Here is a 143,907-nt window from a genome sequence, read left to right on the forward strand (position 1 = left end):
TTTGTGATCGCACCAGTTCTTTACTGCTGGGAGGTGGTACTTGAGGCATAAGTTCCAATGAATCATTTGGGCCACATAGTTGTGCCTCTGTTTGTAGTCTCAGGCCTTCTGTCTCCTTCTTCAGGGTCCCATTCGTGAGCCAGAGCCAGGTCTTCTCCTTATCAGCTTTTCCTTCAATTTTGTCAAGGAACTTCCCATGCAATGTTTTGTTGTGCCAGCTGTCAGCTCTAGTTTGTAGTGCGGTTTTCTTGTACTGGTTTTTTGTCTGCTGTGCTTTGAGGAGTTTCTGATTTTTTACTTCAATCAAAGCAGGTTCTTCACTTTGCTTTACATATTCTGCCAGGGCATGTTCTTCTTCTTTGACTGCTTGTTTTACTTGTAAGAGTCCTCTACGTGAATGATGAATGGTCATGAGTTTTCTTGTTTTTCTGTCCAAATTGTCCAGTTCCATCTGTGTCCAGTTTATGATGCCAGCAGTATATCTTATGACAGGTATGGCCCAGGTGTTTATGGCCTTGATGGTGTTGCCTCCATTGAGCTTGCTTTTGAGAATTTTTCTGACCCTTTGTGTATAATATTCTTTGCTGACCAGTTTTCACCTGTTCATGCTTGATGTTGTCCAGCTGTAATATTCCCAGGTATTTATAGGCCTCTGGCTGGTGACACTTTATTGTTTGGCCATTAGGCATATTTATGCCCTCACTTTCCATGATTTTTCCCTTCTTCAATGACACTGTCAAACATTTGTCCAAACCAAACTCCATGCTGATATCAGTGCTAAAAATTCGGACAGTGTTAGTCAGAGACTGGATTTCAGTTTCCCTTTTTCCATAGAGCTTCAGGTCATCCATGTACATGAGATGCGAAATTTTGTGAGAATTCTTAGATGTTTGATAGCCGAGATTTGTTTTTTGTAAGATTGTTGACAGAGGGATCATGGCAATAATGAAAAGCAGAGGGGACAATGAGTCTCCCTGGAAAATTCCTCTCCTGATGTTGACAAGTCCATAGCTTTCATTTCCAACAAACAGTTCAGTTTTCCAGTGCGCCATCATGTTTTCAATGAAGGTGCCAACGTTTTTACTAATCCCGATGGCATCCAGGCACTTGATGATCCAGCTGTGTGGGAGTGAGTCAAAGGCCTTTTTGTAGTCAATCCACGTCATGTGAAGATTAGATTATTATTATTATTACTACTACTACTACTACTACTACTACTATTAAAGGTTGCCTGTGCCTGCCCTATAGGGTCCTGTCCCAACCTCCTAAAGGTCTGTCTTCTTCTTAGAGGGCTGAACTGGATGAGCTTGGGGTGTCTTTGTGAATCTATTTTTATTGATCCTATCTATCTCCGGATTTCTAGTGCAATTCTGGTCTTCCTGCCTTGCATTGCGCTCGATGCAGTTCCTGGGCTCGACCAGGAGGCAGCGCTGTTGCATTGGGGACCAGTTTGAGCAGCCTCCTCCATTCATTCAAGAGCAAAAAATAGGGCTCTTATGAATGGGAGATGTGGGATTGTAAGGGAGGGAGGGAAGAATGGCCTGAATGGAAGAGGACACAGCTTCCCCTGGCCGCTTCCAAAGCCCTCCATTATCTCCCCCCCCCCCTTCCCCATCTACATACTTTCCCTGCCATTGAAAAAGGGGGTGTTTTTAATTTATTATTATTATTATTAATCTGGGTTTAATTTAATTTCTCCTTCCTACCAAAGAAATCATCCATCCAAGTCAAAAAAATAATTCCCAAAGAGCGGTTCCCCCAATGTGTGATGTCACTTTGTGTGGGGGAAAAAAGGCAAAAGAGGGGCATGGAGCCCAGTTTCCCATTCTCTGCCAAGGCTTGCATCCCCTCTCCCTCCTCTTTGCAAAATAGGAAGCCTTGCCAAGTTTCTGGAGCGAAAGAAATGGGCAGAGAGGGACCTGGGACTTTCCTGACTGCCCTTCCTCCGACCTTGCTGCAGGCCTGGAGGGAGAGACGGCTTTGCAAAAGCTGTGGGTTTCGGAAGATTTGGAAAGGGCAGCAGCTTTGAAACATAAAGATAAAGCGTTCAATACATCCGGGCATCCTAGATCCATTTCTAAACAAGGCTCTGAAAACTAGAAGGCAATGAAAGTTAGGTGGAAATAATCTCCTTTGAAAAGGAATCAATAGAGAGTTCTGTTTTGCAGAAAAAGGGCAAAGGAGGGGACCACAAAGGTCATCTAGACCAACCCCTTGAGAGTCAGGAAACTACAGCTCAATATAAACCCAGTCATACCCAACAAAGGTTTCCCCCAGGCATGAAGAAGCCAGGCCTTGAAGCTGGCAAGGCCATGAAGGCTAATCAAGGTGATTAATTGCAACATTCACACTGGCCTCCAACAGACAAGAGTTCTTTCTCCCACCCTGGATATAAAAACCCCACATGCCCCGTTTCCAACAGACCTCACAACCTCTGAGGATGCCTGCCATAGATGTGGGCGAAACGTCAGGAGAGAATGCTTCTGGAATATGGCCAGACAGCCAAGACACCTCACAACCTCTGAGGATGCCTGCCATAGATGTGGGTCAGGAGATAATGCTTCTGGAATATGGCCAGACAGCCAATAGAACTCACAACTTCTGAGGATGCCTACCATAGGTGTGAGTGAAACGTCAGGAGAGAATGCTTCTGGAATATGGCCAGACAGCCAACAGAACTCACAACTTCTGAGGATGCCTACCATAGGTGTGAGTGAAACGTCAGGAGAGAATGCTTCTGGAATATGGCCAGACAGCCAACAGAACTCACAACCTCTGAGGATGCCTGCAATAGATGTGGGCGAAACATCAGGAGAGAATGCTTCTGGAATATGGCCAGACAGCCAACACACCTCACAACCTCTGAGGATGCCTGCCAAAGATGTGGGCGTTTCGTCAGGAAAGAATGCTTCTGTAACATGGCCAGACAGCCAACACACTTCACAGTCTTTGAGGATGCCTGCCATAGATGTGGGTGAAACGTCAGGAGAGAATGCTTCTGGAATATGGCCAGACAGCCAACAGAACTCACAACCTCTGAGGATGCCTGCAATAGATGTGGGCGAAACATCAGGAGAGAATGCTTCTGGAATATGGCCAGACAGCCAACACACCTCACAACCTCTGAGGATGCCTGCCAAAGATGTGGGCGTTTCGTCAGGAAAGAATGCTTCTGTAACATGGCCAGACAGCCAACACACTTCACAGTCTTTGAGGATGCCTGCCATAGATGTGGGTGAAACGTCAGGAGAGAATGCTTCTGGAATATGGCCAGACAGCCAACAGAACTCACAACCTCTGAGGATGCCTGCAATAGATGTGGGCGAAACATCAGGAGAGAATGCTTCTGGAATATGGCCAGACAGCCAACACACCTCACAACCTCTGAGGATGCCTGCCAAAGATGTGGGCGTTTCGTCAGGAAAGAATGCTTCTGTAACATGGCCAGACAGCCAACACACTTCACAGTCTTTGAGGATGCCTGCCATAGATGTGGGTGAAACGTCAGGAGAGAATGCTTCTGGAATATGGCCAGACAGCCAACAGAACTCACAACCTCTGAGGATGCCTGCCATAGATGTGGGTGAAACGTCAGGAGATAATGCTTCTGGAATATGGCCAGATAGCCAACACACCTCACAACCTCTGAGGATGCCTGCCATAGATGTGGGTGAAATGTCAGGAGAGAATGCTTCTGGAATATGGCCAGACAGCCCAGAAAACTCACGACAACCCAGTCATCATCATCATCATCATCATCATCATCATTATATTTGTTGTTGTTATGTTTAGTCGTTTTGCAGGGCCCTTTAAACTAAAACTCCCAGGATTCCATAGCATTGAGCTATGGCAGTGAAAGTGGTGCCAAACTGCGTTCATTCCACCATGTAGAGGCACCTTTTTCCCTCTTCTTGACAACTCTCCAAAGCTTTCCACGGTTTCTTTTGTATTCGAAGCATTCGTGGGTGGTCTCCCATTAAACCATAGCCCTCAATGGTTTTGTATTGAACGACAACTTCGAGAATCACATAGGGTTAGACTACATGACCTCAAGTGGTCCCGTCCAGCTTTGTATCATAGCACTGAGCCATCACAGTTTAAAGTGGTGTCAAATTGCATTCATTCTGCAGTGTAGTTGCACCCTGTATTATGGATTTGGCTTTCCTTACTTGATTCATATCCCAATTCCGCCCTTGCATGCCTGCATTCATATCCCTTATGTTTTAAAAACAGCAAATGCCTGGAGAGTGGAGGAGAAACTACCCGGAGGTGCCAAGAGGCAATGGGGTATTTATAGGCGCCGGTTTGCGCAGTCGCCAGGCCCATGGAAATGGCTGGAGATGGAGGAGAAAGACGGTCCCCCCTCCCTCCAGGAAGGCCAGATAATCCCACCCCACCCCAAGGAAAATCCCATAAGCTGCTATTGCGGCCACTGCTGCTGCTGCTGCTGCTGGGTGCTGTTCTTTCGGTGTCCTTGCAGAAGGATTAGTTGGCCACATCGAGGGTTAACCCCTTCTCAAATAGGGCAAGCTGGAGGGAGGGGGGGGGGGTTGATTGACAGGTCAGTGGGGGCATGGTTTTGGAGTATTTGGAAAAGGGTACCATGGGCCTGGCATGTCTCTGTGCCTGCATTGGAACTGGCACAATAGAACTGTATTTAGCGCAGTGGTTATTATTGTTGTTGTTGTTATTATTATTATTGGGGTTGCCACATTAGAGCTGCATTCAGTGCAGGGATTTTATTATTGTTGTTATTGTCATAGTTGTCGTTAGCACAATAGAACTGCATTCAGTGCAGGGTTATATTATTATTGTTGTTGTTGTTTTATTGTTGTCATTGGAGCTAGCTTTCAGTGCAGAAGTTTTATTATCCTTATTGTCGTTGTTGGAGTTAGCAAAATAAAGGTACATTAAGTGCAGGGTTTTATTATTATTATTATTATTATTATTATTATTATTATTATTATTATTGCCGTTGTTTTTGTCAGAGCAGTGCAGGGTTATATTATTATTGTTGTTATTGTTGTTGCTGTTTGGAGCTGGCACAATAGAGCTGCATTCAGTACAGGGTTGTATTATTGTTGTTGTTGTCTGAGCTGGCCCAATAAAGCTGCATTCAGTGTAGGGTTGTATTATTGTTATTATTGTCTGAGCTGGCCCAATAGAGCTGCATTCAGTGCAGTGGTGATGCTGTTGTTGTTGTTGATGATGATGATGATGATGATGATGATATTGGAGCTGGCACGATAGAGTTGCTTTCAGTGCAGTAGATTATTATTATTATTATTATTATTATTGTTATTATTATTATTATGTGGACAATTTCAATAGAAAGGAGGAAACCATGAAAATGAACAAAATCTGGCTACCAGTATCAAAAAAACTCTAAAATCAAGACAGTAAATAAAGAACAACACTCAGAAAACAGGGAATTCCAGACAGGAAACAATCAGGGCCAGCCAACACTTCCCAACAAAGGATTCTCCCAGGAAGAGAACAGCCAGTCTTTGAAGCTGCAAGGCTATTCAATACTAATCAAGGTGGCCAATTGCAACATTCACACTTGCCTCAAAAGGAGCCATGGTGGCGCAATGGGTTAAACTCTTGTGAACTGCTGACCTGAAAGTTGAGTTGCTGACCTGAAGGTTGGCGGTTCGAATCCACGTTTTGCCCACATCTGTGACAAGCATCCTCAGAGGTTGTGAGGTCTGTTGGAAATGGGGCTAGTGAGGTTTATATATCTGTGGAAGGTCCAGGGTGAGAGAAAGGACTCTGGTCTGCTGGAGGAAGTGTGAATGTTGCAGTTAATCATGTCAAGAGAGAATGCTTCTGGAACCTGGCCATACAGCCCGGAAAATGCATAGCAACCCAGTGATTCCGGCCATGAAAGCCTTCGACAATAAAATAGGGACAAATCCATAATGTATTCCTATCCAATTTTATTCCCTTTCAACATGGCTGTCACCCTTTTCCAAAGCAGAACAGGCAGCAATCGCACTAGTGCAGCATTTCACTTTGGCCTGAGCATCGGTTTGGGGCGTTTGCATTGCACCCTTCCAGGCCAAAGACATCCCTGCAGATGGGTCCATGGTGGGAATGGCAGTCCCTCAACCTTTAGCTGGCATGGGAACCCAAAAAGGTATTTCAGGGATGCTGCCTATGGCTATGGGACCATGGTTATGGGACCATGGCTTGGAGCCTCCATTGGGCCTTTGCCAGGGAGGGATGCATTTTGGCCGAAGGGTTTTGCGCCGGGAACATTCTGTGCTCCTGGCCTCCGTTCCTCCTCCCAGCAGTCCTGCTCCCTCCATTCACAAAAGCCAGAGAGTTCCCAGGCTGGGAGCCAAAGGTGGGGAGACAAACAGAGGAAGGGAGAGCAGGGTTTTATTTTATCTTATTTTTTCAAATGGCTACTTATATGTATTGTTGGTGAATCTGCACCTAGACGAGGCATGGACAAACTTTGGCCTTCCAGGTATTTTGGACTTCAACTCTGGCTGTTAGGAATTATTGGAGTTGAAGTCCAAAACACCTGAGGGCCAAAGTTTGCCCACACCGGCATGTCGAATCCTGACTTCCTCTTTTTTACACTTCCACTATATATTAGAAAACGTTTTACCCGGGCTAGATTCGAACAACTCAACATTAAGTCTAAGCTAGGTAGATGTCAGAATATCCCCTGTACAAAGAGAACTTGTGGGTGCCGTGAGGCAGATGCAGAAGTGGAGGACTCAGAACACTTTTTCTTAAAATGTCCCTATTACAACAGGATTTGATCTTTCTATTTAGAGCCTCTGCTGGAGAACCATACTCATTTAGAGAATAAGGAGAAACTGCACCCTTTTTACTCAAAAAGCGCTGGCCATCCGCGAGAAGATGGAAGCAGACAACTGTGATATTAATGCCAATAACAAAACCCAAATTTAAAATTTACTATGGACGAGCCACTAGTTTTACTTACCCTTGCCCCCGCTTAAACCTTACCTTAAGGGAATAATTAATTTTAATTTTAATCTTTGCACAACTACCTAGGAGTGGGTTGGTAGGCCGGGATACTTTGTATCTATACATGGTTTTACATGGTTTTACTGTATGTATGGGTAAGTGTGTACGTTTTGTATGTTTCACAAGTTTTGATATGGTCAAAATTGACTAATCAATAAAGAGTTGTTGCTGTTGAATCCTGACTTTGGTATCCAAAGCTTCCCCTTTGCTTTTTCTTTTCCAAATTTCTATACTTGCATCCTTCCATGACTCATTCTTGCACCCAGCCTTTGCTCTTCTAACCCATGCCAACCCCAGATTAAGAGCGCCAGAGGTTGCCATTCATCCAGAGATGTCAGGGGAGCGGAAGGAGCCATGCTGGGGCAGTTGTGGGGGCCAGCACAGAGCCGTGGGTCTGACGCAAAGGTATTTGGGGTGCTGTTTGGCCTGCGGAGCGTGCTGCCAAGTTGGGTCTGCGTTGCATGACTCTGCAGAGCGGAGGGCAGCCGAGGCCGCGGCGCAGAGCCCTCCCCAGCCTGGCATCAAGCTGCACCGCAGCTGAGAAATGGCGATTGGCAAGGATCCGGCTGGGCAGCCAGACAGAAATGCAGGCTGGAAAGCTTCAGAGGGAGGGAGGCAGGCAGGGAGGCCCAAAGCACAAGCCGCATTAAAGCGCACACACCGAAAGAGACACACTCATTCTATCTCAGGGTCTGATGGATGGGGAGAGAGTTTCATAACCCGATACAGAAGGAATTATATGAAGCCACGGAGACACAATAGCAGAGGGTTCATGCCCATGCTGAATATATATATCACTTTGCAACACAGAAGGGGCTCCTGGTGGCACAGTGTGTTAAAGTGCTGAGCTGCTGAACTTGTGGACCAAAAGGTCCCAGGTTCAAATCCCGGGAGCGGAATGAGCGCCCGCTGTTAGCCCCAGCTCCTGCCAACCTAGCAGTTTGAAAACATGCAAATGTGAGTAGATCAATAGGTACCGCTTAGGTAGAAAGGTAACAGCACTCCATGCAGTCATGCCCATGCCAACCTTGGAGGTGTCTGTGATCTGGTAAGGATCTGGGGCTTCCCCATGGAGGATGCTCTTCTGCTGCTTTTAGGGGTCAACCCTGAAAAATTGATGTGTTCTATTGCAGGCATCGGCAAGCTTTGGCCCTGCAGGTGTTTTGGACTTCAAACACTTAAGCGGCGGAGGGGGAAAAGGAAAGGGCCTGAGGCCAGGAATGGTGGGAGTTGAAGTCCAAAACACCCCGAGGGCCAAAGTTTGCCGATGCCTGCAATAGAACACATCAATTTTTCAGGTTTGACCCCTAAAAGCAGCAGAAGAGCATCCTCCAAGGCTGCTTTTGTAAGCCTGATACCTTACAAATTGCCTTGCCTAGTGAGACATGTGAGTAGATCAATAGGTACCGGTCTGGCAGAAAGGTAACGGCGCTCCATGCAGTCATGCCGCCCACATGACCTTGGAGGTGTCTATGGACAACGCCGGCTCTTCAGCTTAGAAATGGAGATGAGCACCAACCCCCAGAGTCGGTCACGACTAGACTTAACGTCAGGGGAAAACCTTTACCCATGTAGCATGGATTTTTTGTTCCTGGGTTATAAATGTCACTTGCTAATTGGTTCTATTATAAAAACATGGGGAAAGTTGATTCAACTGCAAAACCTTTGCTTTTGCAGGACATCCTGCTATAGCACATTTTGTTCCAGTTTTTCAATGAGTATCTCAGAGTTGCAACTAATTCAACATAGTGTGTGGCAGCCACAAAAACAAAGTAAGGATCATACAATTAAACAGGAAATAACACTTTCAAACCATGAACAGAACATTTTTTTCAAAGTTTGTTACATAGTGTAGTAGAGCCATGATGGAGGATCTAGTGTATTTTTGGGGTGCCCAGCTCCATTCTTGTTCCACATAACCATTACCTAAAGATTGCCAATCAGGGATGACTATACTGGGTTCAATAATTTAATTTCTTATTTCAACACAGTTCATAAATCAGCTGTTCTTTGGTAGCTGACATGCCTTTGATGTTAATTGAGATTATTGTCATGGTTGGTCCTGAAAAGGTCCGTTTGTTTATTTATTTGGTTGGTTATGTACTGCAAGTTGCTTCTGGTGTGAGAAAATCAGTCGTCTACAAAGACATTGCCCAGGAATCGCCTGGATGTGTTATTATCCTGCAGGGAGGCTTCTTTCATGTCCCCCACATTAAAACACCATGTTAAAACAGTGAATGTGACCCTTAATGAGACATGCTGCATGGAGCGCCTGTACGCCCTACACTGCTGAAGAAATTATAGTGTTTAGCTGGTATTGTACCACCTGACAACTGTAGGGAAGTAATAAAAAGGTAAAGGTTTCCCCCTGACGTTAAGTCCAGTCGTGACAAACTCTGGGGGTTGGTGCTCATCTCCATTTCTAAGCTGAAGAGCCGGCGTTGTCTGTAGACACCTCCAAGGTCATGTGGCCGGCATGACTGCATGGAGCGCCTGTAATAGCCTGTAATAAAAAGACCAAGGCATTGACATCTCAGGCCCATCCTCTGTTCAGATATCAGTCAGCATGCCAATGCCTTAAATCAAGAAACAGTTTCCTAAGATCTACAGAGATACTCACAGGAACACCCCAGCAAGCAAGAGTCCAAAAGTGGCAGGTTAAAACCAGGAACCTCAATCAGTGGCTGAGACCAGACGAGAAACTCCCTCCTGGACACAAAGAAGACTGGGCGACTTGGAAGGCACTGAACAGACTGTGCTCTGGCACCACGAGATGCAGAGCCAGCTTAAGAAATGGGGCCACAAAGTGGAATCTGCGACATACGAGTGTGGAGAAGAGCAAACCACAGACCACTGACTACAATGCGGTCTGAGCCCTGACACATGCACAATGGAGGACCTTCTCACAGCAACACCAGAGGCACTCCAAGTGGCCAACTTCTGGTCAAAGGAAATATAGTACAATGCCAAGTTTTCAACTTCATTTGTGTTTTTAAATACATTATAACTGTATCCTCAATTCGCTTCTGACATGATAAATACATAAATTAATTGTCTGATTCAGTGTAAGGCAGGTTCTGATATTTAATCTTGAGGGAGAAGATTGTCTATAGTGTGATGCAGCAGCCGAAAAACCCAATGCAATTCCAAGCTACATCAATAGGAGCCTAGTGTCTATCTAATCAAAGAAAGTCATCGTCCCACTCTCTTTTGCTTTGGTCAGCCTCACCTGGAATTGTCTTGTATCCAATTCTGGATAACAAATATCCAGATGGAAAAGCTGGATGTGTCCTAAGAAGGGTCACCAAAATGGTCAAACGTCTGGAAGCTATTAATCTCTTTGAGAAGCGGGCAAAGGGAGCTGGGGATGTTTAGCTTGGGAATGAAAAGGTGGAGGAAAGGGACACAAGACTATTGTAAATAATGTCACAGTGAGGAGGGGACAAGTTTTAGAGAGCAGGACACAGTGGTCCTGTGAAAAGCAGCAGCTGGCAGAGCGTCAAGGGGGGAGAGGGAGTGGGGAGGGATTGGCAGGCAAAGTTGCTGCAGTGCTGGGAGAGGATGGAGAGGTGCGGATTTGGAATTGCAGCTCTCCTGACTGATTTGCATCTTGCTTCCTGATGCACTGGAAACTGCAACTCATCCATCTGCCACAGAACAACACCCAGCTTTCTTTGAATTAAGACATCGAGAGGAAATCCTAGAGGTCATCCAGTCCAGCCCCACGATTTAGAATCATACAATCATACATTTGGGAGAGAGACCATAAGAGCCATCCAATCCAACCCACTTCTGCCAGGTAACAAATCACCTGACAGGTATTTGAAGCAACAGCAAAGATGCTTTTGAGCATGAGCAGAGTGCCCTTCCAATCACCTGAAAATCTGTCACTCACAGTCACCTGTTAAAGATTAAACAGATAAAGGCCAGACTCTGTTTGGTTAGTCCTACCTCAAGTAAAGCAGGTGACCGAGGAATTAATGCAGTTTGGCACACTTTTAACTGCTTTGCTCAATGCTGTGGAATATCGGGATTTATAGTTTGGTGAGGCACCCGCATTCTTTGGCAAATGAGGCAAAAGACCTTGAAAAGCTACAACTCCCAGGATTCCTTAACACTGATACATGGTGGGTAAAGTGGTGACAAACTGCATTAATTCAACATTGTAGGTGTACTCGCCATGGTTACACAGCGAATTAATATGTTGCTATATGGTGGGTAAATCCCACTGATTCAATGGAGCTATTCTAGTCAGTAGTAATAATAGGATTTAGTCCATATGCCCAGTGCAACCCCCTCTCTCTTCCCTCCCTATCTGCTTATCTCTATCTACTATTCCTCCCTATCGCTGGATTGACAGATCCTCCCCTATCTCTGTCTCTGTCTCTGTCTCTGTCTCTGTCTCTGCCTCTGCCTCTGTCTCTGTCTTTCTATCTATCTATCTATCTATCTATCTATCTATCTATCTATCTATCCATCCATCCATCCATCCATCCATCCATCCATCCATCCATCCATCCATCCTTCTTCTCTTAAAACCAGAGAATTAAAACATCTAAAAATAATTACATAATCCAAAGTCATAATCCAAGGCCATTCCAATTGTCATTGCACAGAGTCTACATTCATTTATTGCACTGCAGTTATTCTCCAAAAGCTTGGATCCAAGACCATGTTTTAACTTTCTTTCTAAAGGCTAGAAGGGGAGGAGCTGATTGAATATCACTGGGGAGGGAGTTCCACAGCCTAGAGGTCACCAACGAGAAGGCCCCGTCTCTCATTCCCATCAGTCGCGCCTGCAAAAGAAGTGAGACCGAGAGCAGGGCCTCCCCAGAAGATCTCCGCGATGGTTCATAGAGGGAAATACATTCAGACAGGTAAGCTGGGCTGTAACTGTTAAGGGCTTCATAGGCTAAGGTCAGCACTTTGAATTGTGCATGGTAGCAAACTGGCAGCCAATGAAGCTGACATAACAGGGAAGTTGTATGCTCCCTGTACTCCACTCCAGTAAGAAGCCTGGATGACGCTTGTTGGACTACCGTGGCCAAGTCTGACTTCCTAAGGTGCGGGCGCAACTAGTACGGGCACATCCATCCATGCTACCCTATGTCTATGTGTGTCTCTGTCTGTCTGTCTGTCTGTCTGTCTGTCTGTCTCTCTCTCTCTCTCTCTCTCTCAATCTCTCTCTCTCTCTCTCTCTCTCTCTCTCTCTCTCTCTCTATATATATATATATATATATATATATATATATATTATCTATATCCATCCTTCCCTATCACTGTCTCTGTTTATATCTATCTATCCATCCATCATTCCATCCATGTTACCCTATGTCTATGTCTGTGTCTCTATCTATCTATCTATCTATCTATCTATCTATCTATTTATTTATTTACAGTATTTATATTCCGCCCTTCTCACCCCGAAGGGGACTCAGGGCAGATTACAATGAACACATATATGGCAAACATTCAATGCCAAAAGACAAACAACATTCAGTTTTGGACAGACACAGAGGCATTTTTTAACATCTTTCCAGCTTCATGATTCCGGCCACAGGGGGAGCTGTTGCTTCACCATCCATTGGTGGCTGTTCTTCCTCTTCTTTTCCTCGTGAGCAGTTTTATGGTGTTGTAGATTAGTTAAATTAGCCTCCCGCATAAAGCGTCCCTAAATTTTCCCTACTTGACAGATGCAACTGTCTTTCGGGGCTGCTAGGTCAACAGCAAGCCGGGGCTATTTTTTTTTTTTAATGGTCGGAGGCTTAACCCGACCCGGGCTTCGAACTCATGACTCGGTCAGTAGTGATTTATAGCAGCTGGTTACTAGCCAGCTGTGCCACAGCCCGGCCCCTATCTATCTATCTATCTATCTATCTATCTATCTATCTATCTATCTATCCATCCATCCATCCATCCATCCATCCATCCTTCCCTATCACTATCTCTGTTTATATCTATCTATCCATCCATCATTCCATCCATGCTACCCTATGTCTATGTCTATGTGTGTCTCTGTCTGTCTGTGTCTCTATCTATCTATCTATCTATCTATCTATCTATCTATCTATCTATCTATCTATCCATTCTTCCCTATCACTGTCTTTGTTTATCTCTCCATTCATCCATACATCCACCCAACCATCCCTGTTTCTTTTTGGCCTCTCTGATTGCTTGTCTGTCTGTCTGTCTATCTGTCTGTCTACTTATCTACCTACCTATTTATCCACCTATCTATCCCTCCCTCCCCTCCCCTTTTTAGCTGTTAAATATTTATCCAGTCTGTTACATCGGCTGGATTCTAATTCTCCAGCTGCAGAACCAGAGCATTATGTCGCATAGAATTATATGGTATTTATATGGTATTGGGGGGGGGGGGGGTGCGGGGTGGAGGTTTGACCCCATAAGACAATCCACCAGGGCCTAGTGTACGCCATCCGCCCCGAACCTGATCTTGCCAAGACCCTGGACAGAGCGAGATTGTGTTACGCCTGCAGAAGATTAGAGACATCCAATCTGTCTCATGGCTGCAGCAGCTGATGGAAGAGGAGGAGGAAGGGGATTAAGGGGGATCCAGAAAGAGCCAGTTGGAGATGTATATGTGTGGGGTGGTGGAGGGGGGGGGAGATATATATATTATTATAGCAGAATGGGGTGGGGGAATTTAGGTTACTAGGGGAAGAGTGCCAACAGGCTAGAGAGAGAGAGAGAGAGAGAGAGAGAGAGAGAGAGAGAGAGAGAGAGAGAGAGAGAGATGCCGCACGCACACGCCCTAAGGTCCACTGCGGGAAGGAAGCAACTCTTCCAGGTAGAAAAGTCCACCCAGAAAACCCAGCATCCACTATGGAGATGGGATTTGATTTAATGCAAGGGTGAAGGCAAGAGGTGTCCTTAGAAAACCCCCAAAGGGATTAGATGTGTAAAGAAAGGGCTCTGTTGTGAATGTTGGGATTTGCAGTTCGGTAAGGCCCTAGCAGAGAATAATAACAATGAAAATATTATTATTTCTTACCCACCTCTCCTCGTGGATGAAGAGAAGGCTAAAGACCTTGCAAAGCTACAAATCCCATGGTTATAAAGCAAGTGAACTATGGCAGTTCAAGTGTCAAACTGCATTAATGCTACAGTGTAGATCAGGCATGGGCAAACTTTGGCCCTCCAGGTGTTTTGGACTCCAACTCCCACCATTCCTAACAGCCTCGGGCCCCTTCCTTTCCCCCCTTGCGATCCTGGTCTGCATCAATAAGAGATTGAGAGAAGTCATGGCTCCACTCTAGACTACATTGACCAGACTGTCAGAAATATGAAAAATTAGCTAGGTATTTTTAATTACAAAAATGTGAGTCAAGCTCTGAAAGGGTTAAATAAGCTAGCATCACCCTGAGGAGAGTGAATAGGCTGAAGCCTTTTAGATTGTGGACCAAAGCTAGTGTCGTCCTGAAGAGTATGAGAAGGCTCCAGTGTGAGAAGGCTCCAGTGTGAGAAGCTTTGGTGAGAGAAGCCCCAGATTGAAGGCCTTATATGTGAAGCCCTAGTGTGAAGGCTGCTGTGTGTGAAGCTTCTGTGTAAGTTTGTTATGAGAAGAAGCTCTGTGAGAGCGAAGCTGTTTATCTGCATGAGAAAGAAGCCCAGCGTGGAAGCAAAAAAGGAAGTAAAAAGAACTTTATTTGTGTTATGGGAACCTTGTTTTTTGTAAATAGTGCAACCATATTGTTTTGCTACAAAGCCTCCTAAAGAAGAGATAACATTGGTCTGTGTGTTTTTGCTCTTTTTATCACTTTTGGCTACTGGTGCTGGGTCACGCTGCTGCTAGTAAGTTACTCTGCTATACGTTTATGGGCAGGGTCCTTTGTTAATAATCCCAGTTGTCCAACCTCACTGTCCAGTTATGGGAGGAACAATTCAAGAAGGGGATGTACAAGACAAAACTTGGCCATCTGTCGGGAGGACTTGGATTGTGTCTTCCTGCCTTGGAAGACAAAATAGGGTTGGACTGGATGGCCCTTGGTGTCTTTGCAAAGTCTCAGTTTCTATGGTGACCCCGATGAGGTTCCCTGTTCCCATCCCTTAATTTTTTTAAATGAATGGGTTAAAGAGCAAAAGAATAGAAGAGCATTGGGGAGGCAGGGCCCATTCTTGCACACCCGCTGCTTGGTGTGCAAGGCCATTAGCGATGCAAGGCCTCCGGGAGAAGAAGCTGGCAGGACCAGAGACAGCTCCCAAAGTGGGACGGTCGCCATGGCGACGGGAGCGCGCTTCTCCGAGGCAGGATGGTTGCTGTGGAGATGCACGCAAGGCTCCTTTCTCTGCAGAGGGAAAAGTGTGTGCGCCTGTGTGTGTGTGTGTCTTTGTGTGTGTCCATTTTCAGGGCTTCAGCTGCTCCAATGCCCTCCTCCAGATAATTCCCTGTTCATTAGCGGGCAAGCATGGGAAGCCGATGTCTCCGCTTTGGGTTTTGGTCTACATTTCCCCAAGCGCTCTGCAAGTTGCAAAGCTGCTTTTGAAGTTCAGACTAAATCCTAGAATAGGGCCAATAGTCTCTTTGGGGGCGAAGTATCATGACTATGGACCAGATCTTTAAAATTTGGATGAAAATGGGATGAATTTCCTAAAAAATTCAGTTTCCAAGGGTGCAAAACCTTCCTTCCTGGCCTTACAGCTGTCTTTGGATGTGTCTACAGCATGTATGAGCAAACTTGAGGCCTCCAGTTGTTTTGGACTTCAACTCCCATCATTCCTAACAGCCTCAGGCCCCCTTAGCGGCTGAGTGGGAAAAGGAAATGGCCTGAGGTCAGGAATTGTGGGAGCTGAAGCCTAAAACACTTGGAGAGCTGAAGTTTGCCCATGCCATGACTTCTACAACTTAGAAGTTGTAGCCCCCCTAAAAAGGCCCTGTTTTGGCTAACTGTGTTTGCTGGGGCATGATGGACAAACTTCCCAGCTTGGTATGTGTTTGTTCAATTGTACGATGGGTTCAATTATCCACTGGGATGGCATTCCTAGACAATCCCCATGAAAACCCAAATAAAGAAATGTTCAAGTTGCTTCGATATCCAATGGCCCTGGAACATTTTTTGGGTTCCTATCGCTGCTGCCAATTGCCTACGCCTCCCCTTAAAAACCTTTTCTAGCTTGCATGAAAGGCAGGCGGATGTCTCAAAAACAGAAGCCGTGCTCGGAGATATTCATATGGATTTCCAGGTCAGAAATTCAGGGGGAAATCAAACAGAATTGTAATAAAAGGAAGAGGAGGAAAAAGAGGAGGCTATGGCCGAGAGCGAGAGATCTCCAGCAATGATGCCGGCTAAGAATAGCTGTGACAGGCTGACACAGACGGAGCAGATGGGCTTTACAAAAGGAGACGCAGCATTGAGCGCTTTCAGATCTCCCAGTGTCTTAATGGGAGCAAATGATTGGAGGATGCCCTTAGAAAGAAGGCTGGGTTGCCTGTGACCTTTTGCAAAAGCAGGCCGTCTTCACTGCACATGTTGGAAGAGCAGGGAATTGTGCATAGTCTCTGTATGCCCTTCACCTCTACGTTGGGCTTGTTGGAGGGGACAATGTTTATGTCTAAAATGTAGTAGCCAAGCATCCCTAAACAGATGCCTAGGATGGTGCATCATAATTTATTTAAACCTTCACCTTCATCCATCTTCCATCATCTCCCTTTGGCAGCCATCGTTGCAGCAACCACTCTCTCACTTTGCACCCAGGATGAGAAAGGATCTGCTTTGCAAGCTGCCCGAGCTTCATCCGCCTTCCTCTGAAAAGGAAAGAAATACAGTTACCTTTAATGAAAGCCATTCATTTGCACCAAAGCGACTGCTTTTTTCAAGGCCTCCCCATCCCCCAGGCTGTGAGTGAACCAGGTATATTTTGTGTTGTCGAAGGCTTTCATGGCCAGGATCACAGGGTTGTTGTGTGTCTTCCGGGCTGTATAGCCATGTTCCAGAAGCATTCTCTCCTGACGTTTCACTCACATCTATTGTAGGCATCCTCAGAGGTTGTGAGATATGGAGAAACTAAGCAAGGAAGGTTTATATATCTGTGGAGGTTCCTGGGTGGGGGGAAAAACTCTTGTCTGTTGGAGGCCAGTGTTAATGTTGTAATTAATCACCTTTGTTAGCATTAAATGGCCTTCCCAGCCTCACATCCTGGCCCGAGGGAATCATTTGTTCAGAGTCGTTAGCTGCCCCTGATTGATTCCTGTCTGGAATTCTTCTGCTGCTCCTTATTTACTGTTCTGATTTTGGAGTTCTTCCCCCCACCCAGGAACCTCCACAGATATATAAACCTTCCTTGCTTAGTTTCTCCATACCTCACATAGATGTGGGTGAAATGTCAGGAGAGAATGCTTCTGGAACATGGCCATACAGTCCGGAAAACATACAACAACCCAGGTTTATTTTAATGTCATTTATTTCCATGCACACTCTTCACCTTGCAGTTCTAGGTCAATATCCATAAGGTGGCATTAAAACTGCCTTTGGAGCTCTATTCTAGAGGGAGGGAGGGATGATATAGATCAGGGGTCCCCAAACTAAGGCCCGGGGGCCACATGCGGCCCTCCAAGGTCATTTATCCGGCCCCTGCCCTCGGTTTTAGACTTAGGCTCACCCTAAGTCTGAAATGACTTGAAGGCACACAACAACAACAACAGCAACAACCATCCTAATTATCTTGACTATCTCATCAGCAAGAAGCAGGCCCATGCTTCCCATTGAAATCCTGGTAGGTTTATGTGGGTTAAAATTGTTCTTATTTTTAAATACTGTATTGTTCTTTTGTGTTGTGCATTGTAGATGGTAAACGGAAGCTCTTACGTGTGCCCATGAGCCCAGAGTCACCCTTCAGAACAATGATGCACCACTCAAATTTGCAGAACAAATAATACAAGAACTTTACTAATTCCAAGAGATCCAAAGAACAATGGTATTCACAATGGCCTCTCTGATTGCTTACAGAAACCAGGCAGTCATAAACAGTTATTTTTCAGTCCATAAATCTGCTTCAGTGAAGAATACAGTCCTGGTTCTTCATCCTCTTTTCCCAGTAGCAAACAAGGCCTCAGAAATAGCAAGGACTCTCTGAGTACAGAGCCATCTTCCCCAGGCAGTACTCAGTCACCACACAGACTCACACTGAACAAAAACTTGTTCAAACCGGTTCTCCAGCAGCAGAACAGAAACAGTTTCAAATCAAATTACAGGTCTTTGCAGGTTCAGCCAATCGGCTTCATGCACTTCATTTTCCAGTTAACACACAAATATAGCAGAGTGCCTTTGCAAACCATAACATTTCTTTGGCCTTTTTTTTTGCACTACAAATAAGACATATGCAGTGTGCATAGGAATTTGTTCATATTTGTTTTTAAACTATAGTCTGGCCCCCCAACACTGCGAGGGACCGTGGACTGGCCCTCTGCTTAAAAAGTTTGAGGACCCCTGATATAGATAGATAGATAGATAGATAGATGGATGGATGGATGGATGGATGGATGGATGGCTGGCTGGCTGGCTGGCTGGCTGGATCGATGGATAGACAGACAGACAGACAGACAGACAGACAGACAGACAGACAGACAGACAGACAATAGATGGAAGGTGTTTAGGGTTGTAGAAATAAATAAATAGATAAATAGAAGCTTTACCACAGTTTCTGAATCAAGATAAACCCTGCAGTATAATAAAATGTCACTCAGGCTTGTGTAACAAGTAACAGTATTTTTACTTCAGTTCAAAAGTTCAAACAGGGTAATAATATGTATAAGTCTTTCTGAATTCACACAGAGAGCATAGAGAATGAACAGTCCCCTAAACTCTATTTAAATATGCCTCATTGCCTTATAAATGATCAGGCTTCGGAGAGTATGGCAATAAATGTTTCTTCCAGCAGTTTTAACTCCAGCCTTGGATTCATCAAGCCCCGCACTAAAAAAAAAAGCAATACAATACAGTTTAGATGCCATTATCTTCTATATTCATAAGAAAAGTAAAATTATGGATGTGTGTGTGGCTCCCACTTCCACAAACAGCTCTAGCTCCCACGACTCAGGAGACACCAATGGCCCTCCCGCCAATGACATTGCAGGTTATAGTGAGCACCATGAACATGTCCAAGAGCCTTAACAATGTCCTCCACAAAAACCACACTGCTCACCACCCAAGTGAAGGCTTTCATACAGGAAAAATTTCCTCCTAGATTTTCCATTTTCCTCCACCACAGACATCCCAGTGTTTCTGACGCTCTCCATTGATGTGGAATTTGCATGATCCCGCCCACTTCCTCTCCCACAACCCTTTCCTGTTCTTTTCTATGGCACACAGCAAACAGAGGAATTGATCAGCAACTGAACATACTAAGGTTTGAGGAAAATTCACCATGATTTATAGGAGTTGTAGGTACTGGGATGTATAGTTCACCTGCAATCTAAGATACTCTGATCTCCACCAGCAATGGATCTGGAACTAACCTGACACACAGAAACACTATGACCAACAAAACATACTGGAGGTCTTTGGAGGGATTTATAGGAGTTGTAGTTCACCTACATCCAATATGAACCCAAACAATGATAGATCTGGACCAAACTTGGCATGTATATCTGATGTGCCCACATTTGAATACTGGTAGGTTTTGAGGAATTGGCCTGGACATTTTGGAGTTGTAAGTACTGGGACAGGGGTCCCCAAACTTTTTAAGCAGAGGGCCAGTCCACAATCCTTCAAACTGTTGAGGAGCCAAATTATCATTAGAAAAGAAATACAAACAAATTCCGATGTACACTACACATGTCTTATTTGTAGTGCAAAAACAACAACAACAACAACAACAAGAACAATGAAAGACCAATACAATATTTAAAAATAAAAACAATTTTAACCAACATACATTTATCAGGATTTCAATGGGAAGTGTGCTTCTGCTTCTGGCCAATGAGATAGTCAAGTTAATTAGGGTTGTTGTTGTTGTGTGCCTTCAAGTCATTTCAGACTTTGGGCGAGCCTAAGTTTAAAATTTATTTATTTATTATTTATTTATTTACTATATTTATTTACTACATTTGTGGTGTAGTTAAGGTAAAGGGTAAAGGTTTTCCCCTGACATTAAGTCCATTATAAATGGGTTCTATAGCTGTGTGGAAGGGCCTTGAGTCTACACTGCCATATAATCCAGTTAAAATCAGATAATCTGTATTTTATAGGCAGTGTGGAAGAGGCCTAAGTGAGGCCTAACTATGCCTGTCCCCTGGGCTGAGTGGGTTGCTAGGAGACCAAGTGGGCGGAGCTTAGCCTTCTAACTGGGAGCAATTGGATAAAAACAATTATTCCTCTCCCTCTAATTAGGACTTTTTCTTTTCATTTTGTTGTATGAACGTAGAGGCATGGATGAGGGGTTGTGCTGCCAAGTTTAGTATTTTTGGGATGTGTAGTTTTGTTGCTTTGTCCTAGGCCGAAATGTCATTACTTTTTTATATATAGAGATATTGAACTATACCACTATACTGTAATATTATTAGTAATATATAATATATAATTAATACTATAATATGGCATTATTATTAGTGTTATATTGTATTACATTATAATATTATCAATATTATATGTATATACAATATATTATATTATAAAACTGAGGGCGGGGGCCAGGTAAATGACCTTGGAGGGCCGCATGTGGCCCCCGGGCCTTAGTTTGGGGACCCCTGTACTGGGATGTATAGTTCACTTGGAATCTAAGAGCACTCTGAACTCCGCCAAAGATGGAATTGGATTAAACTTGGCACACAGAGCCTTCATGACCAGCAGATAATACTGGAAGTCTTTGGGGAAAATTCACCTTGATTTAGGGGAGTTGTAGTTCACCTACATCCAGAGCGTACTGTGAAGCCAAATACCGATGGATCTGGACCAAACTTGGCACACGTACCTGATATGCCGAAATTTGATTACTGGAGGGGTTTGGGGGAACGGGCCTTCTGTTCTGGGAGTTGTAGTTCATCCACAACCAAGGAAACTATGACCTCCACCGATGATGGACCTGGACCAAACTTGGCACACAGAAGCCGCATGACGAACTCAACCTACTGGAGGGGTTTGAGGAGAATTACTCACCATAGTGGGAGTTGTAGTTCACCCTACAGCCAGAGAGCACAATGAACCCCTCAAATGATGCATTCAGAACAAACTTGCCCAACATAACAAACTTTAAGTACTGATGAATTTTCTCGGGGTTAACTTGGCATGATGGGAGTTGTAGTTCACCCACAACCTTATGCATTTGGTACAATTAAAACATTGGCTTTTTCAAATAACCCAAGCTAATAAAATATAAAACCAATACTCCTTGGCCCAACATCACAAACCTTAAGTACTGATGGAGTTTCTCGGGGTTAACCTGGCATGATGGGAGTTGTAGTTCACCCACAACCTTATGCATTTGTACAATTAAAACATTGGCTTTTTCAAATAACCCAAGCTAATAAAATATAAAACCAATACTCCTTGGCCCAACATCAGAAACCTTAAGTACTGATGGAGATTCTCGGGGTTGACCTGGCATGATGGGAGTTGTAGTTCACCCACAACCTTATGCATTTGGTACAATTAAAACATTGGCTTTTTCAAATTAACCCAAGCTAATAAAATATAAAACCAATACTCCTTGGCCCAACATCAGAAACCTTAAGTACTGATGGAGTTTCTCGGGGTTGACCTGGCATGATGGGAGTTGTAGTTCACCCACAACCTTATGCATTTGTACAATTAAAACACTGACTTTTCAAATTAACCCAAGCTAATAAAATATAAAACCAATACTCCTTGGCCCAACATCAGAAACCTTAAGTACTGATGAAGTTTCTCGGGGTTAACCTGGCATGATGGGAGTTGTAGTTCACCCACAACCTTATGCATTTGTACAATTAAAACACCGACTTTTCAAATAACCCAAGCTAATAAAATATAAAACCAATATTCCTTTGCCCAACATCACAAACCTTAAGTACTGATGGAGTTTCTCGGGGTTAACCTGGCATGATGGGAGTTGTAGTTCACCCACAACCTTATGCATTTGGTACAATTAAAACATTGGCTTTTTCAAATAACCCAAGCTAATAAAATATAAAACCAATACTCCTTTGCCCAACATCAGAAACCTTAAGTACTGATGGAGTTTCTCGGGGTTGACCTGGCATGATGGGAGTTGTAGTTCACCCACAACCTTATGCATTTGTACAATTAAAACACTGACTTTTCAAATTAACCCAAGCTAATAAAATATAAAACCAATACTCCTTGGCCCAACATCAGAAACCTTAAGTACTGATGGAGTTTCTTGGGGTTGACCTGGCATGATGGGAGTTGTAGTTCACCCACAACCTTATGCATTTTGTACAATTAAAACACCGACTTTTTCAAACAACCCAAGCTGGTACGATTTAAAACCAAGGAGCCCTGACTGAAAAACCACCAAGAAATCAAGCTTTTTAAAGTTTTATTTCTCATCTTTTACAGTAAATCTGATACAGGCAATTAAATAATTCTGCAAATAAAAACCAAGAACAAACCCCCCCCCCCATCCCAACAAAAAAAAAAAAATAGAAGAAGTTAAAAAGCAAAGGAATCGAAAGTTAAGTTCGTCTTTCATTCATACAGTGTAAGGAATTCTCAAAAACGGCGAAAAGAGGCATTATGGGGTCCGGTAGACATTTCCCACCGCAACTATGGCGGGAAAATAATTTTAGTATCTTCTTAAGGAGTGTCTACACCAGGTATGGGGAAACTTGGGCCGCCTAGGTGTTTTGGACTACAACTCCCATCATTCCTAACAGCCTCAGGCCCTTTCCTTTTCCCCCTCAGCCGCTTAAGCGGCTGAGGGGGAAAAGGAAAGGGCCTGAGGCTGTTAGGAATGATGGGAGTTGTAGTCCAAAACATCTAGACGGCCCATATTGGCCCATGCCTGGTCTACATTGTAGAATTAATGGGTGTGTGGATAACTTCTTTTAATTATTCAATTCTGGCGGCCATTTTAAGCCCTCAGGAACAATGCCACCATTTTGTGGTTTGGGAAGAGCACAAAAGGTTGATAATATGCCACAGTGTCAACTGACAGGATTGGTGGCCACAAAATGGCCGCCATTCCTCAAAGACATCAAAACACTGAAGAGAGCGGCCATTTTGTTTCTTTCCCAATTGATAAGAAGCAGACATTTTGTTTCCTGGAGAATAATATTTCACGGCCTACATAGGTTCTCCTCAGAAGTCAGACACACCACAGCGCCATTTTGTGGTTTGGGAAGAGCACAAAAGTTTGATAATGTGCCACAAAAGGCCACAAAATGGCCACCATTCCTCAAAGATATCAACATACTGAAGAGAGCAGCCATTTTGTTTCTTGGAGAATAATATTTCACAGCCTACATAGGTTCTCCTTAAAAGTCGGACACTATGGTGCCATTTTGTGGTTCGGAAAGAGCACAAATGGTTGATAATGTGCCACAACAGACCACAAAATGGCCACCATTCCTCAAAGATATCAAAACACTGAAGAGAGCGGCCATTTTGTTTCTTTCCCAATTGATAAGAAGCAGACATTTTGTTTCCTGGAGAATAATATTTCACGGCCTACATAGGTTCTCCTCAGAAGTCAGAAACTATGGCGCCATTTTGTGGTTTGGGAAGAGCACAAAAGTTTGATAATGTGCCACAAAAGGGCCACCATTCCTCAAAGATATCAACATACTGAAGAGAGCAGCAGTTCGGGAAGAGCACAAAATGTTGATAATATGCCAGTGTTAACTGGCAGTATTGGTGGCCACAAAATGGCTGACATTCCTCAAAGACGTCAACACACGGAAGAGAGCAGCCATTTTGTTTCCTGGAGAATAATATTTCACAGCCTACATAGGTTCTCCTTAGAAGTCAGACATTATGGCATCATTTTGTAGTTCGGGAAGAGCACAAAAGGTTGATAATGTGCCACAAGAGGCCACAAAATGGTCACCATTCCTCAAAGACATCAACAGAGAAGAGAGCGGCCATTTTGTTTCTTTCCCAATTGATAAGAAGCAGACATTTTGTTTCCTGAAGAATAATATTTCATGGCCTATACATGTTCTCCTCAGATATCAGACATTTTGTGGTTTGGGAAGAGCACAAAAGGTTGATAATATATGTCCACCATCCCTCAAAAACATCAACACACAGAAGAGAGCGGCCATTTTGTTTTTTTCCAAATTAAGGAGGAGCAGCCATTTTGTTTCCTGGAAAATAATATTTCAAGGCCTACACATGTTCTCCTCAGAAGTCAGACACTATGGCATCATTTTGTAGTTCGGGAAGAGCACAAAAGGCTGAAAATATGCTGCAGTATTTACTGACAGGATTAGTAGCCACAAAATGGCCGCTATTAACACTGAAGAGAGCAGCCGTTTTACTTCTTTCCCAATTGATGAGCAGCCATTTTGTTTTCTGGAGAATAATATTTTACAGGTTCTCCTCAGAAGTCAGTGGCTTATATATCCTAAACCTCATGCAGAGATATATATATATATATATATATTCACATTAATAGAATCTTTGTTTTCCCACAAGATGGCGGCTCCAAGCCTTTATGAGGCCAGAGACAAAATGGCGCCCAATAGTCAACTCCCATGATTTCATACCATTGCGCCATGGCAGTTTAAAGTGGCGCTGAACCGCATTAATTCTACTATGTAGATGCACCCCGATTCTAGCATTCTGCAATATTTAATATACCATCAAGTTTGCGACAAGGAATCTCAAAGAGATGGACGAGATACAAGAGCCATGGCAGTTAAAAAATAATGATATCGAACTGCATTAACTCTGCAGCGTAGATGCACCATTAATCCTGCTGAGAACACTTAAAATCTCCATTATCTAGTTCATAATAATAACAAGTTTCCAGGCAAGAATATAAAAGATTTTGGGGAGGAGGGGGGAAACAAAAGAAGAAAAGGAGCATGTGTTTGTGCGAAGGGCAGGAGAAACACAAGAGGGCTCGGCGGTACCTTAATTTTTAATATATATATAAAAAATATCTATATACATTTTATTATTATATTAGGAAATATCTCAGGAAGGGGGAAACAAGGGGGGATTCAGGGTCACAGATTGTGAGGTTAGAAACATGCATGGGCCAACTTGGGCCCTCCAGGTGTTTTGGACTCCAACTCCCACAATTCCTAACAGCCTACCGGCTGTTAGGAATTGTGGGAGTTGGAGTCCAAAACACCTGGAGGGAGGGCCCAAGTTTGCCCACACCTGGGTTAGAGAATGAGCCAAAGTAGCATTCCAGAAGGGGAGGAAAAGATGGCGGGTCGGGTTTTGGAAGCAGCAAAGCCTTCATATTTTAGGATGGAAAAGGAATATGGGATTGTCTAGTAGCCAAGGTTAGTGACCCTAGGACGGGGAGGAAGAGGAGCAGTGGCCAAGATGGACACCATTGACCTCCGGGACCTCGTCCGTCATCAATTCGTCCATGCGTGGACCGGGAAATGGCCAGCGGGATCCTCGGAAGGAGAAAAGAAGGGTGCAAAAGGGACGGGGGGACGCCGAAGGACGGCGAGCAACCCCCCGGCTCTCAGTCTTTGTTGACGCGGATCTTGAAGGCCACGCGGCCGGCAAACTTGTCCCGCTCGTCGGTGGTGGCGATGTTGGCGGCATTGATCTTGCACTCAATGTTGTGGTCCTCGTTGAAGGTGAGGTTGAGGAATTTGACCGCCACCACCGGCTGCGTGTAGTTGACCTGGAGAGAAAACAAGGCACGGGTCAAGCAAGGCGAAGGAGAGGAAGATGTTACCGTCATTGGACCTCCCACATTTACAGGTACATTTGCAGGTATGTACCATCATCGGACTTTCCACATTTGCAGGTACAGTAGAGTCTCACTTATCCAAGCTTCACTTATCCAAGCTTCTGTATTATCCAAGGCAGTCTGCCTTTTAGTAGCCATTGTTTTTGTAGTAAATGTTGCAATGTTTTGGTGCTAAATTCATAAATACTGTAGAGTCTCACTTATCCAACATAAACGGGCCGGCAGAACGTTGGATAAGCGAATATGTTGGATAATAAGGAGAGATTAAGGAGAAGCCTATTAAACATCAAATTAGGTTATGATTTTACAAATTAAGCACCAAAACATCATGTTATACAACAAATTTCACAGAAAAAGTAGTTCAATACGCAGTAATGTTACGTTGCAATTACTGTATTTACGAATTTAGCACCAAAATAGCACGATGTATTGAAAACATTGACCACAAAAATGTGTTGGATAATCCAGAACGTTGGATAAGTGAGACTCTACTGTATGTACCATTGAGGTTGAGGAATTTGTACATTTACAGGTACAGTAGAGTCTCACTTATCCAAGCTTCACTTATCCAAGCTTCTGTATTATCCAAGGCAGTCTGCCTTTTAGTAGTCATTGTTTTTGTAGTAAATGTTGCAATGTTTTGGTGCTAAATTCGTAAATACAGTAATTACTACATAACATTACTGTGTATTGAACTGCTTTTTCTGTCAGTTTCTTGTGAAACATGATGTTTTGGTGCTTAATTTGTAAAATCATAATTTTATGTTTAATAGGCTTTTTTCTTAATCCCTCCTTATTATCCAACATATTTGCTTATCCAAGGTTCTGCCGGCCCGTTTATCTTGGATAAGTGAGACTCTACTGTATGTACTGTTGTTGTACCACATTTACAGGTATGTTCTGTCATCGCACCTCCCACATTTGCAGGTACATTTGCAAGTATGTTCACATGTACAAGCTTATGGTCAACTACATGCAGTTGAAGCTAACCCACAGAGCCATGCTAAAGGAACTAGAGGAATATGCAAACTTTGGTCCTCCAGGTATTTTGGACTTTAGCTTTTTTTTTTTCGTGTCAGGAGCAACCGGAGTTGCTTCTGGAGTGAGAGAATTGGCCGTCTGCAAGGATGTTGCTCATGGGACGCCTGGATGTTTTGATGTTTTACCATTCTTGTGGGAGGCTTCTCTCATGTCCCCGCATGGAGCTGCAGCTGATAGAGGGAGCTCATCCGCGCTCTCCCCGGGTGGGATTTGAACCTGGCAGCCTTCAGGTCAGCAACCCAACCTTCAAGTCACAAGGCTTTTATCCCCTAGGCCACCGGAGGCTGGACTTTAGCTCCCATAATCCCTAACAATCGGTAGTAATAATAATAGCAGTAGTAGTAATAATAATAATAATGATATTATGACATTTAGATTGTATTGTATTGTTTTTAGTGTTAGCCACTTTGGGCCTCTTTTTTAGAGAGCTAAAGCGGGGTAATAATAATAATAATAATAATAATAATAATAATAATAATAATATGCCATTTAAATTGTATTTAGTAGTAGTAGTAATAATAATAATAATAATAATAATAATAATAATAATAATAATAATGACATTTTGATAGTCCGTATTGTATTACTTTGAGTGTTAGCCACTTTGGGTCCCTTTTTAGAGATTAAGTGGGGTTAAAATAATAATATAAAATGAAATCAGAAGGCCAGCATATCACCACTGAGATACATTGCTTTTTAATGGCCATTGCTATTCTTTTATTTAAATCAGCTTCCAAAAAGATGTGGAAGATCTACACATGTTCCCCAAAACTATATTATATACCAATGATAAACCAAGAAGAGTAAAATTAAAAGTACAGTAGAGTCTCGCTTATCCAATGTAAACGGGCCGGCAGAACGTTGGATAAGCGAATATGTTGGATAATAAGGAGAGATTAAGGAAAAGCCTATTAAACATCAAATTAGGTTATGATTTTACAAATCAAACACCAAAACATCATGTTACACAACAAATTTGACAGAAAAGGTAGTTCAATACACAGTAATGCTATGTAGTAATTAGAGTATTTACGAATTTAGCACCAAAATATCACTATGTATTGAAAACATTGACTACAAAAATGCGTTGGATAATCCAGAACATTGGATAAGTGAGACTCTACTGTAACAGTTATAATCAGATAGCACCATTATTTTACATAATATGGAAGACAAGGACTAAGGGCCCTTCCAGACAGGCTGTATATCCCAGGATCTGATCCCAGGTTTTCTGTTTATCCCAGATTATCTGGCAGTGCGGATTCATATAATCCAGTTTAAAGCAGAAAACCTGGAATCAGATCCTGGGATATACAGCCTGTCTGGAAGGGCCCTTAGAATGGCAGCTATGAAAAAAGTGGGCAAAATCCTAAAAGTGTGACAATATATAATTGAATACTAATTTTAGGATTGTCTATATACTATGGTGTTCCCCATTTCTATGTATAGTTGTGAAAAGCTGGACATTAAAGCAGATAGGGAGTTTGCTCATTTTTTTATCGTGTCAGAAGCGAACCGAGGGTACAAGTTGTAATGTATTTGAAAACACAAAGTTTTAAAAAATGGTCATTATACTAAATGTCCTTTGACCAGTAGTAGCTGGCCACTTGGAGTGCCTCTGGTGTTGCTATAAGAAGGTCCTCCATTGTGCATGTAGCAGGGCTCAGACTGCATTGTAGTAGGTGGTCTGTGGTTTGCTCTTCTCCAGTTTGTCCATGCCTGATATACAATTACTATCTTCCTAGTTGATTTCTAAGATAGACCAAGCCATATTACTTACCTGTACTTTTTTGCCATAATAAGGGAAGTACATGAGATCAATGTTCCCATTGGCAGGAAACATGGCCATCTCTCCCAGTTTCTGGGCATCTTCTTCTTTCTGTGAGAAGGAAAAAAACAAAAGTGTAAAACTAGTGCTTTAATACCATATTACTCGAATTTAATACTCAACTTTTTGGAGCTAAATGACCTGGACAAAATGAGGGTGCGCATTAGATCTGTGTCATATGATCATCTTAGTGCTAAGTCAAAGCCAAATGGGAAGCTGAATCTGGAGCTCCTATTTGTGGGACGTCATCTCCAATTTAATGGCCATGGCTCAATGCTATGGGATCATGGGATTTGTAGTTTGGTGAGGCAGAGAAGGCTCAAGACCTTGTAAAACTACAGCTCCTATTTTTCCATTGCATTGAACCAAGACAATTAAAATGGATTGATTCTATAGCAAGGTTTTCCTTTCCGTTGCTGGAAGTTTTGTTGTTCTAACACTTTGGTTTTTAAAGAAGGAATTCTAAGCAGGCAGCAACTGTAATACACTGTATACACCTTTTTTGGCCAAATTACAAAGAGTGCACTTTTTGCCGCCGGACATTATATTTAGCAGCAAATACTTTTTTGGTTTCAAGGTTTTGGAAATCAAGGTGCGCATTAGATTCAATGGCACATTAGACTCAAGTCAATATGGTATCGCCCCATTCCCAATCTATAGGCAGCCTTCACTCAATCCCACTTGACCCACAAACACTATTAGCACACTATTAATGCTCTATCAGCCATTATTACCCCTTTCTGCTCTTATCGGTAGTGTCCATTCCTCATCCCCACCCTGAACCTATCCCTACTAAGCCCTTATTTGGGCTACAACTCCTGCAATCTACTGAAGGACGCTGGGAGATGTAGTCCAAACAATTGTGCCCCAATTCTGGTCCTTCCCAGCTCCATGCTCCAAAATGGGGGTCCCCCGCCCGGCCCCGTTGGCCCACGGTTCTTACTATCAAGTCATCCAGTGGGGTTTTTTTCTTCTGAAGACGGAAACGGAGAAGAGAAAGACAGACGAAACAAATCAGTCAGAGAAGAGAGGATGATGGCACAGAAGAAACAACAGTAACATAAATATTTTTTAAAAGTGAGAAAGATAGATGAAGGAACAACAGTGATGTCTTGTACAAGTGTGCCACCCCAAAATCGGAATTTGATACTCGGTAGGAAATTAAGGGAAAACCCCCCAATTTTCATAAAATATATGAAGGTGCGGATTGAAGGCAATACGGTGAAGCCCTCCACATTTGCAGATTTGATTAACATGCTTTACATGGCCATCGACACTGCCATATGATCCAGTTTTAGAATGCTGTATGGCCATATAATTTAGTTCAATACACTGAATCTGTATTCTGAAATTGCATTTATATGGCAGTGCAGATCCAGATTAAGAGTCTCTAGGTCATGTAATGTAAAATATCACATTAGAGGACCTTATGAGAGGCATTTGGAGATCCTTTAGAACAGTGGTTCTCAACCTGTGAGTCCACAGATGTTTTGGCCTTCAACTCCCAGAAATCCTAACAGCTGATAAACTGGCTGGAATTTCTGGGAGTTGTAAGCCAAAACTCCCGGGGACCCACAGGTTGAGAACCTCTGCTTTAGAATAATCTTATTGGAAGTTGACCATAAAGTCACAATGGAGGACATAAAGAGATCCTTAAGCTCCATATACACTGCCATACAATGCAGTTAAACTCTCTATTCCTTGACAACAGCCAAAGTAAGAGAATGCTTTCCTGCATTTAGAAGTTGCCAAAGGTTTCAGCATGCACTTGTTTTCTTATTTTTCTGCATGAAATACCCTCGTTTATTCAATGGGAGAGACTGAAGGAGGTACTGACATTTGGAGGAGTTAATAAGCGGCATTCAAGTTTCTCTGGAATTCCAAAATGGAGTTTTTCCCCAAAAAATTGTAGAATTTTCTAACTTTTGCAAAAGGGGGAAAGGAGCATTCCCCTGCTCCAGACAAACTGATGCTAGAGGAAGCTCAGGGCTAGAAGTGAAATAGGTCTTGAACTCTCACAAAAAAGCATAATTTCAGTGTTAATTTCAAGGGGTAATTTGACAACCTGATTCATCCCCAGTAGCAGGTTATTCACATTCTCAGCAGACAAAGAAAAGCAGCAGCAACCAACCACAGCCAAGACATTAGTATTTTAGAATATCTAACGATGGAAGTGAAAAGCTCTGCCTTGGAAAGCAGCTAAGGAAGTCTGCCATACGGGTATTTGCAGGAAAGCAAAGTTAGATAAGACTTGTTTGTAGAAGCCTCTAAGTAGAAGAAAAGGTAGGCACTACTATGGGGATTGGGACCACTAGATCTCCCAGCAGCAAGGAGAGTAGAGCATACTGGATTTAGGCATCTAAATAGACCACAAGCTGAACATGAATCAACACTGTGGTGTTGCAACTAAAAAGGCCAATGCCATTTAAGGCTGCATCAATAAGAGTATAGAGATCAAGGGAAGTCATAGTCCCGCTCTATTCTGTTTTGGTCAGACCTCACCTTGAATATTATTATGTCCAGTTCTGGACAAAGCAATTAAAGAAGGAGATGAACAAGATGGCAGGGGCCCAGAGAAGGGCCATCGATATGATTAAAGGCTTGGAAATGATGAATCCCTCTAAGGAGCAGCTTAAGAAGCTAGGGATGTTTATCCTGGAGAAGGGAAGGCTAAGAGAGAACCTGAGAGCCATGTTTAACTATTTGGAAGAATATCACACTGAGGATGGCCAAACTTGTTTTCTGCTGCTCCAGAGACTAGGACTCAATGGAGCCATGGAATCAAATTGCAGAAAAAGAGATTCCACCTAAACAATCAGAAGAATGTTTGCCTTGAAAATACACTGCTGCCTTGGAATCCAGTGGAATTACCTTCTTCTCTGGAGGTTTCTTAAGCAGAGCTGGACGGCCATCTGTTGGGAGAGCTTAGATTGTGTTTTCCAGCAGAAGGGGGTTGGACTGGATGGTCCTTGGGGTCTCTCCCAACTCTATGATTTTATGAATACACTGCATTAGGAAAAGCAATGGGGTCTCTTTCTCTGGATGCTTTTAAGCAGAGGTGGATAGTCATCTGTCAGGAGGGTTTGAATGGTGTGGCCAATGGGGTTGGTCTGGATGGCCCTTGTGGTCTCTTCCAACTATGATTCTATGAAGGCAAAGGGGAACTGAAAAGCCGACATCTCTATCACTATTTCCAGAAGCAAGAAGGCAAAAATAAGCAAGGGGCGAGTCCCGCCGTTGCTTCGGTCATCCGCAAAGCACTATCATTCTGGACAGTTTCTACTTCTGTCCTCTAATGGTTTTTGGTGAGATGAGCCCTTACCTCGTGCTTGGACCTGGGTCTCTGGAGGCATGCAGTGGGGTGTTTTGTTTTTTCCCCCCAAGAGACAAGGAGGTAAACACAGTGGAACGTTAATAACAGAATGAAGTGAGTGACAAGCGAGAAGAGAAAGACAAAACAAAAGAAGGATAGAGGAGAAGGAGGAGGAAGGAAATCTGCGGGAGGAAGGAAATCTGCGGGAGGCAGGTGCCAAAGCTATACCTTTGGGAAGCAAGAGATATTCATCGTCTTGTTGGCTCCAGCGTAAAAATTGATGACCTGAAAAAACAAAATGAGGGTGGAGAAGAAAAGAAATTAATAGATTAATAAACTGCAAGGACTTTTCTTTCTAGTGCAAGAAGATTGAACTAGATATCCCTTGGAATCCCTTCTATGCATTAACACCTGGCGTGGGCAAACTTCGCCTCTCCAGGTGCTTTGGACTTCAACTCCCACAATTCCTAAAAGCCTACCAGCTGTGAAGTCCAAAACACCTGGAGGGCCCAAGTTTTCCCATGCCTAATTTACACTAAGAATTGATGCAGTTTGGCCCTGTTTAATTGCCCTGACTGAATCCTATGGGTTTCTGGGAACTCTAGTTTGGCAGAGAAAACTCTTTGGCAGAGAAAACTAAAGAACTTGTAAAATTACAACACCCAGGATTCCATGACATAATCCTATTAAGTGGAAAACCTTCTAATTCTAGGATTCTGTAATATTTATAAGAATCCCAGCCTGGATAAATCTCAAATATTGCAGAACGTCTGCAGGTCAGGATAAGAATCTCAAATTGACCTTCCCGAGCTCTCACTTCTGGATCAAAAATAAAGTCTAATTGGGCCAAAGACTAGCCGGCTTTTTTAAGACCACACTTCTCCCCCATTCAGCACTGGAAGAAGATAGAGCTGTTTGCACAAATAGATACAGCTGTTTCCCGAAAAGGACCAATCTGTTTGTTCTGTCTGCCTAAGGAAGATAGTGCTGTTTGCTTTCCTTTGGGAAGAAAGAATCATTCTGTCTTAATGAACTAGAAATCCCTAATGCCTAACCCGCTTCCCCCTACAGCCCTGTGGCCAAAAAACGGCAGCCTCCTAGAATCCTAGAGCTGGAGAGATCCCCAAAAGCCATCTAGCTCAACTCCCTTCCACCTACCCGGTTCATTTTGACCAGGACACAAGGACGCCCGTCCCGGTAGCCATAGCTGGTGTCATTGAGGCCCGAGCAGTCGCCCAGCATTGTGCGGTTGAACTGGCAAGCCCGCTTGGGGATATTCAGCACCCCGTTGTCGGGCTGTTCATTGTATTGCCCCGGGCGGCAGAACTCATTGGCGGCCACTTGCTTTGAATTATTATAGGCTGCAAGAGGAGAGGGGGAAAAAACCAAAGATATTGCTTATCAAGTGCAATGCACAAAGTTGCCACCATTGCAGCACCAAACAAAAATATGACTGTTTACTCACACCTTTGGGGTGCATCTACACTACAGAATTAGTGCAGTTTGACAATTTTAACTTCCATGGCTCAATGTTATTGAGTTCTGGGAGTGAGGCATCAAAACTCTTTGTAAAACTAGCATCTATGAATCCACTGCATCGAGCCATGGCAGTTAAAGCTAAATGTCAAACTAAATTAATTCTACAGTGTAGATGCAGCCCTAGTTTTATACAAACCTGCCCAGGATACAGGCCAAGTACCCCTCTTTCAAAATGCTTGGAACAAGATATTGGGTTTTTGGAATACAGTAGAGTCTCACTTATCCAAGACTCGCTATCCAAGCTTCTGGATTATCCAAGCCATTTTTGTAGTCAATGTTTTCAATATATCGTGATATTTTGGTGCTAAATTTGTACATACAGTAATTACAACATAACATTACTGCGTATCGAACTACTTTTTCTGTTAAATATGTTGTCTAACATGATGTTTTGGTGCTTAATTTGTAAAATCATGACCTAATTTGATGTTTAATAGGCTTTTCCTTAATCCCTCCTTATTATCCAAGATATTCGCTTATCCAAGCTTTTGCTGGCCTGTTTAGCTTGGATAAGTGAGACTCTACTGTACCTGTCTATATGTACATAATGAAATCTCTTGGAGATGGGACCCAAGGCAAAACATGCATTTCACTGATGTTTCATACGCACCTTATTTGTACATCATGAAGGTTATTTTATACTCATATTTGAAACAATTATGTACATGAAACAAAATGCATATAGAAAGAACCACCAGAAAGCAAAGATGTCACTATTGCAGCCATCCCATTTTTAGATTTTGGAAGGCTTTGGGATTCCAGATAAAGAGATGCCCAATCTGTGCAAGGCTTTAATATGTTTTATGAAATTCTAACTTGTTGTTGCAATGGGTCTTTTTAATGTGTTAAAAGGTTTAGCCCAGTTATGGGCAAACTTTGGCCCTCCAGGTATTTTGGATTTCAACTCCCACAATTCCTAACAGCTGGTAGGAAATGGAGGGGTTTGCCTGGTTTACATTAATTAGGCTCAAGAGCAGGCAATGAAGAGTAACCATCCTCCCTGTGTGTCCTTAAAGTATAGGGATATGCTGCCCCTGAGCTTGGAGGCTCCTTCGATCTGGACCGCTGACCATTTCATATTCCCTGCCGACTCGCCTGATCCCTCTAAGAGGCCTCTAAGCCTCGGACGCGGTCACCGCGTCTTCCTTCAAGCTATCAGCTCTCTAAGTTAATTAACCAGCCCTATGATGAAGGGATAACAAAGGCCGGCAAAAATAATTTAAAAGGATTTGCCGCTCCGCCATTGCAGGGCGAGTAAAAATAGAACAAAGCATCATCGTGCTGCTTGCTGGAGATCAAACAGGTTAATTTATCTCAAGGAAAGGAAGCCTGGAAGCCTCAGGAGCCACCCTTTGAAGCCACAAACGGCACTGGGGGCAAATGAGCCCTTTCCCCAAGCTGTTGAATAGCATGAGTCCAAAGATATATTAAGCACTACTCAAAAGAGACTTTAAAACCCGTATTATGTCATCTTGACAACAACTTTGCAAAGAAGGTCAATGTTAAACATACAAGAGGTTGCTGAACAAGACCTTAACAGAGAAGTTGTGCTTCTATTTCTAGTTGCGGATAAAGCTTTCAATAACTTTCATTAGGAATTTATTTTAAAAGTATTGGCTCGCTATGGGGTGGGTCTGCAAAGCGTTATCCTTTATATGACAGACTGGGAAAGGAGGAAATAGGTCTATGGGTGCTTCTACATTGTGCTTCTACATTGTGTGCTAAATTGGTGCTTCTACACTGAAGAGAGACTACATAGGCATGGGCAAACTTCGCCCCTCCAGGTGTTTTGGACTTCAACTCCCATAATTCCTAAAAGCCTACCCGCTGTTAGGAATTGTGGGAGTTGGAAGTGAAATTTGCCCATGCCTGGACTACATAAACTTCAAAACTGCTCAACAGAAAAGCAATAGTTCTGTAGGTGCATGGTAGGAAAGAGCATTGGATGAAACCAGCTACAAGCAGGCGATCTTCCTTCCCATCACAGCCTTTTCTCCATATTGTCCTGCAATGCACCACAGATTGCCACATATTGGCAAGAGGATTGCAGGGTCAACCTGCCTTCTTTGGTATTCACTTACCTCCCAAGAAGTTATTGAGCATCTTTACGTAACTCTCCCAGACCTCAGTGTTGGAAACGTTGTAGGTGATCTCCAGAGCATCCGTCTTCGGGCGGATCATCATACCTGGGGGAAATTGGAAGCGGCATACAAATGAATTTTGAAAAGCTTGAAAAGAGCCCATGGGAAAGAGATCTAGAAGTTTTAGTTGACTACAAGCTGAACACGAGTCAACAGTGTGATGCAGCAATTTAAAAAGCCAATGCCTCTGATTCTACTTAAACATTAGAAAGAACTTCCTGACTGTAAGTCAATAAGTGGTCTGTGCTTCCTTGGAATCCGGGACAGTTTCCTTCTCTGGAGATTTTAAATAGAGGCTGGATGCCCATCTGTTGAAGGGCTTTGATTGTGTTTTCCTGCCTGGCCAAAAAAGGGTTGGACTGGATGGCCCTTGGGGTCTCTATCAATTCTATCATTTCATGATTCATCTACTTGGCTTTCCTTGTTGGCCTACGTTTTCTCTGCTGCTCTTTTCAGCCTCTTTCTGCAGATATAATTCCCAGCAAGGATGACAGTGACTGTTCTTGGCTGCCCAAATGTGATGATGACCAAGTCAAATGCGCACAGCTCTTAACAGAATGAGCAGACAGAAGATGGGAAGAAAGTGGTAGAAGGCTGCTTTCCAAATATACCGACATCATTAAAACATGAAAGACAATCCACTAGGCCTTAGGTATTCACCTGGCTTAGTTCCAGGACACACACACACCCCATGGATACAAAAATCTCAATATATACAATGGCATAGTGAAATTGCATCCTTATATAAAATGGCAAAATTATATATATAGAATATTTTAAGCAATGGATAGTTGTAATATGTGGATACAGATTCTGTGGATATGGAGGCCCAAATGTATTAGTAACAGCAGTCACTGGAACCAGAATGGTATCGTAGGTAGTGTGTTGATTACAAACCTAGAGACCTGGGTTCAAATATCTTCTTGGTCATAGAAATCCATTGGATTTCACATTCTCGGCCCCAGGAGAAGGCAAAAGCAAACCTCATTTGACAAATCTTGCCAAGACAACTCCATGTTAGGTTAAACCTTAGAGTTGCCGTAAGTCAGAAAAGACCTTAAGGCAAACAACAGCAAATAATAATAGGAAAAACAATAACAGCAACCCAATCCTGGGAGAAAGGGCAACTTGCTACACTAAAACAAGTACACATAAACTTCTGCACCCTTAAAATGTGCAAAAATAAAAATCTACACCACAAATAGAATTAAAAACAATTTTAAAACATGCCAATTAGCAGACATAAAATATTCATAGTGAAGCTTCTAATTCAAAGGCAGGCAAGCTCCAGAGTGCAATTCTGAGCCTGTGCCAGTCCACAAAAAAAATGCAACACATTAATAAATCACATTAAAAATGGAAGAGGCTCACATTCCTCTTCTTTCTGAGTGAGGCATCTGTTTGTATTCAAAATCACATTATAGGTGCACCGTAAATATCCAAAGGCCACTTTTTGCTGATCCCAAAGAATTCTGGGAGTTGTAGTTTGAGGGATATGGGAATGATGTACTAGAAAGACTCCAACCATCCCCTCCGGGACAACAATTCCAAAAATTCTCAGAAAGAGGACACCATTATTTCCACTTTCTCCCTCTCCATCAGGATAAATAAAGTCCAAATGCTGCTGTGACGGCACAGAAATATGACAGTTTTACCAAGAGTTTTGCTCTTTTTGCTCCAGCTGTCCTGGATTGGAATGGGTTTTATTATAGGACTACAAGCCCCAAAACCTTTACAGCTATGCTTGCCTTCTGTTCAGGGCTGGGAAAGACTCATTTCTGCAACTCCCAGAATCCCCAGCGAAATGTGTGACTATAACCTCCAGAACCCTCCTCCTTTAATGCTACCCTGCTCCTTTTGCTCAGTTAGGCAAGTTTTATTTTTAACTACAAGACAAAGAATCCCCAGCTAGGAATTTTTCCTGTTTTGGGATCGTAACCTCCAGAATCCTCCTTCTGGCAAATGGTATCCTGGGCCTTTTGCCCAGATATGGGAAAGTCTCCTTTTTTATGGAGTACAAGGCCCAGAATCCTCAACATAAATGTTCAGCTCTTTCCTTGGAATTGCAACCCTGAAAATCCTCTTTTTGTAATGCTATCCTGCTCCTTTTGCATGTGACACGCTGGAGGATTCTGGGCCTGTAGTCCCCCGTCCCAGTTGCTACATTTTTGAAATGTAGCAATGCTACATTTTTGAAACAACCCATAATCTCAGCCCGTTTTGCAGATTAGATGCTCAGGGCCCTTGCACCAAGGCAGCAGAAGAAAGCCAGACCCAGCTCATGTCTTCTGACAAACCTTTGCTCCAAATGGGACTGAAAAGACATCAACTGAGTAAAACTTACCTGGGACAGAGAGGCGGTCTTGATACTTGGGGATGTTGGGGTCCACTGTTTGCAACATAACCCACATGGTGAGGGTGAAGAGCGCCGTGAGGAAGCCATAGAAGATGAGATAGAAGAGCAGGATCAGGGCTGCAAGAAGGAGAAGAGGCCATGTTTTATCGGGATCAAAGCTATCAGTGTATGTGTGTGTGTGCTACATAACCCCAACATTACAGTTGTGCCATCTGACTCCATTTGCTGCTGGAAAACATAGAATCATAGAATTGGAAGAGACCCCAAAGTCCATCCAGTTTTATTGCCTTCTGCCAGGCAGGAAGAGACACCATACAAGCTCTCCCAACAGATGGCCATCCGGCCATAAATATGATTTATATATATGAATCTTAAGAGTTGGAAGCGACCTCAAGGGCCTCCCAGTCCAACTCCATTTATGCCAGGCAGGATGACACCGTCAAGCACTCCAACAGCTATAGATATGATAGATACGACTGAAAGAGATATTATATGATATATATGAATGATAAGTACATCATAGAATCTTAAGAGCTAGAAGAGACCCCAAGGGCCATCCAGTCCAACCCTCTTCTGCCATAAAGGAAAGGAAAACACAATTCAAGCCCTCCTGACAGATGGCCATCCATCCTCTGCTTTAAAGCCTCCAGAGTCAGTGACAGGAATGACAGTATCCCTAATAGTATGCAAAGGACTGCTGGAAAGTTAATCTACCAGGGGCATGAAGTTTTATGACAAAAATAATTAGATTTTTCTTACGAAGAGGTAGGAAGCATTAGTTAGGGCTTTCTATTTTCAATTTCCCAACTTTTCTTTCTCCTTTATTTCAAAATACCGTACAGCACGGCCGTTTTTCTATCCTTCAGTTTTAAATTAGAGTTCAGCACCTTGGAGAAATCCCTTTAAAAGTTCATACTAAAATTGATAGGCGATTCAACCGCCCTCTTGACACCAGCAGCGTGCTACATGCAGAATCTATTTTCCTTCTATATGTGATTGGTTCTGCACACAAACACACACACTAACATACAGATCTTGGCCCCACAGCACCCATCTCACTTGGTATGAGGGCTCCATGCCAATTTAATTAGAAGATGGGTGATTGTGAAATCCGAGATCCATCTATCCTCCCTGAATATACCTATCTTGAGGGGTTCAATGGGAGGACATCTGGGCTATCTATCTGGCAGCGGGATCTTGGAGGAAGGGAAAGGGGCAGAGAGACATACCCAAAACCCTATTCTATCCCATAAAATATTTTAAGGATTTTAAAAGTATAGATATGGCTGCATACAGGTAAAGGGGATAGTCAGGATTTGCTGGAAGAAACCACAATGCCATCCATGCCTGGAGTGAGCTACCTAACCGGCCACTATAACATGCTACAAAACTAAACTAAAAGCAAACACACTAACCTAACATATCATGCACATACTAACCTAAATCCAATTCCCAAAGCCACCCTCCAAAAGCCTCCAGACGTTTCCTGACCTGTAAACCAACAAAAGCACACAAAAAACCCCATCTACGCTGAACTCCACAAATTAAAATTTCACCCCAAATCCTGTTCCTAGTGTTGCCAGAAAGTGGTGGTGTCCCTTGCCAACAATCATCCACCTCTGATCCTTTACACAAAAGTAAACCATCAAGATGTTTCTGACTACAATTCCAATCTGACTACAACTCCTATCATCCGGAGCCATGCTAAGAAAGCCAATTTTTAGAGGCTTGTTCTACAGAGACTGCCTTTACAATCAAAACAGGCAGTCCAGTCTGCCAAGCGAGAAATGCAAGACATTGCTAAGTGACATCTTCCATAAAGGAGATAATAGTATGCTTTATTTAAAGTGCTGCTTCATCACAAAATACCATTTACCTGCCTACCAAAGGTGAAATCCCCACAAGAGCAGCAACCCAACACTCAAACTGGCTCCAGTCCAAGTAGCATTGCAGTAAATACTAAAAATACAATTTGCAGCAAATTCCAAAAATGCATGTAGACCAGGTATGGGAAAACGTCAGCCCTCTAAGTGTATTGGGTGTTAGGAATGGTAAGACATGAAGTCCAAAACACCTGGAGAGCCCAAGTTTACCTTCTTTCTGTCTGTTCTGTCCTATCCTGTCCTGTCTGTCCAAATGGCATTGAATGTGTATGTGTACTGTGATCCGCCCTGAGTCTCTTGGGGAAATAGGGCAGAATATAAATAAAGTGTTATTGTTATTATTATTAGTTTGTCCATGCCTAGTTTAGGATAAACATATCGGCTTCCCAATTTCAAGAGTGCTTCTACATTGTATATAAATAATGCAAATCTGGCACCACTTGAAATAGCTATGACTCAATGCTATGGAATCCTGGGAGCTGTAGTTTTACAAGGCCTTTAGCATTCTCTGCCAAGGAATTCCAGTGCTTCACCAGGCAAACAAATCCCAGAAGTCCATATCTTCATGGTTGCGTCGAAGAGTCACGAAAACCAGGTGTCACACAAGCAGTAACAAACCAAACCTGGACTTCCCTCTTTTGCACAACTGTGAAAAGGTACAAACGCCCCTTTCCAGCCTTCATTCTGACAATTCATCCTTGTCTTAAGGAGTTAGGAGTCCAGCAGGTGTCATCCGGCTTTTGCAATTGCTTTTTTAAAATGTCCGAAGGTGCATCTACATTGTAAAATGAATGCAGTCTGACCCCACTTGAACCATCGTGCCTCTGTGCTATGGAATCCCAGGAGCTGTAGTTTGGTGTGGCACCCACTCTCTTTGGCAAGGAAGGTCAAAGGCCTTGGCAAACTACAACTCCTACCATTCCATTTAAAATGGATGTCAACCGGCATAAATTCTGCAGTGTAGATTCACCTCCACTTTCTTTTTCCTTCTCCTTCTTCGTCCTTAGCTTGCTTAAACTGCTACAAACTTGAGTTTCTATTAGAAAAAGCCATGACTCAAGTTGGGAGAATATATGCTCATCCATCCCAAAGCATCACAAAATGTAGCCTTTGTTCTAGTTTTGCCCACAGTTAACACAAACCTGTTCCCAATACCAGCTACTCATAACAGCCTTGCAATATATATATATATATATTGCAAGGCTGTTATGAGTAGCTGGTATTGGGAACAGGTTTGTGTTAACTGTATATATATCTCAACTGTATATATATCTCACACACATCACACACACACACACACACACACACACACAGAGTTTCTACTCTGCCATGTAACAAACAGAAAGTAATGTTCTCTCTAAGGCACCATCTATATTGCCATATTAAATCCAAATTATCTGATTTGAACTGGATTATATGGCTGTGTATACTCATATTATCCAGTTCATAGCAGATAATCTGGATTTTATATGGCAGTGTAGGTGGGACCCAAGAAAGAGTTACCCGAGGACCCATTTTATTTTCTCACTCAAAACACCAAAGTACTTAAGCGATAAATGCCTCAGTCCTGAATTTTCTGGGTTTATCCCAACTAAAATGAAGTCCCTAAATCAGTTGCTGAATTGTAAGCAATATACAAAAATCCCACTGGTTCATTGGGTTTGCTGTAGTTGGGACTAGAAATAAAACTTAGGTTAAACTAGGTCTAAACAGTAATACCCTTAAAAGACACCAGTGGTCCTGCCTGATCTTGGAAGCTAAGCCAGGCCAGCCCTGGTTAGCACTTGGATGGGAGACCACAAATGAGCCTCAGGGGCTTTATGGAATATTTCCAAGGAAGGAACTGGCAAAACCCCACTGAACATGCTTTGATTAAGAATATCCTATAAAATTAACGGGATTTCCCTAAGTCAACAGGCCCTCCAAGTGTTTTGGGCGTCAACTGAAGCAGCTGAGGAGGGAAAGGAAAGGCCCGAGGCTGTTAGGAATTATGGGAGTTGAAGTCCAAAACAACTGGCGGGCCCAAGTTTGCCCATGCCTGGTATAGGTGCACCCCTAGTACGACACCCAAAGCCTGTTTTATTACATGCAAAATAGTTTAATATGGTTTTCAAACTATTTGTAGGGAAGATAAAGGCAATCCACACACATTTGCTAATGGCATTACTATTCTTTTCTGCCTTTTACAAATCTTGGAGGAAAGTTTCCTGAAGAAATAAGACAGTAAAAATAACAATTGTGAGGACCAAAGTGACAGTGGGATGATCTTTTTTGCGTGTGTCATCCTGTCTTTCCATAAGACTACTATGTGTGGAAATGCAACAGTTCTGCCTCTTTTTTTTCACTTAACACCTTTTTTAAAATAACCTGGTTATAATATCCTCAGAAACAGCTCGTTCTTCTCGGCTCTCCTTTTACACCAAAAATAGGCATTTTTTTTGGAATCTGATCGGAAAATGCCATCAATTTCCACGATCTTGGAGCTCTCCAGTTTTGCTACAACTCCCATTACACTATGTAACGTGATTTTTGTTCCTGGGTTATAAATGTCATTTCCTAATTGGTTCTGGTTCCTCCAGCATTGGTGATACCACTGCAACACATTGGAAAGTTCAAAGATTTTAGAGATGGAAGGGTTCCTAAAAGTCATCTAGTCCAACCGCTTACAGTATGTAATATGATTTTTGTTCCTGGGTTATAAATGTCATTTCTTAATTGGCTCTATCATAAAGTTTATTAAATTGTCAAAACTTTGTTTCTATGGGAAGGACATCCTGCTGGAGCACCCTTTGCTCTAGTTTTCCAATGAATATCTCATAGAGTCTCAACCACAGTTGAGACTCTAACTATGCTGACGAACATGCCATCACCGCTCAGGCAGGGAGTTTTGAAATTATTGAACAGAAGCTCTCCAAAGCTTTAGGTGCTCTTGCTGCCTACTACAGGGAAAACCAACTGATTCCTAATAATCTAAAATGCAGATGTGTGCTTTTCACCTTAAGAACAGACAAGCACCTTGAGCTCTGAGGATGATCTGAGAAGGAATATCACTGAAACACTGCAGCACACCAAAATACCTGGGAGTCACTCTGTACTGTGCTCTGACTTACAAGAAGCACTGCTTTACTATCAAGCAAATAGTAAATAATATTATATAAAAACTGAGTGGCACAAACACAGTGAAGACATCTGCCCTTGCGCTTTGCTACTCTGCTGCTGAATATGCATGCCCAGTGTGGAACACATCTCACAATGTTAAAACAGTGGATGTGGCTCTTAATGAGACATGCCACATTATCACAGGATGCCTACGCCCCACACCACTGGAGAAATTATATTGTTTAGCCGGTATTGCACCACCTGACATCCACCAGGAATTAGCAGCTAGCAATGAAAGGACCAAGGCATTGACATCTTTGGTCCAATCCTCAGTTTGGATATCAGCCAGCATGCCAATGCCTTAAATCAAGAAACAGCTTCCTAAGATCCTCAGAGATACTTGCAGGAACACCTCAGCAAGCAAGAGTCCAAAAGTGGCAGGCTAAAACCCAGAACCTCAATCAGTGGCTGATACCGGATGAGAAAATCCCTCCTGGGCACACAGAAGACTGGGTGACTTGGAACATGCTGAACAGACTGCGCTCTGGCACCATGAGATGCAGAGCCAACCTTAAGAAATGGGGCTACAAAGTGGAGCCCACGACATGCGAGAAGAGCAAACCACAGACCGCTTGCTACAATGCGGCCTGAGCCCTGCCACATGCACAATTCATGGAGTTTCCCATATCAGTGACACCAGAGACACTCCAAGTGGCCAGCTTCTGGTCAAAGAAAATTAGTATAATGCCAAGATTTTAACTTCATTTGTGGTTTGTCCATATATAATAACTGTATTCTCAATTTGCTTCTGACATGATAAATAAATAACCAATTTGTTATAGTTTGTGCCACAAAAATGAAGTTTCTGGAGTATAACAACTACTTTGAAAGTAAGAACGTCACCATTGAAGAGGAAATAACAGTTTCAAACTAGGAACATATTGTTGTCTCTAGAATTACACGAAGGTTGTGCAAACTCTCCTGCAAAGCCTGGGTCACCTAACACGGAAGGTGATATCAACACATTGGCATCAGGCCTCCTTTCGGGGAGGCAATTACAGAAGTAGGTCACTTGTGCCCATTTCGCAGGACGGGAAACTGAGGCTGCGGAGGAAGCTGCCAGGCACCTCCTTCCGCCTCCGGTACAAAATTGCGGCTCAAGGGCTCCGTGACACAGGCCCTGCGTTGATCCCCATTGCAACACTTTAATTGGAGCCCAGTTCAGATATAGGCCATGTTACAAAGAAATAAATCTCCTAAATTGAACTCAGGGCCATCCAGTGCCAGCCCTGTAATGCACCCTGACACAGCCGAGGACTAGCCTCTGTCAGCCAGGAGCCGGCCAAAACAAAGGGAAACAAGGGGGCGGAAACAATCCCCAGGGAAAGAAGGAAAGAAATCTGGAATAATTTGGAAAAATAACACTATGTAACAAAATGTGAAACATTTTTCTCTTCCTGGTTTGAAAGTATTGTTCCTGTTTAATTGTGCAGTACTTACTTTGAAAGTAGTTATTATGCCGCAGATACTTTGATTTTGTGGCTGCCACAAACTATGTTGAATTGGTTGAGACTCTATGAGATATTCATTGAAAAACTATAGCCAAATGTGCTATACAGGATGTTCCACAAAACCAAAATTTTTGCAATTTAATCAACTTTCCCCATGTTTTTATGATAGAACAAATTAGGAAATGACAATTATATTCCAGGAACAAAAAAAAACCATATTACATAGTATAAGTGGTTAGACTAGGTGACCTTTAGGACCCCTTCTGTCTCCAAAATCTTTGAACTTTCCAATGTGTTGCAGTGGTATTACCAATTATGGGGGAGGGGGGGGGCAAAAAAAATCTGTAGTAATCTTATTACACATCTAAAAATACTCCCCATGAACAATGCATTCCACAATTTCTTTACATGGTAAACCCAGGACGTATCTACACTGTCGAATGAATATAGATTGACCCCCTTTCAACCGCCTTGGCTCAATGCTATGGAACAATGGTAGTTTGGTGACACAACAGCCCTCTTTGGCAGAGAAGATGAAAGACTGGGAAATTACAACTCTTGGGTTTCCATAGTACAGAGTGATAACTGGACAGTTTAGATCAGGCATGGGCAAATTTTGGCCCTTCAGCTGTTTGGGACTTCAACTCTCACCATTACTAACAGCCTACCGGCTGTGGGAGTTGAAATCCAAAACACCTGGAGGGCCAAAGTTTGCTCATACCTGGTTAAGATGCACCCTAAGTGAGCTTTGCAAAAGTTATAATGATGAAAAGGCCTCCCAAAGTTATTCTGACAAACCAACTGCAAGATTGACTCTACATAAATCCTTGTCATTACATTTTTGCTGGAAGGCACTTAAATATGAACTGACCAGAAATCCTACTTCAAATATAGTTTAGTATGCATATGTTTAAAGGTTAGTGTGTGTGTGTGTGTATTACTAGTCTGAGAGACCAAGGTGCAAATTCATGCTTAGCCACCAGAAACTCACAAATTTACTCTCTCCAGGCATCAGAGGAAGGCCATGGCAAACCTTCTCTGAACAAATCTTGCCAAGCAAACCCCCTTAGGGTCACTACAAGATAATGACTCAAAAAAGGCTCACAGCAATAGCAAAATACCCTTGAATCACCCTTGTTCTGGGGTGTGTATGTGTTGTGTGTGTAAAACAGAGAGAAATGCCTTTCATGAACCAGAAGCTGGTTTTCTGTAGGATCTGGGATTTGTCATTTTGGCCAAACTTTGCAGCTTCTGGAAGGGCTGACAAACTCCAGACCCATCAATGGTTGTCCGCCTTATTCAAGATATATTTTCTGAACAAAGTCATGTCCAAAAAGAGGGGCCATTCCCAAGCAGATTTGGCCCCAATTTTATTCCAGATCTCACCTGGAAACTGCAGCTTGGGTGAGGTCAACCCCGGAACCTTGGGCCGTGTCCAAAGGAGAGGCAGAGCTGACATGCAACGCTAATCTTGTTTGTGTCCCTTTTGCATGTGTTGAGCTCTCACACGTGAGCACACAGAGGCCGGCAGAGCAATAACATGCTCAGGGAGACCCCAAAACTGCCCTTCTTGGGTGAATCTACTGTATTAAGGTCCTGTTTCCAACCCATAATATATCCACACCACTGAAATCCTATCTAAGCTCCCTGTTTCTCACTTTCCAGCTCTCCAGAGTTTGGAAAACCAAGCACACATTGGGTATGGGCAAACTCCAGCCCTCCAGGTGGTTTTGGACTTCAACTCCCATGGCTGTTAGGAATTGTGGGAGTTGAAGTCCAAAAACTCCTGGAGGGAAGGCTGAAGTTGGCCTTGTAAGCAGAGGTTGAATGGCCATCTGCCAGGAGGGTTTTGATTGTGTTTTCCTGGCTGGCAGAATGAGGTTGGATTGGAATAGCCTTAGGGGGACCCCTTCAACTCTATCATTCTTGGATTCTAATCTGATACTCATGTCTTTCCACCAATTTCCAAATACAAATGCAAACATGGAGAGAAATGAGGCATCTTGCAGACCATTTGCTCCTAATGCCCAACTCCCTGCAAAAAAATCTTCTACCCAGAACCATATCTTCTGCCCTCTGCATAAGGCAGAATAAATCCTGTGCCAACTCCTCCTCCCAATATTACATATGACACCTCTTCTTCCTGCGGCGGCAAAGGCAGAAAATAAGGAAAAAATTGCTGCTCTCTTTCAAATCGTCTCAGGCACTGCAGTCGCATCATCTTGCTTTCTGCAGTGAAATCCAAGCCAGGCTCCGAAGGCACTGCCTGCCAACCTTCCTGCCCCACATCAGCACATACAAACCCAATCTCCGAAGCCAAGGAGTCATAAATTGCAATGAATGCCAAACTGAGGAGTGGGAGGGAGGGATACACCTCCTTGTGGCGTGATCCACTGATCCAAGGCAGCTCTGTTTCAAGATTTATGCTATTGGGTTCCCCTTTTCACCCCAAAAATATAAGCCAGAAAGGGGGGGGAAATTGAGGAAGCCATTTTCCCACCAGCTTTCAAATATATTGGCAAAGAAAAACTGCAAGATATTTGGGAAGGGACTGCAAAGAATGATTGGAAGTATAAATTGGTGGAAAGGGATGGGGATTTAGTTGGGAGTCCAATAGTCAAAAAAGGTTTCTGGAATGACTGTTTTCCTCTATGTTTTCAAGACAGCAATCAAGTCTGGGTTTTCTCTCTCTCTCCCCCCCCCCCCCAAGTTTGCACTGCGGCATATCCAAAGGTTGAGTTTAATCCTTCTAGAGAAGAAGAACTCCCCACCCCTTGCACCCAACCCACACAGACTGCACATTTCCTTCAATCTCATCCTCCAGATAGTCCTCATTTCCCCCCAAATTGAAGCAATGCCCTATAGCCAACCGCCTCCCCCACATCTCCATCCTCTGCCATTCTCAGTGGGTCAGATTTGGGGTGAGGAGGAGGCCCCCATCTCGGAGGATCCAACTCTCTAGGGTTCCAGAGACAGAAAAGATCTGGCTCTATATATGGGGGGGGGGATCCCTGGACACTACAGTGTCAACTGGTATCGAAGAAAGATGTATAAAATGACATTTTTGAAAATTAAGGGGGTGTCTTAAGAGCAGAAAGGTGCAGGGATCAGATCAGATTTGGAAATGCCTGGCTGTGAATAAAGATGAGGAGAATGCAGGTGGGTGGGCATGCAAGGAATGGTGCAGAAGATGTATACATCAGGATACAGAAAAAGTGTATATGAATCAGGAACTGTACATACGGGTTAAACGATACAGGAGAGCAGAAAAGGTGTATATGTGAGAATATAGGATATGTATATATGGAGGCATATGTATATGAATGTGTCTATACACACACACACATATATATACTGGTGCAGGACTTGGAAGGCAGAAAAAGGTAGTAATTAGGGTGCAGAAAATGTGTATATGAAGCAGGGAATGTATAAACAGGGGTACATGAAAACAGAAGTGCAGGTGTTTGTATATGTGAGGGTACAGGAAACACAGATATGAGAATATCAGGAACAGGGTGCAAGAAATGTGGATAGATAGGTAGACAGATATAGATAAGATAGATAGATGGCAATGCAAAAAGTTGGTAGTGTAGGGCCTAGAATGCAGAAAATATGGATACAGAGCAAGAAATGCAGAAAATGTGTATATGAAGCAAGGAATGTATATACAGGTGTAAATGAAACAGGAGTTTGCACTCCTGTTTGTATATGTGTGGGTACAGGAAACATAGATATGAGAATATCAGAAACAGGGTGCAGGAAATATAGATAGGTAGATGACGGATAGATGGATAGATAGATGGCAATGCAAAAAAAGATGGTAGTGTAGGGCCTGGAATGCGGAAAATATGTATATGAAGCAGGAAATATGTGTATAGGGTGAAGAAATCCATATGTATGTACAGGGAAAAAACAAGACAGACAGACAGACATAGAGCAATGTAGAAATTGAGAAGTAGAAAATATGTATACAAGACAAGAAATCGAAGTGCAGAAAATGTGTATATGAAGCATGAAATGCATATGTAGGGTGCAGAAATGCATATATACTCAGGTACAGGAAGCCAGAGAGATAAATAGACAGTGTGGAAATCGGCAGGCAGAAAATGCATACAGGACAGGAAATGGAAGTGTAGAAAATGGGGGGATACAGAAAATGTATATCTGGGGTGCAGAAAATGGGAGTGCCAATATGCACATCGTGGAAATGTCTATTTGGGGGAGCTGTTGGCTTAGCCGGCCCACCCGAGGGGCTGATGGAGACAGAGAGGGGCTTTTAAGGGAGGACAAAACAGGAGGGAGAACAGATGCTGCACCAGCCATGCCCCCCCCCCCATTTTCCCTCCAGAGCCAGGAGGTTTGGTCTAGGGGGGGCTTGTTGACAGACTGGGCGGATGGTGGGGGAGGGGGCTTTGAGGCCAACTCGGCGGAAGGAAAACCATGACCTACTTTCCCATTCAGCTGGGGTGGTGCCAACAGCACCTTGCGGTGAAACAGGGTTTTTAAATAACGGGGTGCAGAAACAACCCACCACCCCCCAAAAGCCATACTCTAGTAATCCTATTACCATGGGGAAATGCAGCCTCAAAAAAATATCTCAGGCCTGTTGGGTTCATATCTGGGATGCTCATACTTGGTGGGTAAACCCATCTTGACCCTGATTTTCTCTCTGTATTCAAAACCATCCCCATCTGACTCCATTCATTCTGTAGAACCCAGTTGAAGCAATCCTCCATGTTCCATCTCCTGTCCCTTTTTGCACTGATTTTCCAGGCTTTTTTGCAGTGCTTTCAATGGATTATCACCCCACCCAACACTGAAACATTTTATCCACATTTTAAAAGTATTATTATTACTATTATTATTAATAATAATAATAATACTCTCTTAAAATGGGGATTCAAAGCAGCTCAAAGAAGACATCTGGGTTCCTCCTGATTCCCTCTCCTTCATCAATGTTTCAGAATGTATTGAATGGATACAGGCATCTGTTCCTAAAGTGGAGGGGTCTTTCGGCATATTCCTCCTTGCACGATTCATCGCCATTAATCTAAGAACATTGCACAGGTCAGATCTGTCCCCATGAAGACGCTTGCAAATCCTAACCGGCAATTCTACATTTTTTGTTTTTGCTTGGTATAGAAAAAAGGGGCAAATTGTGGTTTCCAGATTCACATAAGACTCCTTGGTTGTTCCTTTATTTGGGTGGATAGATACAGTCTTAATGAAGACATTTCCCCCAAACAGACCTTTTTATTTAAGCCTTGGGGCTGTATCCATATTGCCAAATCATGCCGTCATATGGGACCAAATCAACCTTAGACAGAGCAAAAAAAGGACAATTTGATGATGCTTCCAAGGTTCGGTTAACCCATTTCTGTGCTTTAACATAGATTTATCATTATTGTGTTGTCGAAGGCTTTCATGGCTGGAATCACTGGGTTGCTGTGAGTTTTCTGGGCTGTACGGCCATGGTCCAGAAGCATTCTTTCCTGACATTTTGCCTGCATCTTGTTCTTCATCTTCTTCTTATATTATTATTGTTGTTGTCTTGTTATTGCTATTGGATCAGAGGTTGGATCCACACCGTCCTATCATGCAGTTTTAAAGGGTGCATATCTAACAGGATTATAGGGCAACGTAGATCCCACTTCAGATCCAATAATAATAATGAATTAAATGCCTTGGCATTGAAGTGTTGTCTCCCTTCCCGACCCATCTTAAGATCCGAAACCCAGACAAGCCTCCCCATTACATAATACTCCATCATTCTGAGATTTTCCTACATATATATATATAGAGAGAGATAGGAGAGGTTTCGCATCTGAAGAAAGGGGTTCGGCTTGGCTCTTGCGACTTGCTCAACCCCAAATAATCCTTCCACCAAAATAATCCTTCTGCTTGGAATAATCCGCTGCAAAGGAGTCCTTGAACTCCTCTCTCTTGTCATGAAATCCGCAGTCGAGGAAGGAAGGAAGGAAGGAAGGAAGGAAGGAAGGAAGGAAGGAAGGAAGGAAGGAAGGAAGGAAGGAAGGAAGGAAGGAAGGAAGGAAGGAAGGAAGGAAGGAAGGAAGGAAGGAAGGAAGGAAGGAAGGAAACTGCTGCATCTTTCCCTCCTGCCTCCTTCCTTCCTTCCTCGCCTGTGGACTCCTGGACCCGCTCCTGGCTTCCTCTGCCCAGATCCCCTGGGGAAACTCACCCCAGCTGCTGCCGGTGCGCCCCAAAAACTGGTGCGTCCTGGGGTTCCACACGAACTCCTTCCACTCGGTCATGACTTGCCCGCAGGTCTTCTTCTCCTTCTCCACGGCCATGGGGGGATGTCTCACTCCTGGAAGGGTGGGGGGAGGAAAGAGATCCCTCAAGAGCCCGGGTCGAAGGATGCAGCAGGCTCCAGGAGAGGAGGAGGAGGAGGAGATGCGGGATTCCCAGGGAGGGAGGCGGCGAAAGAGGGCAGCCGCAGGCAGAGCGCGCCTTTTTATGGACCAGCCGGGCTCCCCTGGACACGCCCCCTACGGGCTAAGCCACGCCCCTCGCTCATGAATATGGATCACAGGGCTCTGCTGAGAGAGGACTTTCTTCTTCTCTGCGGTGGGTTTTCTGACCTCGACTTATACTAGCACACTGTGTATATGTATATATCTATCAGCATACATATCTATATTTATACCAATGTCTATAATAATGTGTGTATGCATATATACTAGCACACTTTATATGTATGTGTGTGTGTGTATATATATCTGAATTAATGTGTGTATTAATATATATCTATATCTATATTAATGTGTGTATACATATTTACTAGCACACTGTATATATATGCGTATGTATATATATAAGCATATTATGTGTATATCTATATATTAATGTGCATATTCATATATACAGTAGAGTCTCACTTATCCAAGCTAAACGGGCCGGCAGAAGCTTGTATAAACGAATAGCTTGGATAATAAGGAGGGATTAAGGAAAAGCCTATTAAACATCAAATTAGGTTATGATTTTACAAATCAAGCACCAAAACATCATGTTATACAACAAATTGGACAGAAAAAGTAGTTCAATATGCAGTAATGTTATGTTGTAATTACAGTAGAGTCTCAATTATCCAACACTCGCTTATCCAACGTTCTGGATTATCCAACGCATTTTTGTAGTCCATGTTTTCAATACATCGTGATATTTTGGTGCTAAATTCATAAATACAGTAATTACTACATAGCATTGCTGCGTATTGAACTACTTTTTCTGTCAAATTTGTTGTATAACATGATGTTTGGTGCTTAATTTGTAAAATCATAACTTAATTTGATGTTTAATAGGCTTTTCCTTAATCCCTCCTTATTATCCAACATATTCGCTTATCCAACATTCTGCCAGTCCGTTTATGTTGGATAAGTGAGACTCTACTATATATATATATATATATATATACAGTAGAGTCTCACTTATCCAACACTCGCTTATCCAACGTTCTGGATTATCCAACACATTTTTGTAGTCAATGTTTTCAATGCATTGTGATATTTTGGTGCTAAATTCGCAGATACAGTAATTACTACATAGCATTAATGTGTAATGAACTACTTTTTCTGTCAAATTTGTTATATAACATGATGTTTTGGTGCTTAATTTGTAAAATCATAACCTATTTTGATGTTTAATAAGCTTTTTCTTAATCTCTCCTTATTATCCAACATATTCGCTTATCCAATGTTCTGCCGGCCCATTTATGTTGGATAATAATAATAATAATTTTATTCTTGTATCCCGCCCCATCTCCCCGTAGGGACTCGGGGCAGCTCACATGGGGCCTTGCCCAACATCACAATATAAAAACAAATCAAAACACATAAATTTACAACAATAAATCAACAATATCAGTAAAACCATCATAAAAACAATATTGCAGGGAAAAGCGTTAAAAACAGATATAAACCACAAGTCTAGGCCAAAGGGCGAATGTGTCAAATCGGGGGAGGTAGTTATGTAATTGACATAGTCATTAAAGTACTAGAAATGACAATAATGACAATAAGATAAGTGAGACTCTACTGTATATATTAATGTGTGTGTATATATATACAAGGGAACCCCGGTGGCGAAGTGTGTTAAAGCACTGAGCTGCAAATTTGCAGACCAAAAGGTCCCAGGTTCAAATCCTGGGAGCGGAGTGAGCGCCCGCTGTTAGCTCCAGCTTCTGCCAACCTAAGCAGTTCGAAAACATGCAAATGTGAGTAGATTAATAGGTACCGCTCCGGCAGGAAGGTAACGGCGCTCCTTGCAGTCATGCTGACCACATGACCTTGGAGATGTCTATGGACAATGCCGGCTCTTCAGCTTAGAAATGGAGATGAGCACCAACCCGCAGAGTCAGACATGACTGGAAACCTTTACCTTTACCTATGCATATATACTAGCACACTATATGTGTGTGTGTGTGTGTGTGTGTGTGTATATATATATATATCAGCATATTATGTGTTTGTGCATATCTATATCAATGTGTATGCATATATACTAGCACACCATATATATGTGTGTGTATATCTAAGTATATTATCTGTGTGTATCTATATTAATGTGTGTATGCATATAATCAGCACACTGTATATGTTTGTATATAAACGTATATGAATATTATGTGTTCATATAATATATATAGTATATGTATATATACTGGCACACTATATGTGTGTATATATTAATATGTGTATGCGTATATACTAGCACAAGATAGATATATCAGCATATTATGCGTGTGTCTATATCTGTATCTATGTCTATACATTAATGTATGTATGCATGTATACTAGCACACTATTTATGTATATATACAGTAGCATATTGTGTGTGCGTGTATATATATATATATATATATATATAGTGTGCATGCATATATACTAGCACACTGTATATGTATGTGTGTATATTATGTCTTCACATATATATTGAGCATGCATATATTATAGCACACTGTATATTTATTGTGTGTGTGTATATAAAAGTGTGTGTGTGTGTGTGTGTGTGTGTGTTTGCCTATGCCTGTTCTATAGGATTGAGCCACAGCAGTTCAAGTGAGGTCACACTGCAGTGTAGAGACAGTCTTAAGTTCACAAAATGACATATTCAGTGCCAGGGAGTAATATAAAGCCCTCCATCTGCTCTGGTGCCATCTTCTCACTGGTTGTGCCTGTCAAGGAGGAAGTAAGTTGGCAATTCTGAGCAGCTGGTAAGTAGGCAAGAGGGGTCAAAGGTGCTGCCCAGCAACCATTTCCTCATTTTTGGCTTTCTGGAATGGACAGGTACTATCCAGGTACAAGTACTTTGCTTCTCCAAGCGAAGATGATGGGACAGGACAGGCAGTTCCTCCCGCAGGGGATTAGGAAAGCAAAAGCAAACCAAAGCCCATCTATGCTGCCATAAAATGCAGTTTCATGACCCCATTACCAGCATTCACCTGCTGTATAATCCAGTTCAATGCAGTTAAGCAGCATTTTGAAGTGACAATATGTGACAGTGTAGATGGGGCCTTAGAGTGCATCTGCACTGTAGAATGGATGCCACCAGATTCAATGCAATGGAATCCTGGAAGTTGTAGCCTTTAATTTTCACCGCCAACGCCTAGTCAACTATAACTCCCAGGATGCAATAATGTTGAGCTATTGGAGTTAATGTGGCATCAAACTGCATTCATTTTATAATTATTGTAGACCAGGCATGGGAAAACTTGGGCCCTCCAGATGTTTTGGACTTCAACATCCACAATTCCCAACAGCCTACCAGCTGTTAGTATTGTGAGAGTTAAAGTCCAAAGCACCTGGAGGGCCTAAGTTTTCCCATACCTGTTGTAGACAGTCTTTGCTTCCCGAAGACCGGTTAAGGCGATGGCAATGCAAATAGGAGGGCCACTGTTCTGTCAGTCAGGGGTGACTTTGTGGCCAGTTCTGTGGTTGTGACCGAAACAAAATAGCCAAGGTTGCATTTGTTAAAATGTTTATTAATCAATTTGTTTCCTGCTCGAGCTGTTGGGGAAATGAATTTCTCGGCAGCATAAAGCAAAGTAGGGAAGACAAAGGCAATATTGTCTTGCGGTTAAGGACTCCCATAGGGTGATGGGGCCTCTCTGATTTTTAGTCCAAATTTATATGCATTTGATAGAAATACATTTTAATATGTATCTTTTATAGAAATACATATTAATGTGTATATTTATAGAATTTTTACAATGTTTGTGTATTTTAATAATGCTGTAACCCACCTCAAGTCACAAGAGAGACAGGTAAGAAATTATCATCATCATCATCATCATTATTAGCTTGGGTACTTTGCATTGCCCGGGTTATTTGAAAAAGTTATTTTTTAAAACTGTACAAAATGCATAAGGTTGTGGATGAACTACAACTCCCATCATGCCAGGTTAACCCTGAGAAACTCCATCAGTACTGGAAGTTTGTTATGTTGGGCAAGTTTGCTCTGGATGCATCATTGGTGGGATTCAGTATGCTCTCTGGCTGTCAGACAAACTACAACTCCCACTATGGAGAGTCGGTCCCCTCAAACTGCTCCAGTAAGTTGAGTTAGTCATGGAGGTTCTGTGTGTAAGAAACACTGGGATGTCTGTGGTGGAGGAAAAACAGAAAATCTAGAAAATCTAGGATTCGGGGATGAAATTGTCCCCGAATGAAAGCCTTCATTTGGGTGGTGGTCAGTATGGTGTTTGTGGAAGACATTGGCAGGGCTCTTGAACATGTTCCTCTACTCATGGTGTCTCATGAGTAGTGGGAGCGATAGTTATTTGTGGAACTGGGAGCTTGTCTGTATAAATCACTCACACACATAGATATTTTCACTTTTATTATGTGTACAGATGTAACATGAGTTTTGTTTCTGAGTTATAAATTGTCTTTTTGGTTCCCTCATAAAAACATGGGAAAAGTTTATTAAACTGGTTAAAAGGCTAAAAATGGCATATTTTCATTAAGGAAAATGACAAAAGAAGTGCCTAGACTGAAGGAAATAAAAGTACTACCCTCAGCCACAAAAAAAAATGATATTTCTGGAGTTGAACAAGTCCTTTCAAAGTAAGGACTGCACAATGAAACAGGAAATAACACTTTCAAACCAGGAACAGAAAATGTTCCAAATCATGTTAAATAGTGTTATTATTATGATTGTTGTTATTGTTATTGTTATAGGAGCTATTTAGTTGAAAGGTTGGACAGGGGAATACATTAGGATAGGATAGGATAGGATAGGATAGGATATAATCCTTGGGATCCACTGGCATTTGGTTCCAGAAGAACTCAATGGTACCCAAATCCATGGATGTTCAAGCACCATTATATTCAATGACCAAATACAATGATGTCCCTGATATAAAGTGGCAAAATCAAAGTTTGCTTTAAAATAAATATTTTCAAGTAGCGAATGGTTGACTACTAATACCCAGTGTGGTATTGTAATTTGTACTTTGTGTGTTGGATTACAGCTCTGGAGACCAGCATTTGAATTCCTTTTCATCCATAGAAATCCACTGGGTGAACTTAGACGAGTTGCACACTCTCAGCCTCAAGGCAAACATCCTCTGAAGAAATTTCGCAAAGAAAACCATGGACAGTGGAACCCGTGGATGCAAAATGTGTGGATACAGAGGACGGACTGCAATGCGATCCAGTCCAATCCAGGTATGCTTCCATTACCAAAGTTGGCATCTTCAGCATTAATAATACAGTAGAATCTCGCTTATCCAAGATAAACGGGCCGGCAGAACATTGGATAAGCAAAAATCTTGAATAATAAGGAGGGATTAAGAAAAAAGCCTATTAAACATCAAATTACATTATGATTTTACAAATTAAGCACCAAAACATCATGTTCTACAAGAAATTGGGAGAAAAAGCACTTCAATACACAGTAATGTTATGTCATAATTACTGTATTTACGAATTTAGCACCAAAACATTGCAACATTTACTACAAAAACAATGACTACTGATTCTGAAAGGCAGACTGCCTTGGATACTACAGAACCTTGGATAAGTGAAGCTTGGATAAGTGAGACTCTGTTGTAATAATGTGCTCCCTGTAGCTTGTCTGTTCTCAGTAGGGTTATGGCTGCTCTTTTGTCCTTGAACATCGGGAAAAGATAACAGAAAAGAGAACAAAAAGAACAGGTACCAGAGAGACGTACTTTTAATGGACAGGTGTGGAAATTCAGGCTTGATGATAGCCCCGAGCAAGCGGAGAAGCATGTTCCCATCAGCACAGAGAAGGGTATTTTGCCCTGAAGGACTCGTTGGACAGGCTCCTTCTTGCGCTGCCGCGCTGCCCTTTCCAGCTCCAATCTTTCTCCCCCCTTTTGAAAAATTGAAGTTGCTCCTTGTCTTGAGGCCAAAGGTCTCAGAGATAGAGAGAACCAAGGAGGGGGAGATTTTTCTGCTTGTTGCAGCCCCAAGCTGTAACTCAACACATCAAGGAGAGGAAGAGTGAGGAAAAATGTGGGTTTGGGAGTACAATGCCCAACATTCCCAAGGAAACCAAGACAAATAGGGATTGTGGAAGGTGTAGTCCTGTTTGTATCTCTGCGGCTAGGACTATAACTCCTTGTACGTCTCAAACAGGGGTGCATCCACACTGTGGAATTACGTAATAATAATCTTCTATATATATAAAAGAGTGATGGCATCAGGGCAGCGGACAAAACAACAAAACTACAGGCCCCCCAACCTCGAAATTTGACAACACAACCCATCATTCATGACTCTAGGTTGATACAACAAAAAGAAAAGAAAAATAAAGTCCTAATTACAGGGAGAGGAATAATAGTTTTTATCCAATTGCTGCCAGTTTGAAGGCTAAGCTCCGCCCACTTGGTCTCCTAGTAACCTACTCAGCCCAGGGGACAGGCACAGTTAGGCCTCACTTAGGCCTCTTCCACAGATTATCAGATTTGAACTGGATTATATGGCAGTGTAGACTCAAGGCCCTTCCACACAGTTATATAACCCATTTAGAATCTTATATTATCTGCTTTGAACTGGATTATCTTGACTCCACACTGCCATAGAATCCACTTCAGTGTGAATACTAAACATAAAGACAACCATACAACAGACATTCAATACCCCCACTACCTCAACAATTTCTCACCAACACCACCAGACAACGCCACAGCAACGCGTGGCCGGGCACAGCTAGTAATAATAATAATAATAATCCAGAATAATTCAGAATCCAGACTGACAAAGTTCTGGAACACAATACACCAGACCTCACAGTTGTGGAAAAGAAAAAGGTTTGGATCATTGATGTCGCCATCCCAGGTGACAGTCGCATTGACGAAAAACAATAGGAAAAACTCAGCCGCTATCAGGACCTCAAGACTGAATTTCAAAGACTCTGGCAGAAACCAGTGCAGGTGGTCCCAGTGGTGATGGGCACATTGGGTGCCATGCCAAAAGATCTCAGCCAGCATTTGGAAACACTAGACATTGACAAAATCACGATCTGCCAACTGCAAAAGGCCACCCTACTGGGATCTGCACGCATCATCCAAAAATACATCACACAGTCCTAGACACTTGGGAAGTGTTCGACTTGTGATTTTGTGATACGAAATCCAGCATATCTATCTTGTTTGCTGTGTCATACAACGTCATTGTGTCAATAAATAATAATAATAATAATAATAACAACAACAACAGCAGCAGCAGCAGCAACTTTATTTTTGTATGCTGCCTCCATCTCCCCAACGGGGACTCGGAGCAGCTCACACGGGGGCAAGGCCAATCAAATCACATTAACATCATAAAATCAACAGATAAAACAACAGGCATCACATTTAAAAACAATTTAAACAAAACCATAATTTAAAATAAACATAGTTAAGAACACAAAATATTAAACAATCATCCACAAGCCAAGGCCCTGCATAGGACATAAATGGGCAACAATCGAACTGATAAAAGTGTCTGTATCAAAATAGAACATAAATCAAATAGGCAAACAGATAGGGAAGAGAAGTCTGAGGTGGAAATCAAACTCTAAAGTGACAGGATAAAATTCAATGTGGGTAAGGGCCAGGTTATAACTGACTTGTCTAATCGAATGCACGACAGAACATCCATGTTTTTAACTGCTTCCGAAAGACAGCGAGGGTTTGTGCTAACCTAATCTCCCTGGGGAGGGAATTCTAGAGCCAGGGAGCCACTGCAGAGAAGGCCCTGTCTCTCCCGTGTCCTCACCAACCGAGTTTGTGAAGGGGGAGGAAGCGAGAGAAGAGCCTCCTCAGAAGATCCTAGAGGTCGCACAGGTTCATAGGGGAAGATAGGCTGGTCCCAAACCGTTTAATTAATGCAGTTTGGCACCACTTGGGCTGCCATGGTTCAGTGCTATGGAACACTGAGAGTTGTAGTATGGAGAGGCCCTGGCACTCTTGGGCAGGAGAGCTCAAGACTTTATAAAACCACAATCCCCATGATTCCACAACATTGACCACCACATTGACCCAGCTCAAGTTCTGTCAATCTAATTCTTCTACAGTGTAGATCAGTCATGGGCAAACTTTGGCCCTCCAAGTGTTTTGGACTTCAAATCCCACAATACCTAACAGCCTTTCCTTTTAAGCGGCTAAGGGGGGAAAGGAAGGGGCTTGAGGTTGTAAGGAATTGTGGGAGTTGAAGTCCAAAACACCTGGAGGGCCCAAGTTGGCCCATGCCTGGTGTAGATACAGTCTGAATCTATGTTTCTATAGAATGCAGTTTGAATTGCATTCTGTGGTCAGTGTGTAGGCCCATATAATGCAGATCAATGCAGTTCAAATAGCATTCTATGGCAGTGTAGATCCAACCATGCAAAACATGGGGGGATTTAGGCCCCTTCTACACTGCCATTTAATCCAGAATATCAAAGCAGATAATCCACATTATCTGCTTTGAACTGGATTATATGAGTAGACACAGCCATATAATCCAGTTCAAAGCAGATTATAAGGATTTTATATAGCAGTGTAGAAGGGGCATAATTCCCAGTATGCCTAGCACAATCCTTGAGAACGGTGTATCCCCCACCAAGCCTTTCCCAACCAAACCAAACCGGCCCCACATGGCTATTAAATCCAGCCCCCGGGATAGAACAGCATTCCAAAGAAATCACATTCATTTGCTTTTGAAAAGGGTCCTATATGGATAAAGGTGGGCCCATCAGTCATATAAATATCTTGCTGCCATCCTTCTGGGATTTCAGGTATATCAGCAAGGCAGGTGTAGCCCAAGGGACTCTCCTTTGGGGCTTGATAGTCCGTAAAACAGAAAACAAAGGACAGGGGAAGGGGTTGGATTGCCTAGATAGGACCAGCCCAAAAGAATAAGAATAAGATAAGAATAAGATATTGAAGCCTTTGAGTAGGTGGGCCAGGGAGATAACAGAGATGTGAGTGATAAGCAGGGTGGGAAAGCTGCTCTAAAAATGTGCTTGTGTGTGTGTGAATTGAGGTGGTTTGATGTCGCTTTAACCACAATGCTATGGAGTCCTGGAATGTAATTGGGTGAGCCACCAGGGCTCTTGCCAAACTACAACTCCCATAATTCCATCTCATTGAGCCATGGCAGTGCGAGTGGGGTTAAACTGTATCAGTTCTCCAGTGTAGATGCATTCGAGTGGTTTTCGATTTGAATGTACACCCCACTCAAATATATGTCAGATTATGACTCCGGAGACTGCATTTCAAATCCTGGTTTTAGTCACTGAAATCCCAGTTTAGCCCCTCCCTAGTATGCATCTACATTGGAGAATTAATGCAGTTTAACCCCACTTGGACTGCCATGGCTTACTGATGGATAACCTTTGACAAGTCACACTGTCTGGATCTACACTGCCAAATAATGCAGGCATATTGGCTAGCATAGAGCCATGAAGTTAAAGCTGCACTGAACTGCTTTTTCTGGGTCTACACTGACCATATAAGTCAGTTCAAACTGCATTATTTGGCAGTGTAGATCCAGCCTCATAGGGAGGCAAAGGCGAACACTGCTCTGAAAAAAACGTTGGAAAAATTGATAGCTTTGGATTATTGTTGCCATAAACTGGAAATGACTCGAAGGCACGTAACAATAAAACCTGTTTGATGTTTGTTTTGCCTTCTTGAATGATAGGGATGGTTAGTGTTGCTAAATAGAGACCAATTTTGGCTCCTAAGAAAATACCTGTTGTTGTTGTTGTTGTTGTTGTTGTTGTTATCATTAGCAGTAGTAGTATCTAGCAGTCTCCCAGATTTATCTTTGGACCACCATTGATTGGAATCCTATTCAAGAATCTAGGAATCAGGCTAACAAACAACAACTGCCATGATTCGATAGCATTGAGCCAAGGCAGTCAACGTGGTCTCAAACTGCATTCATTATACAGTGTAGTAGATGCACCTTATTGTCTGTCTTTGGCCATAAATATCACTAATATCTCATGACCTTCCCTGAACGGAAACTTGAACTCCAGATTTGGCTTCTGATGCCACATCCTTCCTTGCCGCCCACCTGATTTTAATCTCCTTGACCTGTACGTTTCAATTGGGATTGGAAAATCCAAGGGTATGATGATTGCTCTTTTTTCAATTAGGGCTTGCGCCATCGTGCTCGCATCATTTTTTCCAATACATTACAAAGCTGGCCCGACCAGTCTGTGCCTTTAAAAGTGTGCCAGGGCCTGACCCAGTCCTCTAAGGCTTCCCGGTGCCCTGGGCCTTCCTCTTGGAACCAGAGCCGAGGAATGGGACCCTCAAAGGTTATCCAGCCCCACCCACGAATGTATAAACACTACCTTTTGTTATCTTATTCAGCTTCCGGCTGTGACATTTCGCTTTTCCATGCTGGTTTCATTCACAACACACCATTCTAGCACTGTGATGCCAGTTTATGCAGCCTACTTGTTGAATTCTGGGATATGTAATTGGCAAGGCACTAGAGATCCCTGAGTGGGGATTATAATATCTATGGAACTACAAATCCCAGGATTGCACAGGAGGGACCCTGAGTCCATCTGCATTGCAAAATGAATGCAGTTTGACACAATTTCAACTGCCATGGCTCAATGCGATAGAATTGTGGGAGTTGTAGTTTGACAAGGGGTGTGTCTCCACTATTTATTTATTTATTTATTTATTTATTTCCCTAATTTCTATCCCGTCCTTCTCACCCGAAGGGACTAAGGGCGGCTCACAATCTGGCAAAGATTCAATGCCAATATACAATACAAGAAGATAAAACATAAGCAATTAAAACAATTGAATAATTTAACAAAATATAATAAATACATTTAAAACCATACAGTATAAAATCCTTGAACCATTCGTCTGCAAAACCTTGTACGTAAACCTTAATCTATAGAATGAATGCAGTTTGACACCACTTGAACTGCCCTGGTTCAATTGGCAAAAGCATGCCTCTTTTCTGTCTTTACATTGGGAAAAGCAAGCCTCTCTTCTTCTGCCTTTGCATTGGCAAAAGTGAGCCTCTCTTCTTCTGCCTTTACATTGAGAAAAGTGAGCCTCTTTTCTGCCTTTGTATTGGCAAAAGCAAGCCTCTCATTTTCTACCTTTGCATTGGCAAAAGCGGGCCTCGCTTTTCCTTTGCATTGGCAAAAGCAAGCCTCTCTTCTCCCTTTGCATTGGCAAAAGTGAGCAAAAAATCCCTGAATTTCCCAATTCTCATTGCTCCTTACTTCTGTTTGGTGCCCTGCCTGTCTTTCTCCACCTGCAAACACCTACAAAGGTGTGGGTGGCCAAAAGCCTGACAACAAATGGGACATGGAGGAAGCGCCCGTCGCAGGTTGGCGTGGCGTGACCTGGTTTGGGCCCCTGTTTGGATTTCCCATCAAAGCGGGAGGAGCAAACCGCACACTGGGCTTCTCAAGACTTACTCACCTTCCTCAAACAAGAAAAAAGAAGAAACAAGAGCCCGGCTCCAGCACCGGAGTCCCTCCTGCCTCGACGGGTTGCATTCCTGGTTTCCTCGTCGCCCGAAAGAACATTTGCCCTACATATTGTTGACGCCATTCCCTTTAGGGCAGGACGGCCACTGAGCAGGTGGCAATTTGCAAAAACGTGAGGGCAGGATTCGTACCTAGGACAGATCCGGGTGGTGCGAACCGGACTGAGATGGGCATAGGTTTTTATGGAACAATTGCACATATAAAATTTTTGCAAGTGTTTCCCAGCCTTTAATGACAGGGAGGCTTCCTTTGTTGCAAAACAATGTTGATTTTCTATTTTTGGTAAAGCTCTGCACAAAAAGTGACACTGAGGCTCCAATTACATTGTAGAGACAATGTACAATAAACAATTTGCTATTTGAAGGATGGCCTGCTGTACAAGACATTGAGAATGGACTGGATAAACAAACTGTGAACTCTAGAAGAATTAAAATGATGGCTTTTTAATGTTAGGGGGATGGATTGCTAAAATGAGAACAAATGGGGTTATGTAATAAGATATTATATAGAAAACAAATGGTTGAAATTGTTATCGAAGGCTTTCATGGCCAGGATCACAGGGTTGTTGTGTGTTTTCCAGGCTGTATGGCCATGTTTCAGAAGTATTCTCTCCTGACGTTTCGCCCACATCTATGGCAGGCATCCTCAGAGGTTGTGAGGATGACTGCAGTAAAATACAGTAAAATCAATCCAGATCCAAAGGGAAACAATTAGGGACAACGAGATGAAATCTAAAAGATGAAATTAGAAGAATTGGGTTTTATGTTTTGATCCCACTTTCAATGCTATGGCTAAATGCTATGGAATCCTGGCAGTTGTCGTTTTGCAAAGTCTTTAGCCTTATCAGGCAAAGAGGGCTGGCCCCTCACCCAACTATAACTCCCATGATTCTCTAGCAGATAACTAACAAATATGGCAAACCACCTTTTCCTTGCCCAGTAACCACATTACATTGCTGGTCTTCTAATTTAGATTGAGCATCCCCTATTTGATATCTGAAATACTTCAAAGTCTGAAGAAAGTGACACCTCTGGCCTCATCTGCACTGCTATAGAATGCAGTTTGGAACTGCATTATATGGTCAGTGTAGAATCATATAATGCAGTTCAATGCAGGTAAACTGCATCATATGAATCTATATTTGAATGAATCCATCCTGGTTATCCCACTGACTTTGACCCAAAATATACTGCACAGTCTCATCTTCTCCTGATTATGGACTATGTTAGTCTATGGGATTATTGATCCTCGTCCCCTGATTGGAAGCTGTTGTGATTATCATTGATTGTCATTTTTAGTGTAAAATTTTATTTTGTGTAATAATGTGTTTTTATATTGCTATGTACTGTATGTTGTGTATTATTGTTGTAAACTGCCCTGAGTCCCTTTTGGGAGATAGAGCAGTATATAAATTAATTATTATTATTATTATTATTATTATTATTATTATTATTATTATTATTATTATTCTACACTGCATTATATTGTCAGCTTACAGCCATATAATGTGGTTCAAGGCATTATACTGAGTCTACACTGACCACACAATGCAGAATTCAGACTGATGGGGCCTTTGCTTTCTGATGGTTCAGTTTACCCAAACTTTGTTTCATGTACAACCTTATTAGAAAACGATTGCATAACACGACCTTCAAGTGTCTACACAGTGAGTTCCAAGTTCAGGCTTGGGTCCCATTTCCAAGATATCTCACGATATTTATGCAAATAGTTCAAAATCAGGGGGGGGGGGGGGGGACAGCCAAAATGCAAAACACTTTGCGGTGAGGTTTGCTGCAGCAATAAGGACCTCAGGCCTTTCTAAGGAGAGAGGCTCCTTTCCACCTGGGTTGACCCACATTCCCCACAGTGTGCCTGTTTGCACCTGGAGAGTCCTTCCCTCCTTGGGAAATCTGTGAAAATGACTCACCCCACGCATGAAACCAGGAAGCGAGAGTGTTGGCGCCCAAAAGGAGGAATCCTGTTTTCCCCAACACCTGCCTCTCCTTCCCTGTCGCAATTCGAATCCAAGGTCTTGGCCACCCAGTTGCAGGAAAATAACCCAACGGAGGGAGGCTCTTCTTGTGTTCTCCTTCATCCCGTCAGAATCCAGGATATCTCCTTATATAGAATCCTGGAGTTAGAAGAGACCCCCAAAACTCCATCTGATCTAACCTGCATCTACAGCAGGCATGAACAAACTTGGGCCCTCCAGGTGTTTTGGACTTCAACTCCGACAATTCCTAACAGCCGGTAGGCTGTTAGGAATTGTGGGAGTTGAAGTCCAAAACACCTGGAGGGCCCAAGTTTGCTCATACCTGCTTTATAGAGACATAACAGTTAAAGTGGTCCCAAGTTGCATTCATTCTGCATCCCTAGCCTCCTCTTTCCAGTCTTGATAGTGCCAGGACTCACCCTCCACTCTGCTTTGCATCCTCCTTCTGGCTGGTTGCAAGGGGCAACTAAAGCGATCCATGGAATGTGAAAGCAGCAAATAATATACAAGTTCACAACGGGAATGCAATAATAATAACACCAAACACACACACAAATATATTTCTGGTCCTGGAAGAGCATTCTCACTTGCTCTCCATCTGATCCTTCTTTCTTTGCATCTTCTCCCTCCAGGCCCCAGCCAAAGCAAACAACTCCGACCCCAATAAATGCGTGGATGTTGCAAGATTTCAGAAAGGATGAAGAAGATCCTGAGAGACAGGAGCTGCTTGGATCAAAGTCTAACGTGTCTGGGAGACGGAAAGGGAGCTGAAAGGTAAACGAAAGGAGAGGATCTCGGAAATGGCTTTTGGGGCCAGATTGCATCAGAGTTGTTTTGGCCTCTTTGCTTTTCTTGGAGGCTGAGAGTGTGTGACTTGCCTAAGGTTTCCCTGTGGGTTTCCAAGGATTTGAACCCTGGTCTCACAGAATTTTAGTCCAACAATCAAACCGCAACACCACACTGGCTCCCTATCCGCTATCTGCCTGCCTGCCTATCTATCCCTATGATCTTTCTCTCTCTCTGATCTATCCATCCATATGATCTATCTATCTATTCCTATGATCTCTCTCTCTCTCTGATCTATCTACCTCTATGATCTCTCTGTCACATATATCTATCCATCCATCCATAGGTAAAGGTAAAGGTTTCCCCTGACGTTAAGTCCAGTCATGTCCGACTCTGGGGATTGGTGCTCATCTCCATTTCTAAGCCGAAGAGCCAGCGTTGTCCATAGACACCTCCAAGGTCATGTGGTCAGCAAGACTGCATGGAACGTCGTTACCTTCCCGCTGGAGCGGTACCTATTGATCTACTCACATTTGCATGTTTTTGAACTGCTAGGTTGGCAGAAGCTGGAGCTAACAGCGGTCGCTCACTCCACTCCCCGGATTTGAACCTGCGACCTTTCAGTCTGCAAGTTCAGCAGCTCAGCGCTTTAACACACTGCACCATTGGAGGCTCCATGCCATCCATGCATATTATCTATATCTAAATCTATATAGCTGTCCATCTATTACTATGATTGATAATTGATCTATTTATCTATCTCTATGATCTCTCTGATCTCTCTCTCTATCCATCTCTCCCTATGATCTCATGATTTCTCTATCGATCCCTATGATTGATCGATCTGTCTATTCCTAAGATATCTCTCTATCCTTATGATCTTTCGCTCTGTCGGATCTCTCTCTCTATTGATCTATCTGTCTGTCTATCTATTGATATATCCCGATGATCTATCTATCTCTCTTTATCACTATAATCTGTATATCCTTATGATCCCCCTCTCTGATCTATTTATCTATCTATTTTATTTATTATTTATTTATTTACTACATTTATATCCCACTCTTCTCACCCCAAAGGGGACTCAGAGCGGCTTACAAATCAAATGTACATACAATATTTATTTTATTTATTTACAGCATTTATATTCCGCCCTTCTCACCCCGAAGGGGACTCAGGGCGGATCACATTACACATATAAGGCAAACATTCAATGCCTTGACATAGAACAAAGACAATATATTATTAGCATAGCACAATATAAGCATTAAATTACTATATTGTGCTATATCATTATATGGTAATATTTTTAGTAATATTACATTTAATATATAATATATAATTAATATTATTATATTGTATTATTATTAGTATAATATTGTATTACTTTATAATATTATTATCAATATTATATGTATATACAATATATTATCCCTATAATATCTCTATCCCTATGAGATCTCTCTCTCTCTGAGTTATCTGTATCTATTGTTTATCACCTATCTATTTGTTGTCACTGTGAGCCTCCAAGTTCCTTCTGACTCACAGCAACCCTAAGGCAACCTATCATTTGTTTTTCTTGGCAACATTTGTTAAGAGGAGATTTGCCTGGCCTCTATCTGAGGCTGAGAGTGAGACTTGCCCATAGTCAACCAATGCATTTCTGTGACCAAGGAGAGATTTGAACCCAAATTTCCAGAGTCATAATCCAACATACATACAAACTTCAGCCCTCCTTCCAGGTGTTTTGGACTTCAACTCCCACAATCCCTAACAGCCGGTAGGCCGTTAGGGATTGTGGAAGTTGGAGTCCAAAACACCTGGAGGGCCAAAGTTTACCCATGCCTTTACTAGCTTAACTGCATTGAAAACTGCATTGTTTAACTTTATTAAACTTTATTATATGAGTAAACTGACCATATAATGCAGTTTAAACTGTGTTATATAGCAGTGTAGATGGGATCTACGCTGGTGGGATGGGACCCAAGCAATATGACTCTCCCACTAGAACACTCCCTGGTTCAATGCTATAGAATCATGGGATTTGTAGTTGTGTGGCAGAGAAGGTGAAAGGCCTTGTCAAACTAGAACTCCCAGGATCCCATAGCATCGAAGCATGGAGATTGCATTCATCCTGCAATGTGGATACATTCCCCATCACTAAAAACGATCCTCAATGGTTTATCAGGCGATGATAACCCCTTCCAGAATTCAGGCTGACGTCTGTAGGGAACGTCACAGGATGTCGCCGCCTCCAGTTAATTAGTAATTTGTTAATTAGTGCCAGTTTGCTACCTCTGACCTGCTTCCCAAAAATACCTTGAGCCTCGCCTCACTTAGATGTCTACAGAACGGAACAGAATAGACTTAACTGTAAACAGGTTGAGTCTCCTTTAGCAGAAAGACTCCAAAATTCCAAACAGTCCTTTTTGGTGTTTTCAATGGCTTAGTGTCCACAAACTTTGCATTGTCTGCAAAATTAATTAAGATTACCTTCAGGATAGGTGTGCAAGGTGTCTGGGAAACACAAATGCACGTCGTGTTTGGACTTGGGTTCTGCCTCTGAGAGATCACATTATGTAAGTTCATGCAAATAAAGGGCTTCCAAGATGCAAAACACTCTTGGCCCCAAATGTTTTGGATCAGGAAGATCTCTGCCACTGCTTCAGATATTACTTCCTTTACCTCTTAGGTAGGCATGAGCAAATTTTGGCCCTCCAGGTGTTTTGGACTTCAACTCCCACAATTCCTAACAGCCTACTGGCTGTTAGGAATTGTGGGAGTTGAAGTCCAAAACACCTGGAGGGCCAAAGTTTGCACAGGCCTGATCTACACAATTGAGCAGATGTGACTTATAGTTCTCCAAGTTCTCTACACTAGGCATGGGCCAACTTGGGCCCTCTGGGTGTTTTGAACTTCAACTCCCACAATTCCTAACAGCCGGAATTGTGGGAGTTGAAGTCCAAAACAACTGGAGGACCAAAGTTTGCCCATGCCTGCTCTAAGGATTCGTGGACCTTTCAAATATTTTTGGACTACAACACCCAAAAGCCCCAATCAGTTGACAATCCCAAGAGTTCCCCAGATTAAATAAACTTTAATACAAATACAACCTGACTCTGCAGCCACTAACCCCAAAGGTCAAAAGTCTTGGAAATTATTTTCTTTGAGGTCAGAAGGTGTCCTATGCTTAGTCTCTTCCAAGGACATAATTTCCTATCCTCCAAATCCCAGTTCCAACAATTGAGGACTGGATTATAGTTTGTTGTTGTGCCTTCAAGTCGTTTCAGACTCAGTCCACAATCCGGTGGTAGCGGCAAGTTTAAAGTTTAGGGCCAGGTATGCAAATTTGGTGGGTTCGATATGGAGTTTGCGGATCCTGTTCTACAGTATAGATGCACCCCTAATATTCCCGCCCCCTCTTCTTGCTTCTCTCTAAAAGAGAGTGCTTGGTGGCAGGCACCTTGCAGGCCCCGGGCCGAGGCTCCCAGGTCGCCCATCTGCCTTTGTGAAGGATGAGTGTTTGTCCTTGGAAGGGCTCCAGGCTGGGCCCGATGCCCAGGCCAAATAAATGCGTCCTCCAGTCCCTTTCCGCGCTCAGCATCCCAAACCATCATGGTTTGGGCCAAGGGCAGCTTTAGGGAAGCCATTGCAAGGTGTCCAAGCACCCCCTGGTGGCCAGAGCTGGGGATGATGGACTTGCAGATCTGACTCACAGATCCTTTGGATGGAGAGTGCATCTATAGCAGGCATGGGCAAACTTGGGCCCTCCAGGTGTTTTGGACTTCAACTCCCACTATTCCTAACAGCCGGTAGGCTGTTAGGAATGGTGGGAGTTGAAGTCCAAAACACCTGAAGGGCCCAAGTTTGCACAGGCCTGATCTACACAGTTGAAATGAAAACCCCAAAGGTCATCCAGTCAAACTTCAATTTAGAACTTGGACATATTTTACACAGTTTCTTTTTTTTTAATTTATTGAAAACAATTAACAAAACATATTCATGCCTTTGTGACTACATAAGAAGAAAAGATGTGGGAATAATTGGGATGTGGGTTGGGGTGGGGGGAAAGACATCGACTCAAGTCGGACATGTAGACATGTGGACAAATGGCCCAAAGGAGGAGAAATGTCACATAGAAATAACACCAGAAAATACCTTTTCCCTACACCCAACATAAAATATACAAAATACAACCAAAAAAGAGAAGAAAAAAGAAAAAAAAGAAGAGTAAAATAAAAATAAACATGATTTCCATCTATTGTATGATGTTATAAGTAAAATAATGATATGATAATACAACAGGTAAGAATGATTGGCTAAATGATCGCCTCATATTAAGCTGCATATGAGGCAGAGACAACTTTCAAGAAAAAAAACAAGATAGGAGAAAGAAATAGGCCCGGGCTGTGGCGCAGGCGGGAGAGCAAGCCAGCTGCAACCAGCTGCAATGAATCACTCTGACCAGGAGGTCATGAATTCGAGGCCCGCTCGGAGCCTATGTTTGTCTTGTCTTTGTTATATGTTAAAAGGCATTGAATGTTTGCCTATATGTGTAATGTGATCCGCCCTGAGTCCCCTTCGGGGTGAGAAGGGCGGAATATAAATGCTGCAAATAAATAAATAAATAAATAAAATTAGAGAATATTACATATTTTACACAGTTTCTGGACAGTGTTTATCTTTTGAAAAGGTCCCTTGAGGTCAACTAGACCAATTCTCCCTGCGTCTGGGAATAGAAAGGCCAAAGAGAGCAGAGACAGTTTCATCGTCATTATCATCACTATCACCATCTCATCCCGCTTTCCTCACTTGCCCCCATTCACACATCACAATTCCACACCTTAATCCTACTTTAAGTGCCATATCCCCAACTTGTGGAATCCTGGGATTTGTAGTTGGCAAGACACCAAAGCCATATGGGTGAGAATTCTAAATGGCTATGGAACTACAAATTGGGGTTGTTGTGGCCATGTTCCAGAAGTATTCTCTCCTGACGTTTCGCCCACATCTATAGTTGTGAGGTATATCTCACAGCTGCTGCGGATGCCTGCCACTGATGTGGGCGAAACGTCAGGAGAGAATACTTCTGGAACATGGCCATAGAGCCCGGAAAACACACAACAACCCTGTGATTCTGGCCATTAAAGCCTTCAACAACACATTAAACTACAAATTGTAGGATCCCATGGCAAATTTCATCTGCCATGGTTCAATGCTATGGAATCCTGGGAGCTGTCGTTCTACAAGGTCTTGAGCCTTCTCTGCCAAAAGTGGCTGGTGCCTTGCCAAACTACAACTCCCATGATTCCTTCACATTGCACCACAGTAATTTAAGTGGTGCCAACATGCATTAATTCCACAGTTTCAAGATCTGATAAATGTATGTAAAAGCCAGCGCCCCCTTTAAACACCAATTCTAGATCAGCTGGTGTAAGAAAGTCACTCTGTAAAAGCAGGAAGAATTGACAAAATGCAGTTTGAACACAGACTCTGTAAATGATTCTATAGACATCTGTTGGGAGGGGTCAGGTTGTATCTTCCCGCCTGGCAGAAGGGAGATGGACTGGATGATCTTTAGAGATCCCTTCCAACTCTAATGCAATATAGATGCCCTAGGATTCCAGTGGAGTATCCTTCTCTGGTGATCTTTAAAATGAGGCTGAATGGCTATCTTTCAGGAGGGCTCGGATGATGTCTTCCTACCTGGCAAAAGCGGGTTGGACTGGATGGCTCTTGGGGTCTCTTCCAACTCCATGTTTCTATCTATTGATCTATCTTAGGGGTTGGACTGGATTTTCTTGAGGGTCTCTTCCAACTCTACAATCTATCTATCTATCTATCTATCTATCTATCTATCTATCTATCTATCTATCGATTGATCTACTTTAGAGGTTGGACTGGATGTCCTTGGAGGGGTCTCTTCCAACTCCATGATCTATTTATCTATCTATCGATTGATCTTAGAGATTGGACTGGATGTCCTTGGGGGTCTCTTCCAACTCTACAATCGATCGATCGATCGATCGATCTTAAAGGTTGGACTGGATGTCCTTGGAGGGGTCTCTTCCAACTCCATGATCTATTTATTGATCGATCGATTGAACTTAGAGGTTGGACTGGATGTCCTTGGGGGTCTCTTCCAACTCTACTATCGATCTGTCTGTCTGTCTGTCTGTCTGTCTGTCTATCTTAGAGGTTGGACTGGATGTCCTGGGGTTTCTTCCAACTCTACAATTTATCTATCAATTGATCTATCTATCTATCTTAGAGGTTGGACTGGATGTCCTGGGGTTTCTTCCAACTCTACAATTTATCTATCGATTGATCTATCTATCTATCTTAGAGGTTGGACTGGATGCCCTTTGGGATCTCTTCCAACTACGATTCATCTATCTATCTATCTATCTATCTATCTATCTATCTATCTATCTATCTATCTATCTATCTATCTTAGGTGTTGGACTGGATGTCCTTTGTGGTTTCTTCCAACTGTACGATTCTATGGTTCTAGGTTGGGCCCAAGGAAAACATTTCCCAAACTCCTGGCCTGGGACAGAGATGGGTCAGCCAGCCCCGAGGCCCCCTCACCCCCTCGACTGACCCCATAGGGCTGTGTTTTGGGAACATTTCCGCAAGGCCTGCTGGGTTCCAAGTGCCCTTTGACTCTTTGACGAAGCTAGACGGATTTCCTTAATCACCTTTGACAGGTTGCTGCTGCGTGGCCACCATCCCTCCCTCCCTCCGTGTCCATTTCCATCCCAGCCTTTGCTTCGGTGGGGCAGCTAATCTTAGCCTCCAAGGGTTGCTGGAGCCCATGCCACCCCCCTTTTGCTAAATCCCATCGCTGGGCGCTCTCTCTCCGGATGCAGCCTGACACTTGGTGCCGGGCGCTTGCCAAACCCTGAATGGTGGGGTGCCATAAGGCAGCACCCCGACCAGAACCCAATTTCCCCTTTCTGTGACATCTGAGCCGGTAAGTGATTCCTATTTTATTTGGGTACACTTTCAAGAAATTGTTGGGTTTGACTTTGATTGAATGTGGAAAACCGATAGGCCTGATATGGCCCATGGAATCGAAAGATGGGCCACATATGGCCAATGGAGTATATACTCAAACCATATGGTTTTAAATGGGCTTCGGAGTCTGGCAAAGTGGGATTAGGGTATCAAAGTTGAGTTTAAAGTAATTGCTTGGAAATGAAAGATCTTTCTGTGCTTTTAAATGGGCAACAAATGGGGATTAGGGCATCAAAGTTGGATATAAACTAATAGGATGGAAACAAGAGATCTTTCCATAGTTTGAAATAGGCATTGAAGTATGGCAAAGGGTTACATGGGTTGGACACGAGATTTTTCTGTCTTTTTCAAAGGGCGACACGGAATGTAGAAGATGAAACTAAGGAATAAAAGTGGGATACAATCACAAGAAAGAGCATTCATATCTCTATATATAAACACAAGAGCGATAAGTTAGATCAGGCATGGGCAAACTTTGGTCCTCCAGGTGTTTTGGACTTCAACTCCCACAATCCCTAACAGCCTACCGGCTGTTAGGAATTGTGGGAGTTGAAGTCCAAAACACCTGCAAGACCGAAGTTTGCCCATACCTGGGTTAGATACAATGCCATTAGATATAGTCTATGCCAAGTACGACTTCTTCTGTCTGGTTCAAGGCGAACCCTTTGAGTCTTCTGCAGGAGAGATAAAGCAGCGTATAAATAAATATAATTATAATAATAACCCTTTGTTCGAAAAGAAGAAAAGTTTCAAAAACCAAGGACAAAGAACTTGTGGCGCTTGTGTAGAGTGTGGAGGGTGATGGTAAAACGTGTTAGCGATGGGAAATTAGCCAATTAGCCGACCACACGCAAGTGCTTAGAAATCCTAACCAGAAAAGGGGTTCAGGAAGAATTCATTAAGCTTTGTAGAAAGAATAAGTCACTTAGCTTAATTGTGGCTTCTTCTTGCCACAAAGTCCAGAAAGAGAGAGTATTAGGATATGAAACACGGTGGAGTGCAATATCTTCTACCCTCTGGAACATCAGTACTACTACTGAAGGAAAGAGAGATTGCATAGTGGAAAAAAATTGAGAAAATACAATAGTATTGAAGTGGAATTGCTTACTTTCTCTGACCACCTTCTCCCAATGATCAAGGTTTCTGTGACTGCATTTTATGGTTACATCATCATTGTAATCATCATTATTTTGAGGTATCAGGAGGGAGCAGAAGAGGGTATTTGAGCATCTGGAGGCTTCATCTGTTGCATTTGGATATTCAGAGGTATCAGGGAAATATGAGTGCTTGCAGGACTGCAGGTCCCATCATCCACAACCTCATGGTTGTGCTGGGTGTGGGGATGATGGGAGTTGTAGAAATGGCTGGGCAAAGCGCATAAAAATGTGCAACCAATGTCTCCGCTTGCCACAGACTTTCTGGCCACTTGTGAAAAAAAAAGGGAGGTTGGTCTAGATGACCTCAAGGGGTCCCTTCTAACAATATTATTTAATCAATATTATTTATGCAATTTGACTGTTATATGTTCGGAAACTTCATCAGCTGCATTTGGTTATTCAGAGGTGCCAGGGAAATATGAGTGTTTGCAGGATTGCATATCCTATCATCCATGATAGGAGTTGTAGAAAAGACTGGGTGAAGCACATCAAAGGGTTGACTTTCTGACAACTTGTGCCAAAAAGGGGTTTGGTCTAGATGACCTCAAGGGATCCCTTCTAATGGTATGCTTTTAATTATTATTTCTACAATATAATGGATATATGGTAATTATTCTCAGGAAAGAGAAGAAGTGGGATAGAGCAGAACAAGGAAGGTGGCTTTGTCTTGTCTTTCAACCCCTTTTCTGTGTGTGTGTGTCAGTGGAGAAAATAATAGAACTGACTACTTCCTTAAGAGTTTGGGGTGTTTCAAAAAGTGCATTTTAAACTGTACCTGTGGGCTTGTGCTTTTAAATACACCTCAAGGTTTATTTAAGGTATCTCAAGGACCCCAAGAGCCAGTGGAGGAAGGGAAGAGATTAATGCAATATAGGCCACCCTGTGCGGTATTTAAGCTGATAGGGAATTAATGGATAAAATTAAATTCGCTTTCTTGAAAGGGAGGAGTGTGTGATTTTTGTTCTGAGCAAGGGAAGAAAGCAGAAGCTGTAATGTTCTGCCAGTATGGAAAAAAGGAAGTTTATAAAGTTGACCACTGAGATCAATATAGGAGGCTCACCCCACATCCAGAATACCAAAAACACTCAAAATTTCCTACCTTGGAGACTGAGAGCATCACCCTTGCTTTCTGAGAGTGCAATGTTCCTAAAGTTTGTTTCTTTGTACAAAATTATTTTAAAATATTGTGGATAAAACCACTTTCAGGTCACCATATGAAATATCACTTTAGCTGCCTTGGCTCAATGCTACAGAATCTTGGCATTTGTCATTTTATAATGTCATGCCAAAGAAGGTTGATGTCTCGTCAAACAAAAGCCAAGGATTACATAACATTGAGCCATGCCAGTTAAACTGCTATCAAATTGCATTAATTCTACAGTGTAGATCAGGCTTGGGCAAACTTTGGCCCTCCAGGTGTTTTGGACTTCAACTCCCACAATTCCTAACAGCCAGTAGGCTGTTAGGAATTGTGGGAGTTGAAGTCCAAAACACCTGGAGGGCCCAAGTTGGCCCAGGCCTCGTGTAGACATAACAAAATTTGGAAAAAAAAATCTGTTCCTGGTTTGAAAGTGTTATTTCCTGTTTAATTGTGCGGAACTTACTTTGAAAGTTTACTCCAGAAACTTTGTTTTTGTGCCCGCCACAAAGTATGTTGAATTGGTTGAGATTGTAGGATGAGACATTCATTACAAAACGATAGCAAAATATGCTATAGCAGGATGTCCCTTCCGCAAAGACAAAGTTTTGGCAGTTTAGTAAACTTTCCCCACGTTGTTATGATAGAACCAATTAGGAAATAACATTGATAACCCAGGAACAAAATATCGCGTTGCATAGTGCTATCTATTGGTGCAGGGAGATGCAGATTGATCTATTTACCTGTATATCTTAGGGGTTGGACTGAATGTCCTTTGGGATCTCTTACAGCTCTATGACTCTATTATCTATCTATCTATCTATCTATCTATCTATCTATCTATCTATCTAATCAACTATCATCTATCTGTCAATCATTATCTATCTATCTATTGGGTTGGACTAGATGTCCTTTGGGTTCTCTACCAACTCTATGACTCTCTTATCGATCAATCTATCATCTATCTATGTATCTTAGGGGTTGGACTGAATGTCCTTTGGGATCTCTTCCAACCCTATCACTCTGTTATTGATCTATCTATCTATCTGTCTGTCTATCTATCTATCTGTCAGTCATTATCTATCTATTTTAGGGGTTGGACTGGATGTCCTTTGGGTTCTCTTCCAACTCTATGACTCTATTACTTGTCTATCATCTATCTAACATTTATCTTTCTATCTGTCAGGTTGGACTGGATGTCCTTTAGGTTTTGCCAACTCTACGATTCTTCTATCTCCCCTTCCCCCCACTCCTTTCTCTTTCTTGCGTTCTCTATCTTCAGGGTTAGACTGGATGTCCTTTGGGGTCTCTTCCAGCTCTATGACTCTATTATCTGTCTGTCTATCTATCTATCTATCTATCTATCTATCTATCTATCTATCTATCTATTTATCTATCTATATATCCATCTATCATCTGTCAATCATTATTTGTCTATCTAGTATCTATCTATCTATCTATCTATCTATCTATCTATCTATCTATCTATCTATCTATCATGTTGGACTAGATGTCCTTTGGGTTCTTTTCCAACTATGACTCTATTATCGATCAATCTATCATCTATCCATGTATCTTAGGGGTTGGACTGAATGTCCTTTGGGATCTCTTCCAACTCTATGACTCTATTATTGATCTATCTATCTATCTATCTATCTATCTATCTATCTATCTATCTATCTATCTTAGGGGTTAGACTGGATGTCCTTTGGGGTCTCTTCCAACTCTATGACTCTATCATCTATCTATCTATCTATCTATCTATCTATCTATCTATCTATCTATCTATCTATCTATCGGGTTGGACTGGATGTAATTTGGAGTCTCTTCCAACTGTACAATTTATCTATCTATCCATCTATCTATCTTAGAGGTTATACTGGATGTCCTATGAGGTCTCTTCCAACTCCATGACTCTATTATCTATCTATCTATCTCTATCTGTCTATCTATCTATCTAGCTATCTATGGCAGTGGTTCCCAACCTTTGGGCCTCCAGGTGTTTTGGACTTCAGCTCCCACAGTTCCTAACAGCTGGAAAGCTGGCTGGGATTTCTGGGAGTTGAAGTCCAAAACACCTGGAGGCCCAAAGGTTGGGAACCACTGATCTATGTGGTTATACTGGATGTCCTTTGGGGTCTCTTCCAACTCCATGATTCTATTATCTATCTATCTATCTATCTATCTATCTATCTATCTATCTATCTATCTATCGTCTATCAATCATCTATCTATCCTGCTGGTTGGACTGGATGTCCTTTGGGGTCTCTTCCAACTCCGTGATTCTATTATCTATCTATCTATCTATCTATCTATCTATCTTCTATCAATCATCTATCTATCCTGCTGGTTGGACTGGATGTCCTTTGGGGTCTCTTCCAACTCCGTGATTCTATTATCTATCTATCTATCTATCTATCTATCTTCTATCAATCATCTATCTATCCTGCTGGTTGGACTGGATGTCCTTTGGGGTCTCTTCCAACTCCATGATTCTTCTATCTATCTATCTATCTATCTATCTATCTATCTAGCTATCATTGCTGTTTTTAAATTGCTTAGATTTTAGCTTGTTTTTGTAAGCCACTCCGAGCCCTGGGGGAGTGTTTTAAAGATTTTTTTAAAAAGATATTTTGAAGATGTTTTTAAATTGTTAGATTTTAGCCTTTCTTGTAAGCCGCCCCGAGCCCTAGGGGAGTTTAAATAATAAATAAATAAATAAAATCTCTCATCTATCTATCATCTATCTATCTTGGGGGTTGGACTGGATGTTCTTCAGAGTCTCTTCCAAGTCTACAATTCTCTGGTTCCGGGTTGGGCCCAAGTTTGCTTTAAGCAAAGCCATATTGTACCCACGTGATCCATTTTATTCACCTGTGGATCTTTGGAGGGTTGCCAGGACCTGCTGCCTCCGGGCATCTGAGGGTAACTGTGATGGCTAGGAGACTGGTTGCTTTAGCAGGTGGACTTTGTGCAAGAAGGATACGAGATTTGTGGGTTCTGTCCACCGTTCCTTGGATTGGAAAGGGGTCTCTTTTTGTTTGGTTTTTTTTTTTGGTTGGTGCAAGTGCCCAACCAAGCGCCAAGGGCAGGGTTGGGGCGTGGAGACACAGATGCCCCCATCGGAGGCTCCTGCCCAAATCCCATTAAGCAAAACCTTTGATAATCTCCGCCGTAAGCGGCTTTCGTGGCCTAAACGTGGCTCATGTCCTCTCCCATTGAGGGTGGGGGCACTGCACAGGATCTGTCCCCTTCCCTCGGTCATAAGACAGACCGCCCACTGAGATCTTCTTCTGGAGCAGGTGTAGGAAAACTTGGGCCCTCCAGGTGTTTTGGACTTCAACTCCCACAATTCCTAACAGCCGGTAGGCTGTTAGGAATTGTGGGAGTTGAAGTCCAAAACACCTGGAGGGCCCAAGTTTGCTCATGCCTGTGCTAAGCTAATATAGTGACTCTTTCATTTGCTTTCTCTCTCTGCAAAAGGCACGTTCACCTTGTCCCGGTTCACTCGGGTTAATCCTCCTCGCTCTCGCATTGAGCAATGGAGCAAAGACTTAATTACTCCTTGGCTAATTCAGGGTGGGACGAGTTTGGATGTTCGCAAAATAGAGATGTATCACACTGGCCTTGATGTGGAAGAGGGTCAGGTTCTAATCACGACCAAGCCATGATATTCCTTTTTGAGTTGCAACAGATCTCTTTCTCTTTTGGCCTCTTGGCCTACCTCACAGGGCTGTTGTCGGAGGTTAAAAACATGGGCCATTAGTTGTGCAAAATGCCAGTTCTAATCCCAGTTGGTTTCACATTGTCTACACTGTCGAATTAATGCAGTTTTGACACCACTTGAACTACCCTGGCTGAGTGCTAAAGAATCCTGAGAGCTATACTCTGCACTGTTGGAGCAGACCTTGGAAAACTACAACTCCCAGGATTCCATAGCATCGCACCATAGCAGTTGAGAGTCGTGTCAAGCTACATTGATTCTACAGTGTAGTTTCACCTGTTGGGTAGCCTGAGCCCATTCCCTCTTTGTTATTATTATTATTATTATTATTATTACATTTCTTCAGTGCTTGAGCATATTTAAAAGCATGGAACGCAAGATACCGTATATACTTGAAAAGCTGTGTTTTTCAACCCTTTTTTAGAACCGAAAAAGCCCCTCTCAGCTTATACTTGGGTGAAAGTCCTGGTTGGTTTATATTCGGGTCAGCTTATACTCGAGTATATATGGTACATTTATTATTTTCCTCTATTATTATTAGCATTATTACATTTATCATTTTACTCTTATTATTATTGCTACTATTACATTTATTTTAATCTATTATTATTATTATTATTATTATTATTATTATTATTAATACAATTATTATTTTGTTCTGATATTATTGTTATTACATTTATTATTTTACTCTATTATTGTTATTACATTTATTAATTTACTCTATTATTGCATTTATTATTTTACTCTATTATTATTGGCATTATTACTTTTATTATTTTACTCCACTTATTATTATTACATTTATCATTTTACTCTTATTATTATTGCTACTATTACATTTATTTTAACCTATTTGTATTATTATTAATAATACAATTATTATTTTATTCTGATATTATTGTTATTGCATTTATTATTTTACTCTATTTATTATTGTTATTACATTTATTAATTTACTCGATTTTTACATTTATTATTTTACTCTATTATTATTATTATTATTATTATTATTATTATTATTATTATTATTATTAGGATACATAAGCACATTTATATTGAAGAAGTTGAGAATAATTGATTTAATCAGAGTTGTACAGTGTTATCTTAAATTACAGTTTTATGTAAAAATTCAAAAATGTAATTTTATTATTATGTATTTTTATTTTTGAGATTTACCACTCTCGGTTTATACTTGAGTCAATGTTTTCCCAGTTTTTTGTGATAAAATTAGGTGCCTCGGCTTATATTCGGGTCTGCTTATACTTGAGTATATACGGTATATACAAAGAAGAAAGTCAGGATTTCATAGAATCATAGAATCATAGAATCATAGAATAGACTTCCCCTCACATAAAGAAGGGACGAGTGGAGAGGTGACATTTCCAAATGTAAGTCAGGCCCCTTCTACACTGTCATATATTCCAGATTATCAAAGCAGATAATCCCCATTATCTGCCTTGAACTGGATTATATGAGTCTACACTGCCATATAATCCAGTTCAAAGCAGATAATCTGGATTTTATAAGGCAGTGAAGAGGGGGCTTTAGATCTGGGTTTGAATCCCTGCTCAGCCATTGGTTAAAGTTGGGCAAAGTCACACTCTCTCAGCCTCAGAGACAAACCGCCTCTGAACAAGCCTTGCCAAGAAAACTTAATTATAGAACCACCTTAAATCAGAAATAATAATGATGATGATAAACAGTGAAATATGGGGAGGAATAATATTTTTAATTTTTAATAGGGTCCTATATATAGTTGTGTGTGTTTGTGAATGAGAGTGATCAAAGAGTGCTGTGCCCCAGTTTGAAGAGCAACGTGTGGGTGGCAAAAAGGGTGCGGATTTAACCAAGGCAGCCAAGTCTCCTGCAATGTTGCATGAGAAGGAAGTTTCATTCTGCACAATGGCAGCTGGATATCCTTCTGACATCGATTTCCCTGCAGGTTTTAATCCAGGCACGGGCTAACCTTTGCCCTCCAGGCATTTTGGACTTCAACTCTCACAATTCCTAACAGCCAGTAAACATAAAAAAACAAACAAACCCTGGAGTAAATTCACCAATATGGATAGGTTTACATTGTGGAACCCGGAGTTATAGATTTCCAAGGTCTTTCACCTTCTCTGCTGAAGACGAGAAGGTGAAAGACCTTGTAAATCTAGCCAAACAATGAATGAGGAATAATGGGAGTTGTAGTCCACTTCGTCCAGAAGATACAACACTTGGTATAATTTGGCACGAGTTCGTCAATGGCATCCAAAATCCACTAACAATCTATAACCCAAGGAAAACAAATTATAGGTAGGTAAAGGTTTCCCCTGACTTTAAGTCCAGTCATGACTGACTCTGGGAGTAGGTGCTCATCTCCATTTCTAAGCCAAAGAGCCGTCCGTAGACACCTCCAAGGTCATGTGGCCGGCATGACTGCATGGAGCGCCGTTACCTTCCCGCCGGAGCAGTACCTATTGATCTACTCACATTGGCATGTTTTCGAACTGCTAGGTTAGCAGGAGCTGGGGCTAACAGCGGGTGCTCATTCCGCTCCCAGGATTTGAACCGGAGACCTTTTGGTCCGCAAGTTCAGCAGCTCAGCGCTTTAACACACTGTGCCACCAGGGGCCCCAATTATACGCTCATTCAAACTGGATTTTTGATTTCATATTAACCCTTTCAGGTTCCCATTGATGTAGTTGGACTACAGCTCCCATTATGTAGGTTGGATTTATAGTTCCCAAGATGCCAGTTCAAGTCTTCAGATATCATGGGCCAATGCCAGGTGGAAAGCAAAGGTGCAAATGGATTAATGAAATGGCACCGAAATTCACACTGGAAATAAGAAGACAATGACACAAGCCCCACAGTTTCCACTTTCTCTGTCTTACCAGGAAATAAGTATTTAATATATGGTACATTGTTCTTCCTTCCCTCCAATATGTCCTGGCCTTTAGAGCACACATGGGCAAACTTTGGCCCTCCAGGTGTTTTGACCTTCAACTCCATTAGGAATTGTGAGAGCTGAAATCCAAAACACCTGGAGGGCTGAAGTTTGCCCATGCCTGGCCTAAGTGTTGTACTGTACATGTCTCCCTGGTGAAGTCCACTTTGTTAATAGTTTTGGCCCAGCTCTCCAATCTGTGAAGGTCATTTTGGATGTTGACCTTGTCCTCTGGGCTATTTGCTCTCCCTCTCAATATGGCGTCCTCTGCAAATGTCATCTCTCCCATTGTCCTTGATCAAGATGTTGACTATCGCTGTCTCTCTGCCTTCCAGGTGAGGCCTCACCATGGACATCGGAGGCCTGGAGACGGTGGTGGCCAACTCGGCCTACGTGTCGGCCCGAGGGGATGGCGGGCCTTCTACAGGCCGCGACAAGAAGATGCGGGCCAAGCTGAAGCTGCCACACATCACCCAATGCGAACACCTGAAGGACACCTTGGACCTGGACTTCAACTTCATCTGCGTGCGGCAGCCCATCGGCAAGCGCATCTTCCAGCAGTTCCTGGAGGAGACGGATGAGTTCAAGGCAGCCGGCGGGCTGTGGAAGAGCATTGAGGACTACAACACGTCCGAGGAGGCCGACCGGCCCAAGGTGGCCCAGAAAAGCGTCAACAAGTACTTCGACTCAGCCTCCAAGGAGTTCTGCTCCTTTCTGGAGGAGAAGGCCATCATGCGAGTCAAGGAGGATGCCAAAAACGGCCGCGCGGATCTCTTCAAGGAGGCCGAGCAGCACCTGCTCAAGTACCTGGAGGCGAACACCATGGCTAAGTACAAGGAGAGCCTGCACTTTGGGCGCTTTCTCCAGTTCAAGTGGCTGGAGTCCCAGAGCGTGACGGACGAGTGGTTCATGGACTTCCGGGTTCTGGGCAAAGGCGGCTTTGGGGAGGTCTGCGCCTGCCAGATGAAGGCCACCGGCAAGATGTACGCCAACAAGCGGCTCAACAAGAAGCGGCTCAAGAAGCGCAATGGCTACGAGGTGAGCAGCTTGGGAGGGTCACAAATCCTTGGGGAGGGCAATGAGGACGGGGGAAATGGGACCTTTTATAGATGGAAAACTGAGCAATTTCCTAGCTCTTATACATAGGCTAATCTGGTAGGACTTTCATGTGGGTTAGGGTACGGGATCTCCGCAAAAGAGGAAAGAACACAACATTTTAAGACACTATATTTTAATATAAGAGAAAACTTCTACAGTGAGACTTCTGCTGGAAGCTGACCACGGAGTCAGCTTCCAGTAGAAGTTGGCTCCATGGTCAACTTCTGGTGGACCTACAGATGTCTATGGTGCTCCTCCAGATGTTTTGGGCTTCAGCTCCCATGATGCCTAACATCTGGTAAGCTGTCTGGGATTTCTGGGAGTTGAAGTCTAAAACATCCAGAGAGAGGAGCACTGTTTGAGAAACACTGGTCTAGACAAATGTTATTTTTAGGAATCTCTTGGTGAGCCTCAACTTCAGTAGCCAACCAAATTCTGTTGATGGACCTACAAAAGCCTAGAAAAGTGTTTTCTCTAACAATGTCTCATTCCACCAGCATGATTATCGTCAACTGAATCGCACTGGAGAACCTACAAATGCCTAGTGAAGTATTATCTCTGGGAATACCTAGCTTCTCAAGCATGACGCTTTTGGTCAGTATCTGCTGGAAGTTGAACGTAGAATTCTGCTAGAAGACTTACAAATGCCTAAATGAGTGGGAAAAGGTACCAAAATGACCAGGAGCCTTTGCAAGCAGCACATATGTGGTTGGTTCCAAGCAAGCCTTATTTGGGTACCACGTTTTGACCAATCCCTCTTTCTGACCATGCTCCAAGCATGGCCAGCAGGCTGTTAGGAATTATGGGAGTTAACGTCCAAAACACCTGGAGGGCCCAAGTTTATCCATGCCTTCCCTAAACCATTGACCAAGTAAGGGAATCCTATACCTTCTGGATGCTCTTTCTGGAAAAGCTTGGCACAGTTTGATGGGGATCAGATGGCCATTGATGCCAGCTCCCATCCCCACCATCTGCCTCCATGTTTAGCAGCTGCTTCAGGAAGAGAAATGCCATCCACAGCCTTGGAAGCATGGGGAAGGAGTCGAGACAGCAAACTTTTACTTCCTCATCCATTCCATCTATATATATATAGATGTTGCCATGCAAACCCAGCACAGAATATACAGATGAAGGCACATTCCTTTTCCGCTGTTCCTCCACTTATACATCCACATAATTTTCTTGGAGGATAGCTTCAGAAATCAAAATCTTTCCATTAGGCAGAGCAAGCATTATCCTCCATCTTTTTTTGCACCTTTTTTTGCTCTTGAGACACCTTTTCCTCCAGCACCACACCAGAGTCCACTAGTAATAACTACAGCAGTTTATTAAGAAAAGGAGACACAAAGGCGGGAAAAGGCATTTTCCAAAAGAGCAGTCAGAAAGGAGCTATAAAATAGCAGTATTCCATATACAAAAGAGCAATAGTCCAAAGTTACATGAAATCAAGGGAGTCAAGATCACAGTCATAAATCCATAAGCATGAAAGCAGGAACTTTTCCCAGGGCAAAACATAGGCAAACACAGGAAACTTGAATCATGAACTTGAGAGCTGAGACAGGAACCTGAACCTTTTGGCAACATTGTTTGCTCTGAGAGACACCAAGTAAACATCACTTAATTTAAGCCCAAGCCTGACCAAGAAGCCATGAGATCATGCCTCACACACCTGGGTTTCAAGGATTTCTCACGGAGTCTCTCTGAACGCCTAATTAATCTATCTTTCACTCCCTCTGTCCGGAGACCTAAACTGATATCCCAGGAAAACTCTTCATTAGCTGAAGTCTGATTCCCAACAGATATTGACCTTTCACTGGTTTCCCTTTCCCCTCTTGCTAAGGAAGTAACATTGGAATCTCAAGCATCAACTGTCTCATATTTAACTATCTACACTTCTTTCTGATATAAGGCCTGCAATTCACCCTGATCACACACAAACTTCTCAGTTGGAAGCCCATCATCCCCCTCATCGTCTGAGAAATACCCAGCCTCTTGCTGAGACCCAACATTTTTTAAAAACCTGACCAAGCAGCATTAGGGTTTGGTTAAAATGGCTAGAATCATGAGTGATGTTGAACACACCAGCTAGAAGAGGCTGCAGCAGTTTGCTCTTGCCTGAGCCAACTGGGAAGGACAAGATAACACCTTCCTTCTCATCTGTATTTCTCTTGCAATCCTGGGTGGAGTGGCCAATGAGGTGCCACAGGGTTCAGTCCTGGCCCAAGGCTATTCGATATCCCTATCAATGACTTGGATGATGGAATAGAAGGCATGCTGATCAGATTTGCAAATTTATTTATTTATTTATTTACAGCATTTATATTCCGCCCTTCTCACCCCGAAGGGGACTCAGGGCGGATCACATTACACATATAGGCAAACATTCAATGCCTTTTAACATAGAACAAAGACAAGACAAACATAGGCTCCGAGCGGGCCTCGAACTCATGACCTCCTGGTCAGAGTGATTCATTGCAGTTAATTGCAGCTGGCTTGCTCTCCCACCTGCGCCACAGCCCGGGCCCAAACTGCGACAGAGAGGGAATACCCCAGATAAGGATCCAAAATGACCTTAAGAGATTGGAGAGCTGAATGGCCAAAACTAACAAAATGAATTTCAACAGGGAGACAGACATGTATGATACTACACTGAGGCAATGAAAACGAAATGCACAGATATGGGATGGGTGAGACCTGGCTTGAAAACAACCCATGTGAAAGGAATCTAAGAGTCTTAGGCGACAAGCTGAACATGAGCCAACAGTGTGATGCTGTTGCTAAGAAAGCCAATGGAATTCTAAGCTGTATCAATGGGAGTCTGCTTTGGTCAGACCTTCCCACCTGGAATAATTCTGTGTCCACTTCTGGCCAAAGCATCCAAGAGAGATATGGGCACCTGGGATATGACCAGAATGGTAAAATGTTTGGAAACCAAGCCCTATAAAGATACTCCCATGGCCATCTGGTCCAACCCCATCCGATCCTTGGTCCTCCATTGGTTTTTCCATCCTTTACAGTGTATCTCACTTTTTTTTTGTTTAGTGAGGCACCAGCACTCTTTGGCAGAGAAAACTAAAACTCCTAAGATACCACAGCATTGCGCCATGGCAGTTCAAGTAGTGTTAGACCCCATTTATTCTGCAGTGTATATGCTGCCTAATAGATAGCAGACGGCTATGGTCTCCCAATGGGGAATGTGCACAGGGGTTTGAACCTGGGTCTCAAGGTCCATCATTCAGTGCTTTTGCTCCTTAGAGCCTACTAGGTATTGCTGAACTGCACCTTCAAGCAGGGATGCTGGGAGTTACAGTGCAGCAACATATAGAGGAAAAAAGGAATCCCTTCCCATCCTGAAATTCTTCCCCAGATGTGGAAGATACTCAACCAGTGATGTTGAAGTATGATTGACTTCTGTGGGTGGAACAAAGAAAGCAGGAAGATTTCAGCAGGGATCCCATCAGGTCCGTTGGCTTTGTTATTTTGTTTTGTTGTTGTTGGCTGATGGCGTCGTTGACTTCCTCCAAACTAGGCAGTGCTGCAAGCTCATCCCTGGTTTGTTGTTGTGGGATTTGTGAGAGAACCTCTTTGGCCACATTGGAGCTGACAGACATCTCACAGAATCATAAAGTTGGAAGAGACCCCAAAGGCCATCCAGTCTACCCCCTTCTGTCACTGGAAGTCACAGTCCAAGCCCTCCCGACAGAGGGCCATCCAGCCTCTATTTGAACCCAGAACTGGCCAAAGCAGAATAGACTGGGACCATGACTTCCCTTGATCTGGACACTAAACTCTTATCGATGAAGCCTAGAATCGCATTGGCTTTTAAAACTGCAGCATCACACTCTTGACTTATCTTCAGCTTTTGGCCTTAGCTCTCCTTCCTGATTTGCTGCCATCTGCAAATTTGAGCCATGCGGCCTCTATTCCATTGTCCGAATCATTGATAAATATTTTGGTGTCCTGCTCCTTGTCTCATAGCGCTCTACGCCTTCCCAATGATTATTTTCAGGCCAAACAAATTAGCCATCCTAATCTCCCGGCCCTTCCTTCCCTCCCTGCCTCCCTCCCTGCCAATTATTCCCCTTAAAGAGGCTTGTGGGACTTATCTGCTCAGTGGCCTCCATGGCAGATCCGGCAAAGAAGGTGTCGGAAAAGATCAGCGTCAATATGATGCCTTCGGAGGGCGGGAGGGTGGGATAGGAGCAGCCCATTATCAAATATAGTTCTTGCATTTGATCTCACTAAAGAATAGCACTGACAACCCTTGAATTGACAAAGCTATCAAATGGGATCCCTAAGGGTCATCCAGTCTAGCCCACTGCCATGTTTGCAGTTGACATCATGTAAACCAGGCATGGGCCAACTTGGGCCCTCCAGGTGTTTTGGACTTCAACTCCCACCATTCCTAACAGTTGAAGTCAAAAGTTGAAGTTGAGTTGAAGTCAAAAAAACCTGGAGGGCCCAAGTTGGCCCATGCCTAGTGTAGAGAACTATAAGTCACATCTGCTGGTTTTTTTTTTTTTGCATTGCATCACAGGGAGCGATTGTCGAGAAGCGGATCCTGGCCAAAGTCCACAGCCGCTTCATTGTCACCTTGGCCTACGCTTTCCAGACCAAGCTGGACCTCTGCCTCGTCATGACGCTCATGAATGGAGGAGATCTTAGGTGAGGACCACACAGAGCGGCACCCACACTGTGGAACAAAGGCAGTTTGATCCCACTTCAACTGACAAGGCTCAAGGCTATGGAATCCCTGGACTTGTAGTTTTACAGGGTCTTCTGCCTTCCCTGATGAAAAGTGAAAACTACAGATCCCATGCTTCTACATCATTGAGCCATGGCATTCGTTCTATACACTCATAGACAAGAAAGAACATCATCATGCATTTTTGCCGCTTTGCAAGGAAATCCTTAAAATGTGTTGTCAAAGGCTTTCATGGCCAGAATCATTGGGTTGCCATGAGCTTTCCGGGCTATTCCAGAAGCATTCTCTCCTGATGTTTTGCCCACATCTATGGCAGGCATCCTCAGAGGTTGTGAGATCTGATGGAAAATAGGCAAGAGGGGTTTATATATCTGTGGAATAATATCCAGGGAGGGAGAAAGGCCTCTTGTCTGCTTGAGGCTGCTTTCTGCCTGGTGGAATCCTTTGTTGGGAGGTATTAGCTGACCCTGATTGTTTCATGTCTGGAATTCCTCTGTTTTCTGAGAACAATACTCAGAATTCAAAGTTAAAAACCACATAAATAAGAGAGAAAAAGGGGATATAAATATAATACTAATAACAACAGCTGAGCTGTATTATTTTAACATTACTAATATTGATTATACTGTATTATGTTATTTATGTTATTAATATTATTGTTTTATTTATTTGTATGCTGCCTTTGTTAAAAGAGCCAAAGCAGCCAACTATACTCAATACAGTAGAGTCTCACTTATCCAACATAAATGGGTCGGCAGATCCTTGGATAAGCGAAAATGTTGGATAATAAGGAGGGATTAAGAAAAAAGCCTATGAAACATAAAATTACATTATGATTTTACAAATTAAGCAACAAAACATAATGTTTTACAAAAAATTGACAGAAAAAGCAGTTCAATACACAGTAATGTTATGTAGTAATTACTGTATTTATGAATTTAGCACCAAAACATTGCAACATTTACTACAAAAACATTGACTACTAAAAGGCAGACTGCCTTGGATAATACAGAACATTGGATAAGTGAAGCTTGGATAAGTGAGACTCTACTGTACTAATTTCCCCCAATGACCCTTTGAACTGAAGATGTTGGCAGAGGATTTCGATTAGTTTCTACTTGCTCATCCCCCTTGAACCATAGGGGAATTTTGAAAGTTTATATTTTGGGGTTAAAACTTGAGAAGTGTGGACAGTAATGCACTTTTGAATGTGCACAATGGTTTGCATTCAGTCACTTTGCTTTCCCCTGCCCATTCACAGATACCATGTTTATAACGTGGACGAGAAGAACCCAGGGCTTTCCGAATCCCGGACCATTTTCTACACGGCTCAGATCATTTGCGGCTTAGAACATCTGCATCAAAACCGCATCATCTATCGGGACCTGAAGCCGGAAAATGTCCTCCTGGACGACGCAGGTACAGAAAATGTTTGGTGGTCCTTTTGGGGGGAGACTACAGAGCCCAGCATCCCCCATTCAAGTCTCCTTTGTCTTCAGCCATGCCTGGGGCCATTTCTCAATGTGAAACGATAGCAGGATAATTTTCTTCCTGACCTAGGCCATGTAAAGGTTAATGTTGGGAGTTATAATCCAACAGATTTAACCCCGAAACATTGGAGATTGGGCTTTCGGAAGATGTAATGTATATATCCCCCACCCCAAAATCTATTATTATTATTATTATTTTATTGACACAAAGACATAGTATGACACAGCAAACGAGATATATATGCTGGATTTTGTACTACAAAATCACAAGTCGAACACTTCTGAAGTGTTTAGGACTGTGCAATGTATTATTATTATTATTATTATTGACACAACGACGTTGTATGACACAGCAAACAAGATAGACATGCTGGATTTCGTTTCACAAAATCACAAGTCGAACACTTCCCAAGTGTCTAGGACTGTGTGATGTATTTTCGGATGATGCGTGCAGATCCCAGCAGGGTGGCCTTTTGCAGTTGGCAGATCGTAATTTTGTCAATGTCTATTGTTTCCAAATGCCGGCTGAGATCTTTTGGCACGGCACCCAGTGTGCCCATCACCACCGGGACCACCTGCACTGGTTTCTGCCAGAGTCTTTGAAGTTCAATCTTGAGGTCCTGATAGCGGCTGAGTTTTTCCTGTTGTTTTTCGTCAATGCGACTGTCACCTGGGATGGCGACATCAATGATCCAAACCTTGTTCTTTTCCACAACTGTGATGTCTGGTGTGTTGTGTTCCAGAACTTTGTCAGTCTGGATTCGGAAGTCCCACAGTATCTTTGCGTGCTCATTCTCCAATACTTTTGCAGGTTTGTGATCCCACCAGTTCTTTGCTGCTGGGAGGTGGTACTTGAGGCATAAGTTCCAATGAATCATTTGGGCCACATAGTTGTGCCTCTGTTTGTAGTCTGTCTGTGCAATTTTCTTACAGCAGCTGAGGATATGATCAATGGTTTCGTCGGTTTCCTTGCAGAGTCTGCACTTTGGGTCATCAGTTGATTTTTCGATCTTGGCCTGAATTGCCTTTGTTCTGATGTCTTGCTCCTGGGCTGCAAGGATCAGGCCTTCTGTCTCCTTCTTCAGGGTCCCATTCGTGAGCCAGAGCCAGGTCTTCTCCTTATCAGCTTTTCCTTCAATTTTGTCAAGGAACTTCCCATGCAATGTTTTGTTGTGCCAGCTGTCAGCTCTAGTTTGTAGTGTGGTTTTCTTGTACTGGTTTTTTGTCTGCTGTGCTTTGAGGAGTTTCTGATTTTTGACTTCAATCAAAGCAGGATTATTATTATTATTATTATTATTATTATTATTATTATTATTTTGTTGTTGTTGTTGTTGTTGTTGTTGTTGTCATCGTCGTCATCCTCTAGCAAAGTTCAAATGTTCCACTTTCCTTGACACTTGGAAATGAAGCTGAAAACAGCCTTGGGTTAGGAAAATAACACTATGTAATACTATCATTTTTGTTCCTGGGTTATAAATGTCATTTCCTAATTGGTTCTTTCATAAAAAACACGGGGAAAGTTTATTAAAGTGCAAAAACTTTGTTTTTGCAGGACATCCTGCTATAGCACATTTTACTCTAGTTTTTCAATGAATGTCATCATTGAGTCTCAACCAATTCAAAGCCACAAAAACAAAGTTTCTGGAGCAGAGCAACTATTTTCAAAGTAATTATTACACAATTAAATGGCACCTTCGAACTAGGAAAGGATTTTTTTTCAAATTGTGTTACGTAATGTAATCCATTTTTATTCGTTCAATGTGTCACTTATTTGCAAGAATAAACAATAGAATTGCCATAGATGTGAGCGAAACGTCAGGAGAGAATGCTTCTGGAAAATGGCCGTACAGTCTGGAAAACTCACAGCAACCCAGTGATTCCGACCATGAAAGCCTTCGACAACACAAACCATATTTACCATATCTCCCAATGGCCAGAATAATTTGGGGATTCTGGGAGCTGTACTTCCAAAACCATAACAACCTTTTCCTTTTCCAAACTCTGGAGAAAAATCACATAAAAATGGCGCATCTACATTATAGAATTAATTCAGTTTGACACTGCTTGAACAGCCACATCTCACTGCTATGGGATTCTGGGATGTGTAGTTTGCCCTTGACTTCTTGAACACTCAAAAAGCTGATCCCAAGCTTCAATTTGAGCCAGAAAATGCAAATCAGCCTCATTTCCTAAAGTGGGTTTCTTTACTGAATATTTCAAGGTATTCTTTCCCCACTCGAGGCTTCTTTACGGTCTTTGCAAAAGCAGAGTGGTGCTGGAGGCATGAGTCACCGCCCGGGGAGCTAATCCGGTATCAAGGCTGGCTAAAAATAAACCCAAATGCCAACGAACTCAGGAATCCTGCCTTGCCCTCCACATTCGCAAGCATTACATCAGGCATGGGCAAACTTGGGCCCTCCAGGTGCTTTGGACTCCAACTCCCACCATTCCTCACAGCCTCAGGCCCTTTCCTTTTGCCCCTCCGCCGCTTAAGCGGTGGAAGGGCAAAAGGAAAGGGCCTGAGGCTGTTAGGAATGGTAGGAGTTGGAGTCCAAAACACCTGGAGGGCCCAGGTTTGCCTATACTTGCTCTATAGCATAGAGACATGACAGTCTCAAGCTGCATTCATTCTTCTTTGTATTGATTTCTTATAATGGTGCTTTGCTGTTCTCTCCCAGGGCATGTCCGGCTTTCAGATCTGGGCTTGGCGGTGGAGCTCCCTGAAGGAAAAGACAAGACCAAGGGCTACGCTGGGACACCAGGTGGGCTTTTGGGAGTGCATCAGAACCCTGAGATAACTAAGTTCAAAGGGGGGAAACGAAGGAGGAGAGAGAAGCCGGGATATTTTAAAAGAGGCTGGAAAAGTGGGGGATTAATCTAGACCAACAGCTGGATGATATGTTGGTGCAACTCCTAGCATCCTTCATCATGATATGGGATTTAGACCACAATAAAATGAGAGGGAACTAACTGCCTGGCAAGCACGCTCACCAAAATTACCGTCTTTCCCCAAAAATAAGACAGTGTCTTATATTAATTTTTGCTCCCAAAGATGTGCTAGGTCTTATTTTCAGGGGATGTCTTATTTTTCTATGAAGAAGAATTCACATTTATTGTTGAACAAAAAAAATGAACATTTATTATATACTGCACAGTAGTTGTCATCACAAACCAGCATAACCAGACAAACTGTGAATCCTATCAAGAATTTCTTGTTATACTACCATTATTTCCATGTACAACTGGTAATGTACATTTACCAATCCTACATGCTCTGGTGTTCTGTTTGGCAGGCACTGGGAATGCTTCCAAACAAAAACTTTGCTAGGTCTTACTTTCGGGGGAGGCCTTATATTTAGCAATTCAGCAAAACTTCTACTAGGTCTTATTTTTTGGGGATGTCTTATTTTCGGGGAAACAGGGTAGTAACTGTTGCACTCTAGCCCGGGAAGAAACACCATTTCACCCAGTGTTGGGGATTCTTCTTCTTCAGAAGAGGAAGGGGAGCAGGAAAGTGTTCATGAATCTGAGGGGCAATTCGAAGTATCCAGAAAGTACCCACTTTTCAGGAGAGGTGAAAGGAAACAGAGCAGAGACGTCATTCAGCTAGAATAGCTGCCAGCAATGCAGTGGAGTAATTAGGAACTGCCATAAGCAGCTGTGAGGGGACTCAGGACCATAAAGCAGAAGCAGGTGCAGCCAGCTCTTGCTGGTAACAAACTGACTCTTCGCTCCCCTTGTGCCTGTTTCAAGTCTGCATCTGGGAAACTGCTCCTAAGGATTTATTGCTGTTTCTTTGTCTAAAGTAAGACTGCTATTTGATTTGGGAATTTATCAGAGACTAAGAACTGTGCTTGCCCTAAGGCTTCCCTGCTTCATTTTGTATTATTCCACTGAGTGTGCTGTTCTTTATGTTTTGCTGAAATAAAGCAGTTTTCATTTACTTACCACAGTGTTTTAAAGCTGTTCTTGAAAGACAAAACAGGACACCCAGTACCATACAGAGCCCGGTATGAGCTAACTACAGCAGTTTATTTACAAAAAGCAAACACAAAAGGGAAAATAGGCTTTTTCCCAAAAGGCAGTCAAAAAGGTGCTATAAAATAGCAATAGTTCAAAAATACAAAGACCAATAGTCCAAGATAGCAAGGCACATGAAATCTGTGAAATCAGGAACATAGACATACATCCATAAGCATGAAAACAGGAACTTTTCCAAAGCAAAGCTATTGCAGGAACAATATTAACGCAACATTGTCTGCTTTAAAGAGAACAGGAAAATATCACTCAATTTAAGCTCAAACCTGACCATGAAGCCATGAGATCATCTCTTCAGCACCTGGGTTTCAAGCACTGCTTCTCACAAAAGCTTTTCTGGCCTTCTAATTAATCTCTCTTTCTGAGCGAAGCCATAATCTGAATCTCAGGGTAACACCCAATCCTCTGAAGGCCAAGAAGACCAATTCTGAAGAGAAACGGAATCCCAAGCATCCTCTAATTATTTTGTAGCTGTTGGTTCTGCTCTCTGATTTACGGGCTGCATTTCTGACTGAGGTTCAGTCTGGTCACACACAGACTGAAAAATCCACCATTCCCCTCATCCTCCGAGGCAGAATCCCCAGCATCCCCAGCATCAGGATGCTGAGCTCCAACAATGACCAGTTTAAAGACTCTCCAGGAAGCAAAGACAAAGGACAGAGGTTATGCCGTCACACCCGGGCATCTATGATAAACTAAGATGTGCTGCTTTCTTTGCCTCGAAACTCAGGAGTCCCAGTAACCAAGGCCACTTCAAGTTGAACATCCAACAAGATTTTTATTTTCTCAAAGTCCTTGACAGACTTGGCACACATAGTTAAGTTTCCAAATATAGTCAACTTATAAAATCATGCAGATGTTTCTTTTTTGCTTTTCCCCTTAGCTGCTGGGCTAACTTCCTCCAAAGGTGAAGAGATCCCGAGATGCTCTCTACCCTAGCCCTGAGCTGCTATATTAGAAAGAGCAAATCTTTCCCTATCTAAGCTCAAAGCTAGTTTGGAGATGATGTAGTTGGAGCTTCTTCCAATGGCAGAGAAATCCTGAGATATTCTCTGCCCCAGTGCCGAGTTGCTGCATTAGAAAGAGCAGGTCTTTCCCTATCTGAGCTCAGCACTGGTTTCAAAGGAAAGAGGTCAGTACTTACGATGGCTTGTCTGAGCTGGCCTGGCTTGACCACACAAGCACTATTCATCCCCCGGAAAAGGGGAGGTCTCAAAAACAAAAGGATACTTTGCAAGCTTTCAGCAGCAAAGGCTTTGCAGAATGGTTACAAATCTCTGCTAATGGCTAACTGTCAGAGTGCTGCTGAGTCTGCATCAAGCCTGGAAAAATGCAAAAGGAATGCTATTCCCTACAACTATGGAACAATGCAAATCAAAACCCTGGGGGATGGAACAGAGGTGTTTCATAGCATTCTTGGCCAAGACCAAAAGTACAAGCATAAGAAAGCATGTGCTGTGCAAAACAATTTTATAAAAACAAGTTATCATTGCCCCCATTTGAATTATCCCTCCCTTGTCTCTGGTTGGCCAGAAAAGAGACTGGATAGGACCCACACCGGGATTGGTCACAAGTGAAGGCTGCAGAGCCATCCCCATGGGAGGAGACAGCCTGGAAATATAGCTTAATCTATTTTTATATTAAACAAAGGCAGGGTTTTTAGAAAACAACAAAAGAAGTGCATTCCAGGTCTTCTGCTTCTGGAAGCAAACCAACATGTTTGCTTTAAGGAACATGAAAGGCACTGCAGACTAATCCAACCAGAGAAGTCAGCCATAGTAGAGCACTTGATGAATCAACCTGGACGCAGCATATTATTTGAGAATACAGAAATGCTGGACACCTCTCACAACTCTCACTACACAGAAAAGCCACTGAAATCCACAAGCATGTAGACAACTTCAACAAAAAGGAGGAAACCATGGAAATGAACAAAATCTGGCCACCAGTATTAAAAAAAACTCTAAAATCAGGACAGTAAATAAAGAACAACACTCAGAAAACAGGGGAATTCCAGACAGGAAACAATCAGACCAGCTGACACCTCCCAACAAAGATTGCCCCCAGGCAGGAAGCGGCCAGGCTTTGAAGCTGCAAGGCTATTCAGTGCTAATCAAGGTGGCCAATTGCAACATTCACACTTGCTTCCAACAGACAAGAGTTCTTTCTCCCACCCTGGACATTATTCCACAGGTATATAAACCTCACTTGCCTAGTTTCCAACAGACCTCACACCTCTGAGGATGCCTGCCATAGATGTGGGTGCAACATCAGGAGAGAATGCTTTTGGAACATGGCCAGGCAGCCCGGAAAACTCACAGCAATCCAAACAAAGGGAGGATCTTCAGGAAGTCTGTTGAGGTGGCTGCAATGGAGCAGTTGGGTGCTACTGTCTGAGGCTGAGAATGCATTCCAGAGTAATGGCCCTTTGGCTTGAATCAAGCAGTTTAGACATTTAAGAGTAAGGTAGAATAAAAGTAGTTTATACATTTCATACCTGGTAAATAGATGCATTATATAAAAGGATAACAGTTATACAGAAAGGAATAGATATAAATATGGTAGCAGCTTGATCCAGGTTTTGTAGTTTTGTCTTTGGATGTCTAAGCATGAAGATGTTGGGATCATGCAAATATCTTTTCCCAAGCCAAACAGAGAATGTTGAAATGGCCAATGTCCCTTTTGTTTGTGAGCCACACGCAGCGCTGTTTCAGTAACAATCATTGTGTGTGTTTGTTTAAATCATTCCAACATCTGAAGGCAGGCATGGACAAACTTCAGTCTTCCTCCAGGTGTTTTGGACTTCAACTCCCAGCATTCCTAAGAGCCTCAGGCCCTTTCCTTTTGCCCCTCAGCCGCTTAAGCGGCTGAGGGGCAAAAGGAAGGGGCCTGAGGCTGTTAGGAATGCTGGGAGTTGGAGTCCAAAACACCTGGAGGAGGACTGAAGTTTGCCCATGCCTGATCTAAATAGAGCAATGAAAACGAGTTCACTTATCATTACAGCTCTGCTAACTCCAGTGGCTTTGTGATCAGTGGATTCTGGGAGTTTTCTTCCCTTCCAAAAGCACCTTTTTCCCCCAATCCAGTGGTGGGTTACTGTTTCACTTCTCTCTCTTTCTCCATCGCAATAGGATTCATGGCTCCGGAGCTGCTCAAAGGGGAGGAATACGACTCCAGCGTGGACTACTTCACCCTCGGAGTCACCATCTTTGAGATGATCGCCGCCAAGGGACCTTTCCGCAGCCGACGCGAGAAGGTAATGCCTTCTCTCAGAGGGACTGCAGGTCCCAGAACTCCCCAGTTGCCAGCATGGCCAATGGCAGTTGGCAACATCCAAAGGGAAGGCTTATTTTAGTCCAAACCTGGGGCTATCCAAAGCAGAGTTTGGCAAATGTTGTCTCAAATCCTCAATTGTTGAGTTTGAACCCAGAACTGCTCCAAAATACAAATGTGGCAAAATAGCATCATTTATGTAGGAGGCCAAATACAGCCTTTTGGGTTAGCTGGAAGGCAAATAATTGGCTGGATAAGACTAGGAGGCAATGGAGCCATGGATTCAGAGATACCATAAAAGAAATTTCCCCCCTAAACTTTACGAAATACTTCCTGAGAGTAAGAGCTGTTATTGGAATAGACTGCCTTGAAGTTCCTTTCTCTGGAAATTTTGAAGCAGAAGCTGGATGGCCATCTGTTGGGATGGCTTGGATTGTATTTTCCTACCTGGCAGAAGGGGGTTGGACTAGATACCCTTTAGGGGACTTCAAGCCTTATGATTCTATGACCGTATGATACTGATTGAGTATCTCTGAAGCATTTAGGGAAGGAATGGGAATCCTGTATCCATCTATATATTGTTGGACTGGAATTCCCAGCTTCCCTTGCTGTTGGCTTTGCTGGAAGTTGCAATCCAATAACTTCTAGAGGGCTAAAAAGCGCTGGATGATGGGCCTCGAGATTCAGGTTCAAATCTCATTCGACAGCACACCAGAGCTTTCCACACAGTGTGTCCCGACACATTGGTGTGTCGCCTGCAGTGTGTTGGTGTGTCGCACAAATGTAATGAGAAACCTCTATGTGAAATAAGCAATACATCATATATATATATATATATATATATATACACACACACACACACACACACTGTATTCAATTTCTGTGTTGCAGAAATGATGCATATCTAAAAAAGAGCATCATACGAGGGCTATCCAGAAAGTAGGTTATGTTTTGGATTTTAAAAAGGACAAAGTATAGGATAAATCATTTACCATATGCAGCTGAAAGACACATTCCTTTTTTTTTTAAATAGTTTTTATTAATTTTGACAAAACAAAACACATTGGGGATGGGGGGAAAGGAGAAACAAAGGGAAAGGAGGGAGGAAGGGGAGGTGGAAAGTGAGGGAAGGAAAGAGAAGGTTTTGACTTTGATAAGGGAGGGGTATGTAGATAGGACTAATGGGGAGGAAGGAAGGGGAAGGGAAGGGAGAAGGGAGTTTGGGTGAATCTAAGGTATGATAGGTACGGGTCAGTTAGAGGGGAGAATAGGGGGGGGGGGGTGTGGCGACTTCCTGTCTTAATGCTTCTCTCTTCCTACTCTTCTGTCGTTTTTGCCTTCACTTGTTTACAGTCTCTTTATTTCTTTAAATAATCCTCCAAACAGGACCAGTCCGTCTCTTTTGTTTTTCTGCCATCCTTCTTCTTTAATAAGAAGGTTAACTTGTCCATATCTTTTATATCAGTCACTTTGTCAACCCACCAGTCTTTCATCAATGGTTTCTCGGATTTCCAGTACTTGGCGATTACCATTCTTGCTGCCGTGATGAAAAAGGTGAAAAGTTTATCTGTATTAGAATCCACATTATCCTGATGGTCATATAGCCCTAGTAGGAGAAGCTCGGGTTTAAGTTCGAATTGTGTTCCTAAAATTTTATTGCATTCCTCTAATATCATTTCCCAATACTTTTTGACTTTCTTGCAACTCCACCACATATGTATGTATGAACCTATTTGTTCTCTACACCTCCAGCAGCTTGCATTAACATTTTTATACATTTGTCCTAATTTTTTTGGTGTGAGATACCACCTATGTATGGTTTTCAACCAATTTTCCTTCAGATCTGTGGAATAGGTGTATTTCATTTTAACTCGCCAAATTGATTCCCATTCCTGTATTAAAATAGATCTTCCTATGTTTCTAGCCCACTGGACCATAGAATTGGTAATTATCTCTGATTCTGTCATCCAGCTCAGTAGTTTGTTATATAATATGGAAATATTTTTTTTCCTATTTGAAGGAGTTTTTCCCAAAACCCTTGCTCCATATCGAATCCTATAATTAGATCTTTTTTGTAGGCTTCTTTTAGTTGGATATAGTGATACCATGTTATATTCTTATTTATCCTTTGGATTTCCTCCAACTCTTTTAGTTTCGGTGCTCCCACATTCCCTGTTTCAACCAACAAAATTTCTTTGTATGTGGGCCATTTTAACCAGCCCAGTAGCCTTCTGTGGTTGGCTTCTAATGGTGACAACCAAATCGGAGTTCTGGAGTGAAAGTATTTTTTATATTTTTCCCAAGTTCTGAACAGGGCTGACCTAATGTAGTGATTTCCAAATTGTTTTTCAATTTTTGACTTTTCGTACCAGAGGTACCCATGCCACCCTCTCCTTAGGTCATGACCTTCCAAAATTAATAATTTTTTTTCTCCAATTTAATCCAGTCTTTAATCCAATACAAAGCATTAGCTTCGTGGTATAATCTCAAGTCAGGGACACCAAATCCTCCTGTATTTTTTGTGGATATCATTGTGGTATACTTTATTCTGGGTCTTTTATTTTTCCATATAAATTTCATTATTTCTTTCTGCCAATCTTTGAATAGTTTGGGTTTCCTAATAATCGGGATATTTTGGAATAGGTACATTAATCTGGGAAGAATATTCATTTTGATTGCTGCTATTCTTCCCATTAATGAGAGATTCAAGCTAGTCCATTTCTTTAAGTCTTGCTGGATTTCAGACCATTTAAGTGTATAGTTTAGGTCTAATAGTTGATTATTTTTGGCTGAGATCCAAATACCCAAGTATTTGATTTTAGATGGAGTTTCTAGTCCTGAAGTGTCTTTCAATTCCTTTTGTTTTTCCTTGGACATATTTTTAGTGAGAATCATCGTTTTCTTTTTGTTAATCTTAAATCCTGCTACCCTCCCAAATTCCCCAATTTTGTCGAACCAATTATGTATATTCTGTTTTGGATGTTCAATAATACATATAACATCGTCGGCAAAAGCCCTGTATTTATAATTTTGTTTATCAATTCTTATCCCTTGTAACTTCTCATCCCTATTGATCGCTTTAAGGAGTAATTCTAGCACAAAAATAAATATTAAAGGGGATAGCGGGCATCCCTGTCTCGTACCTTTTTCAATTCTGAATTTCTCTGTTACATCCCCATTTATTATGATCCTAGCCCATTGGTCGCTGTAAATGCTATTGATCCCGTTCTGGAATTGCAGGCCAATATCTAATTCCTGAAACATTAATTTGAAAAACTGCCAATTTAAATTATCAAAAGCCTTTTCGGCATCTAATGCTAAAAATCCTACTTCTTTTTGAATGTTTTGGTCATAGTATTCAATTGCATCAATTATTGTGCGTACGTTATCTTTAATATTTCTTGATGGCAAAAACCCTGTTTGTTCTTCACTTATCCAGTCCGATAAAAATTCATTTAATCTGTTTGCTAAAATTTTGGTAAAGATTTTATAGTCCGAATTTAATAGCGATATGGGTCTGAAGTTCCTAACATCCGTTAAATCTGATCCCTCTTTCGGGATCATTGTAATCCTTGCTTCTTTCCATGAATCCGGGACAACTCCTTCTTGTAAGGCTATATTCATTAATTTTCGTAAATATCTAATTACTTCACTATGTTCCAATTTATAAAATCCTCCTGTAAAGCCATCAGGCCCTGGAGCTTTGTTGCTTTCTAATTTTCTGATTACTTTAAGGATTTCTTCTTCTGAAATTTCTTTATTGAGTTTTAATCTTTGTTCCTCTGATATCTTTTCTAGTTTCTGTTTACCTAGATACTCCATCACTCTTTCGGGGTTAATACCTTCATCCTTATACAAATTTTCATAGAAAAACTTGAATGCTTCCTTTATCTCTTTCTCTATGGTTGTTATTCTATCTTGTATTCTAATTTTCGTTATTTGTTGATTTTGTTTCTTCTTTCTTATTAGTCGAGCTAGCCACCTCCCTGGTTTGTTTGCGTTTTCGAAAGAGTTTTGCTTAAGCCATTTTAATTGTCTAGCCATGTTCTCTATTTCCAGGCTCTTTTTTTGTTCTTTTAGAAGTTCTAAGCTTCTTACTAATTTTTTATTTCTAGGCTTATTTTTCAGTTCTTTTTCCCTCCTCATTATTTCTCTTTTCAGATTTTCCTCCTCTGCTTCTCTCTTTTTCTTTTTCCCAGAGTTGAGTTGAATCAAAAACCCCCTTGCTACCGCCTTGTAAGCATCCCAGACAATTTGCGGGCTGGTCTCCCCATTATCATTGAACCTGAAATACTCGGTCGTCATCTCGTTAATCTTACTTATATCCTCTTCTTGTCTCAATAAATTTTTATTTAGTCTCCAATATTTTGTAGTCAGTTCTTTATTAATCTGCATACTAATTGGGCAGTGGTGAAAGACACATTCCAAGACTACAATCTCATGTAATCCCCATTGAAATTTAGGCACATTTCATATAGATAAATGAGTTGGAAAAGTACTGCCCCAGTAAATTTGCCGCCTCTTTCCTCCGTTTCCAACAATGGGGGCGTGGCTGGCAGTGCAGCGTTTTGGCTACGCTGCAGGAAGGGAGAAGGGGGAAGAGCTGAGGACACAAGCGGGGAATTTACTGGAGCAGTACTTTTCAACTCATTTATCTATATGAAATGTGCCTAAATTTCAATGGGGATTACATGAGATTGTAGTCTTGGAATGTGTCTTTCAGCTGCATATGGTAAATAATTTATCCTATACTTTGTCCTTTTTAAAATCCAAAACGTAACCTACTTTCTGGATAGCCCTCGTATATAAATGAAATGTTTGGAACAGCACTGAATGAATGGAGCTTGACACCGCTCAGATGAATGTGCAGTTCTAGGAAGTTGCAATTCCACAACATCTTTCTCCTTCTCTGCCCAAATGTGCTACAAGTCCCAGAATTCCCTAGCACTGTAGCCAGGATGGCTATAATGGTATATCTGTATCTGCTTCTGCAGGTAGAAAACAAGGAGGTGACCCGCCGTATCCTGAATGACCCGGTGACGTATCCCGATGACAAGTTCAGCGCAGACTGCAAAGCCTGTCTGGATGCCCTGATGGCCAAAGACCCAGCCAACCGGCTGGGCTTCAAGAACAATGAGTGCAGCGAACTAAAGAACCATGCGCTCTTCAAGCCCATCAACTGGGGACGGCTAGAGGCAGGTAACAACAGCCAGGACAGGAAGGCCACACAGCTTTCCCACCACCACTTCTCTCTTCATCTCCAAGCTACTAAGACAGCCATGGGCCAATTTGGGCCCTCCAGGTGTTTTGGACGTCAACTCCCACAATTCCTAACAGCCGATAGGCTGTTAGGAACTGTGGGAGTTGAAGTTCAAAACACCTGGAGGCCCAGTTTGCCCCCTGCCTGTATTAAGCTAATACAGCGGCTCTTCCATCTGCCGTTTTGGGGGGTTTCTTGGCAAAATGTGCTTAGAAGAGGTTTTTCATGCTCTCACTCTGAAGCTGAGAGAGCGCACCTGACCTAAAGTCCCCCAGTGAGATCCACGGCTGAGCAGGGATTATTATTATTATTATTATTGACACAGAGAGGCATAGTGTGACACAACAAATGAGATATATATGCTGGATTTCGTATCACAGAATCACAAGTTGAACATTTCCGAAGCGTTTAGGACTGTGTGATGTATTTTCAGATGACGTGCGCAGATCCCAGTCCGGTGGCCTTTTGCAGTTGATAGATCGTCATTTTGTCAATGTTTATTGTTTCCAAATGCTGGCTGGGATCTTTTGGCACGGCACCCAGTGTGCCGATTACCATCGGGACCACCTGTACTGGTTTATGCCAAAGCCTTTGCAGTTCGATCTTGAGGTCCTGATAATGGCTGAATTTTTCCTGTTGTTGTTGTTGTCGTTGTTGTTGTTGTTGTTGTTGTTATGCAAAGTGAGATTCAAACTGTAATCACGAGAGTCAACAGTCAAACCACTAACCTACTTACAATCAGTGCATGGGAAGAATTCATTTTTAAAAATCCACTGTGGTGGTGGTGGTGGTTGTTGTTGTTGTTGTTGTTGTTGTTGTTGTTGTTGTTGTTAGTAGTAGTAGTAGTAGTAGTATTCCATCCCGCTTTCTTCTCATAAGCAAAACTCAAAGTGCCAAAGTGGAAATCAAACCCAGGTCTATAGTCTAAATCACATAGGAATAAATCTGTTTAAAAATCCGCACTTTCATCAATGATTTCAGTCATTTCAATTGTTCATCAATTTCCAGTTTTTATTGATCCAAATCTTATTATCAGTTCCAGTTAGCAACCTATCTAATCAGTGGGATTATCCTCTGTCAAATCACCATCAGGCAATTAAATAAATGAGTACGTCGGAAGTGACCAGACTTTGGAATCGCTGTGCTAGAAATACATTAAATAATGATCAAAGCGACAGATTGTTTTCATAACGATTGTTTTTAGGGCCAATTAATTTCCTTTAATGTGATTGCGTTTGCACGGACACTTACGTTTCCAAACTCTGAATAAAGAAATATGGCAGAGCTTTTGCAAACAAGGCGAGGCAAAGTTTGCACGCGATCAGCTGCCACAACCTTTTGCATTGCAAAGCTTTCATGTTTGCCGAAGGGCCCTTATGAAATCCCAAATAATTTCCCTGCCAAAGCTAATAAGGGCTGCTTGGCAGGGCAAGTGTGAACACATCCATCTTCCTGAACTTGTTTACACTTTGCTTTGGAGACAGGGGGAAAATCTGCATTTTATGAAGTGATGGGAACAGATTCAAAAGTTGCCCTATATACCAGGCATGGGCAAACTTGGGCCCTCTCTCCAAGTGTTTTGGACTGCAACTCCCACCATTCCTAACAGCCTCAGGCTCTCAGCCGCTTAAGCGGCTGAGGGGCAAAATTAAAGGGCCTGAGGCTGTTAGGAATGGTGGGAGTTGGAGTCCTAAACACCTGGAGGGACAAAGTTTGCCCATGCCTGATGTAGACTCTGGTCAGGATACGCAGTTTTCCCATTTAGTTGGCAAGACAGTGATTGATCGGCTCAGAATTGTGCCAATTACGAACGTCGCGACTCCCGTTTCTTCTTCTCTCGCTCAGGTCTGATCGAACCACCTTTTGTGCCGGACCCCAAAGTGGTCTACGCCAAAGACATCGGCGACGTGGGTGCCTTCTCAACGGTGAAAGGCGTGGTTCTGGACGACAAGGACAAAGAGTTCTACGATGACTTCTCCTCGGGGAACATCCCCATCCCTTGGCAGGAGGAGATGATCGAGACGGGCATCTTCGGAGAGCTGAACGTGTGGGGCACCAAGGGCACTATCCCCAAGGATCTGGACCGCAATGCCCCGGTCTCCTCGACCACCACCAAATCGGGGACTTGCCTTCTGCTCTGAAAGGAAGGAGATGGGTTTCTTTGCAAGCCTCTCACAGGCATGGCATAGACGTTGGAGACATCGCTCCTTGCTCAATGGCCCGCAAGGAACCATGAATCCGAACTCAACCATTCACATTGCTGGCAAGGAGTAGACTCTTCCTTTATGGGACCAGTGGGGGAAAAGTTGCAGAATCTGTGAATGGACACAGAAAGGCAGCTGTATTCACTCCCCCTTCCTTTCCACCTTCTTCCAGATGTTGCTTTTCCAAACTGGGAGGCTCTTGGGAGAACTGTCGGCCCTTTTCTTCTCCTCTCCAAAATGGAACTAAAACTAGTAGCGTCTCCAACCAACTAGGTCCCTAATTATTATGAGAAAGGGGACCGAAAGAGTAGACTTTTTATTTTTCCATCCAGACTCCAGATCTAGTTAGTAAAGAGTTGTAGTTTCCAGGCCACTCTCAGCTATCCAAAGGGATGCCTCCAGCCTTCTCTGTTTGTTTTCACTGCTGTGGAAGGAGCTTGAGAGAGCTCCGTAAGATGGATCCCGTTTTACTTTTGTCAAAGGCGGAGATTTTGATCTTGACTGATTACCTCTCTAACCACTAGGCTGTACATCCCCTTAGAGAACCAAGCAATGTTATTGGTCCTAGTTTGCAACAGCTTGGCTTCTTTGGACATCCAAGAGAGAGGGCCCTTAATGTGGATTCTGGTTTGGGGACGAGGCGTAGAAGCAATTGGTTTGAACAAGCCATCTTGAGAATCGTCAAGAAAAGGAATTAAAAGCTGGTGCCCAATGCGGAGTCCAACTGTTCCAGTGCTGGAGAAACAACACTTCGGCTGCTTGTTATGCTCCCCTGTGCAAAGCTACACCAGTGCAACATTTCCACAACTGATGTGCCACAGCAGAGAATAGGCACCCAGCATACCCGGCGGCACAATTGGAACCCTGTTGCTCCTGTGACGATAAGACAAAAATGCTGAACCGCTTCCATAAGGCAGCTTCGACTTGCGCAAGACCCCAGCTGCATTCCAGCCATTGCTTCTGAACCTCCTCAATTTAATTCCTAAAGCACACTGTATTTTTTTTGTTAAAGGTTTATTCGGTGGGTTAAGGAGCAAAGCATCGTCAAAAAGTGGATCTGGTTGAAAAGTGGAACTGTCTTTTTGTTTCCTAAGACTGAATACTATGAAGGCGAAAACAACTCAGGGAATCATCTGCAATATTGTCAAGAGAGCAGACCGTGTGTTGAAAATATGGTTCAGGGCCTAATTTAGAATGATCGAAAGAGCAGACGAACAAAAGCAGAGACAGGTAGTCAGGAGTCTGAAAAGTTCCTGACTGATCAGTATTTAAAAAGGGAATCTGGGAATCTAGTTTGCAAGTCAACCCATGCCCATTCCAAACTTTTTTGCCCATGCCAGTGACAATTTCTATGGGATTCCATCTCTCTTATAATACTTAGATGAGGAATGAGATGGAAACCCATTTCTCAGTAACACCAAACCCCAACTTTCTGGAGTTTATGGCTGGACCAGCATTGCATTCAACCCGGGTCAGTAGGAGGTAAGGCTAAGGTAGGACTTCCCTTTGTTGTCGACCGATGTTTCTGATACAGTAACAATAAACAATATCATATTCATGATCGCTTTGGGATTCTTGTGTTGTGTGGAGGCTAGGGGTGGCCACCCATTTTTGCATAGATTGCCTCCTTGGGTGTGTCTACATTGTCGAATTAATGCAGTTTAAGTGCCGGGCTCAATGCAATGGAATCCTCGGAGTTGTAGTTTTGGGAAGCACCAATCCTTGGGTAGAGGAGGCTATAAATAGGTCACATTCCCTGTTCCTTTTCACATCTACCCAATGATTAGAAAACATCTCTGTAGGAACTTAGAAGACAGCAAGCAGTCCAAGGATACAACATACAAATATATGCAAAAGTATGTCATTTCCTTGTTTACATACAGGAATTTACACAACCTATTTTTGTCTAAAATGCAACAAAATTTGGATTATAAAAGCTGGTATAAACAACTTGGGGTGTTTGAGGTCTTTCGCTCATACAACGCAATAAGAAAAGTATTTTTGTAGAGATGCATCCAGACCAGGCATGGGCCAACTTGGGCCCTCGGTGTTTTGGACTGCAACTCCCATCATTCCTAACAGCCTCAGGCCCCTTCCTTTTCCCCCTCCGCCGCTTAAGCGGTGGAGGGGGAAAAGGAAGGGGCCTGAGGCTGTTAGGAATGATGGGAGTTGCAGTACAAAATACCTGCAGGGCCCAAGTTGGCAAAATCTAGCATCACAGGGAAAACAACCTCCCTGCGAGGCGGGCGCCAAACGAATCAAAGTAAAGATTGGATAACTGTTCTGCTGTCTTCCTTCCAAGCATACGTTGAAAGGGATGTGTTCTAGTTTCCATCGTCCACGTTGTCTTTGCCTCCGTCTTCGGGACCCGGGCAGCTATGAGCCCAAATGGAGTTGCTCCTGGATTGGGCCGAGTCTAAGTCCAGCTCCTGGCCTTGAACCCGGATCGCTTGCAGGCAGCCCCTGAAGAAGCCCCTCTCCTGGGCCAAGGGGGACCTTTCCAACCCTAAAAGGGAGATCAATCATTTAGAAACTGTACCAATTTCCAACCAAAGCTTGGGCACATTTTCTTGTTTGGCTGATGGGAGTTGTAGTCCATTCACAGCTGGGAAACTTCATGACTCTTACCACTGACGTAGAAGAAGCAGGCCACATGTGGCCCTTCAGATATAGATGGACTGCAAGTCCCATCTGCCTTTGCTAATGGTGAAGGATGCTGGGAGTTGTAGTCCAGAAAGATCTAAATAGCTACACAATCCCTACCTCTGTCTTAAAGGAAGTAGGCCGCATGTGGCCCTCCAGCTATGGTTTACTACAACTCCCATTATCCTCAGCCAATAAGGATGATGGTGGTGAATGATGGGAATTGCAATCCAACCGTATCTGGAGAGCTGTGCAATGGGCCACATGTAGTTCTCTGGCTTTCATAAATGACACTGAGGTCCCTTCTATACTGCTATATAATCCAGATTATCAAAGCAGATAATCCACATATGAGTCTACACTGCCATATAAATGCACCTAAATGTATATTTATATGTGTTTTATTAATGTTTTAAATGTAATTTAATTTTAAACTGAATTTGAATGTTACTATGATTGTTATACAGTAGAGTCTCACGTATCCAAGCTAAACGGGCCGGCAGAAGCTTGGATAAGTGAATATGTTGGATAATAAGGAGGGAAATCCTATTAAACATCAAATTAGGTTATGATTTTACAAATTAAGCACCAAAACATCATGGTATACAACAAATTTGACAGAAAAAGTAGTTCATTAAACATTAATGCTATGTAGTAATTACTGTATTTACGAATTTAGCACCAAAATATTATAATGCATTGAAAACATTAACTACAAAAATGTGCTGGATAATCCAGAACGTTGGATAAGTGAGTGTTGGATAAGTGAGACTCTACTGTATGTGTTTTATACTGTAAGCTGCCCAGATTCCCCTGTTGGGTGAGAAGGGCGGGGTAGAAATACTGTAATAAATAAATAAAATAAAATAAAATCCAGTTCAAAGCAGATAATCTGGATTTTATACAGCAGTGTAGAAGGGGCCTCAGATCAGCTTGCAACAATAAAAGCAATGCAATATACAGTTCAAATGGCTTATAGCAGGCCCCTTCTACACTGCCATATAAAATCCAGACTCTCTGCTTTGAACTGGATTGTATGGCAATGTAGACTCATATAATCCAGTTCATGCAACCGATTGCACAGCTCTCCGATGGGTTGCGGGATCCCTTGCAAATGGACGATTGGTGGAGACCTCTTACCGGGCGACCCTCCAATGGTGAGGTCTCCCCTTTGGCCCAGCCAAATCTGCTTCAGGCGGTCAGAGTCTGTCTTGGGGATGGGCTTCAGGGTCTCTGCATTGGCCAGGCAAAGGGCGAAGTGCGACGACGTGATCCGCACCCGGAGCTGCAAGTCCAGGCAGCCCTCCGCCGGAAGCGGGGCCATGAAGACTGTCTTGTTCCCCAGCTGGGCCACCAGGTCCTAAGAGAGACCCCAAACGAGACAACTAGCCTTCCTGTCTTGCAACTGAGTTTCTTGCTGTGGATGCTGGGCTTTAGAGTGGCTTATATCTCTGTGCTCTGGAAGCAGTGCATTGTCTATTTTGGAAGCTCTAGCATAGAAAGGCGAACACTGATAAGATAGTGATCCTTCCTGTACAGCAACTGAATTTGCTATTGTGGACAATGGGCTTTAGAGTGGCTTGGATCTCTGTGCCCTGGAAGCAGTGTATTGTCTGTTCTTGTAGCTCTACCTTAGAAAAGCTAATATTTAGATATGAGATCCTTCCTGTATTGCAACTGAGTTTGCAGTTGTGGATGTGGGGCTTTAAAGTGCCTTGTATGCTCTGGAAGCAGTGCATTGTCTATTCTTGGAGCTCTAGCATAGAAAGGCTAATCTTTATAAGATAGCGATCCTTCTTGTATTGCAACCGAGTTAGCTGCTGTGGATGCTGGGCTTTAGAGTGCTTTGTGATTCCCTTCCCTGGAAGCAGTGCATTGTCTAGTCTTGGAGCTCTAGCATGAGATAGCTATCCTTCCTGCCTTCCCATTGAGTTTGCTCCTGTGAATGCTGGGCTTTAGAGTGCTTTCTGCCACTGTGCTCTGGAAGCAGTGCATTGTATAGTCTTGGAGCTCTAGGATAAGATAGCTATCCTTCCTGCCTTCCCATTGAGTTTGCTGCTGTGGATGCTGGGCTTTAGAATGCCTTTTCTGCAGTGGATGTTGGCCTTTAGAGTGCCTTTTGATTCCCTTCCTGCTCTGGAAGTGGTGCATTGTCTAGTCTTAGTGCTCTAGCATAAGATAGCTATCCTTCCTGCCTTCCCATTGGGTTTGCTGCTGTGGATGCTGGGCGTTAGAGTGACTTGTGATTCCCTTCCCTGGAAGCAGTGCATTTTCTATTACTGGAGCTTTACGATATTCCTGGAGCTCTACAACAGAAAGCCTAGTACTGATAAGATAGGCATCCTTCCTGTATTGCAACTGAGTTTGCTGCTGTGGATGCTGGGCTTTAGAGTGTTTTGTGTCTCTATGCTCTGGAAGTGGTGCATTGTATAGTCTTGGAGCTCTAACATAAGATAGTTATCCTTCCTGCCTTCCCATTGGGTTTGCTGCTGTGGATGCTGGGCTTTAGAGTGCCTTGTGATGCCCTTCCCTGGAAGCGTTGCCTATTCGTGGAGCTCTGCAATATTCCTGGAGCTCTACAACAGAAAGGCTAGTACTGAGAAGATAGGCATCCTCCCTGTATTGCAACTGAGTTTGCTGCTGTGGATGTTGGGCTTTAGAGTGCCTTGTGATTCCCTTCCCTGGAAACAGTGCATTGTCTAGTCTTGATGCTCTACAATATTATTGGAGCTCTACAACAATATTCTTGGAGCTCTACAATAGAAAGCCTAGTACTGATAAGATAGGTACCCTTCCTGTATTGCAACTGAGTTTGCTGCTGTGGATGCTGGGCTTTAGAGTGCCTCGTGCCTCTGAAAGCAGTATATTGTCTATTCCTGGAGCTCTAGCACAGAAAAGCTAATACTGGACAAGCAACTCAGCACCAAAACAAATGCAAAGGATATTCAGTACAAGAGCATGGCAGCGAAACAGCCGCTACACTGCTTTATTATTGTCTGCCAATGCGGCATTTTTAACGACCTGGAGGCATGGGCCAACTTGGGCTCTTATGGGCTTCAACACCTGTCCAAAACACCTGGAGAGAGGGCCTAATTCAACACCTGGAGGCTCTAGCTGTAGGCATGGCCTCAACACCTGGAGAGAGGGCCGAACTTGGTCTAGATAATGTGTCCGATGCGGGTAAACAAAACCGCCGGCATCCTCCGTGCCTCTCACCGTGTGCCGCAGGTCCAGGCGCAGAACTGGGGCGTGTTTCGCACTGGAGACCGCCAGCAGGGAGGCCGCTTGCGGGGCCCCTTCGATCCGCATCTCCAGGGCCAGGGACCAGTTCCCGTTTGCAGGATTGAGCCCGGTGGGGAGGTCTAATGGGGAGAAGGTTGGTAAAGGTTTTGCAGGCCAGGGCCAAGCTTGGTCCTGCAGATGTTTTGGACTCCAACTCCCACCATTCCTAACAGCCTCAGGCCCCTTCCTTTTGCCCCTCCGCCGCTTAAGCGGCGGAGGGGCAAAAGGAAGGGGCCTGAGGCTGTTAGGAATGGTGGGAGTTGGAGTCCAAAACATCTGCAGGACCAAGCTTGGCCCATGTCTACCATGATCTCTCTCCTTTGGCACCTGGGTCTTACCTGCCAGGGAAAAGGTGGCCAACCCGTTCCCAGGGAAGAAGCTCCCAGGTCGGATGCTGGGGAAGCACACCTTGGTCCCTTCTTCCTCCAAGGAGCTTCCTTCTCGCCATTCGGAGGTCTTGTTCAGCCAGTTCCAGCGCCGCATGCAGCCGTCCATGGCTGTGTTCAGCTACAAAGAAGGAGCAAAGGGAGAATTATTTGGGGATTCATCCTTGGATGATGGATTATACTAATGCTACTACTCATGATGGCTTTACCGGGGTCAGCAGCTCCTGGGCCGGGATGAAGAGGCCCCCGACGCCGATCCGCATGGCAAAGACCGGGTGGTCGATGACGGAGCTGGAGACGTGGCGCAGGACCAGCTGGTCATCCCCGTCCACCTCCATGATGACCACGTCGCCCTCGTTCTTCACCATCAGCTGCCCAGAGAGAAGAAGAAGAACAACAGAGTCAGAGGCAAGAGCGGTCATTTATCTATCTGTATCTACACTGCAGCTTGACATCATTTTAATTGTCACGGCTCAAAGTTATGGGAATATAGAGTTGAGTGAATCAAAGGTTCCCAGAGTTGGGACTACCAAGGGCCATCTAGTCCAACCCTCTTCTGCCAGATGGGAAAACACAATCCCAGCCCTCCCGACAGGCGGCCATCCAGTCTGTGTTGGATCATTGAATCCTAGAGCTGGGAACATATCCTAAAGGCCATTGAATCCAATCCTTTCCTGTCAAGGAGAAAGACACTATCCAAGCCCTCCCAACAGATGGCCATCCAGCCTGTATTTAAACACTTCCATAGAACCCTAGAGTTGGAAGAGACCCCAAGGGCCATCCAATCCACCCCCTTTCTGCCAGGAAGGAAGACACAATCTTTCCATAGAATTGTACAGTTGGAAGGGGCACCTAAAGGCCATCTAGTCCACCCCTTTCTGCCAGGAAGGAAGACACCATCCAAGCTTTCCCGACAGTTGCCATCCAGCTCGTATTTAAATATTTCCAGAGTATCCTAGAGTTGGAAGATGCCCCAAGGGCCATCCAGTCCACCCCCTTCTTCCAGGGAGAAGGATACCATCCAAGCCCTCCCAACAGATGGCCATCCAGCCTGTGTTTAAATAGTTCCATAGAACCCTGCAGTGTAGATAGCTAGATAGTAGAGTTGGAAGGGGCACCTAAAGGCCATCTAGTCCACCCCCCTTCTGCCAGGAAGGAAGACACCATCCAAGCCCTCCTGACAGATGGCCATCCAGCCTATGTTTAATACCTTCATAGAATCCCAGAGTTGGGAGAAACCCCAAGAGCCATCCAGTCCACCCCCATTCTTCCAGGAAGGAAGATACAATCCATCCATAGAATTGTTGGAAGGGGCAGCTAAAGGCCATCCAGTCCACCCCCTTTCAGCAGGAAGGAGGGCACCATCCAAGCCCTCCCGACAGATGGCCATCCAGTCTGTGTTGGATCATAGAATCCTAGAGTTGGGAACATACCCTAAGGGCCATTGAGCCCAACTCTGTTCTGCTAGGGAGAAAGACACAATCCTTCCATAAAACTGTAGAGTTGGAAGGGGCACCTAAAGGCAATCGAGTGCACCCCCTTTCTGCCAGAAAGAAGGACACCATCCAATCCCCCTCAACAGATGGCCATCCAGCCTGTGTTTAAATGCTTCCATAGAACCCTAGAGTTGGAAGGGGCACCGAAAGACCATCCAGTCTACACACACCCTTATGCCAGACAGGAAGACACCACCCAAGCCCTCCCAACAGATGGCCATCCAGCCTTTGTTGTTGTTGTTGTTGATGATGATTATTAATAGAACCATAGAATCCTAGAGTTGGAAGAGGCACCTAAAGGCCATCCAGTCCACCCACTGCCAGGAAGGAAGACACTATCCAAGCCCTCCCGACAGATGGCCATTCAGCCCGTGTTTAAAAACTTCCAGAGAACCCTAGAGTTAGAAAGGGCACCTAAAGGCCATTCAGTCTACACACACCCTTATGCCGGACAGGAAGACCCCATCCAAGCCGTCCAGAAAGATGGCCATCCAGTCTTTGATGATAATGATGATGATGATGATTAATAATAATAATAATAATAATAATAATAATAATAATAATAGAACCATAGAATCCTAGAGTTGGAAGGGGCACCTAAAGACCATCAAGTCTTGGGTGGAAGGCACCACCCAAGCCCTCCCAACAGATGGCCATCCAGATGGCTTGTGTTGAAATACTTCCATAGAATCCTAGAGTTGGAAGGGGCACCTAAAGGCCATCCAGTCCACCCCCCTCTTCTGCTAGTCAGGAAGACACCACCCAAGCCCTCCCGACAGACGTCCATCCAGCCGTACCCGGTGCCAACGTCCGTCGTTGAGGCGCATCCCCCCCGAAACGGTCAAGTTGGTGACGGCGTTGTGGATCTGCATCTCGGGCTTCCCCTTCCGCAGAGCCAAGACGAACCAGTCCTTGCCGGGGTTGGTGTCCCCATAGAAGATGACGCCTTCTGGGTCGAAGGTGCGGAAGTCGAAGGAGGATGCAGCGCTGGGGAGAGAAAGGGGAGAATGAAGGCCAAGAGGGCTGGTGCCTCACTAAAGTACAAATTCCAGGCATTCCATGGCATTGGGCCTTGAGCCATATGTCAGAATATGCAAAAATATGGGTGTGAAAACTGGCCTAGCATGACATATTGTATCTCCAACAACTCAGGAAAATACCTGGCCCAGTGCTCTGGTTCCATTAATCAATGGTGGAATTTGGACTACAACATCCAGAATTTCTTTATCATCATCCTACCATACCCAACACCATTATATCTATTGAATTTCCACATTTGAAAAGTGCATAGGACCCTAATAGACCCAACAGTCCAACTCCTACCCTGTTTCCCCTAAAATAAGACATCCCCAGAAAATAAGACCTAGTAGAAGTTTTGCTGAATTGCTAAATATAAGGCCTCCCCCGAAAGTAAGACCTAGCAAAGGTTTTGTTTGGAAGCATGCCCAACGAACAGAACACCAGAACATGCAGGATCGGTAAATGTATGTACCATAGAGTGTTGTACATGGATATATTGGTAGTAACAAGACATTCTTGATAGGATTCACAGTTTGTCTGGTTATACTGGTTTATGATGACAACTACTGTACAATATATAATAAATGTTCATTTTTTTTGTTCAACAGTAAATGTGAATTCTTCTTTATGGAAAAATAAGACATCCCCTGAAAATAAGACCTAGAGCATCTTTGGGAGCAAAAATTAATATAAGACACTGTATTATTTTCAGGGAAACATGGTAGTACTCTTCATCATGGGATATGTCATCTAAGGATGATGGGAGTTGATGGGTAGCCTAACATTATCCGTGCAAGTGTGCAATAGTGTGCAATTCTTTGCTTACCTTGTTACAGTGCGCAGATCAATATACAACGTGGCTGTCGGTGAAGGGTCTTCCCATCTCTGACCAAGGTTCAAAGCCCCAGTTTCACCAGGAAGAGACTGGAAACATTGGCCATACTGGGAAAAGGAAGAATGGTCATGAACCCATTTGGCCACTAGATGGCAGCAACAACCTCCAGATTAAGAATGGGAAGCACTGTGCAATGCAGGAATGGACCAGTAGGTGGTGCTGCTGTTACTTGAAAAAAACCCAATAGGGTGCATTACTGCTAACAGCCACCTGGTGGCAGTGCTGTTCTATGGAACTTATTTGCCTATTTTCCCATCCTTGGAACTTTTTTTTTCTAATTGATTAATTCATTAATTAATAGCAAGCCTCATTTCGATGCAGCGTTGTGTGCTTTCCAATCCAGCTTGTCTTCCTTGTCCTCGACCTCCTATGAATATTAATGTCGCCAAGTCTTTACAAAAAAAATCTTATTCCTAAATCCTTATATAGCATTGTTTACCAATGGCAAGAAAGATGTGTGTATAGTATCCATATCTTGGGAACAACAGGTGGAAACTGGAAACTACATCTCTTTACTATGGAAATCAATTCAGTGCCATTAGGCAAGTCATACTGTCTCAGACTCAAAGGGCCTCGAAAGGAAGGAAAGTTGGGAAATCTCCAAATATTATGCCCATCACGTCAGGGGAAACCCGAGACATAATGGTGGGGTTCAGTGTGCTCTCTGGTTGTAGGATAAACTACAACTCCCACTATGTTGAGTCACTCCCCTCTGACCCTTCCAGTAGGTTAAGTGAGTCATGGGTCTTCTGTGTGTCAAGTTTAGTCCAGGTCTATCATCGGTGGAAGTCACAATTTCCCTGGTTGTGGGTGAACCACAACTCCCAGAAAGGAAGGTCAGTTTCTCCCACCCCCCACCCCAAACCCCTCCAGTAATCAAATTTTAGCATATCAGGTCTGTGTGCCAAGTTTGGTCCAGATCCAACAGTGTTTGGGTTCACAATACTCTCTGGATGTAGGCGAACTACAACTCCCCCAAATCAAGGTAATTTTTTCCCATACACTTCCAGTATTTTTTTCTGGTCCTGTGTGCCAAGTTTGGTCCAATTCCATTGTTGGTGGAGTTCAAAGTGTTCATTGACTGCAAGTGAACTACACATCCTAGTACCTACAACTCCAAAATGTCCAGGCCAATTCCCCTCAGAACCCACCAATATTCCAATTTGGGTATGTTGGGTATGCATGCCAAATTTGCTCCAGATCCATCATGGTTTGGGTTTATAGTACGCTCTGGATGCAGGTGAACTACAACTCCATTAAATCCCTCCAAAGATCTCCAGTACTTTTTGTTGGTCATGGGGGCTCTGTGTACCAAGTGTGGTCCAATTCCATCCTTGGTGGAGTTCACAGTGCTCTTAGATTGCAGGTGAACTTTACATCCCATTCCCTACAAGTCCTATAAATTCTCCCCAAACCTCTCCAGTATGTTCAGTTGCTGTTCAATTCCTCTGTTTACTGTCTGCCATAGAAAAGAATAGGAAGGGGTTATGGAAAGGGCAGTGGGCGGGGTTATGCAAATGCCACACCAATGGAGAGAGTCAGAAACACTGGGATGCCTGTGGTGGAGGAAAAACAGAAAATCTAGGATGAAATTGTCCCCGTATGAAAGCCTTCCCTTGGTCGGTGGGCAGTGTGAGTTTGTGGAGGACATTGGCAGGGTCTTGGACATGTTCACGGTGCTCGCCATAACCTGCAATGTCATTTGAGGGAGAGCCATTGGTGTCTCCTGAGTAGTGTGAGTTGATTGATTGATTGATTGATTGATTAGCTACATTTATATCCCGCCCTTCTCATCCCGAAGGGGACTCAGGGCTGCTTACAAGCTATATGTACATATAATATATTATATTAGTAGCATATTACAATATATGCATTATATATTACTGTATTGTACTATAACATTATATTGCAATATTTTTAGTAATATTACATGTAACATAAATATACAATTGCAATAGATTATTATTATTGACACAACGACATTGACACTAATAATAATCTATTGTAATTGTATATTTATATTACATGCAATATTACTAATAATATTGCAATATAGTGTTATAGTACAATACAGTAATATATAATGCATATATTGTAATATTCTAATAATATAATATATTGTACGTACATATAGCTTGTAAGGCGCCCTGAGTCCCCTTCGGGATGAGAATACAGTAGAGTCCCACTTATCCAACACTCACTTATCCAACATTCTGGATTATCCAACACATTTTTGTAGTCAATGTTTTCAATGCATTGTGATATTTTGGTGCTAAATTTGTAAATACAGTAATTACTACATAGCATTAATGTGTAATGAACTACTTTTTCTATCAAATTTGTTGTATAACATGATGTTTTGGTGCTTAATTTGCAAAATCATATCCTATTTTGATGTTTAATAGGCTTTTTCTTAATCTCTCATTATCCAACATATTCGCTTATCCAATGTTCTGCCGGCCTGTTTATGTTGGATAAGTGAGACTCTACTGTAATTATAGATTATTTTATTATGACACAGCAAACAAGATAGATATGCTGGATTTCGTATTATTATTATTATTATTATTATTATTATTATTATTATTATTATTATTATTATTTTATTGTATGACACAGCAAACAAGATAGATATGCTGGATTTTGTATCACAAAATCACAAGTCGAACACTTCCCAAGTGTCTAGAACTGTGTGATGTATTTTCGGATGATGCGCGCAGATCCCAGTCGGGTGGCCTTTTGCAGTTGGCAGATCGTAATTTTGTCAATGTCTATTGTTTCCAAATGCCGGATGAGATCTTTTGGCACGGCACCCAGTGTGCCCATCACCACCAGGACCACCTGCACTGTCTTTGAAGTTCAATCTTGAGGTCCTGATAGCGGCTGAGTTTTTCCTATTGTTTTTCGTCAATGCGACTGTCACCTGGGATGGCGACATCAATGATCCAAACCTTTTTCTTTTCCACTACTGTGATGTCTGGTGTGTTGTGTTCCAGAACTTTTTCAGTCTGGATTCGGAAGTCCCACAGTATCTTTGCGTGCTCATTTTCCAATACTTTTGCAGGTTTGTGATCCCACCAGTTCTTTACTGCTGGGAGGTGGTACTTGAGGCATAAGTTCCAATGGATCATTTGGGCCACATAGTTGTGCCTCTGTTTGTAGTCTGTCTGTGCGATTTTCTTACAGCAGCTGAGAATATGATCAATGGTTTCGCGGTTTCCTTGCACAGTCTGCATTTTGGGTCATCAGGTGATTTTTCCATCTTGGCCTTAATTGCCTTTGTCCTGATGGCTTGCTCCTGGGCTGCAAGGATCAGGCCTTCTGTCTCCTCCTTCAGTGTCCATTTGTCAGCCAGAGCCAGGTCTTCTCCTTATCAGCTTTTCCTTCAGTTTTGTCAAGGAACTTTCCATGCAATGTTTTGTTGTGCCAGCTGTCAGCTCTAGTTTGTAGTGCGGTTTTCTTGTACTGGTTTTTTTTTTTGTCTGCTGTGCTTTGAGGAGTTTCTGATTTTCGACTTCAACCAAAGCAGGTTCTTCACTTTGCTTTACATATTCTGCCAGGGCATGTTCTGCTTCTTTGACGGCTTGTTTTACTTGTAAGAGTCCTCTGTAACCTTATTATTATTTTTATTATTATTATTCCAGGGCAGTTCAAGTGGTACCATATTGTCTCCTCTCTTTTGCACTGTACTATTTTTGCCCAACTGTGGCTGCACCCTATGGCGTGATAGAATTGGAGGAGACCCCAAAAGATCATTCAGCCCAACCCTATTATTCTACCAGGCAGAATGTCTTGGACTGCAACTCCCACCATTCCTAACAGCCTCGGGCCCTTTCCTTTTGCCCCTCCGCCGCTTAAGCGGCGGAGGGGCAAAAGGAAAGGGCCCGAGGCTGTTAGGAATGGTGGGAGTTGCAGTCCAAGACACTTGGAGAGTTGCAGTCCAAGACACTTGGAGAGTGCAAGTCTACACTGCCATATAATCCCCTCTCCATCGTCCAGGACTCACCTTGGCCCCGTAGGTCCCTTCGATCTTGGGGAGCGGCTCCTCCGCCGACAAGGGCAGCCCCAAGACGGCCAAGGAGAGCAGCCAGGCCGCATTGGGGAGCATGGCTTTCGTTGGCCGCAGCGTCCAGGCGCAAAGGGGACTGTGGTCAAACACAGCCGGACGGACGGTCATTTGGGTGCCTGTGTTGACATAAGCTCTCCAAGGGTCAAGGGCCTCGGCCAAAGGCTGGCTCTTGCAGGCGAGAAAAACTGGGGCCCCGGGGTCTGCTTTCCGGGCCCTTTTGCACCTGGATGGATGCTTTGGGGCAGCATCCCTGAAGAGACAGCACCCAAGAAGTGCTCCAGCGCTCTCCAAGCGCCGTGTTGCCGTGTTCTTCCCATGGTGGAGCTCCGTGTTCCCTTTTGCCAGGTTCACGGTGTTTATTTGCACAGAAAGACTTGCATTGCATCCAGTACAAAGCTGGGTCCCAATACAGAATGCAGCCACTGAAAGCAAATGCCAATGGAGACAAAACTTAACATGGTTTTTACTGTATTTGTGAACACAGTAGGGAATTTTGGTTCAATTGGTTAGATTTCTTTAGGATTTCTTCCATCTTTTTGCCAATTGACTAGGCACCATCTACACTGCTGTACAACCCAGTTTCTAAATCCAGATTATCTGCTTTGAACTGGATTATATGAGGTCCCATCTCCACGATGATCCAGTTTCTGGATCCAGATTATCTGATTTGAGCTGGAGCAAATGAGGCCCTGTCTACACTGCCATATAATCCAGTTTCTGTATCCAGATTATCTGCATCAAACTGGATTACGTGAGGCCCCATTTACACTGCCGTATGATCCAGTTTATTTATCCAGATTACCTGTGAGCTGGATTAAATGAGGCCTCGTCTCCACTGCCATTTAATCCACTTTTGGGATCCAGATTATCTGATTTGAGCTGGAGCAAATGAGGCCCTGTCTACACTGCCATATAATCCAGTTTTTGTATCCAGATTATCTGCATCAAACTGGATTACGTGAGGCCCCATTTACACTGCCCATATGATCCAGTTTATTTATCCAGATTATCTGTTTTGAACTGAATTAAGTGAGGCCACATCTCCACTGTCGTATGATCCAGTTTCTGGGTCCAGATTATCCAAATTGAACTGGATTATATGAGGCCTCTCTACACTTTCATATGATCCAGATTATCTGATTTGAGCTGGATTAAATGGGGCCCCAGTTTCTGGATCCAGATTAACTACTGTGAACTGGATTAAATGAAGCCCCATCTACACTGCCATATAATCCATTTTTGGATCCAGATTATCTGCTTCGAACTGGATTAATGAGGCACTGCCATCTCCACTGCCATATAATTAACTTTTTGGATGCAGATTATGTTTCTGTATCCAGAATATCTGCTTTGAACTGGATTAAGTGGGGCTCTGTCTATACTGCCCTATGATCCAGTTCCTGTATCCAGATTATCTGTATTGAACTGGATTAAATGAGGCCCCATCTCCAGTCATATGATCCAGTTTCTGGATCCAGATTATATGAGGCCCCATCTCCACAGTCATAGGATCCAGTTTCTGGATCCAGATTATCTGCTTTGCGCTGGATTCAACGATGCCCCATTTCCTGTCATATGATAGTTTCAGAATCCAGATTATCTGCTTTGAGGCTCTGCCTGCACTGCCCTATATAGCAAATAATCTGGATTCAGAAACCCTGGGAAACCTTCTGCTTTCTCAGCAAACTGGTCCTGACGGTCATCATCCCGGGGACGAAAGGCCTTGTTTGCTCAGGGTTGCAACACCGCAAAGGATTCGGTCTGGGGCCAAAGGGCCAGGGCGGCGGAGTCTTAGGAGGCCCCAATGGGGTGGAAAGAACTTGGACTTGGGAGTTGTAGTTCACCTAGGTGTTGAATTAGTCTACACCAGGCCTGGGTCAACTTGGGCCCTGCAGGTGTTTTGGACTCCAACTCCCACCATTCCTCACAGCCTCAGGCCCTTTCCTTTTGCCCCGCAGCCGCTTAAGCGGCTGAGGGGCAAAAGGAAGGGGCCTGAGGCTGTGAGGAATGGTGGGAGTTGCAGTCCAAAACACCTGCAGGGCCCAACTTGGTCCAGGCCTGGACAACACTGTTGAATGGATGCATCCACGAAGGAGCCGATTCGGATGGTCCATGGAGGAGCTGAGGTTTTGGGTTCACTTAAGTAAGAAAAGAGAGGCCTTAAATACCCAAAATCTCCAGATTCAGTCCGGTCTTGGATGCTAAGCAGGGTCAGCCCTGGTTAGGACTTGGATGGGAGACGGCCACAGAATCGGTTTTGAGTACTCCTTGCCTAAGAAAGCTGTTAAAACCCTTAAGGCACCTGGACCTTGTGTGAGCCTCGATGCTAAGCAGGGTCAGCCCTGGTTAGGACTTGGATGGGAGACCACCACAGAACCAGTTTTGAGTGCTCCTTGCCTAAGAAAGCTGTAAAAACCATACCGTTGTGCGAGCTTTGATGCTAAGCAGGGTCAGCCCTGGTTAGGACTTGGATGGGAGACCACCACAGAATCAGTTTTGAATATTCATTGCCTGAGAAAGGTGTAAAAACTCTAAAGGCACCTGGACCTTGTGTGAGCCACATGCTAAGCAGGGTCAGCCCTGGTTAGGACTTGGATGGGAGACTGCCGCAGAATCAGTTTTGTAAGAAAGCTGTAAAAATCCTAAAGGCACCTGGAATTTGTATGAGCTTTGATGCTAAGTAGCGTTGGCTTTGGTTAGGACTTGGATGGGAGACCACAATAAAATCAGTTTTGAGTGATCCTTGTGTGAAAAAACTGTAAAAACCCTTAAGGCATCTGGACCTTGTGTGAGCCTCGATGCTAAGTAGGGTCAAGCCTGGTTAGGACTTGGATGGGAGACTGCCACAGAATCAGTTTTGAGCACTCCTTGCCTATCACAGCTGTAAAAACCCTAAAGGCACCTGGACTTTGTTTGAGCTTTGATGCTAAGCAGGGTCAGCCCTGCTTAGGACTTGGATGGGAGACCACCACAGAACCGGTTTTGAGTGCTCCTTGCTTAAGAAAGCCATAAAAATCCTAAAGGCACCTGGACCTTGTGTGAGTTTCAATGCTATGCAGTGACAGTCCTGGTTAGGACTTGGATGGGAGACCGCCAAGGAATACCTACCCAGAACCGCAGGCTCTATTTAAAAGGAAAGAACTAGAAAAATCACACCTGAGGATTTTCACTTAAGAAAACTTGAGGAAGTCACAGAAAGGGACCCCCAAAGGTCATCTAGCCCAACCCTTCCCCTGTCCCAATGATTTGGGAATCGACTTCTAGACCGCCCAATCCCATGTTTGTGTATTTTGTTTTCCACTGTTTTTGAGCTGAGCGTATATTTGCTTTTTTTTTATTCTGAAGTTATTCGAGTTACACACAAAGATGCAGAAAGATAAATACGGCATTATTATTAATTTTTTTTCCTTGTCTAAACGGACTCTTCACACTGTCACACTTGGAACAAGAGACCGGGAAAAAGCGGCAAACAAATTATTATTATTCATCCTCAGAATTATTATTATTATTATGAACAGTTGTTTTGTGGATTATTTTGTTTTAAACCCTCGGTATTGGTTTGTTTTCCTCCTCCTCTCTCTCTCTCTTAAATCTCTAAAGTGCCATAAAAACTAGCTAGAGGTGCTTCTAAAAAAATAATAATAATAACAACAGAAGAAGACAAGAGTTACATTCAGTAGCAAACGGTCAACAATCACCGAGAGCGTTGCCCCCAACCCGTCCCCGAAATCCCCCTCCCCACCCCGTGACAAAGTGCAAAAGATCGGAGAGATGGACAGCTATGTACAAAGTCCGTGGTGGCCCCTCGGACCCCCAAAAAACCTCCCGTGGTGACCCCAAACCCCCAAGACCTTTGGTGCTCCTCTTCCAACCTTGTTCCCTTGGGCTCCCCTACTTCTCACATTCGCACACACACAGATTGACACTCAAGACATGACACAAGAAACCAAGGGTTCAATTTTGGGGGGAGACACAAAATAAGGATGTGGACCCCCTCCTATAGCTCTTCCGGACACCCCGAGTCTTTTCCTTAGCATTGAACTTGGGGAGTATTTGGAATGGTGGCCACATCTACACTGCCTTGTAATGGAGTTTCACAATCCAAGTTGGAGCTACACTGCCATATAATCGTTTCTCAACCCAGGTTATCTGCTGTGAACTGGACTATAGGAGTCCGCACTGCGATATAATCCAGTTCAAAGAACATGATGTGGATTCAGAAACTGGATTACACTATGTAACACGGTCTATGAGAATAGAATCATAGGAGCTGGAAGAGACCCCAAAGGACATTCAATCCAACCTGATAGACGAATCATGAAGTTGGAAGAGACCCTAAAGGACATCCAGTCCAACCCCTGAGATAGATAGACAGAGAGACAGACAAAGAAATCAGAGTTGGACGAGACACCAAAGGATATCCAATCCAAGCAGATAGATGGAGGACATGAAGTTGGATGAGACCCCAAAGATAGTCCAACCCCTAAGATAGATAACAGAATCATGGAGTTGGAAGACACTCCAAAGGACACGCAGTCCAACCCCTAAGACAGATAGATATATAGATAACATAGCTGGAGGAATCATGAAGTTGGAAGAGACACCAAAGGACATCTAGTCCAACCCTTAAGATAGAGAGATAACAATCATGGAGTTGGAAGAGACTCCAAAGGACATCCAATCCAACCCTTAAGTTAGATAGATGAATTATGGAGATGGAAAAGATCCCAAAAGACATCCAGTCCAACCCCTAAGATAGATAGAGCAATCATGGAGCTGGAAGAGCCCCCAAAAGGTTATCCGGTTCAACCACTTGATAGATAGATAGATAGATAGATAGATGGATAGATAGATAGATCATAGGGTTGGAAGAGACCCCAAAAGACATCCAGTCCAACCCCGTTGATAGACAAGAGGAATCATGGAGTTGGCAAAGACCCCAAAGGACATCCAGTCCAACTTCTAAGATAGACAGATCAATATATATAGGCTTCTTGAAGTTGAAATTCCAATCTGCAGGATTAGTAGCCCTACATAAACATTAGGAAGGGCTTAGTAATAATTAAGAGCTGTTCAACAGTGGAATATGTTTTCCCCGAGTCTCCTTCTCTGGAGCTTTTCAAGCAGAGGCTGGATGGCCATCTGTCGGGAGAGCTTGGATTGTGTGTTCCTGTCTTAACAGAATGGGGTTGGATTGTATGGCCCTGTGGGCTCCCTCCTCATGCTAGGATTCTATCCTCCTGCAAGGTTAGAATTTGGGAATCATTGCTTTGTATGTACAGTCTTGCTGGGCCCGTAAGTTGTTTAAGCAGAGGCTGGGTGGCCATCTGTCAGGAGGGCTTGAATTGTGTCCCTGTCTAGCAGAAGGGGGTTGGACTGGATGGCCCCTTGGACTCTCTCCTCACACTACGATTCTCTTCTCCTGCAAGGCTAGAGTTTGGGAACCATTGATCTGTATGCACAGTTTAGCTGGGCCCATAACCTATTGCACTTGAAGCATAAGACAACGGAGTCACTCAAATCTCCTATGTGAAGAACTTCCTGACTGTAAAAGCTGCTCAACCATGGAATATGGCAGAGGCTGGATGACCATCTATCAGGAGGAATCATTTGGGAACCATTGATTTGTATGCAGTTTAGCTGGGCCCATAATCTATTGTGCTTGAAGCATAAGACAATGGAGTCACTCAAATCTCCTATGTGAAGAACTTCCTGACTGTAAAAGCTGCTCAACTATGCAATATAGCAGAGGCTGGAAGACCCTCTATTGGTAGGGATCGGATGGTGCCTGCAAGGCTAGAGTTTGGGAACCATTGATTTGCATGCACAATTTAGCTGGGCCCATAACCTATTGTGCTTGAAGCATGAGACACTGAAGTCACTCAAATCTCCTATGTGAAGAACTTCTCAAAGTAAAAGCTGCTCAACTATGGAATAGGGCAGAGGCTGGATGACCCTCTACCGGGAGGGATCAGATGATGCCTGCAAGGGTAAACTTTGGGAACCATTGATTTGCATGAACAGTTTAGATGGACCCATAAACTATTGCGCTCAAATATCCTATGTGAAGAACTTCTCAAAGTAAAAGCTGCTCAACTATGGAATATGGCAGAGGCTGGATGACCATCTATCAGGAGGGATCGTTTGGGGACCATTGATTTGTATGCAGTTTAGCTGGGCCCATAACCTATTGCGCTTGAAGCATAAGACAATGGAGTCACTCAAATCTCCTATGTGAAGAACTTCCTGACCATAAAAGCTGCTCAACTATGGAATATGCTACCTTGGGTGTGTTGTGGAGTATCCTTCTCTGGAGGTGTTTAAGCAGGGGCTGGATGACCATCTATCGGGAGGGATCAGGTGGTGCCTGCAAGGCTAGAGTTTGGGAACCACCGATTTGCATGCACAGTTTAGCTGGGCCCATAACCTACTGCGCTTGAAGCATGAGACAATGGAGTCACACAAATCTCCTATGTGAAGAACTTCCTGACCGTAAAAGCTGCTCAACTATGCAATATAGCAGAGGCTGGATGACCATCTATAGGGTGGGATCAGTTGGACTGGATGTCCTTTGGGGGTCCCTTCCAAGTCTAGGATTCTGATTGTGCCTATTTTGACTCTACAAAGCCCCTTGCCCCATAGACTTTTGATGCTCTTAACCAATTCAAAAAGACGATGGAGCTGCCAGCTGGCTTTTTCCAACCTGAAGCCATGGATGGATTTATTTATTGGGTAGTGGGGGAAAAAAAGTAAAGCAGAGGAGGAAAACTGGCATGAATTTAGGGAGCAAAGTTTTACAAAAGTTTGTGTCTTTTAAGAAGCAAAGCCAATGCATTGGGAATTCTGAGCTTAAGAGGGGAAAGAGATTTTCCCAGAGAGAACTGGAATGTTTCCACTATTATATTATATTATCTTTGGACCTCCGGGTGCTTTGGACTCCAACTCCCATCATTCCTAACAGCCTCAGGCCCTTTCCTTTTGCCCCTCTGCCGCTTAAGCGGCGGAGGGGCAAAAGGAAGGGGCCTGAGGCTGTTAGGAATGGTGTTCCTACAACTAAGGAAACACACACATATATATGAACTACTAAAAGTTTAGCTAAGTGGCCAACGTGGTCCTTGAACTTTGGAATATTTTAATCCAAATGGTCCTTCTCTTTAATGCACTTTTCCTACAGTAGCCATGAGATCCTAGGAATCTGGTTTGAGATCCTTTTTTGGGGGAAGGGGCAGAAGGGGACGAGCATTGCAAAAACTTAAAAACACAGTGGATCCCCGGTCTTGTTTGGCTCAATCCCCACGACCCGAAACCCCAGAGGATACAAACAGGATGGTAACTAAATAGGCTTCTCCTTATTTCCCTTTGTGTGCATCGATTCACTAAAATCCCTGCATCCTAAACAATGTGGATGATGGGAGTTGCAACGCTATGCAACTCATAACTGGGGAAGGACATGAGTAGGTGCATGATGTGCATTTATGTTCCTGCAGGACATCCCATCCTGCATCCTAAACTATGCTTGCTGTGGATGATGGGAGTTGTAATCCTGTACGACTCATAACTGGGGTAAGAAATGAGTAGGTGCATAGTGTGCATTTAGGTTTCTGGAGTACATCCTGTTGTGCACATGTTTGCTGTGTATGATGGGAGTTGCAATCCTGTATGACTTATAATTAGGGAAGGACATGGGCGAATTTATGTTTCTCCAGTACATCCCTTCCTGCATCCTAAACAGTGTTTGCTGTGGATGATGGGAGTTGCAATCCCATATGACTCATAATTGGGGAAGGACTTGGAACAGGTGCATGATGTGCATTTAGGTTTCTATAGTACATCCCTTCCTGCATCCTAAACTATGTCTGCTGTGGATGATGGGAGTTGCAATCCTGTACGGCTCATAACTGGGGAAAGACATGAGTAGGTGTGAGATGTGCATTTCAGTTTCTCCAATACGGACTTTCCTGCATACTAAACTATGTTTGCTGTGGATGATGGGAGTTGCAATCCTGTACGACTCATTACTGGGGAAGGCAATGAGTAGGTGCATGGTGTGCATTTAGGTTTCTGGAGTACATCCTGTTGTGCATCCTAAGCTATGTTTGCTGTGGATGATGGGAGTTGCAATCCTGTATGACTTATAATTAGGGAAGGACATGGGTGCATTTAGGTTTCTCCAGTACATCCCTTCCTGCATCCTAAACTGTGTTTGCTGTGGATGATGGGAATTGCAATCCTGTATGACTTATAATTAGGGAAGGACTTGGAACAGGTGCATGATGTGCATTTAGGTTTCTATAGTACATCCCTTCCTGCATCCTAAACTGTGTTTGTTGTGGATGATGGGAGTTGCAATCCTATATGACTCATAATTGGGGAAGGACTTGGAACAGGTGCCTGATGTGCATTTAGGTTTCTATAGTACATCCCTTCCTGCATCCTAAACTGTGTTTGCTGTGGATGATGGGAGCTGCAATCCTGTACGACTCATAACTAGGGAAGGCGATGAGTAGATGCATGGTGTGCATGTAGGTTTCCGCATTGCATCCCTAACTATGTCTGCTGTGGATGATGGGAGTTGCAATCCTGTACGGCTCATAACTGGGGAAAGAAATGAGTAGGTGCGTGATGTGCATTTCAGTTTCTCCAATAAGGACTTTCCTGCATACTAAACTATGTTTGCTGTGGATGATGGGAGTTGCAATCCTGTACGACCCATAACTGGGGAAGGTGATGAATAGGTGCATGGTGTGCATTTAGGTTTCTGGAGTACATCCCGTTTTGCATCCTAAACCATGTTTGCTGTGGATGATGAGAGTTGCAATCCTGTATGACTTATAATTAGGGAAGGACTTGGAACAGGTACATGGCGTGCATTTAGGTTTCTGTAGTATATCCCTTCCTGCCATCCTAAACTGTGTTTGCTGTGGATGATGGGAGTTGCAATCCTATAGGACTCATAATTGGGGAAGGACTTGGAACAGGTGCATGATATGCATTTAAGTTTCTGCAGTATGTTCCTTCCTGCATCCTAAATTATGCTTGCTGTGGATGATGAGAGTTGCAATCCTGGGGAAGGAAATGAGTAGGTGCACGACGTGCATGTAGGTTTCCGCAGTGCATCCCTTCCTGCATCCTAAACTATGTCTGCTGTAAATGATGGGAGTTGCAATCCTATATGACTTATAATTAGGGAAGGACATGTGTGCATTTAGGTTTCTGCAGTATGTTCCTTCCTGCATCCTAAATTATTTTTGCAGTGGATGATGGGAGTTGCAATCCTGCACGACTCCTAACTGGGGAAGGAGATGAGTAGGTGCATGATGTGCATTTAAGTTTCTGCAGTATGTTCCTTCCTGCATCCTAAATTATTTTTGCAGTGGGTGATGGGCGTTGCAATCCTGCACGACTCCTAACTGGGGAAGGACACGAGTAGGTGCATGATGTGCACTTAGCTTCCTACTCTGCAGGACATCCCTTGCTTTCGTCAGGGAGAAGCTGCGCTGCTTCACGCAAGGCTGCCCTCTTCTCCTTCCCTCTCCTTCCCTTCCTCTCCTGCCAAAAGGAAAATGTGATTCATCTCATGGAGGCTGCAAAACAAAACAAGGCCGGAGAGGGAAAGAGCAAAGCAAGGAAGGGCGGGGGAATCTCTCCAAAGCTCCTGCCGCAGCAGCTGCTCTGAGCAAAGAAAACAAACAGGAAGGCCAGAAGCAAAGCGGCCCATTTTGGGGAGGGACAACAATGCCCCGATGCAACAATATCAAGCTGCATGCGGGGCAACTTCGGCCCTTCGTCCGGGTGTTTTGGACTTCAACTCGGCCGTTCCTAACAGCCTCAGGCCCTTTCCTTTTGCCCCTCCGCCGCTTAAGCGGCGGAGGGGCAAAAGGAACGGGCCTGAGGCTGTTAGGAACGGCCGAGTTGAAGTCCAAAACACCCGGACGAAGGGCCAAAGTCGCCCGGCGCCTAGTGCAAATGCACCCTCACTTCAACTCCCCTTTGTGCACGCTGCAAGACTGGCGGGTGAAAGGAACAGCTGCGACGACACCACAGGACACGGCGAAGACGTGGCGGAACAACGGGGTTCACGGAGAGAGCAGGGCGGGTTGTGCAAATTCACTAACAGTGTCTACTGAGCAAGACATTCATCTGGAGGGAACGGGGGATTCGGGGGTTCTGGGGAGAAGAGGGGTTACCCTGTACCTATTTTTTTTGCTATTTAACTATTTTTTTACAGTCCCCACTCAAGACACAACGGATGTGCTTCAATAGATGTGAAGCAGGGTCGGATCGGAGACGCCCACCGATCCGACACACGCATGGCGGAAACACAATCCTCGTTCCAATCCGCACGCACACACTCCCAGGCACGCATCCGACTCTCCTTTCCCCCGTCCCCGGTGCTCCTCTCCCCGCAAAGCAAACCCCCTTTTGTCTCTCAAAGAAGGGCTCCTTTCTTCAGCCGCTCCGAAGCGCCCGCCGGTTCTCCTCTGCCCTCGCGGAGAACGCCGGCGGCGGTGCCCATCGCCACGGCCGCCCCATTGGTTCCGGCGCCGGCCTCGTGGACCTCGCTGCGGCACGGGTTCATGGAGTAGCTGAAGACGCTGGGCAGGAAGGGCAAAGGCTGACCCTTGTCGTCGGGGACCACCATGTTCAATGCCACCGGCAGAGTGAAATTGTATGGGTAGGCCGCCGCCAAGAGCTGGTGCCCATACATTAACGGGTAGGGGTCCGGGTAGAAGCCCATCTTGCCGTCCCCGTCGCTGCCGCCCGCCTTGTTGAACTGGATGGCGCTCGGGTAGGCCAGGAACGAAGCCTTGTCCTCTAAGTCCTTCCGGGTCCGGCAGCTTCCCGGAACCAGTAGCGGCAACGGGTACTCCTGGACCGGGTATCGCTCCTCTTCCAGGTCCGGCGGCTGTGGTGCTGGCGGCACTAGGACCTCCTTCTGGACCAAGCCGGTGTGCGAGATGACAGGGTCTTGGAGGGAGTGCGGCAAACTCGGGGGCACTTCCACGAGGCCGGGGACAGCCTCCAGGACGGGCGGTTGGGAGGGGATGTGTTCGGAGAAAGGGGAGCCGCCTTCCTCCGGCAGAGGGGAGCTCTCCACCGGCAGCATCGGTGCCAGAGTCCGGACGTCGTACGGCGTTAGGTCCATTGGCGGAGGGTCGTCCTCCGGCGCTTCCTGTTGGATAACAGGGGCTTCCCCGCTGGAGGATGACACCTGCATCTCTTGAGTGGTCTCTTCCTTGACGATGGGCGAGAGAGGGGGTGCTGGGGGCACGTCGGGGGTCTTCTTGGAGTAGGCGATGACGGTGGTGGGAGTCGGCAAGGGGAGAGCTGGAGATGGCGGGGCTTCCGGCTCCTTGTTCTCATGCCGCTTCATGTGGCGGCTGAGCGCTGCGGCGGTCTTGCAGACCTTTGTGCAATGGGTGCAGGTGAACCTCGCCAGAGGCTTGCGGCCCACACGGTGGGGAGTGCCCAGCATGGACGCCAAGGAATGGTCCTCCTTCCCGAACCGCCCGTGCACCCGCTCGTGTTTTCTCAGTTTCTTGAGAGCGGAGAAGAGTTTGCCACAAATGCTGCACTCGTGCTTCCACTCCGAGCCCCGTCCACTCCCGGTTTTGGGTGCTTGATCCGTTCCTTCGCCCTCCGAAGTGCCCCCGGGTGCATCAGTGGACATTGGCTCGCTGGTCCCCATGCTGGCATCGTCTTTGACCTCCTCTTCTTCCTCTTCCTCCTCTTCTTCTTCCTCAGCCTCCTTATCCTTCTCAGTGCGTTTCAACCAGCGCAGGGAACGCAACTTGCGACGCCACCGCGACTTCTTCACCTTTGGCATGGCGTTGCTGGTGCCACCGCCGCTGCACGTCTTCCGTTTGGGCTTGTAGCTGTAATACGGTCGCCAGAGCTGGTCTTCGGCATCTCCCCGGTCGCTCTCCTCCTCGCCGCTCTCATTAGCATATGTGCCATGAGGTCCCAGCAGCGGTGGTGGCTGCTTGTCACCATTCTGGTCCCAACCGAAATCGAAGCGCCTGCCTCCGACACGGCTGCCTTTATCCAGCATGAGATCCGTCTCTGAGATCCGCCGCTTGACGATGGCTTCTTCACCGATGCGCACCGTGATCTGGCAGAGTGGTGCAGCGCGGTTTTCGGAGGCGGTCCCTACGTATGCTGGCTTTGCCATGTAAGTCATGGTACGCCCGGCCCGTGGACCCTTCGCTCTGTGCCCGTGTTCAGACCCATTCTCTTCTGAGACCCGCTCATCCGTCTTCTGGGACTGGATGTATTCCTTGAGTACTTGTTTCTTGATGGGTTTGGTCACAATCGTGGAAGGCAGAGTCTGCGGCAGGAGAGGCGGAGGCCCCGGATCTAACGATGGATCTGAAGACTTGCTGTTATATGTGATCACCGAAGGGGCCTGTGATTTCACCGAAGTACTATGGACGATCACAGAAGAAGTTGGCCTCCCATAGGCGATGACCGTGGGGGCCTCCGCCGCAGCCCCTGGCCGCTCGTCCGGCTGGACTGCGTCATCGATTGGTGGGAGCACAGGCATCTCCCGGATGGCGTCTTGCTGCTGAAAGCATTCTCCCTCTGGCAGATCCAAGGTGCTGCCATTGGTTGCGAAGACATCGCTGGGACCCAACGAGGAGACTAAGTTTCCATCTAAAGAGTCGTTTTCCCCCAACGTCATAGGGATGGGCTGAGTGGAGAGCAAGAGGTTATCTGGGACCAGCCCTTGGCTGTAAGTCTTGTAGGGCCTTTTTTGGGAGCGCATAGGCAAGAGCCGGTAGAGTTTCAGAGCGTTGAGCTTAGGCTTATAGCCGCCGTTGGGGGTCTTTTCTGAAGAGATGAGACCAGGGTTGATTCCATGGAAGGCTTTCTGGTGGGTCTTCAGGTTGTAGTAAGTGACAAATGTCTCCCAGCAGAAGATGCACTGGTATCGCCGTTCCCCCGTGTGCCAGACCTCGTGCTTGGTGCGGTACTCAGCCAGGGCAAAGACCTTGTCGCAGTAACGGCACGGGTATTTCCGCCGCCACGAATGGACGTTGGAGTGGCGCTTGAGGCTCGAAAGGGTCATGTAGGATCGCTCGCAGACAGTGCAGAAATAGATGATGTGGCCGTCCACCACTTTGACAAAGTGGTCTTGGTCGGAGATATAGTCCATGCGCGGCAGGCTGCGGTGGCGGAACATCATGCCTTTCTTGGTAGAGGCGGATGCTGCCGCCGGCTTGGGAGGCAGGACGGGGTCCGACGGTGTGTCACTGCCTCCTAAAGCGTTCTCCTTGGGCTCCTCCACCTCCTTGCATAAGACTTCATGCGTCTGTAGCCGTTTGATGTGAATGAAGCTCTTCCCGCAGTGCCGGCAGGACAAGGAACGCCGCGTCCGGTGCAGCTTCATGTGGAGGCTGAGCGCCGAAGACGTGGTGAAGCTGCGGCCGCAGGTTCCGCAGCAAAAAGTGCTACTGGCCGGATACGGAGCTCCCGGCGGGGACGAAGGCGCCTGGACCGGGTTGTCATTGTTGGTGACAGAAGCAGAGGGAGAAGTGTCCTGGTCCCAAGCATTACTTCCTTTCAGCGCAAAAGCAAGGTCTGGAGTTGGCGGTGGCACCGCGGCAACCGAGCTGAGGTTGTACAGGATCTTGGCCGTCTCTTGTTCGGCATCAGGCCGAGCATCTTCCACTGGGCTGAGTGCTTTGGTCGATTCCTCCAAACAGAAAGGGCTGGAAGGCTCGGCTAAGCGGGAAGAGCAGGTGAGGTCGATCGGCGACCCGCAAGGCCTGGAGGGGCTGGCCGCACCGGAGTCGTCCATCTTGGCCCCTGCTGAGGAGTCATCCAAGTCCTCCAAGCGGGAGATGCCGAGGCGCCGGCCGACGGCTCCAATCTCCTTCGCGGCCGCCGGGCTGGGCACTGAGAGGTGGGAGTTGTAGATGAAGTTGAGGATGTCGGAGAAGACGTCGGCTTGGATGTCGGGAAGCTCCAGGATCTGGCCTGCTTGGCGGCACACCGACTCCTCGGAGAGCACTTCCTTGAAGTAGGGGCTGGAGGCGGCGAGGACGTTCTTATGGGCCTTGAACTTGGTGTCTTCCGCGATGATGGTGATGTCGCAAAACTGGCCGCGCAGGCGCTGCTCGTTCAGCTGGACCAGGAGGGAGCTGGAGTGGCTGACGTCTGTGACCTCCACCACCGGAGCCATTGTGCCGACTCTGATCTGTGCAAAGAAAGAAAGAAAGAATGAGTCAGGAAAGGCTTCCCAACATCTTTCTACATGAAACAGGAGTCACTGAAGTTTAGATCTGGAAAGGTTGCTTTGGAGAGCACAGATTCTACCGAGTAGGATTCTTGAATTCTTGAATCTTGGGGGACAGAACCAACATCGGAGGGGGAATCCTAGACTTCTCTTGCAAGGTGCAAGACATGAGAATAGAACTGTGTATTTAATATTAATATATTAATTCCTAATATTTAAGATCAGAGATGACAACATGAATGGGTCTGATTTGCATGTGGCCTCCAAACTTTTGACCATGACTCTTGGTCAGAAAAAAATACAAAACAAAAAAGTGCAATTTTGGAAGTGATTTTTCTCCTGAAATCTGATCGAGTTGCCTCTTTCGTGCTGCAAAATCTGACGAAAATGATCTTTGGAAATAGAGTGGCATTGTTTTGAGTCAGAGTGGGGAAAACTGCACCCAATGTTGTCGGAAACTGAAGACTTGGAGGAAGGAAATATATAAGATACAAGATCTTAGTGTGGACATCCCACCATTCCTAACAGCCTCAGGCCCCTTCCTTTTGCCCCTCCGCCGCTTAAGTCTTCCTTTAGGACAGACATGGGCCAACCTTGGCCCTCCTTCCAGGTGTTTTGGACTTCAACTCCCACCATTCCTAACAGCCTCAGGGGCAAAAGGTGTTGGTGTATTTTGTTGTTAGTGTGAAATGTTAGATCAAATGTTTGCTGTTTGGATTGTGCATCTGTGTTCTGGCAAGATTTCCAGCAGCACATGAGTTAATTACCAGCCAGCCCTGATTGACTACCTGCAGGGCCAATAGGTCAAGTCTTCCGGTTTCAACGGGGGACGGAACATTCATCATGGACAGTGGAATGTAGGGTGTTGCCAGTGTGTGCTGATAGCTGACAGCGAAGAGAGAGAACATGCTTTCCCCTTGCGGGGAAGCATGAGCCCAGAGAGGGATGGTGTTTGTTATTGTAGCTGTATATACTTGTAAATAAATAAAGCCTTAGAACCGCTGGGATCAGCAGAATTATGACTGAGGTGTCGTTCGCTGGATGTTTAAGCGGTCTGACTGCAGAGGAGAAGGTGAGAGGACCTGTCTCACCAATAAATCAGGGTGTTTGCGGATGTGATTTGAAATAAATCCCTGACAAAAGGAAAGGGCCTGAGGCTGTTAGGAATGGTGGGAGTTGGAGTCCAAAACACCTGAGTTATGAGTCTGTATACTTGCAAATACGTGGTAACGGGAGGTCAAGTTCCAAGGCCAAAAGAAATGCAAACTCTTGCTCCTTCCAAGTTTGCTACAAGTCCATCCTGACCCGAACCGCAACAGACCACGAACCGGGAACAAGGGAAGGATATCTGCACGTGGCTCCCGTCCTTCTCCCCATTGCACCCCCTTTTACACACATTTCCCCCCTCTTTTGGGAGCCATTTTGCTCAAGGAGTTCCCCCAGCTGGCAGCCTAAAATGGCTGAAGGAAACGGAGCCGGGTGCCAGCTCGGATTAGCGGCGACGGCAGCCAACATCAAGCTAGCCCAGCCCACTTGGACTCGGCGCAGGGCTCCAAGGCTGGCCGGTTCGAGCGGATTGCCCCGTTCGGCGGCTCCTTCCTCGGCTTTGCAAGGTTTGGCACCGTGCCCGGAGCGTGGCCTTGGGACGAGAGAGATGTGAAGCGGGGTGTGTGCATATAGGCAACGGTGGCTTCCATGGGTCTCCTTTTTGATATATTTCCCCAACCCGATAAGCACACAAAACCACACTCCTGCTCTTTTCCCAGGTCAAAGCAAAGCACGGTTTGTGCAAATGTGCCTTTTTCCAAGTGTGCAAGGCTGAGCGAGAACGAGAGGGGCGTGTGCGCACGAGGCAATGACAACAATACCTTCAGGGCATCGCTCTCTCTCTCTCTTTCTCTCACGCACGCAAGCATATATACACAGATGCATGCATGCTGACACACACACACACACTCACACCCGCATACACAATCCCTTCCTGGCGGTGACGACGGGAGTATCCAAACGGAAAGAGAGTTTCTATGGAAACGGGTCCGGATGACGAAGAAATAATAAAAGGACCGTGGGGGAAGGGAAGGGAGAGGCGGCAGGACGGCTTGTTGCTCGGATTCGGGATAATTGGGGGTGATGGGTGATAGAGTCACCGAGTTGAGAGGGGCACCCAAAGGTCACTCAGTCCAACCCCCTAAAGAGAAAGAGAGAGAGAATGAATCACGGATGTGGAAGAGGACCCTAAGCGTCAATCCAGTCCAAGCCCATTCTGCCATGCAGGTCACAATCCAAACCCTCCTGACAGATGGCCATCCACATTAGCTTTAAAAACCTCAACTGAAGGGGATTCTACTGGAGAATTGGGGTGATGGGTGATATAGTCACGGAGTTGGGAGCGGCACCCAAAGGTCACTCAGTCCAACCCCTTAAAGAATGAATCATGGATGTGGAAGAGATCCCTCAATGTCGATCCAGTCCAAGCCCATTTTGCCATGCAGGGCACAATCCAAACCCTCCTGACAGATGGCCATCCACATTAGCTTTAAAAACCTCAACTGAAGGGGATTCTACTGGACTCAAAGGCACCTTATTCCTCCGTTGAACAGCTCCGAACCGTCAGGAACGTCTTCCTAACGTTTAGGTGGAATCTCTTTCCCTGCAATTTGAATCCATGGCACCCCATGTGTCTGAGTCTCTATTATTATTATTATTATTATTATTATTATTATTATTATTATTATTATTATAGGAGCCTCCAGTGGCCAAGGGGATAAAAGCCTCGTGACTTGAAGGTTGGGTTGCTGACCTGAAGGCTGCCAGGTTCAAATCCCACCCGGGGAGAGCGCGGATGAGCTCCCTCTATCAGCTCCAGCTCCATGCGGGGACATGAGAGAAGCCTCCCACAAGGATGGTAAAAACATCAAAAACATCCGGGTGTCCCCTGGGCAACGTCCTTGCAGACGGTCAATTCTCTCACTCCAGAAGCAACTCTGGTTGCTCCTGACACGGAAAAAAAAATTGTTTTTTCATGGCCGGAATCACTGGGTTGCTGTGAGTTTTCCGGGCTGTATAGCCATGTTCCAGAAGCATTATCTCCTGACATTTCGCCCACATCTATGGCCGGCATCCTCAGAGGTTGTGAGGTCTGTTGGAAACGAGGCAAGTGGAGTTGGCGGGAGAAAGGACTCTTGTCTGTTTGAGGCAAGCGTGAATATTGGAATTAATCACCTTGATCAGCATTGAATAGCCTTGCAGCTTCAAAGCCTGGCTGCTTCCTACCTGGGGGAAATACACAAGCACGTGGACAGCTTCAACAGAAAAGAGGAAACCATGAAAATGAACAAAATCTGGCAACCAGTACAGTAGAGTCTCACTTATCCAAGCCTTGCTTATCCAAGGTTCTGGATTATCCAAGGCATTTTTGTAATCAATGTTTTCAATATATTGTGAGACTCTACTGTATTTTTATAAACTCTAAAATCAGGATAGTGAATAAAGAACAACACTCTGAAGACAGGGGAATTCCAGACATGAAACAATCAGGGCCAGCTAACACATCACAACAAAGGATTCCCCCAGGCAGGAAGCAGCCAGGCTTTGAAGTTGCAAGGCCATTCAGTGGTAATCAAGGTGGCCAATTGCAATATTCGTACTTTCCTCCAATAGACAGAGTTCTTCCTCTCACCCAGGACATTATTCCACAGATATATAAACCCCATTTGCCTAGTTTCCAACAGATCTCACAACCTCTGAGGATGCCTGCCATAGATGTGGGTGAAATGTCAGGAGAAAATATATAATATATATAAATATACAATAATTTATAAATATATAATATATTGTATATACTTATAATATTGAGAATAATATTATAACATAATACAATATTATACTAATAACAATATAATAATAATTATATATTATATGTAATATTACTAATAATCGGGGTTGTTGTATGTCTTTTGAGCTGTGTGGCCATGTTCCAGAAGTATTATCTCCTGACGTTTCGCCCACATCTATGGCAGGCATCCTCAGAGGTTGTGAGGTACTAATAATATTACCATATAATGATATAGTGCAATATAGTAATTTAATGCTTACATTGTGCTAGGCTAATAATATATAGTAGGAACATTTGATTTGTAAGCTGCTCTGAGTCCCCTCTGGAGTGAGAAAAGCAGGATATAAATGAAGTAAATAAATACAGTAGAGTCTCACTTATCCAAGACTCGCTTATCCAAGCTTCTGGATTATCCAAGCCATTTGTGTAGTCAATGTTTTCAATACATTGTGATATTTTGGTGCTAAATTCGTAAATACAGTAATTACAACATAACATTACTGTATATTGAACTACTTTTTCTGTCAAATTTGTTGTATAACATGATGTTTTGGTGCTTAATTTGTAAAATCATAACCTAATTTGATGTTTAATAGGCTTTTCCTTAATCCCTCCTTATTATCCAAGATATTCGCTTATCCAACGTTCTGCTGGCCCGTTTAGCTTGGATAAGTGAGACTCTACTGTAAATAAAATGCTTCTGGAACATGAAGCCTGGAAAACTCACAGCAACCCATTGTTATTGTTGTTGTTGTTAGGGCAAATAATATTTCACAATTCAACCCCACACCAGCCACACTTTATCCAATCCTCAATCAACCCTGCCATTTTAAATGCAGGCATGCAAAAAAGAAACAATCTGAGAATTAGAAAAATGGATTTGGTGGCAAGGAATAAACACAAGGAGAGTGACCTCTGGATCCTGCTTGCTCTCTCTCTCTCTCTCTATATATATATGTATTTTTTTTCTCCTGCAGTTTCAAAAGAAGCAGAACTGGGCTCTGGATGTTTTTTGTTTTCTTTGTGGGAGAAAAGGGAGCCGGGCTGGGCGAGGGAGGCATGGAAGCCAGGCGTAAACAAGGGGAGGCGAAGGATGGATTTCTGCAGCAGCGGCCCTTCCACGGGCAGAGAGTGAGTCACGGAGGCTGAGGTCAGCAGATTGGCTTCTGGGGAGCGGCAGAGCGGCACGACCGACCGACAGACCGGCCCAGCCCAGCGCAGAACAAACAGGGAGGCGGAGGGACAGAGCCCCACCTGGCCAGGCAGGCAGCAAGGCCCCCACGGCCTCCTTGCACAGTCACGTCCATAGAAGCACAGAAGAGGTGGAAGGGACCCCCAAGGGACATCTAGTCTGACCGCAATCTGACATCATCACCATCACCATCATAGAATTGGAAGAGACTTCCAAGGATGATCTAGTCCAACCCCAATCTGCCATCACCATCACAGAATCATAGAATCCCAGAGTTGGAAGATACCCCCAAGGGTCATCTAGTCTGACCCCAATCTGCCATCATTATCATAGAATCCTAGAGTTGGAAGGGACCCCCAAGGGTCATCTAGCCTGTCCCCAATCTGCCATCATTATCATAGAATCCTAGAGTTGGAAGGGACCCCCAAGGGTCATCTAGCCTGTCCCCAATCTGCCATCATTACCATAGAATCCTAGAGTTGGAAGGGACCCCCAAGGGCCATCTAGTCTGTCCCCAATCTGCTGTCATTATCATAGAATCCCAGAGTTGGAAGAGACCCCCAAGAGCCATCTAGTCCAACCCCAACTTACCAGCATCATCATACAAATCTAGAGTTGGAAGGGAACCCCAATGGTCATCTAGTCTGACCCCAATCTGCCATCATCACCACCATCATCATAGAATTGGAAGAGACCTCCAAGGGCCATCTAGTCCAACCCCAATCTACCATCATCATCATCATAGAAATCTAGAGTTGGAAGGGAACCCCAAGGGACATCTAGTCTGACCCCAATCTTCCATCATCATCAGCAGCAGCATAGAATTTGAAGAGACCTCCAAGGGCCATCTAGTCCAACCCCAATCTACCATCATCACCACCACTATCATCATCATCATCATCATCATAGAAATCTAGAGTTGGAAGGGAACCCCAAAGGCCATCTAGTCTGACCCCAATTTGCCATCATTATCATAGAATCCTAGAATTGGAAGGGACCTCCAATTGACATCTAGTCTGACCCTAATCTGCCATCACCATCATCACCATCTTTGAATTGGAGGAGACTTCCAAGGATGATCTAGTCCGACCCCAATCTGCCATCACCATCACAGAATCATAGAATCCCAGAGTTGGAAGAGACCCCTCAAGGGCCATCTAGTCCAACCCCAATCTACAATCATCATCACCATCATTTTCATAGAATCCTAGAGTTGGAAGAGACCTCCAAGGGCCATCTAGTCCAACCCTAATCTACCATCATCACGATCATCATCATAGAAATCTAGAGTTGGAAGGGAACCCCAAGGGCCATCTAGTCTGACCCCAATTTGCCATCATTATAGAATCCTAGAATAGGAAGAAACCTCCAAGGGTCATCTAGTCTGACCCCCATCTAGTCCAATCCCAATCTCCCATCATCACCATTGAAATCTAGAGTTGGAAGGGAACCCCAAGGGCCTTCGGAGATAGTCATTAATTAATCAGCCCCAGTGGGTTTTTAATAATTTATCCTGTTTTTATTACGGTCTTACCATTTATGTGTTTTAAATGAAATTTTTATCTTGTATTGTTGTTTATATTGATATATTGTATTATTGTTTTATCTTTTTATATTGTGATTTATTGTGTGGCTTATATTTTGTTCTTATGTTGTTTGGGCCACTGCCCCATGTAAGCCGCCCCGAGTCCCCGTGGGGAGATGGTGGCGGGATATAAATAAAGTTTTTTTATTATTATTATTATCTAGTCTGACCCCAATCTGCCATCATTATCATAGAATCCTAGAGTTGGAAGAGACCCCCAAGGGTCATCTAGTCCAACCCCAATCTACCATCATCACCATCATCATAATAGAAATCCAGAGTTGGAAGGGAACCCCAAGGGCCATCTAGTCTGACCCCAATTTGCCATCATTATCATAGAATCCTAGAATTGGAAGAGACCCCCAAGGACCATCTAGTCTGACCCCAATCTGCCATCGGTATCATAGAATCCTAGAGTTGGGAGAGACCTCCAAGGGGCATCTAGTGCAACCCCAATCTGGCATCCTCATCACCATCACAGAATTATAGAGTTGGAATAGACCCTCACCATCACAGAATCCTAGCATTGGAAGAGACCACCAAGGGGCATCTAGTCTGACCCCAATCTGCCATGCAAGGAAAGCACCGTCAAAGCCCTCACGACAAATGGCCATCCTGCCTCTGTTTAATCTGCTCCACTGAGAAGTAAAATAAAAAAAAGAATCAAGTCACCAAATATACACTTCCATATAATCCGGAATATCTCCTTTGAACCGGATTATATGAGCCTACACTGCCATTTAATCCGGTTCAAAGCAGATAATCTGGATCTTATATGGCACCATAGAAGGGGCCTGATTCAATGGGTCTGTACTGTTTACATTTTCTCAAAATTATGAGGTTTAAACACAAACATAATGAAGCACGGTCTGCATTATGCCACGGCTAGGGTGAGTTGTATGTTGTGATCACCTCAATGCGGTTGTGAGTCCCAAACAAACACTTAATCCCTCCCGATGGCATGACGCAGAGCGTGTTTAATTTAAAAGCCTCCGAAGAAGGCAGAGATTTCCTTCCACCCGCGAAGAAGAAGAGCTCTCCTTACAGCCAGGAAGCTCTTCCTAATCTCCGGGCGGCATCTCCTTCCTTTCCTGTCATTTGAACCCGAGGCTCCATTGAGTCCCGTCTCCAGGGCAGCAGAAAAGAAGCCTCTTCCTTTCAAAACAAACAAAAGGCACTGCAGGCTGTTACGAGACGGGCGACAAAGAGCCCACGTGAAAGGGATCAAGGAGTCTTAGCTGACCACAGGCTCAACGTGAGCCGAGAGTGTGATGCCGCTGCGGAAAAAGCCAATGTGATTCTAGGATGCATCAATAAGGGGTCGGGTGTCCAGATCAAGGGAAGCGATAGCCACGTTTATGCTGCTCACCTGGAATATTATTATTCCCCTTGGGATATGAGAGCCATGGTTAGATACGGATGGCCATCTGTCAGGAGGGTTTGAATGGTGTCCTCCATGTCAAAATAGGATTGGACTGAATGGCCCTGGGAGTGTCTTCCAATTATTGAATTCTATTAATCTACAAATGTACAAGCAGTGGAGTCTCTTTCTATTGAGGTTTTTAAGCAGAGCCTGGATGGCCATCTGTTGGGAGGGTTTGGATGGTGCCCTGCATGTCAAAATGGGATTGGACTGAATAGCCCTGAGAGTCTCTTCTAATTATTGAATTATATTAATCTACAAATTGACTGCCTTAGAAAAGCAATGGAGTCTCTTCCTATTGAGGTTTTTAAGCAGAGCCTGGATGGCCATCTGTTGGGAGGGTTTGGATAGTGTCCTCCATGTCAAAATGGGATTGGACTGAATAGCCCTGGGAGTCTCTTCCAATTATTGAATTCTATTAATCTACAAATGGACTGCATTAGAAAAGCAATGGAGTCTCTTTCTATTGAGGTTTTTAAGCAGAGCCTGGATGGCCATCTGTTGGGAGGGTTTGGATGGTGTCCTTCCACATGGCAGGTCGCTTTCAACTTTTGGATTCTGTGATGCATTGCTTCAGAAATGTATCTATGTCTCCTTCTCTGTAAGTTTTTAAATAGCAGTTGGATGGCCATCTGTCAGGAGGGTTTGGATAGTGTCCTCCTTCATGTCAAAACAGGGTTGGACTGAATGGCCTTTGGGGTCTCTTTCAACTCTTGGGTTCTGTGAATCTATGAATACACTGCATTGGAAATGTATGTCCTTCTCTGTAAGTTTTTTATTGCAACAGAATTAAATATTGGCAGCATTTAAAAAATCATTAACACTAATTAAAACTCTACCCATAGCTAAATCTCACAGCGCCCCCCAACTTTACTTTGAAAACTTCCTTTAACAGCCTGTCTAAATAAAAAAAGTTGAAGAGGCTGGATGGCCATCTGTTGGGTGGGATTATGGGCCCTTCCGCACAGCCATATAACCCAAAATATCAAGGCAGATAAGCAACAATATCTGCTTTGAACTGGATTATCTGAGTCCAAACTGCCCTATAACCCAGTTCGATGTGGATTTTATGCAGCTGCGTGGATGGGGCTGGATGGCCACCTGTTGGGAGGGATTGAATTGTGTCTTCCAACATGGCCTTTGGAGTCTCCTTTGAACTCTACGATTCGGATTGTGGAGAAGAATCCTTCTAGGGAGGACCTTAAAAGAGGCTGCATGGCCATCTGTTGGGAGGGATTGAATTGTGTCTTCCGGCATGGCCTTTGGAGTCTCCTCAAACTCTACGATTCTGATTGTGGAGAAGTCTCCTTCTAGGGAGGACCTTAAAAGAGACTGCATGGCCATCTGTCGGCAGAGATTGAATTGAGTCTTCCAACATGGCCTTTGAGGTCTTTTCCAACCCTAGGATTCGGATTGTGGAGAAGTCTCCTTCTATGTGGGACTAAGAGAGGCTAGATGGCCATCTGTTGGGAGGGATTGAATTGTGTCTTGGGGTCTTCTCCAACTCTAGGATTCGGGTTGTGGAGAAGTCTCCTTCTAGGGAGGACCTTGAAAGAGGCTACATGGCCATCTATTGGGAGGGATTGAATTGTGTCTTCCGACATGGCCTTTGGAGTCTCCTTGAACTCTATGATTCGGATTGTGGAGAAGAATCCTTCTAGGGAGGACCTTAAAAGAGGCTGCATGGCCATCCGTTGGGAGAGATTGGATTATGTCTTCCAACATGGCTTCTAGAGTCTCCTCCAACTCTAGAGTTTAGATTGTGGAGAAATCTCCTTCTATGGGGGACTAAAAGAGGCTGGATGGCCATCTGTTGGTAGGGCTTTGATGGTGCCCTCCTACCCTGTTTCCCCTAAAATAAGACATCCTCAGAAAATAAGACCTAGTAGAAGTTTGGCTGAATTACTAAATATAAGGCCTCCCCCAAAAGTAAAACCTAGCAAAGTTTTTGTTTGGAAGCATGCCCAACGAACAGAACACCAGAACATGCAGCTTTGGTAAATATACGTACCATAGATTGTTGTACATGGAAATAATGGTAGTAACAAGAAATTCTTGATAGGATTCAGTTTGTCTGGTTATGTTGGTTTGTCATGACAACTACTGTACAGTATATAATAAATGTTCTTTTTTTGTTTGTTCAACAATAAATGTGAATTCTTCTTCACGGAAAAATAAGACATCCCCTGAAAATAAGACCTAGAGCACCTTTGGGAGCAAAAATTAATATAAGACACTGTCTTATTTTCGGGGAAACACGGTATCTGCCAGAAGCGGTTGGACTGGATGGCCTTCAGGGTCACTTTATGGGTCTCTATACCCAAAGGGGGTTTTGCCCTGGGGACAGACCCCCGAAATAGGGAGCCAGCCTCGATCCCGGCACCGTCGTCGTTGCCGTGGCTGCTTCGGAGACATAGCGACTGGCCTAGATACAGCCACAGTTGCTATGGAGACTGGAACAGGATAACCTGGCAGGTCCGGATGCAGGCAGCATTTCCATAGAGACCCATTGGGGGGGACCGGACCCTTGAGAGAGCCCCCCCCCCGCCCGTTTTAGCTGAGAAAGTTCAGGTGACATTCAAAGGAGACGGAGACGGAGAGTGCCTTACCTGGGCAAGGTGACCACATCTACTGGGCGTCTGGGCGGCTCTCGTCCAAGCTGCTGCCTGAGCAGGAACCGCTGCGGAGAGAAAAGAAAATATATAAATATATATATGTTGTTGTTGTTTACATTATTTATTCCCCACCTTTGCCACAACCACACACCTTGGTCAATTTCAAACCAAGGCGAATGCAAAAATAAAATAAACAATTCAATAGCACTGTGTGTCTGGTAAAAAAAATGCAATTAAAACATAAATAAATGCAATTAAAATGCATTTGAAAATAAATTCCAACTGCTATTTATTATTATTATTGTTAGTTATGGTTGTTTATTATTATTATTGTTACTAGCTTTACCCGGCCATGCATTGCTGTGGCTTATGGGAATCCTTTATTGGCCAGGTGGAATAGCCTTGCAGTCTCAAAGCCTGGCTGTTTTCTGGAGTAGCTGGAGCTGTTTGTTGTATGAACGTAGAGGCATGGATGAGGGGTTGTGCTGCCAAGTTTAGTGTTTCTGGGATGTGCAGTTTTGTTGTTTTGTCCTAGGCCGAAACGTCATTACCCTTTTTATATATATACTAGCTGTGCCCGGCCACGCGTTGCTGTGGCTTAGTCTGGTGGTGTTGGTCAGTCTACTTTAGGTTGTATTTATGCTGTGACCTCCACCTTCTTTATACTCACATTAGTAGTAGTATTTGAAGTCTGTTACCTTCTTCAATTTTTGTGTTGATTGATAATTGCTTGAGATCCCTGTTGTCTTTGGTTTGTTGTTAGTTGTAATGTCTGATTCTGCTGAGTGCAGTTTATATTTTTATTGTGGTACAATAGTCCTTTTTTTGTTTTGCCTGTGTAGGTGTTTATTATTGTTGTTGTTGTAGTGGTCATGAAGGTTGGATAAGTTAGATGCTACTGTATTGTTTTTTGAAGGCCCAGTGTAGCACTGACTGGCCTCTCAGCCTCAGTGCCTGGCTGTTTCTTGCCTGTGATGGTGTTGATTCTTATTGTTGTTGTTGTCATTGTTATTATTGTAATTGTTTTTTTGGAGGCCAAGTGTGAATGTAGGGATTGGGGAGGTGGATGAGTTGTGTTGTCAACTTTTGTATTTGTTATAGCCACAATGCGTTGTTGTGAGTTTTGTGGGTCCAGATTGTGGTTTTGTGGTGTGGTTGTGTTGTTACAACTGAGAGGCAAGGCTTTTGTGTTGTGTTGCCAAGTTTTGTATTTCTGGGGCGTTTAGTTGTGTGCCAAGTTTTGTATTTCTGGGGCGTTTAGTTGTGTTGTTATAGTCACGATGCATTGTTGTGAGTTTTGTGGGTCCAGATTGTGGTTTTGTGGTGTGGTTGTGTTGTTACAATCGGGAGGGAATGCTTTTGTGTTGTGTTGCCAAGTTTCGTATTTCTGGGGCGTTTAGTTGTGTCGTTATAGTCATGATGTGTTGTTGTGAGTTTTGTGGGTCCGGTGTGGTTTTGTGGTGTGGTTGTGTTGTTACAACCGGGAGGCAAGGCTTTTGCATTGTTTTACCAAATTTTGTATTTCTAGGGCGTTTAGTTGTGTTGTTATAGTCATGATGCGTTGTTGTGCGTTTTGTGGGTCCGGATTGTGGTTTTGTGTTGTGGTTGTGTTCTTACAACTGGAAGGCAAGGCTTTTGCATTGTGTTGTCAAATTTTGTATTTCTGGGGTGTTTAGTTGTGTTATAGTCACGATGCGTTGTTGTGAGTTTTGTGGGTCCGGATTGCGGTTTTATGGTGTAGTTGTGTTGTTAAAACAGGGAGAAAAGGCTTTTGTGTTGTGTTGTCAAGTTTTGTATTTCTGGGGCGTTTAGTTGTGTGCCAAGTTTTGTATTTCTGGGACGTTTAGTTGTGTTGTTATAGTCACGAT

General features: G+C 43.8%; 4 protein-coding genes across 7 annotated transcripts in view; 1 reads left to right on the forward strand and 3 right to left on the reverse strand.

Annotated features, from left to right (window-relative positions):
- Positions 1-23,758: 23,758 nt before the first annotated feature.
- Positions 23,759-51,014, reverse strand: atp1b2 (ATPase Na+/K+ transporting subunit beta 2). 2 transcript variants are annotated; one of them, XM_062984545.1, is made up of 8 exons: positions 50,753-51,014; positions 38,049-38,177; positions 35,645-35,749; positions 33,183-33,385; positions 32,253-32,309; positions 29,655-29,684; positions 28,664-28,762; positions 23,759-25,773 (listed from the first exon to the last, which is right to left on the reverse strand). In XM_062984545.1, exons 1-8 carry the CDS (start codon positions 50,862-50,864, stop codon positions 25,609-25,611), a joined length of 900 nt encoding a protein of 299 aa, XP_062840615.1. In that variant the 5' UTR covers positions 50,865-51,014; the 3' UTR covers positions 23,759-25,608. The 2 variants fall into 2 exon arrangements, with proteins under 2 accessions (XP_062840615.1, XP_062840616.1); XM_062984546.1 differs by lacking the exon at positions 29,655-29,684 and having other exon boundaries at positions 50,753-51,013.
- grk1 (G protein-coupled receptor kinase 1) lies at positions 25,729-104,917 on the forward strand. Of its 3 annotated transcripts, none has more exons than XM_062984538.1 (10): positions 25,729-25,865; positions 56,083-56,240; positions 65,164-65,305; positions 81,627-82,329; positions 86,927-87,054; positions 88,356-88,513; positions 91,263-91,346; positions 95,754-95,878; positions 100,890-101,094; positions 103,001-104,917. In XM_062984538.1, the coding sequence occupies exons 4-10, from the start codon at positions 81,640-81,642 to the stop codon at positions 103,294-103,296; spliced, it is 1,686 nt and encodes a 561-aa protein (XP_062840608.1). In that variant the 5' UTR covers positions 25,729-25,865; positions 56,083-56,240; positions 65,164-65,305; positions 81,627-81,639; the 3' UTR covers positions 103,297-104,917. The 3 variants fall into 3 exon arrangements, with proteins under 3 accessions (XP_062840608.1, XP_062840607.1, XP_062840609.1); XM_062984537.1 differs by having other exon boundaries at positions 25,752-25,865; positions 56,045-56,240; XM_062984539.1 differs by lacking the exons at positions 25,729-25,865; positions 56,083-56,240; positions 65,164-65,305 and adding an exon at positions 77,512-77,557.
- A 291-nt stretch (positions 104,918-105,208) lies between these two features.
- On the reverse strand, positions 105,209-117,360 carry shbg (sex hormone binding globulin). Its single transcript, XM_062984540.1, has 8 exons — positions 117,088-117,360; positions 113,013-113,128; positions 111,964-112,153; positions 109,880-110,041; positions 109,623-109,791; positions 109,219-109,364; positions 107,143-107,362; positions 105,209-105,865 (listed from the first exon to the last, which is right to left on the reverse strand). The coding sequence occupies exons 1-8, from the start codon at positions 117,256-117,258 to the stop codon at positions 105,684-105,686; spliced, it is 1,356 nt and encodes a 451-aa protein (XP_062840610.1). The 5' UTR covers positions 117,259-117,360; the 3' UTR covers positions 105,209-105,683.
- An 8,893-nt stretch (positions 117,361-126,253) lies between these two features.
- The window catches only part of zbtb4 (zinc finger and BTB domain containing 4), a 60,648-nt gene continuing 42,994 nt past the window's right edge, over positions 126,254-143,907 (reverse strand). Inside the window, exons 2-3 of the mRNA XM_008122216.3 lie at positions 142,034-142,104; positions 126,254-131,350 (exon numbers count right to left, since the gene is read on the reverse strand). Coding sequence (XP_008120423.2) covers positions 127,580-131,335 — 3,756 coding nt within the window. The 5' untranslated portion in view covers positions 131,336-131,350; positions 142,034-142,104 and the 3' untranslated portion in view covers positions 126,254-127,579. The remainder of the gene's footprint in view (positions 131,351-142,033; positions 142,105-143,907) is intronic.

This window comes from Anolis carolinensis, chromosome 6 (genome assembly GCF_035594765.1).
Source record: "Anolis carolinensis isolate JA03-04 chromosome 6, rAnoCar3.1.pri, whole genome shotgun sequence".
In the NCBI taxonomy this organism is placed as follows: domain Eukaryota; kingdom Metazoa; phylum Chordata; class Lepidosauria; order Squamata; family Dactyloidae; genus Anolis; species Anolis carolinensis.

Coding starts and splice junctions, on each gene's coding strand:
- shbg (XM_062984540.1), bottom strand. CDS start 117,258: ATGACCGTCCGTCCGGCTGTGTTTGACCACAGTCCCCTTTGCGCCTGG. Junction 109,365..109,622: donor GGCCACCTTTTCCCTGGCAG/GTAAGACCCAGG, acceptor TCTCCCCATTAG/ACCTCCCCACCGGGCTCAAT. Junction 105,866..107,142: donor CACCATTGGAGGGTCGCCCG/GTAAGAGGTCTC, acceptor TCTCCCTTTTAG/GGTTGGAAAGGTCCCCCTTG.
- grk1 (XM_062984538.1), top strand. CDS start 81,640: ATGGACATCGGAGGCCTGGAGACGGTGGTGGCCAACTCGGCCTACGTG. Junction 82,330..86,926: donor AGAAGCGCAATGGCTACGAG/GTGAGCAGCTTG, acceptor ATTGCATCACAG/GGAGCGATTGTCGAGAAGCG. Junction 88,514..91,262: donor TGTCCTCCTGGACGACGCAG/GTACAGAAAATG, acceptor GTTCTCTCCCAG/GGCATGTCCGGCTTTCAGAT.
- atp1b2 (XM_062984545.1), bottom strand. CDS start 50,864: ATGGCCGTGGAGAAGGAGAAGAAGACCTGCGGGCAAGTCATGACCGAG. Junction 38,178..50,752: donor GCGCACCGGCAGCAGCTGGG/GTGAGTTTCCCC, acceptor TCCTTCTTGCAG/CCCTGATCCTGCTCTTCTAT. Junction 29,685..32,252: donor ATATCTCTTGCTTCCCAAAG/GTATAGCTTTGG, acceptor TTCCGTCTTCAG/AAGAAAAAAACCCCACTGGA.